The sequence below is a fragment of the Thalassophryne amazonica genome, chromosome 4 (genome assembly GCF_902500255.1).
Source record: "Thalassophryne amazonica chromosome 4, fThaAma1.1, whole genome shotgun sequence".
Lineage (NCBI taxonomy): Eukaryota > Metazoa > Chordata > Actinopteri > Batrachoidiformes > Batrachoididae > Thalassophryne > Thalassophryne amazonica.
The window spans coordinates 7,067,144-7,211,322 of NC_047106.1; the positions used below are offsets into that span (position 1 = coordinate 7,067,144).

Sequence of the window (144,179 nt, forward strand, 5' to 3'; positions counted from 1 at the left end):
ACTGAGTAGAGCCGAGTAGTGCTGGAGCTTTGTAGTAGAAAAGCCCCTTTAGTTTCTCTGTGCAGAGCTTGCTCATATGCCCTCGTTTCAAGCAACTGAAGCATAATCCTTTTCCACGAAGAAAGTCTAACTTCTCTTTGTGAAGACAGGATTTGTGAAGACAGGAAAAAAGACAGGGTTTTGTGAAGGCACCGTCAGAACTGAAAGGAAACTTCTTGCTCACTTTGACCTCTGTGCTCTCACCTGTCTGATTGGTCACAGGTGTCGCAGTTGATGACTTGGTTTGTCCAATTTTATTCAATTTATACATGCTTCCCTTAGGCAGTATTATTAGAAAGCATTGCTTAAATTTTCATTGTTATGCAGATGATACTCAGCTTTATCTATCCATGAAGCCAGAGGACACACACCAATTAGTTAAACTGCAGGAATGTCTTACAGACATAAAGACATGGATGACCTCTAATTTCCTGCTTTTAAATTCAGATAAAAATTAAGTTATTGTACTTGGCCCCACAAATGTTAGACACATGGTGTCTAACCACATCCTTACTCTGGATGGCATTACCCTGACCTCCAGTAATACTGTGAGAAATCTTGGAGTCATTTTTGATCAGAATATGTCCTTCAATGCGCATATTAAGCAAATATGTAGGACTGCTTTTTTGCATTTGTGCAATATCTCTAAAATTAGAAAGGTCTTGTCTCAGAGTGATGCTGAAAAACTAATTCATGCATTTATTTCCTCTAGGCTGGACTATTGTAATTCATTATTATCAGGTTGTCCTAAAAGTTCCCTGAAAAGCCTTCAGTTAATTCAAAATGCTGCAGCTAGAGTACTGACAGGGACTAGAAGGAGAGAGCATATCTCACCCATATTGGCCTCTCTTCATTGGCTTCCTGTTAATTCTCGAATAGAATTTAAATTTCTTCTTCTTACTTATAAGGTTTTGAATAATCAGATCCCATCTTATCTTAAGGACCTCATAGTACCATATCACCCCAATAGAGCGCTTTGCTCTCAGACTGCAGGCTTACTTGTAGTTCCTAGGGTTTTTAAGAGTAGAAAGGGAGGCAGAGCCTTCAGCTTTCAGGCTCCTCTCCTGTGGAACCAGCTCCCAATTCGGATCAGGGAGACAGACACCCTCTCTACTTTTAAGATTAGGATTAAAACTTTCCTTTTTGCTAAAGCTTATAGTTAGGGCTGGATCAGTTGACCCTGAACCATCCCTTAGTTATGCTGCTATAGACTTAGACTGCTGGGGGGTTCCCATGATGCACTGAGTGTTTCTTTCTCTTTTTGCTCTGTATGCACCACTCTGCTTTTATTCAATGGTGATTGATCACTGCTCTCTTCCACAGCATGTCTTTTTCCTGATTCTCTCCCCTGAGCCCCAGCCAGTCCCAGCAGAAGACTGCCCCTCCCTGAGCCTGGTCCTGCTGGAGGTTTCTTCCTGTTAAAAGGGAGTTTTTCCTTCCCACTGTCACCAAGTGCTTGCTCATAGGGGGTCGTTTTGACCCTTGGGGTTTTTCTGTAATTATTGTATGGCTTTTGCCTTACAATATAAAGCACCTTGGGGCAACTGTTTGTTGTGATTTGGCGCTATATAAATAAAATTGATTTGATTTGATTTGATTTGATGAGCCCAAATCACCCTCATAAAAACACCAAGCTCCCCCATAGCAGCTGCAGAAAAAAAATCTCTGGAGCCGCCACTGCAAACAGGAGCAATTAACACAGAGTGCAGAATAGGAGGGCTTCTTGAAGAAAACCTAACAGGTCTGAGAGAGCCAGAATTCTTGCTGGATGGTAGGTGATGAAATACTTGTTTCATGCAAAAAAAAATACTGGTTAATTATTTAAAAATCATATACACAATTAAAAGACACAAGTCAAATAATAAAACAGAGAAAAAAAAAATACATTTTTAGTCTTGACTTAAAAATGTCCACGGAATCTGAGTGCCTCACGGTCATAGGGAGACTGTTCCATAGATCTGGTTCATGATAAGAGAAGGCTCTTTGACCTGCTGACATCTTGTTCACCAAGCAATCCACACCAAACTTGGTATGGTGACTGGGGCATCAAAGGGGAGGTCACTGGGACCCTTAGGTTGAAAACGCACGTATGCAAACACATACACACACACGGTCAGCCATATATTTGATCACAACCTGCTCACTGGAGCCCTTATTTTCACAGTTCATGTGGTACTCAGGTCAGGCAGCAGCATCACACTTTACTTACTGTGTAGTAAAGTTGTAGTAGTAGTGGTGGGCTCGGGTGCACTTTAATTAGAATCTGAACGGGCCAACATGCGCCATGTTCCAGTTAAAGCCTGCGTTCTTTCAATTAAAATGCACCTGCTGTGTTTGGCATGTCAGAGCATTGCAGTGATATGACATGCTATATCACCTTTTATTATATGGATGCAACAATAGGCGCGTTCTGATTGGCTGATATTTGCAGTCTGTTACCATGACAATCAGACCTGACTGTATGTCACATTTGTGACTTTGTTTTCAATTTTCCGGGCGTAAAATAAAACAATAAAACTTACTCTGTGTGTGTAAAGTTGTGTTCATCTGTGACAAAGATCACAAAATAAAAACAAGTTCACCACCATCAGCCCACATCAGCATGTTGAGGTTCAAAGGAAATAAATTGAGGCAGTTTCTTTATTGTTACTTACTTGAGGCTTCAGTATGAATGTGTCCTGGCGCACACTGCACATGGACGCGTTTTGAGACGCTTCTATTTTTGCTGCACCTTCTCCTCCTTTTTTGCCTTTATGGAAAGACAGACAGCATTCAAAGCATCTGATCCTTTTATTCTGTGTGTAAGATGACCTTGGCTTCAAGCCTCAGAAGATGAAGATTACATTAATAAAATCCCCCTGCCATCTCTCTTTCAGTGAGTGCAGCATGTGGCTGAGTCCGTGACAGGTTAGTGTGCAGGAGAGAGTCTATCCCAACAGGCACAGATCATGAGGTGTGGAACATCCTTGATAGAACATCTGCGTCACAGGACTATATCCTTCTGACAGGAGGATATGTTGACAGACAAACAGGTTCACACACCTACAGTAGATTTAAAGTTTCCATTTCAACTCACCTGGCTGTCTTTGGTTGTGGGAGGAAGCTGGAGCACCCAGAGGAAACCCACACAAACACAAGGACAAGATACAAACTCCACACAGAAAGGACCAAGCGAGAAGCGACCCCATGACTTTTTTGCTTTGAGGCAACAGTGCTAACCAGTAAGACACTGTGCTGCCCCATTTAAGGAAATGAAAATTTTAGAGTGATTCTTACAAATCAACTGAAATGTTACAAGCATGTTTTAAATTAAAATATCAAATATTAAAAATATTTAGCATTATCTAATCTGCAGAAGCTTTAGGTTTGACATAAATTTGATCATGCAGTGTTTGTCCTTTATTTCTCCCAAATTTGTGTTCATCTGTGGATCAAAAGAAAATCTAAACTGCAATGTTCCCTAGCATTCCCCTGCCAATGAAATCAAATGTGATTCATTTTCTCCATCAAATAAACCAGATAATTATGAAGATAAGCCTCATGTTACATTTCATTATTATTATTATTATTTTGTTTGTGTACATGAGAATAAAAATATTTGCCAGCTATTGCAAAAAGGATTTTAAAAACTGGATAACTCATACTCTTGTAGGGATAAAAAAAGGTTAGATTCAAGTCACTTAAGCTAGAAATATGAACAGAGCTCCTGTCCTCTCTGGTGAGATTCAAACCCGTTGTCCCACCCTGTGTGTCTGCTTTCAAATTCCTTTTATTTCATAAACTGCTTGCCTCATTCACTGAATGATCTGCAGAGAAATGTGACACAGAGTTCTGGTTCTGCTGCATCTTAAGTGGACTTTGTTCTACCACAGAGGAGATGCTGTGGAGAAGGACAGCAGGGAGCAGGATGCTCTGTTGAGAGCCACAGAGCAGAGCACACGGCCCGGGGAGGAGCTCACCTGTGACGCAGGAGAAACCCGTCGGACCTCTGTCACGTCAGCATGCAGAGGCACCTGCCTGCAGCTGCAGAGCTTCAGTTTGCCAATTCCTCACACAGTGATATGACACCGCTTTGTGAAGTAGAATGACTTTTTTTAAGTGCTTGTTGTGCCACGCCTCATATGTATCATGCAAAAATGCGCCACGGGCAACTGACGGGTTTTCCTGTACCAAAAACTGCGTCTGACTCTACAATCCTTTAGCTGTTTCACCCAGGGCACAATGTCAATGCCGACTCACAAGAAAAAAACTGTAGTGACCAGGGACAAGAGGATTTACACTCAACAAAAATATAAACGCAACACTTTTAGTTTTGCTCCCATTTTGTATGAGATGAACTCAAAGATCTAAAACTTTTTCCACATACACAATATCACCATTTCCCTCAAATACTGTTCACAAACCAGTCTAAATCTGTGATAGTGAGCACTTCTCCTTTGCTGAGATAATCCATCCCACCTCACAGGTGTGCCATATCAAAATGCTGATTAGACACCATGATTAGTGCACAGGTGTGCCTTAGACTGCCCACAATAAAAGGCCACTCTGAAAGGTGCAGTTTTGTTTTATTGGGGGGGGGAATACCAGTCAGTATCTGGTGTGACCACCATTTGCCTCATGCAGTGCAACACATCTCCTTCGCATAGAGTTGATCAGGTTGTCAATTGTGGCCTGTGGAATGTTGGTCCACTCCTCTTCAATGGCTGTGCGAAGTTGCTGGATATTGGCAGGAACTGGTACACGCTGTCGTATACGCCGGTCCAGAGCATCTCAAACATGCTAAATGGGTGACATGTCCGGTGAGTATGCCGGCCATGCAAGAACTGGGACATTTTCAGCTTCCAAGAATTGTGTACAGATCCTTGCAACATGGGGCCGTGCATTATCCTGCTGCAACATGAGGTGATGTTCTTGGATGTATGGCACAACAATGGGCCTCAGGATCTCATCACGGTATCTCTGTGCATTCAAAATGCCATCAATAAAATGCACCTGTGTTCTTCATCCATAACAGACGCCTGCCCATACCATAACCCCACCGCCACCATGGGCCACTCGATCCACAACATTGACATCAGAAAACCACTCACCCACACGACGCCACACACGCTGACTGCCATCTGCCCTGAACAGTGTGAGAGAACACCAAGAGAACACCTCTCCAATGTGCCAAATGCCAGCAAATGTGAGCATTTGCCCACTCAAGTCGGTCACGAGGACGAACTGGAGTCAGGTCGAGACCCCAATGAGGACAACGACAATGAGGACCATGCAGATGAGCTTCCCTGAGACGGTTTCTGACAGTTTGTGCAGAAATTCTTTGGTTATGCAAACTGATTGTTTCAGCAGCTGTCCGAGTGGCTGGTCTCAGACGATCTTGGAGGTGAACATGCTGGATGTGGAGGTCCTGGGCTGGTGTGGTTACTCATGGTCTGCGGTTGTGAGGCTGGTTGGATGTACTGCCAAATTCTCTGAAACGCCTTTGGAGACGGCTTATGGTAGAGAAATGAACATTCAATACACGAGCAACAGCTCTGGTTGACATTCCTGCTGTCAGCATGCCAATTGCACGCTCCCTCAAATCTTGCAACATCTGTGGCATTGTGCTGTGTGATAAAACTGCACCTTTCAGAGTGGCCTTTTATTGTGGGCAGTCTAAGGCACACCTGTGCACTAATCATGGTGTCTAATCAGCATCTTGATATGGCACACCTGTGAGGTGGGATGGATTATCTCAGCAAAGGAGAAGTGCTCACTATCACAGATTTAGACTGGTTTGTGAACAATATTTGAGGGAAATGGTGATATTGTGTATGTGGAAAAAGTTTTAGATCTTTGAGTTCATCTCATACAAAATGGGAGCAAAACCAAAAGTAGAACCCCAAATGCAGGCAGTCAGACTCAAAGAGGTAAGTGTCAAAAACCAGGTAATTTATTACTTCCAAAGTGATAACAACAAAAACCATACAACTGAGTTGGAGAAACGGTGAGGAACCCAGGAATCAAAAACTAACAAAAATACAATGCACCACAGAGGAAAAAAAAACAAAAAAACAAAAGCACAATACTGACAGACTGGAACGACCAACCTCTCTAACCAAACAGATGACGATGGACTTCCAAAGTCAAGACAAACAGGTGTGGTATAAATAAACAGGCTGAGCATCACAGGCATATACAACCCCTGGCAAAAATTATGGAATCACCGGCCTCAGAGGATCTTCATTCAGTTGTTTAATTTTGTAGAAAAAAAAGCAGATCACAGACATGACACAAAACTCAAGTCATTTCAAATGACAACTTTCTGGCTTTAAGAAACACTATAAGAAGGAAAAAAAAATTGTGGCAGTCAGTAACGGTTACTTTTTTTAGACCAAGCAGAGGGAAAAAAATATGGAATCACTCAATTCTGAAGAAAAAATTATGGAATCATGAAAAACAAAAGAACACTCCAACACATCACTAGTATTTTGTTGTACCACCTCTGGCTTTTATAACAGCTTGCAGTCTCTGAGGCATGGACTTAATGAGTGACAAACAGTACTCTTCATCAATCTGGCTCCAACTTTCTCTGATTGCTGTTGCCAGATCAGCTTTGCAAGTTGGAGCCTTGTCATGGACCATTTTCTTCAACTTCCACCAAAGATTTTCCATTGGATCATGATCCGGACTATTTGCAGGCCATGACATTGACCCTATGTGTCTTTTTGCAAGGAATGTTTTCACAGTTTTTGCTCTATGGCAAGATGCATTATCATCTTGAAAAATGATTTCATCATTCCCCAAACATCCTTTCAATTGATGGGATAAGAAAAGTGTCCAAAATATCAACGTAAACTTGTGCATTTATTGATGATGTAATGACAGCCATCTCCCCAGTGCCTTTACCTGACATGCAGCCCCATATCATCAATGACTGTGGAAATTTACATGTTCTCTTCAGGCAGTCATCTTTATAAATCTCATTGGAACGGCACCAAACAAAAGTTCCAGCATCATCACCTTGCCCAATGCAGATTCGAGATTCATCACTGAATATGACTTTCATCCAGTCATCCACAGTCCACGATTGCTTTTCCTTAGCCCATTGTAACCTTGTTTTTTCTGTTTAGGTGTTAATGATGGCTTTCGTTTAGCTTTTCTGTATGTAAATCCCATTTCCTTTAGGCAGTTTCTTACAGTTCGGTCACAGACCTTGACTCCAGTTTCCTCCCATTCATTCCTCATTTGTTTTGTTGTGCATTTTTCAATTTTTGAGACATATTGCTTTAAGTTTTCTGTCTTGACACTATGATGTCTTCCTTGGTCTACCAGTATGTTTGCCTTTAACAACCTTCCCATGTTGTTTGTATTTGGTCCAGAGTTTAGACACAGCTGACTGTGAACAACCAACATCTTTTGCAACACTGCGTGATGATTTACCCTATTTAAGAGTTTGATAATCCTCTCCTTTGTTTCAATTGACATCTCTCGTGTTGGAGCCATGATTCATGTCAGTCCACTTGGTGCAACAGCTCTCCAAGGTGTGATCACTCCTTTTTAGATGCAGACTAACGAGCAGATCTGATTTGATGCAGGTGTTAATTTTGGGGATGAAAATTTACAGGGTGATTCCATAATTTATTCCTCAGAATTGAGTGATTCCATATTTTTTTCCCTCTGCTTGGTATAAAAAGTAACCGTTACTGACTGCCACAATTTTTTTTCCTGATTTCTTATAGTGTTTCTTAAAGCCAGAAAGTTGCCATTTGAAATGACTTTAGTTTTGTGTCATGTCTGTGATCTGCTTTTTTTCTACAAAATTAAACAACTGAATGAACATCCTCCGAGGCCGGTGATTCCATAATTTTTGCCAGGGCAAGTATAATCAAGACAAATCAAGACATGTGAGAAACCAATGAACAGAAGAGGGCAGAAAAACCAAGACATCTGTAAATGACAAAACATAACCTAAGACCAAGACACATAACCACTAAAACACCAAGAGAAAAATGAAAACCTGAAGAGAAAACAGAGACTCCACATAAAATAATCAAAAACACTGACAAAGAACCACAATGCATATTATAAGAGTAAAGAGAGAATAAACCCAAAACTGAAAATAAACAACCTGAAAGGCTGAGTAGAATAAATTCCACAGACAATAAAACAACAACCAAAGATGGACACATCACAAAACGTATAAGAAAATTGAAATACATAAACCAAAACCTGGACTACAAAACTGACAAAGAACTACAATATCCAAATGACAACATAAAGCAGAAACACACTGAAGGAGGTGTGTCCCGTACGAAAAGCAACAGAACAGGCGCACAGCACTACATCCAAACACTCGACACAAACACATATAAACTCCAGACAATGACAAGACCACACCAGACGACAGGTGACTATATAACCGAATGGAGAGCGTGACAAACAGACACACCTAATGGTGACAAGAGGGACACACCCCCACAAGACAGGACTGAGACACAGAAGATGACAGACACATGCAGACACGTCCACGCAGGGGGACAAGTACCACAGCTGTACACACAAAGGTTCGGACAAGAACAGGGAGACAAACACACAGAGGACAGAAATAATACAAAAACCACTAACACCCCATAAACTGAGGTGACACAACACAAACCAGCAAAATACCGTGGCCTCTGTGGTTGTGGGTCCTGTTCACTAATGAGTTCTCATATTGTATATTGTATAAGAATTTGTCTGTGTCTTTGGTCCCATGAAGAATTCTAATGCTACCAGTTCGGAAAAATTGTTACAGAGCAACATTTGGGAAATAACAAATATGACAGAGGTTCTCAAAGACATGATGAAATTTGTGCATGTGAGCGTGTCATGAATGAGGTTCATTATGTCGTGTTCAGTCACAGTTGTTTCCACTTGACAAACACTGCTGTTAAATACTCAAAAGAACACTTCTTCACCCTGAGCAGACTTTCTGTCAATGTTGGACTCCAGTGACGATGGACCGACTGACCGATCCGTAATATTATCCTCCATCATCCTCTGAGATAAGTCCAGCGGCTCTGAGAACAGCGCTGACAGACGGGATGAGGCGGCTGCTGTAGTCCAGCAATCGACCGTCATAAATCAGCTGGTCTGCTGACTCTGGTTGCACTGGAGCTCTGCAGAGAACAAAGAAAGGCACCAGAAGGCTGATGTATACCCTGATCGCTCTGCACACCACCATATAAATGAACAAGTAAATATACATCTGTGTGACGGAGTTTTTCACTCCATGTGACTTCTGTGTGACTTCATGATGATGTCATTCATACTTATTAATCAAAAATATTGGTTGAACAATATATGCTTCAGATCATCCATCCAGGCTTCTTGGTTGTTGTAAAATACAAAAAAGGTGTTTTTGGGCCATGTTTTCCTTGATATTTCACATTTAACAAAACAACTCCAAAATCTATTCACATCTTTATAGCTATGCAGGTAATATCCCGCCAGGATTGAGCCATCAAGGCTTCTTTGGTGTTGAGACACACACACATAATGAAATAAAACATGTTTTGGGGCCATGTTTTCCTTGACCATTTACAAAATACTCCAAAATCTAATCACTTCCACATATTTATCCATATACTGCATATAGCACACTGTTTGTATTAAATCTGCTTCAGTTTCAATTGTCAATTTATTTTCATTTACAGTGAGGAAAATAAGTATTTGAACAGCCTGCGATTTTGCAAGTTCTCCCACTTAGAAATCATGGAGGGGTCTGAAATTTTCATCTTAGGTGCATGTCCACTGTGAGAGACATAATCTAATAAAAAAAAAAAAAAATCTGGAAATCACAATGTATGATTTTTTAATAATTTATTTGTATGTTACTGCTGCAAATAAGTATTTGAACACCTGTGAAAATCAATGTTAATATTTGGTACATGTCAAGGATTTTATATAGTTCATGCTCTTATTATTATTTATTTTCTTATAGTTTATGCTTATTATTTTTTCCTCTTTGTGAGAAGAGGAGGTTTTAGAAAGAAAGACTTGTTGTCTGCATTCTTCATGATTGAGCATTCTTCATGGATGGCATGGAGTGTTTTCATGGACACAACTGAGGAAATACAGGTGAGAGAAGTGTTGCTGCTGGTGCACAAGTATTGAGCTCTGTTTTGTGGCTGTGTCTCCTGATAAGGTAAGAGGCTTCACTGCTTTATGCATGGCCTGTTTGTTTGTTTGTTTTGATAGTGTCGTGGGGGTGTGGTTGGCGTTCACTGTGTTACAGTGTTCTCAGGAGCAGTCCAGGAGAAATGTTTTCTCGCTAGTTGTGTGCTTAATCATCCTGCCACCAAACCGCGTGAAGAGTGAGGTAAGTTAGTTAGGTGGAGTTTTGAAGGTTGGTATAGAATAAAGGGGACATGGTTGCACTGGGCGTCGTGCTGTGCACGTGTTAGCACTTCAATTTGGAGTGTAATGACTCGGGTGGTGTGTGAATTGTTTGGTTACGTGGTGCAGTGTGTATGCGTCATGGACGCGGAGGTGGAGAGTTTTGTGGCTAATCTTAATGTTTTTGTCAAAGATAATCTGCTGGCAATTGCTGCACATTTTGACATTCCAGTTGTAAAACGGGATAAGGAAAAAGTTATCAAACAACAAATTGATGACGCGGTGGTTGAAAGGGGTGTTTTTTTGCTGCTGCATCAATGGTGAGCCAGGTGGCAGCTGGGACAGCTGACACTGATTTGCGTAAATTGGAGTTTCATTTGGAAATGAGACGTTTGGAGATGAATCTCTGAGAGCAGGAAATTCAGTCTAATCTCAGGGAGAAAGAGGTTCAGTTAGAACGTAAATTTTATATCCATATCCAATTTACAACATAAATTGGATATAGAATAGGCGCAGAGACGCAAGGCGGTGCATGTGTGGCGTGTGGACTGTTAATCCTGGTGAAGCAGACTTTGATGATAACAAGTCTATTTGATTTATTCCACCATTTATTGAGATAGACGTGGATAAATATTTTGTTTTGTTGTAGAGAAGCTTGAATCTTCAACTGGACTGGGTTGCTTGACGCAAGGACGTTTCGCTTCAAATCGCAGAAGCTTCCTCAGCTAAAGTTCTTGCTCTGGTGGTCTGACTTCTGTCTTGACTCTTGTCAAGAAGAATGATCCGAAGTCACAAAAGCTGGAGTTTTAAAACCTAACCAGACCCCTCCTACCGAGAGACAGACTGCTAAGGCTAGTGACTAAACAATAGCTCTAGTTAGAACCTATTGTGCTCTAGTTAGCACCCTCCTACTGACAGGACAGCTGTGGCTCCCTTGACGACTCTGCTGATGATGTGAATGACTCATTACCATGAACAAAAGACTGAAACTGCTTTGACCTGAGTACGCTTCTGTGTTGAAGCGTCCTGAGCCTGATTACGTTGAAGCGTCCAGAGCCCTACAGGTGTCCACAACTGCAGAGGGAAGGGCTAAAGAACAACAACTTGTACGGAAAGCCCTCACAGTATGTGGGTACCCATGATGGTCCCTGGACAAAGTGCAGAAGTCCCAGAGAACAAAGAGACCAGATAGACAGGAGACGGAGACAAGAAGGAGTGTCTCTCCCTTATTTAGCAGGAGTAGGGGAAAAACTACAGAGGAGCTTCAGACAGCACAAAATCCCAGTTTACTTTAAACACCTTGAGACAGAAATTAGTTCACCCTAAGGACATGATCCCTAGTTACAAACAGAGCAATGTAGTGTATTCTATCAGATGTCAGGAAAACTGTAACGAACACTACATAGGTGAGACAAAGCAACCTTTACACAAAAGGCTATACCAGCACCGCAAAGAGGTCACCAGTGGACCTCAGTCTGCAGTTCATCTCCACCTTAAAGACACTAACCACACGTTTGAGGACAAGGAAGTTAAAATATTAGCCAGAGAGAAGAAATGGTTTGAGAGAGGGGTCAAGGAGGCATTCTTTGTGAAACATTTGAAACCCAGCCTTAACCGGGGAGGGGGTCTGAGACATGCTTTATCCCCTGTTTACAATGGGATACTCAGGTCAAAGCAGTTTCAGTCTTTTGTTCATGGTAATGAGTCATTCACGTCATCAGCAGAGTCGTCAAGGGAGCCACAGCTGCCCTGTCATTAGGAGGGTGCTAACTAGAGCACAGTAGGTTCTAATTAGAGCTATTGTTTAGTCACTAGCCTTAGCAGTCTGCCTCTCGGTAGGAGGGGTCTAGTTAGGTTTAAAACTCCAGCTTTTGTGACTTCAGATCATTCTTCTCGACAAGAGTCAAGACAGAAGTCAGACCACCAGAGCAAGAATTTTAGCTGAAGAAGCTTCTGCAATTTGAAGCGAAACGTCCTCGCGTCAAGCAACCCAGTCCAGTCGAAGATTCAAGCTTCTCTACTATGGAAATCACCTGGACTACTGAGAGCCTACACAGAAATTTTGTTTTGTTTGAGCACGTGGCATTGATGTTAAAGTGGCCGAGGGAGGTTTAGCCGCTGCTTTTGCAATGTGTGTTTACAGATAAAGCTCAGGAGGCGTATGCTTCATTGTCACTTGAAGATACTTTGGTTTATGACAAAGTGAAAAGCGCTGTGGAGAGAGCATATGAGCTTGTGCCAGAGGCATATCGACAGAAATTTCGGCGTTACAAAAAATTGATCATCAAAATTATGTGGAGTTTGGACGTTTATTTGGCTGTGTCTAAAAAGGATGTTTCTGCATATATTAAGACATGTCATGTGTGCCAGCTTACTGCTAAGCCTAAGTGTTGAAGCCAGTTCCATTGAGTCCAATTGTAGCTGCATCTGAACCATTTGAGCATTTAATAATTGATTGTGTTTGGCCTTTACCTTGTTCAAGGTCCGGGTCATCGTATTTGCTCACAGTGATGTGTCACGTTACACGGTATCCGGCAGCTTATCCATTGCGGACGATAACTGCTAGTACAGTTGTGTGGGAACTTATTCAGTTTATTTGTGTGTTTGGTATTCCGAAAGTCATACAGTTGGATCAGGGCAGTAACTATACCTTTCATCTGTTTGGCCAGGTCTTGAAGCAGCTCGAAGTGCGGCATAGAAGAGCGACGGCCTTCCGAGTCGCAAGGCGCTTTGGAGCGTTTTCACCAGTCCTTGAACTTGCTGTTGTGTGCTTACTATACTGAGTTGGGGGCGACTGGGAAGAAGGTTTAACTTGGCTGATGCTTCGGGCAGTGCTCTTACACAGGGGCGTCTTAAGAACTCAGAAATCTTGTCAAATTTGGATGTGTTGTTTGGTCATTTGCCTAGGTGCCATGCTGAACAGACATTTGAAAGTGTGAAGAAGCTCCTCTGTTCAGCTCCGGTGTTGGCTGCCCCACGTTTAAACCAACCATTTCATTTGTACCTGAATGCAAGTCATGTGGGGGCTGGAGCGGTTCTGATGCAATCTGATAATTCTGGTTTGGATAGACCTGTTAGCTATTTTTCAAAGAAATTTGCCAAACACCAGCTAAATTATTCAACTGTTGAAAAAGAGACACTTGCGTTAGTTTTGGCCTTAAAGAATTTTGAAGTGTACTTGTGTGGTGGTGCCAAAATTACTGTTTATACTGCTCATAATCCACTAACATTTTTGACCTCTGTTAAGGCATCTAATAAATGTTTGGTTTGGTGGTCTCTGTACCTCTGAACATATAATTTGGACATAAAACATATTAAAGGACAGAAAAGCTGGTCGCGCATGCTTTGTCGCTCGCCCCTTTATAGGAGCCACATTGCACAGGGTCCTGGTGGGACCTGTCTTTTGTGTGTGTGTGTGTGTGTTGGGGGGGGGGAGTGACAGCCCTTTGCGGCCGTCCTATTGAGTTCATGTTGTCTTAATGTGTTTGTTGTGTTTTTTGAGATCTCGGCCACCGGGAGGCGCTGACTTTGCTTCCTACCATAGGGATATAAAAGGAGGGAGTTCCCGTCTCTTCGGTGCTCCTCCTTCCTTCTACGGATCGCGGCGTTGGGAGCGCCCGTGTGCGCTTGGTCCTGGTTTGGTCCTGGGTTCGTCTTGCCACGTCCTCCTTTTCTTTTCTTTTCTCTTACTTTTTATAGGAAGCATGGTAGCACACCTGACAACACAATAATTAATGGTCAACCAGTTGAAATTGTGCAAACTTATAAATACCTTGGGACTATCATTGATAATTCCCTGAAGTTTGAGGCAAACTGTGAGGCGGTGTGTAGGAAGGGACACCAGCGCTTGTTCTGCCTCAGGAAACTGTCGTACTTCCACATCGGCCAAACCATGTTAACACAATTTTATCATGCTTTTATTGAATCTGTTTTATCTTTTTCTTTGGTGGCATGGTTTGGCAGTCTGACACTGAAGGACAGGAACAAACTGGGTCAGATTATTAAATGGTCCAGTCGGCTGATTCCTGAGTCGCAGCTGAGTTTAGAGTCCCTGTACACCAAACAATTACAGCGGATAACCAGCTGCATCACAGTTGATGACTCCCACCCTCTGGCTAGTGAATTTCAGCTCCTACCTTCTGGCCGTAGGTTTAAAGTCCCAAGGTGTAGGACAGAACGATACAGGAGTAGATTTGTCCCAGCGGCAATTGTGCATTTGAACAAATCTTAATAGGTTTTGCACATATTTATATATTTATTTGCCCTTTGCACATCAGTTTTATGCTGACCATCTTTTAGTGGTTTTTCGCGATGCTTCTTTTTTATTGGTTTAGTAAGCTTGTGAGTCCCCGGTGGTGTTTGTGTTACATTTTGTTTTGCATATGTTCTTCGTTAGTGTTTTTAGTGTTTTCATTGTTATTGTTGTGTTTGACTAACATGGACGCCGTTTTCTGGTTGCTGCAAGTCAAATCTACCTACAAGTACAAATAAAGTCACCTGAACCTTTATTCAACCAACACCTAGAGGCCTTAATAGTCCAAATGGAGGTGCAAAATAACACAGTCAAACTTTGGGAAATTCAGCAACGGATCATTCAAGATAATAACCATTTCAGGGGCATCAACAGTGTAGTGTAAGTCTCTCCACCATTGATCATATCCTGAAGAAAAACAGAGTCAGCATCAAATCAAATCAAATCAGTTTTATTTATATGGCGCCAAATCACAACAAACAGTTGCCCCAAGGTGCTTTATATTGTAAGGCAAAAGCCATACAATAATTACAGAAAAACCCCAACGGTCAAAACGACCCCCTATGAGCAAGCATTTGGCGACAGTGGGAATGAAAAACTCCCTTTTAACAGGAAGAAACCTCCAGCAGAACCAGGCTCAGGGAGGGGCAGTCTTCTGCTGGGACTGGTTGGGGCTGAGGGGAGAGAATCAGGAAAAAGACATGCTGTGGAAGACAGCAGAGATCAATCACTAATGATTAAATGCAGAGTGGTGCATACAGAGCAAAAAGAGAAAGAAACACTCAGTACATCATGGGAACCCCCCAGCAGTCTAAGTCTATAGAAGCATAACTAAGGGATGGTTCAGGGTCACCTGATCCAGCCCTAACTATGAGCTTTAGCAAAAAGGAAAGTTTTAAGCTTAATCTTAAAATTAGAGAGGGTGTCTGTCTTCCTAATCCGAATTGGGAGCTGGTTCCACAGGAGTGGAGCCTGAAAGCTGAAGGCTCTGCCTCCCATTCTACTCTTACAAACCCTAGGAATTAACAGGGAGCCAATGAAGAGAGGCCAATATGGGTGAAATATGCTCTCTCCTTCTAGTCCCTGTCAGTAATCTAGCTGCAGCATTTTGAATTAAATCAAATCAAATCAATTTTATGTATATAGCACCAAATCACAACAAACAGTTGCCCGAAGGCGCTTTATATTGTAAGGCAAGGCCATACAATAATTACGGAAAAACCCCAACGGTCAAAACGACCCCCTGTGAGCAAGCACTTGGCAACAGTGGGAAGGAAAAACTCCCTTTTAACAGGAAGAAACCTCCAGCAGAACCAGGCTCAGGGAGGGGCAGTCTTCTGCTCGGACTGGTTGGGGCTGAGGGAGAGAACCAGGAAAAAGACATGCTGTGGAGGGGAGCAGAGATCAATCACTAATGATTAAATGCAGAGTGGTGCATACATAGCAAAAAGAGAAAGAAACACTCAGTGCATCATGGAAAAACCCCACAAGTCTAAGTCTATAGCAGCATAACTAAGGGATGGTTCAGGGTCACCTGATCCAGCCCTAACTATAAGCTTTAGCAAAAAGGAACGTTTTAAGCCTAATCTTAAAAGTAGAGAGGGTGTCTGTCTCCCTGAATTGGGAGCTGGTTCCACAGGAGAGGAGCCTGAAAGCTGAAGGCTCTGCCTCCCATTCTACTCTTACAAACCCTAGGAACTACAAGTAAGCCTGCAGTCTGAGAGCGAAGCACTCTATTGGGGTGATATGGTACTATGAGGTCCCTAAGATAAGATGGGACCTGATTATTCAAAACCTTATAAGTAAGAAGAAGAATTTTAAATTCTATTCTAGAATTAACAGGAAGCCAATGAAGAGAGGCCAATATGGGTGAGATATGCTCTCTCCTTCTAGTCCCCGTCAGTACTCTAGCTGCAGCATTTTGAATTAACTGAAGGCATTTTAGGGAACTTTTAGGACAACCTGATAATAATGAATTACAATAGTCCAGCCTAGAGGAAATAAATGCATGAATTAGTTTTTCAGCATCACTCTGAGACAAGACCTTTCTGATTTTAGAGATATTGCGTAAATGCAAAAAAGCAGTCCTACATATTTGTTTAATATGCGCATTGAATGACATATCCTGATCAAAAATGACTCCAAGATTTCTCACAGTATTACTAGACGTCAGGGTAATGCCATCCAGAGTAAGGATCTGATTAGACACCATGTTTCTAAGATTTGTGGGGCCAAGTACAATAACTTCAGTTTTATCTGAGTTTAAAAGCAGGAAATTAGAGGTCATCCATGTCTTTATGTCTGTAAGACAATCCTGCAGTTTAGCTAATTGGTGTGTGTCCTCTGGCTTCATGGATAGATAAAGCTGGGTATCATCTGCGTAACAATGAAAATTTAAGCAATGCCGTCTAATAATACTGCCTAAGGGAAACATGTATAAAGTGAATAAAATTGGTCCTAGCACAGAACCTTGTGGAACTCCATAATTAACCTTAGTCTGTGAAGAAGATTCCCCATTTACATGAACAAATTGTAATCTATTAGACAAATATGATTCAAACCACCGCAGCGCAGTGCCTTTAATACCTATGGCATGCTCTAATCTCTGTAATAAAATTTTATGGTCAACAGTATCAAAAGCAGCACTGAGGTCTAACAGAACAAGCACAGAGATGAGTCCACTGTCTGAGGCCATAAGAAGATCATTTGTAACCTTCACTAATGCTGTTTCTGTACTATGATGAATTCTAAAACCTGACTGAAACTCTTCAAATAGACCATTCCTCTGCAGATGATCAGTTAGCTGTTTTACAACTACCCTTTCAAGAATTTTTGAGGGAAAAGGAAGGTTGGATATTGGCCTATAATTAGCTAAGATAGCTGGGTCAAGTGATGGCTTTTTAAGTAATGGTTTAATTACTGCCACCTTAAAAGCCTGTGGTACATAGCCAACTAATAAAGATAGATTGATCATATTTAAGATCGAAGCATTAATTGATGGTAGGGCTTCCTTGAGCAGCCTGGTAGGAATGGGGTCTAATAGACATGTTGATGGTTTGGAGGAAGTAACTAATGAAAATAACTCAGACAGAACAATCAGAGAGAAAGAGTCTAACCAAATACCGGCATCACTGAAAGCAGCCAAAGATAACGATACGTCTTTGGGATGGTTATGAGTAATTTTTTCTCTAATAGTTAAAATTTTATTAGCAAAGAAAGTCATGAAGTCATTACTAGTTAAAGTTAAAGGAATACTCGGCTCAATAGAGCTCTGACTCTTTGTCAGCCTGGCTACAGTGCTGAAAAGAAACCTGGGGTTGTTCTTATTTTCTTCAATTAGTGATGAGTAGTAAGATGTCCTAGCTTTATGGAGGGCTTTTTTTATAAAGCAACAGACTCTTTTTCCAGGCTAAGTGAAGATCTTCTAAATTAATGAGACGCCATTTCCTCTCCAACTTACGGGTTATCTGCTTTAAGCTGCAAGTTTGTGAGTTATACCATGGAGTCAGGCACTTCTGATTTAAAGCTCTCTTTTTCAGAGGAGCTACAGCATCCAAAGTTGTCTTCAATGAGGATGTAAAACTATTGACGAGATACTCTATCTCACTTACAGAGTTTAGGTAGCTACTCTGCACTTTGTTGGTATATGGCATTAGAGAACATAAAGAAGGAATCATATCCTTAAACCTAGTTACAGCGCTTTCTGAAAGAGTTCTAGTGTAATGAAACTTATTCCCCACCGCTGGGTAGTCCATCAGAGTAAATGTAAATGTTATTAAGAAATGATCAGACAGAAGTGAGTTTTCAGAGAATACTGTTAAGTCTTCAATTTCAATCAATCAATCAATTTTTTTATATAGCGCCAAATCACAACAAACAGTTGCCCCCAAGGCGCTTTATATTGTAAGGCAAGGCCATACAATAATTATGTAAAACCCCAACGGTCAAAACGACCCCCTGTGAGCAAGCACTTGGCTACAGTGGGAAGGAAAAACTCCCTTTTAACAGGAAGAAACCTCCAGCAGAACCAGGCTCAGGGAGGGGCAGTCTTCTGCTGGGACTGGTTGGGGCTGAGGGAGAGAACCAGGAAAAAGACATGCTGTGGAGGGGAGCAGAGATCGATCACTAATGATTAAATGCAGAGTGGTGCATACAGAGCAAAAAGAGAAAGAAACAGTGCATCATGGGAACCCCCCAGCAGTCTACGTCTATAGCAGCATAACTAAGGGATGGTTCAGGGTCACCTGATCCAGCCCTAACTATAAACTTTAGCAAAAAGGAAAGTTTTAAGCCTAATCTTAAACGTAGAGAGGGTGTCTGTCTCCCTGATCTGAATTGGGAGCTGGTTCCACAGGAGAGGAGCCTGAAAGCTGAAGGCTCTGCCTCCCATTCTACTCTTACAAACCCTAGGAACTACAAGTAAGCCTGCAGTCTGAGAGCGAAGCGCTCTATTGGGGTGATATGGTACTACGAGGTCCCTAAGATAAGATGGGACCTGATTATTCAAAACCTTATAAGTAAGAAGAAGAATTTTAAATTCTATTCTAGAATTAACAGGAAGCCAATGAAGAGAGGCCAATATGGGTGAGATATGCTCTCTCCTTCTAGTCCCCGTCAGTACTCTAGCTGCAGCATTTTGAATTAACTGAAGGCATTTTAGGGAACTTTTAGGACAACCTGATAATAATGAATTACAATAGTCCAGCCTAGAGGAAATAAATGCATGAATTAGTTTTTCAGCATCACTCTGAGACAAGACCTTTCTGATTTTAGAGATATTGCGTAAATGCAAAAAAGCAGTCCTACATATTTGTTTAATATGCGCTTTGAATGACATATCTTGATCAAAAATGACTCCAAGATTTCTCACAGTATTACTAGAGGTCAGGGTAATGCCATCCAGAGTAAGGATCTGGTTAGACACCATGTTTCTAAGATTTGTGGGGCCAAGTACAATAACTTCAGTTTTATCTGAGTTTAAAAGCAGGAAATTAGAGGTCATCCATGTCTTTATGTCTGTAAGACAATCCTGCAGTTTAGCTAATTGGTGTGTGTCCTCTGGCTTCATGGATAGATAAAGCTGGGTATCATCTGCGTAACAATGAAAATTTAAGCAATACCGTCTAATAATACTGCCTAAGGGAAGCATATATAAAGTGAATAAAATTGGTCCTAGCACAGAACCTTGTGGAACTCCATAATTAACTTTAGTCTGTGAAGAAGATTCCCCATTTACAGGAACAAATTGTAATCTATTAGACAAATATGATTCAAACCACCGCAGCGCAGTGCCTTTAATACCTATGGCATGCTCTAATCTCTGTAATAAAATTTTATGGTCAACAGTATCAAAAGCAGCACTGAGGTCTAACAGAACAAGCACAGAGATGAGTCCACTGTCCGAGGCCATAAGAAGATCATTTGTAACCTTCACTAATGCTGTTTCTGTACTATGATGAATTCTAAAACCTGACTGAAACTCTTCAAATAGACCATTCCTCTGCAGATGATCAGTTAGCTGTTTTACAACTACCCTTTCAAGAATTTTTGAGAGAAAAGGAAGGTTGGAGATTGGCCTATAATTAGCTAAGATAGCTGGGTCAAGTGATGGCTTTTTAAGTAATGGTTTAATTACTGCCACCTTAAAAGCCTGTGGTACATAGCCAACTAACAAAGATAGATTGATCATATTTAAGATCGAAGCATTAAATAATGGTAGGGCTTCCTTGAGCAGCCTGGTAGGAATGGGGTCTAATAAACATGTTGATGGTTTGGATGAAGTAACTAATGAAAATAACTCAGACAGAACAATCGGAGAGAAAGAGTCTAACCAAATACCGGCATCACTGAAAGCAGCCAAAGATAACGATACGTCTTTGGGATGGTTATGAGTAATTTTTTCTCTAATAGTTAAAATTTTGTTAGCAAAGAAAGTCATGAAGTCATTACTAGTTAAAGTTAAAGGAATACTCGGCTCAATAGAGCTCTGACTCTTTGTCAGCCTGGCTACAGTGCTGAAAAGAAACCTGGGGTTGTTCTTATTTTCTTCAATTAGTGATGAGTAGTAAGATGTCCTAGCTTTATGGAGGGCTTTTTTTATAAAGCAACAGACTCTTTTTCCAGGCTAAGTGAAGATCTTCTAAATTAATGAGACGCCATTTCCTCTCCAACTTACGGGTTATCTGCTTTAAGCTGCAAGTTTGTGAGTTATACCATGGAGTCAGGCACTTCTGATTTAAAGCTCTCTTTTTCAGAGGAGCTACAGCATCCAAAGTTGTCTTCAATGAGGATGTAAAACTATTGACGAGATACTCTATCTCACTTACAGAGTTTAGGTAGCTACTCTGCACTTTGTTGGTATATGGCATTAGAGAACATAAAGAAGGAATCATATCCTTAAACCTAGTTACAGCGCTTTCTGAAAGAGTTCTAGTGTAATGAAACTTATTCCCCACCGCTGGGTAGTCCATCAGAGTAAATGTAAATGTTATTAAGAAATGATCAGACAGAAGTGAGTTTTCAGAGAATACTGTTAAGTCTTCAATTTCAATCAATCAATCAATTTTTTTATATAGCGCCAAATCACAACAAACAGTTGCCCCAAGGCGCTTTATATTGTAAGGCAAGGCCATACAATAATTATGTAAAACCCCAACGGTCAAAACGACCCCCTGTGAGCAAGCACTTGGCTACAGTGGGAAGGAAAAAACTCCCTTTTAACAGGAAGAAACCTCCAGCAGAACCAGGCTCAGGGAGGGGCAGTCTTCTGCTGGGACTGGTTGGGGCTGAGGGAGAGAACCAGGAAAAAGACATGCTGTGGAGGGGAGCAGAGATCGATCACTAATGATTAAATGCAGAGTGGTGCATACAGAGCAAAAAGAGAAAGAAACAGTGCATCATGGGAACCCCCCAGCAGTCTACGTCTATAGCAGCATAACTAAGGGATGGTTCAGGGTCACCTGATCCAGCCCTAACTATAAACTTTAGCAAAAAGGAAAGTTTTAAGCCTAATCTTAAACGTAGAGAGGGTGTCTGTCTCCCTGATCTGAATTGGGAGCTGGTTCCACAGGAGAGGAGCCTGAAAGCTGAAGGCTCTGCCTCCCATTCTACTCTTACAAACCCTAGGAACTACAAGTAAGCCTGCAGTCTGAGAGCGAAGCGCTCTATTGGGGTGATATGGTACTACGAGGTCCCTAAGATAAGATGGGACCTGATTATTCAAAACCTTATAAGTAAGAAGAAGAATTTTAAATTCTATTCTAGAATTAACAGGAAGCCAATGAAGAGAGGCCAATATGGGTGAGATATGCTCTCTCCTTCTAGTCCCCGTCAGTACTCTAGCTGCAGCATTTTGAATTAACTGAAGGCATTTTAGGGAACTTTTAGGACAACCTGATAATAATGAATTACAATAGTCCAGCCTAGAGGAAATAAATACATGAATTAGTTTTTCAGCATCACTCTGAGACAAGACCTTTCTGATTTTAGAGATATTGCGTAAATGCAAAAAAGCAGTCCTACATATTTGTTTAATATGCGCTTTGAATGACATATCTTGATCAAAAATGACTCCAAGATTTCTCACAGTATTACTAGAGGTCAGGGTAATGCCATCCAGAGTAAGGATCTGGTTAGACACCATGTTTCTAAGATTTGTGGGGCCAAGTACAATAACTTCAGTTTTATCTGAGTTTAAAAGCAGGAAATTAGAGGTCATCCATGTCTTTATGTCTGTAAGACAATCCTGCAGTTTAGCTAATTGGTGTGTGTCCTCTGGCTTCATGGATAGATAAAGCTGGGTATCATCTGCGTAACAATGAAAATTTAAGCAATACCGTCTAATAATACTGCCTAAGGGAAGCATATATAAAGTGAATAAAATTGGTCCTAGCACAGAACCTTGTGGAACTCCATAATTAACTTTAGTCTGTGAAGAAGATTCCCCATTTACAGGAACAAATTGTAATCTATTAGACAAATATGATTCAAACCACCGCAGCGCAGTGCCTTTAATACCTATGGCATGCTCTAATCTCTGTAATAAAATTTTATGGTCAACAGTATCAAAAGCAGCACTGAGGTCTAACAGAACAAGCACAGAGATGAGTCCACTGTCCGAGGCCATAAGAAGATCATTTGTAACCTTCACTAATGCTGTTTCTGTACTATGATGAATTCTAAAACCTGACTGAAACTCTTCAAATAGACCATTCCTCTGCAGATGATCAGTTAGCTGTTTTACAACTACCCTTTCAAGAATTTTTGAGAGAAAAGGAAGGTTGGAGATTGGCCTATAATTAGCTAAGATAGCTGGGTCAAGTGATGGCTTTTTAAGTAATGGTTTAATTACTGCCACCTTAAAAGCCTGTGGTACATAGCCAACTAACAAAGATAGATTGATCATATTTAAGATCGAAGCATTAAATAATGGTAGGGCTTCCTTGAGCAGCCTGGTAGGAATGGGGTCTAATAAACATGTTGATGGTTTGGATGAAGTAACTAATGAAAATAACTCAGACAGAACAATCGGAGAGAAAGAGTCTAACCAAATACCGGCATCACTGAAAGCAGCCAAAGATAACGATACGTCTTTGGGATGGTTATGAGTAATTTTTTCTCTAATAGTTAAAATTTTGTTAGCAAAGAAAGTCATGAAGTCATTACTAGTTAAAGTTAATGGAATACTCAGCTCAATAGAGCTCTGACTCTTTGTCAGCCTGGCTACAGTGCTGAAAAGAAACCTGGGGTTGTTCTTATTTTCTTCAATTAGTGATGAGTAGAAAGATGTCCTAGCTTTACGGAGGGCTTTTTTATAGAGCAACAGACTCTTTTTCCAGGCTAAGTGAAGATCTTCTAAATTAGTGAGACGCCATTTCCTCTCCAACTTACGGGTTATCTGCTTTAAGCTACGAGTTTGTGAGTTATACCACGGAGTCAGACACTTCTGATTTAAAGCTCTCTTTTTCAGAGGAGCTACAGCATCCAAAGTTGTCTTCAATGAGGATGTAAAACTATTGACGAGATACTCTATCTCCCTTACAGAGTTTAGGTAGCTACTCTGCACTGTGTTGTTATATGGCATTAGAGAACATAAAGAAGGAATCATATCCTTAAACCTAGTTACAGCGCTTTCTGAAAGACTTCTAGTGTAATGAAACTTATTCCCTACTGCTGGGTAGTCCATCAGAGTAAATGTAAATGTTATTAAGAAATGATCAGACAGAAGGGAGTTTTCAGGGAATACTGTTAAGTCTTCTATTTCCATACCATAAGTCAGAACAAGATCTAAGATATGATTAAAGTGGTGGGTGGACTCATTTACTTTTTGAGCAAAGCCAATAGAGTCTAATAATAGATTAAATGCAGTGTTGAGGCTGTCATTCTCAGCATCTGTGTGGATGTTAAAATTGCCCACTATAATTATCTTATCTGAGCTAAGCACTAAGTCAGACAAAAGGTCTGAAAATTCACAGAGAAACTCACAGTAACGACCAGGTGGACGATAGATAATAACAAATAAAACTGGTTTTTGGGACCTCCAATTTGGATGGACAAGACTAAGAGTCAAGCTTTCAAATGAATTAAAGCTCTGTCTGGGTTTTTGATTAATTAATAAGCTGGAATGGAAGATTGCTGCTAATCCTCTGCCTCGGCCCGTGCTACGAGCATTCTGGCAGTTAGTGTGACTCGGGGGTGTTGACTCATTTAAACTAACATATTTATCCTGCTGTAACCAGGTTTCTGTAAGGCAGAATAAATCAATATGTTGATCAATTATTATATCATTTACTAACAGGGACTTAGAAGAGAGAGACCTAATGTTTAATAGACCACATTTAACTGTTTTAGTCTGTGGTGCAGTTGAAGGTGCTATATTATTTTTTCTTTTTGAATTTTTATGCTTAAATAGATTTTTACTGGTTATTGGTGGTCTGGGAGCAGGCACCGTCTCTACGGGGATGGGGTAATGAGGGGATGGCAGGGGGAGAGAAGCTGCAGAGAGGTGTGTAAGACTACAACTCTGCTTCCTGGTCCCAACCCTGGATAGTCACGGTTTGGAGGATTTAAGAAAATTGGCCAGATTTCTAGAAATGAGAGCTGCTCCATCCAAAGTGGGATGGATGCCGTCTCTTTGCCAATTATCTATGAAGCCCACCTCATTTTTTGGACACCACTCAGACAGCCAGCAATTCAAGGAGAACATGCGGCTAAACATGTCACTTAACTGAAGGCTTTTCAGGGAACTTTTAGGACAACCTGATAATAATGAATTACAATAGTCCAGCCTAGAAGAAATAAATGCATGAATTAGCTTTTCAGCATCACTCTGAGACAAGACCTTTCTAATTTTAGAGATATTGCGCAAATGCAAAAAAAAGCAGTCCTACATATTTGCTTAATATGCACATTGAAGGACATATCCTGATCAAAAATGACTCCAATATTTCTCACAGTATAACTAGAGGTCAGGGTAATGCCATCCAGAGTAAGGATCTGGTTAGACACCATGTTTCTAAGATTTGTGGGGCCAAGTACAATAATTTCAGTTTTATCTGAATTTAAAAGCAGGAAATTAGAGGTCATCCATGTCTTTATTTTTGAAAGACATTCCTGCAGTTTAACTAACTGGTGTGTGTCCTCTGGCTTCATGGATAGATAAAGCTGGGTATCATCTGCGTAACAATGAAAATTTAAGCAATGCTTTCTAATAATACTGCCTAAGAGAAGCATGTATAAAGTGAATAAAATTGGTCCGAGCGCAGAACCTTGTGGAACTCCATAATTAACCGTAGTCTGTGAAGAAGATTCCCCATTTACATGAACAAATTGTAATCTAGTAGATAAATATGATTCAGACCACCGCAGCACAGTGCTTTTAATACCTATGGCATGCTCTAATCTCTGTAATAAAATTTTGTGGTCAACAGTATCAAAAGCTGCACTGAGGTCTAACAGGACAAGCACAGAGATGAGTCCACTGTCTGAGGCCATAAGAAGATCATTTGTAACCTTTAAGCATGAAGCAAGTCTACAGAGGTCCCTTGGAAAGAAACACCCTCAGAGTAAAAGAACAGTGATTCCAATATGTACAAGTGAATATATAAAATTACGCTTTCATATCATATGAATCATATCATATCATGCTCTTATACCAATTCTATAAATATAGAACTGTGAAATGTTCTAAAAAGGCTGTTTACAAATTCAAATGCACAGTTCAGATTCACCACTGCTGTTACAGGAAGTGAACTTGACTGACCCCTTTGTCTTGTGTATGTTTATTCCAGAGGGTTTTTCAGTTGGACTCTGATGATGGGCCACATGAATACATCTATGTGGATGAGGCTGGCTTCAACCTGGCCAAGAGGAGGAGGAGGGGAAGAAACATTCATTGGACAGCAGGCTAAAGTCAACATCCCAGGTCAGCGTGGGGGCAGTGTAACCCTCTGTGCGGCAATAAGCAAGTTTGGAGTCACTCACCGTCATGCAGTCCTGGGCCCATACATCACCCAGCGTTTGTTGACCTTCTTAAATGGACTTCATGAGGCCCTGATGGGACAGGTGCAACTGGGTGTTTTCCAAAGAGACTGTTTTTGTTGTTGTCTTTGACAGTGTAAGCTTTCATAGAGGACTACTGATTAGAGAATGGTTCAGTTTATTGTTGTTTTTCTGCCGCCATATTCTCCCTTCTTTAATCCTACAGAGGAATTCTTTCCAGCGTGGAGGTGGAAGGTATATGAGCGGCAGCTATATACTCATGACAATCTTTTGCAGTCATTGGACTTGGCATGTGATGATGTATCTGTTGATGCATGTCAGGGCTGGATCAGACACACAAGGTCTTTCTTTCCATGTCGCCTGGCCAGAGAAAGTATAGCTTGTGATGTTGAGGTCCTGTGGCCTAATCAAGTTGACAGAATTGATGCAGATGTGGTGTGGCAAATTTTGACTGGAGTGTTCTAATTTTGACATTCATGTGCACTTTTGACACAAGTGTGCAGTGCTTTGTGAATTGTGTCCTATTTTGGGGAAATAGTGTGCAATATTTTGGGAAATGTGTGCTATTTTTTCAGGAACAGTGTTTTATCAACTGAAAAAAAAACTGTAATGAAATCCTCTGTCACTTTATGCTTATGCAGATTTAAAAGATCTATATTTATATCTCCACAAACAAATACTTCTTTTTTATACATCTGTGAAAAGAATTTCTCAATCCATTTTTGAAACTCTTCAATTTTAGAGCCCGGAGTTCTGTATATACAACTAATAATTATATTTTTACCTTTTTTCATGCATATTTCAACTGTCATGCATTCCAACAGATTGTCCACAGCCAAGTACTTTTAAACCAATGCAAATGCATGACTTTATATGACTTTATATATAAATGACTTTAGCTCTCTCTCTCTCTCTCTCTCTCTCTCTCTCTCTCTCAAATGACTTTAGCTCTCTCTCTCTCTCTCTCTCTCTCTAGTAAAGTAAAGTCATATAAAGTCATGCATTTGCATTGGTTTAAAAGTACTTGGCTGTGGACAATCTGTTGGAATGCATGACAGTTGAAATATGCATGAAAAAAGGTAAAAATATAATTATTAGTTGTATATACAGAACTCCGGGCTCTAAAATTGAAGAGTTTCAAAAATGGATTGAGAAATTCTTTTCACAGATGTATAAAAAACAATTTTGAATGAACCTTGAGAATTTGGAACAAAATTTCAACCCACTTCTGCCATCTGCAGTTTCATGTTGGTAATGCTCAGCCTGCTCAGGTGCATTGCAGCAAAATGACTGATTCAACAAACAAATTCATGCTAGCAATCTTCAGCAATGAAGAAACAATTTTCACTTGAGCAAGTGCAGGTGCTGCCCAAAGTATTAGAGATAACAAAACGGAATGTCATTCTTCTGATGAAGAAGTTTGCTCTTTGTGTCATCGTTAGGATTGGCATCTTTCAGAAATGAAAATAAAGGATGCGTACCAGGGCTCCTCAGGGCCACTACCACCACCCAAGGACAAGAAGTGGGATATTTAATTTTGAAAAAAGCATTTAGTCATACTTAAAGTTTTAAGTGCTTTATTAACATGAAACTGTTAATGATGAACTGTGCAGCCACTGAAGTGTGCAATATTAAACATAAATATTAAGGAAAACAGACCAATAATTTTAATTTTTAAAGTGAGGACATTTTTTACTTTAATAGGAAATGAAAAAAAAAATGCTTATTTGCCTCGGTGAATATTGAATGGAAGCTTGAATATACTGAACAAACTTTGGGAATATGGAATGAAATCAAACTTGAAATTTTGTCTGAAACTATATAAGTCTTTTGATATCTCATATCTGTGACACTGCAACAAAGGACATGTGCCTAAAAGAGGAAATATATCAGTACTTTCGTGAATTTTTTATTATGAGCAGTCGAGCTCCACAAGATTTTGCGGAAATAACTTTATGTAGCATTCTTGAAGGTATTTATGTGACTAACACAACAGCTAACAGATCTTCCACAATGAATAGGCTTTCCACCCGTCCCTTAAAATACAGAATTGTCCTTTATTTGACAATTAACTGTCGAGTCCCACACTGAATCAATACGGGATGTAAATTGTTACGTATTTTCATAAATGTTTCACACACACTCATCAAAACTGAATAATGAACAAAATAAAACACAGGAAATATTAAGGGCTACCTATGTCATTTCTTTACCTCGTGTTGGGTCCTGTAGCGAGGACTCGAAGCGAGGTAAAGTGGATAGACGTCAGACTTTCACGTCTGCGTCTCCGTGTGCCCACCTTTCTGGTTCTGTCACAGGTTGCCTGGTTGCCAGGCACGTCTACACCTGAAACTCCACCACATCCAAAGAAGCAAAAACGTTTGCAAATGTACAGACGTGAGTGGGAAGAGTCGAACCCCTGGCTTGACAGCATTCATGGCAATGGGTACAAGGCAAACTGTAGGCAAACAAGCATAGAGGTCTAGAATGGAAATGGCGTTGTTCCAAATTGGAATTATTCCACCTTGTGTGGCGTGATGCTATCTTAGACTATGGGCCCCGTAGACAGAGTCCTAAAAGAAATAAAAGATCAGAACGTCAAAACATACCAAGCTTTGTCATATGCATGGCCCACAGCTGAAACCTTACGACTTGTAGCCATCGCTATAAGCTCCTCAGTCACCCTCAGTTTAGCCCTGTGGTTACAAAAACATGCAAATAGCCTGAAGGATGGGATAAATCGATGCTCCAGAGCCATAACCCAGGTTGCCAGATGAAAAAACACGGTGACAAGTCGGCCCAAAAATCTCGAAGGGAACTCAAGTTTAGACAAGGAACTGGAACCTGACCAGGCCTTAGTGCTGCTGGATTTGGCTTAACCAAGCCAGTGGTAATGTTTATAGTACATATTCATGTAGTAAGTAGTATAATAATCTGAGTCAACTACATATTACCTTTTCATTAGCCCAAGCCACTCTGCTTTTCTGACATTAACCTTTCACAGCCTCCCTACCAGTGGAAGACATTGCCTACCAATCTTCACAGCCTTCCTCGTCTCTGCGATTCAACATTGGAGCCCTAAAATCGATTTGAGTGGGGGAATGTTGTGAGAAGCCTGTGTTCAACTTTCAACTTCCTGTCTATAAAAGTTTCTTCAAAAGAGAGACTAAACTTTGGTTCAAGGTCCACATCTTGTCAACATGCCAAAGGATGTTTTCCTGAGCTCAGCGCAGGATGGAAAGGTGTCCGAAAACTGACCCCTTTATCTGACCCCTTTATCAGGTCTTCCCCACTATGTGGAAGACCTCCTGTGTAATCTCGGTTCCCAACACACCGCATGCCAAGGAACCAGCCCACTACAGACCAGTTGCCCTGACCTCCCACCTCATGAAGACCATGGAGCGGTGTGCCTGTCTCACCTCCACACTGTGGTGAGCGACATCCTGGACCCAATGCAGTTCGCCTGCAGGCCCGATGTTGGGCCTGTAGGTGAGTGCTCATCCACCTGGAGACCGGTGGGAGCGCTGTGAGAGTGATGGTCTTTGATTTCTCCAGCACTTTCAACACCATCAGACCGGCGCTGATGCGGGGGAAGCTGGAGGACGCAGGTGCGGATGGACATCTCGCCGCCTGGACCATCAACTACCTCACTGACCGCCTGCAGTACGTGTGGCTGCGCAGCTGTCAGTCTGAGGTGGTAAGGTGCAGCACCAGGGCCCCCCAGGGCACCGTCCTCTCGCCTTTCCTCTTCACCCTTTATACCTCGGACTTCACCTACAACACAGACAGCTGCCATCTCCAGAAGTTCTCTGATGACTCCGCCATTGTGGGTCATGTGTCTTAGGGGAACGAACTGGAGTACCGGTCGGTCATCACAGACTTTGTGGACTGGTGTGAGCACAATCACTTGTGTCTCAACACCAGTAAGATGAAGGAGATGGTGATCGACTTCAGGAGGAAACCACCACCTCACCCACTGATGAACATCCAGGGGGAGGACATAGAGACTGTGGACAGTTTCAAATACCTGGGTGTTCACCTCAACAACAAACTGGACTGGACTCACAACACTGATGACCTTCTATGACTCTGTTGTAGCCTCTGCTCTCCTCTATGCTGTTATCTGTTGGGCCCCGGGCAGCACAGAGGGGGAGAGAAAGCGACTGAATAAGCTGGTCAGGAAGTCCAGCTCTGCCTTCAAATCCATCATGGACAACTCCTCTCACCCTCTGCACCAGACTGCAGTGGAGCTGAGAAGCTCGTTCAGTGACAGACTGAGGCACCCTCAGTGCAAGAAGGAACGATACCGCAGTTCGTTCCTCCCTGCTGCTGTCAGACTGTACAATACTGTGAAATAACCACATGCAATAATATGTCCACAAATCATGTGCAATATTAATATGTCCACAGATCATATGCAATAACAACTCATTTACAAATCCCAGCACTAACGTAACCTTATCACATCTAAATTCCAGTTCACATATTGTAAATAAGATGCTCCTATTTTTTCAATTCCAATCATGTTTATATATATATATATATATATATATATATATATATATATATATGAATTGTTCTGTAATTTATGTCTGTAGCATGGCCCAAGCAGAGGGTCACCCCTTTGAGTCCAGTCTGCTTGAGATTTCTTCCTCAGAGGGAGTTTTCCCTTACCACTTCTGCTCTGGGGGTTAGTAAGGTTAGACCTTACTTGTGTGAAACACCTTGAGGCAACTCTGTTGTGATTTGGTGTGATATATATGAAAATAAATTGAAATTAAAATTGAAAACCGCATAAACGACTCCTGGTGACCAGCTAAACCAGTCTTGCGGTGACCGGCAGAGTTCCTCTGTCAGGGTCCATTAAGTGAACTGTTGAGACAGACGGGTCTTTGACTGTGGAAGAAGGCGGCTGCCAGCATCTGACCTGACAGAGAGACACCCTGTACGATGGAAAAAGTAAGCTGTGGGTTTATCAGAATCTGAGTGGAGTGGCTTTATTTAATTCTATTCCCTATCTTTAGTAATATCTCATGTTAATAAACACCAAAATAAATCCCCTGCTGACTCAGATGAATTCATTCTTAAATTCCTGCAACTATGTCATATAACACAACCGTTTTTTCAATTTCAATTTATTTTTATTTATATAGCGCCATATCACAACAGAGTTGTCTGAGGCGCTTCACACAAGTAAGGTCTAACCTTACTAACCCCCAGAGCAGCAGTGGTAAGGAGAAAGTCCCTCTGAGGAAGAAACCTCAAGCAGACCAGACTCAAAGGGGTGACCCTCTGCTTGGGCCATGCTACAGACATAAATTACAGAACAATTCACAAAATGAATATACAGGAAATGCTGTTGGTGCACAGGACAGGAGGGTTTCCAGCACCAATACCACACCCTTCTCTGGATGGAGCTGCACCTTAAACAGAGAGAAAAAAAAAAAAACAGAATTAGGCGACATTACTTTTTGTGAGAACTGCATTTATGTTTCGGGAGTTATTTTTCAGTGTTCATGTTTTGCAATTCAGGTTTTGGGGGTTAACAGCCTCTCACTCTCGCTCGTGCATGTGCACACACTCTCTCTCTCTCTGCCTCTTTCTATCTATCTCTCTCTCTCCCTTTTGCTCTCCTACTGCCTCTCTTTCTATCTCTCCACCTCTCTCACGTGCATGTTCTGTCTCTGCCTCTCTTTCTCTGAGATGATGCACTGTGATCACAGTGCAAGAACAGTGAGGAAATATGACTTCATGCTTTCAGATCATGGCAAACTCTGCTATCAAGCTCCCTCCAGCAGCAGGAATGCAGGTCTGCATCAGTTTATCACATCTATATTTTTTGTCTCTGGAAGTCCAAGAAAGCTCAGCCAAGGCTAACCCATGTGTGACCCCTTGCTCAGTTACATGCTGTTGTTTTTTTCTTTCTGCTATATTGCTGGCTCAGCCATGATTATGATCATGTCAGAAATAAAAACTTCTTTGGCTTGTTCTTATAGCCGCTAGCTCACCAGTACCTCAACAGGGATCATGTATGTGTTGTTTTAGTGCTGTAAGGAAGTTCGTGTTTATTGTGAGACCCGTGACTCTTGTTGATATGACACCAGGTTGGTGTCCCTCACGTTGCAAGCTGGTTTTCTTGGTCCCTTGGTGGGGAGTGAAAGTCCCCATTCTCCCCCAGACAAGTCATTTAATGTCACTTATTTCTCTTTTAATAGTGTCTTCAGTGCTGTCAAATATACAGTGTTTTTCTTCAGTTGCGCTGTTATGAGTTCACATATAAGACAATGAAAATAAAATGCAAGAATAAAACAAAATGTTTCATTTAAAATGGTTGACCAAATCTCGTGTGTGTGTGTGTGTGTTGGGTGGTGCCACAGCCGATACATTGCATTTGTACATGGGAGAATCAAAACAGAAATATGTTTATATGATACAGTAAAATTGCAAATCAACAATCAGAAATTTTGTTTCACAGGTTGTTTGGAATATTTATAACCAAAAGATTTGTGACAGTTAATTGTAACAGGTGCTTTGAAGAACTTAATGTGGTTGCATGTATATATACAGTTGTATGCAAAGGTTTTGGCACCCCTGATAATTTTCTTGATTTTCCTTTATAAATCATTGGTTGTTTTGATCAGAAATTTCAGTTAAATATATCATATTGCAGATGAACACACTGATATTTCAGAAGTGAAATGACATTTCTAGTATTTATAGAAAGTGTGCAATAATTATTTAAACAAAATTGGGCATGTCATTGTCACCCTTGTCATTGTATTTATTTGAATATATTTAGCAGTAATTATTGGAAAACAAGATTGGTTTGGTAAGCCCATTAACCCTTGACCTCCTTACACAGGTGAATCCAATCATGAGAAAGGGTATTTAAGGTGGCCATTTGCAAATGTTTCCCCTCTTTGTAACTTTTCCAATGAGTGGCATCATGGGAGCCTCTAAACAACTCTCAAATTACCTGAAAACAAAGATTGTTCAAGATCACGGTTTTTGGGAAGGATACAAAAAGCTACCTCAAAGAGTTCAGCTGTCAGTTTCCACTGTGAGAAGCATAGTGTTGAAATGGAAGACCACAGGCACAGTACTAGTTAAGGCCTGAAGTGGCAGGCCAAGAAAAATCTCAGATAAGCTGAAGCAAAAGGATGGTGAAAAAAGTCATAGTCAACCCACAGACCTGCTCCAAAGACCTACAACATGATTTTGCGGCAGATAGTGTCTCTGTGCATCGTTCAACTATACAGCACACTTTGCACAAATAGATGCTGTATGATGCTGTAATGCAGGGGAAGTCTTTTCTCCATACCCACCGCAAACATAGTCACTTGAGGTATTCTAAAGCACACTTGGACAAGCCAGTTTCACTTCAGAATCCAGTGCTGTGGACTGATGATACTAAAACTGAGTTATTTGAACATAACAAGGGGCGGTATGCATGGCTGAAAAAGAACACAGCATTCCAAGAAAAAACAGTTGCTACCTACAGTAAAATTTGGAGGTGGTTCCATCATGCTGTGTGGCTATGGGGCCAGTGCAGGTACTGCAAATCTTGTTAAAGTTAAAAGTCATATGGATTCCAGTCAGTATCAGCAGATTCTTGAGAACAATGTTCAAGAATCAGTGACAAATTTATTCATCTATTTATTTTATTTTCATTTATTTATATTGCGCCAAATCACAACAGAGTTGCCTCAAGTCACTTCACACAAGAAAGGTCTAACCTTACTAACCCCCCAGAGCAGCAGTGGTAAGGAAAAACTCCCGCTGAGGAAGAAACCTCAAGCAGACCAGACTCAAAGAGGTGGTCCTCTGCTTGGGCCATGCTACAGACGTAAATTACAGAACAATTCACAAAATGACTATACAGGAAATTCTGTTTGTGCACAGGACAGGAGGGTTTCCAGCACAAATACCACAGCGATCTCTGGATGGAGCTGCACCTTAAATAGAGAGGGAAAAAAACAGAGTCAGGCATCAGAAAGACAAGAAATACAGTATAATTTGTCAGTAATAAACAACAAGAAAAACAGTAAATACTAAGGTGGTCGCCGGCCACTAGACCTAAGCTTCACTAAAAGACCCAGAATTTAGGTAAAGCTGAGGCCGCGGCACGCTCCATTTCTGAATAAAATGAATTAAAAGAGTAAAAAGTGTAGAACTATACTATGCTAGTATGCATATGAAAGGGAAAATAAGTGCATCTTAAGTCTAGACTTGAAAGTCTCCACAGAATTTGACTGTTTTATTGATGCAGCAGACAAAGTTGCGCCGGGGCTGGATCTTTCAGCAAGACAGTGACCCGAAACACTGCTCAAAATCTACTAAGGTATTCATGCAGAGGAACAAGTACAATGTTCTGGAATGGCCATCTCAGTCCCCAGACCTGAAAATTATTGAAAATCTGTGGTGTGATTTTTAGCGGGCTGTCCATGCTCGGAAACCAACAAACCTGAGATATTTTGTCAAGAAGAATGGTTTGTTGTTGTTGTGACGCTATTCTGAACTTCACACGGTTGTATATGCTTCTTTTTTTTTCTGTTTAGCACCCTTCTGGTTATTAATTTTATCTACTCTGAGCGTTATTTAACTATAGTCCTGTTGTAATTTGCTAGCAGTTAGCATTTGCTAGCAGTTAGCATTTGCTAGCAGTTAGCTTTTGCTAGCTAGGTCGACTCTTCCCTTCCCACCCGTCATTATTTTTATAGCTGTTTCTTTTTTACCTGGTTAATACTTCTGTTAGTTTTCAGTTGAACTGCTGTGAATTTTAAGTAATTATTTTACTCCTGGGTAAATCTTAGGAGCGGCTAGCATTTTCGCTAGCAGTTAGCTTGCATTAGCTACTTCGGACCCTTGTTTTAATTTTTTCATTTCATTTTTTATATACTTCTGTTAGTTAATGAACTACACAGTTAACCAAATTAAAACAGCATATCTCAAGTTGCACATCAGAGGTGATTTCTCTAAGACTGCCAAGGACCACCGTCAGCGCTCGTTTGCCTGCCTTCGAGGTCTGACAGCCCCGCGGCTGCTGCTGCTGGAACACCACCGTCGGCGCTCGTCTTCCCGCCTTTGAGGCCCGACGGCTCCGCGGCTGCTGCTGCTGCTGGAACACCGCTGTCGACGCTCGCCTGCCCGCCGTCGAGGCCCGACAGCCCCGCGGCTGCTGCTGGAACACCGCCGTCGGCGCTCGTATGCCCGCCGTCGAGGCCCGACAGCCCCGTGGCTGCTGCTGCTGGAACACTGCCATTGGTGCTCGTCAACTATGTTTGGTGGCTGGAGTGGATTGATGGAATTAATGTAGTGAGTGCAAGTTATTCTATTTTCTAATTATGGGGCCTAAAAAGGGGACTACAGTTATGGAGGAAGAACTGGAGGAAATTAGAAAAATGTTAAATGACATGTCGGTACAAATGAAACCTATTAAAGAGGTGGTGGATCAATTAAAAATTATTTCACAACAACAACAAAAATATTGGTTTTAACGAAGCAAGTTGCTGAATTCCAAAAGGCTTATGAAGAGAAGGACAAGTCAATAAAACTTATGGAAAATCGCATTGCTGACCTTGAGCAACAGACTAGGTCAAATGACCTCCTCATCACGGGTTTGGACATTAAACCTCGGAGTTATGCAAGAGCAGTGGCTCCAGGAGGGGAGCCCTCTGAGTTGGACAACCAATCTGAGGAGGAACAGGGATCTCTTTTCTGAGTGCTAAAGGAATTTTGATAAACTCTGGAGACATTGAAAACTGTCACCTTTTACCCCGGAGAGGTAAAATGCAATCTAAAGTCACAGTATTGAGGTTTGTAAATAGAAAACAGAAGATTGCAGTTCTAAAGCAAGCAAAAATTTAAGGGAACTAATGTGTACATAAATGAACACTTGACCAAAAAGAATTCAGATCTTGCAAGACAAGCTCGACTCCTAAAACAGCAAAATAAGATACAGGCCACATGGACATTAAATTGCAAAATTTATATTAAACTAAACAGGACATCAGAAGAGGCTAAAACCCTGTGCATTAAAGATGAATATGATTTGAGCAAGTTTAACTGAAGAAAGGTGTAAACAATGAAACAATATGGTGAAAATCACAAATAAGATCAATGACTAACCTTATGGACGGCTTTTCATCATTTGATGATGGAACTTTTGGGCAGGAGTCTAGCTTAAAAATCTTTGAACATACTGAATACAGTTTTCATAACTTTGAAAATAATATTGACCCAGATTGTTTTTTTTCGTGAAAATATTATTCAAAATTGTAAATATTTCACTGAAGAGAAACTGAAGGATTACTCTTTAATAAAAGGGACTTTTTCTATTATACATTTTAATAATAGAAGTCTCCTTACAAATTTCTCTAAAATTCAGGACTGTTTAAGAATATCAAATAAGCAATTTTCAGTTATAGCTATCACTGAGACTTGGTTGAGAGAGGAGCTAGAGGATGATGTTCAGCTTGAGGGATATGATTTTTTTTTTTTTTTTTTTTTTGCAATAACCAGGAAGAATAAACGAGGTGGTGGTTTGGCACTTTATGTAAGTTCTAATCACGAATGTGAAATTATACATAGTATGTCATTTTCCTTGGAAAATATCATGGAATGTGTTACAGTTGAAATTAAATGTAAAAAATATAATTATAAGCTGTGTTTATAGAGCTCCAGGATCAGATATCAATACTTTTGTGGATAGACTGACTGACATGTACAACACAATTAATAATAGCAAGCTTTTGTTTGTCTGTGGAGACTTTACTATTGATTTTTTAAACCGTTATGGTCAATTACAAATAACTGAATTTATAAACTCTGTGTTTTGTATGGGTCTATATCCTGGGATCACACATCCAACCAGGATAACTAGGAACACATCAACACTCACTGACAACATATTAACAAATGCCATTGTAGGGAAAATAACAGGTGGAACACTTATTTCCAATGTCAGTGATCACTTGCCAGTTTTTGTAGCCTTTCAATCATCAGTGGACAGCATGCACCAAACAAAAACTGTACATTGTAATAGGAAAATAACTAATGTTGATATTGAGAACCTCAGAAGGGATTTATTGTGCCAGAATTGGTGTTAAATTTATTGTGATGATGTTGATGAATCATATGAATAATTTATTTCTATTGTATCTAATCTGTATGATAAACATTGTCCGTGGGTGCCTAAAACCGGAGATTCACAAAGGACTGATAAACCTTGGGTAACAAAGGGACTCCTGAATGCATGTAAAAAGAAAAAATTATTGTATAAGCAGTTTTTAAAATTTAGAACTAATGAAGCCGATAGGAAATATAAGACATATAAAAATAAAATAAACATTATGCGATTGTGTAAGAAGCAGTTTTACTGAGATTTGTTAGAGAAAAATAAAACTAACATTAGGGGAACGTGGAAGCTCTTGGTCAAAATCATTAAAAAGAAAAAAGTTGTTAAAGATTATCCATCTTACTTTATATAGACTCTGATAAAATTGTAAAAGGAAATAAAATTATTGCTGATTATTTTAATGATTATTTTGGTACTGTTGGTAAAAATGTATCAAACTCAATTGTAACTATGGCAAAGTGTTCTATGGACAACTGTAAATTAATTAATAAAATTCAGGATTCAATGTTTATTACAGAAATTGATGAAAAAGAAATTTTTAACATAGTTCATACAATTAAGGGGAAAAAATCCACTGACATTGATAGCTTTGATATGGTTTTGATTAAGAACATTATTGACTGTATTATCAAACCCTTAACATATATTTGTAACCTGTCACTTATGACTGGGAAATTTCCCTCCAGAATGAAAATTGCTAAGGTGATACCATTGTTTAAATCTGGCGATAAACACGTTGTTTCAAATTATAGGCCAATCTCTTTGTTACCACAGTTTTCTAAAATTCTGGAAAAAAAAATATTTGTAAAGAGGTTGAAAGATTTTATAGAAAAACATCATATACTTAACGAACAGCAGTATGGTTTCAGAAAAAAATCAAACAGCTTCTTTGGCTTTAATAGATTTTGTGAAACAAGTTACAAATGCAATAGAGAAGAAGCAATACACTGTTTTGTTTTTTGATTTACAGAAAGCATTTGATACGATTGATCATACCGTATTATTGGAAAAATTACAGATGTATGGTATTAGAGGACTGGCCTTTAACTGGATAGCTAGTTATTTACGTAATAGATATTAGTGTGCTCATCTTGGTGGGATAAAATTTAAATTTTTGAGGATTACATGTGGAGTGCCCCAGGGCCATTATTGTTTTTGCTGTATATTAATGATATATGTTTGGTTTCTAAGTCTTTGAGTTGTATTTTGTTTGCTGATGATAGTAAATTATTGTTGAATGGTATTGAAATTGAAATTGTATCTCAAACAAAATTTCTTGGAGTTTTTGTTGATGACAAGCTCAGTTGGAAAACTCATATAAAACATATTGAGTCCAAAATATCAAAAGTTATTGCTATCTTGTACAAAGGACAATACTTTGAAATGAATTTTTGAATTGAATTGAATTGAATTTCTCCCCCAACAGCTGTTGGTTTCATTGTATCACTCATTACTTGTCCCTTATATGACTTACTGCATTGAAGTTTGGGGAAATACATATAAAACAAATACTAATCCAATATTTCTGTTACAAAAACAAAAAACATATTGTGAACCAACAAATTCACTGTTTGTTCGTCTTCAGTTTTTGAAATTTTATGACTTGGTTGATTATTTTACAATTGGTTATTTTGCTACTAACCTATAAAATTATTCAAGGGCTGGCACCCCTACCTAGCTGACCTAATTAAACTTTAAGTACCGGCCCGGGCTTTACGTTCTCAGGGTGTAGGACTACTTTGTGTCCCTAGGGTGAATAAGAAGCCTGCGGGTCACAGAGCTTTCTCTTATCATGCCCCTGTTCTGTGGAATGATCTCCATGCATCAATAAAACAATCAGATTCTGTGGAGACTTTCAAGTCCAGACTTAAGACGCACTTCTTTTCTCTTTCATATTGCTAGCATACTGGTACAGTTTTGTTTTACGCTTTTTACTCTTTTAATTCAGGTTATTAGTAATTGGAGCGGGCCACGGTCTCAACTTTACCTAAATTCTGGGTCTTTTAGTGAAGCTTAGGGCTAGCATTTAGTTTGTTTAGTGTGTTTAGTTTGTTCCTCGGCCTCCTTTAGCAGTAACGGTACTTGTAATAACTGTAGCTTGTTCGCAGCTTTGGATGACGGGCTGGGCGAATTGGAGACTCGGCTCCGCACCTTGGAAAATCCTACAGCTAGCCAGGCCCCTGTAGTTGGTGCGGACCAAGGTAGCTTAGCCGCCGTTAGCTGTCCCCCAGCAGATCCCAAGCAGCCGGGAAAGCAGGCCGGCTGGGTGACTGTGAGGAAGAAGCGTAGTTCTAAACAGAAGCTCCCTGTACACTACCAACCCGTTCACATCTCTAACCGTTTTTCCCCACTCAGGGACACACCCGCCGAGGATCAAACTCTGGTTATTGGCGACTCTGTTTTGAGAAATGTGAAGTTAGTGACACCAGCAACCATAGTCAAATGTCTTCTGGGGGCCAGAGCAGGTGACATTGAAGGAAATTTGAAACTGCTGGTTAAGGCTAAGCGTAAATTTGGTAAGATTGTAATTCACGTCGGCAGTAATGACACCCGGTTACGCCAATCGGAGGTCACTAAAATTAATATTGAATCGGTGTGTAACTTTGCAAAAAAAATGTCGGACTCTGTAGTTTTCTCTGGGCCCCTCCCCAATCAGACCGGGAGTGACATGTTTAGCCGCATGTTCTCCTTGAATTGCTGGCTGTCTGAGTGGTGTCCAAAAAATGAGGTGGGCTTCATAGATAATTGGCAAAGCTTCTGGGGAAAACCTGGTCTTGTTAGGAGAGACGGCATCAATCCCACTTTGGATGGAGCAGCTCTCATTTCTAGAAATCTGGCCAATTTTCTTAAATCCTCCAAACCGTGACTATCCAGGGTTGGGACCAGGAAGCAGAGTTGTAGTCTTACACACCTCTCTGCAGCTTCTCTCCCCCTGACATCCCCCCCAATACCCTATCCCCATAGAGACAGTGCCAGCTCCTAGGCCACCAATAACCAGTAAAAATCTATTTAAGCATAAAAATTCAAAAAGAAAAAACAATATAGCACCTTCAACTGCACCACAGACTAAAACAGTTAAATGTGGTTTATTAAACATTATGTCTCTCTCTTCTAAGTCCCTGTTAGTAAATAATATAAAATAATTGATCAACATATTGATTTATTCTGCCTTACAGAAACCTGGTTACAGCAGGATGATTATGTTAGTTTACATAAGTCAACACCCCCGAGTCACACTAACTGTCAGAATGCTTGAAGCACAGGTCAAGGAGGAGGATTAGCAGCAATATTCCACTCCAGCTTATTAATTAATCAAAGACCCAGACAGAACTTTAATTCATTTGAAAGGTTGACTCTTAGTCTTGTCCATCCAAATTGGAAGTCTCAAAAACCAGTTTTATTTGTTACTATCTATCATCCACCTGGTTGTTACTGTGAGTTTCTCTGTGAGTTTTCAGACCATTTGTCTGACTTAGTGCTTAGCTTAGATAAGATAATTATAGTGGGTGATTTTAACATCCACACAGATGCAGAGAATGACAGCCTCAACACTGCATTTAATGTATTTTTAGATTCAGTTGGCTTCACTCAAAATGTAAATGAGTCCACTCACCATTTTAACCGCACTTTAGATCTTGTTCTGACATATGGTATAGAAATTAAACACTTAACAGTATTCCCTGAAAACCCCCTGTTGCCTGATCATTTCTTAATAACATTTACATTTACTTAAATGGACTGCCCAGCAGTGGGGAATAAGTTTCATTACAGTAGAAGTCTTTCGGAAAGCGCTGTAACTAGGTTTAAGGATATGATTCCTTCTTTATGTTCTCTAATGCCATATACCAACACAGTGCAGAGTAGCTACCTAAACTCTGTGAGTGAGATAGAGTATCTCGTCAATAGCTTTACATCCTCAATGACCACAACTTTGGATGCTGTAGCTCGTCTGAAAAAGAGAGCCTTAAATCAGAAGTGCCTGACTCCGTGGTATAACCCACAAACTCGCAGCTTAAAGCAGATACCCGTAAGCTGGAGAGGAAATGGCATCTCACTAATTTAGAAGATCTTCATTTAGCCTGGAAAAAGAGTCTGTTGCTCTATAAAAAAGCCCTCCGTAAAGCTACGACATCTTACTATTCATCACTAATTGAAGAAAATAAGAAAAACCCCAGGTTTCTTTTCAGCACTGTAGCCAGGCTGACAAAGAGTCAGAGCTCTACTGAGCCGAGTATTCCTTTAACTTTAACTAGTAATGACTTCATGACGTTCTTTGCTAATAAAATTTTAACTATTAGAGAAAAAATTACTCATAACCATCCCAAAGACACATGTTTATGTTCGGCTGCCTTCAGTAATGCCGGTATTTGGTTAGACTCTTTCTCTCCGATTGTTCTGTCTGAGTTATTTTCATTAGTTACTTCCTCCAAACCATCAACATGTCTATTAGACCCCATTCCTACCAGGCTGCTCAAGGAAGCCCTACCATTAATTAATGCTTCGATCTTAAATATGATCAATCTATCTTTATTAGTTGGCTATGTACCACAGGCTTTTAAGGTGGCAGTAATTAAACCATTACTTAAAAAGCCATCACTTGACCCAGCTATCTTAGCTAATTATAGGCCAATCTCCAACCTTCCTTTTCTCTCAAAAATTCTTGAAAGGGTAGTTGTAAAACAGCTAACTGATCATCTGCAGAGGACACAAATGATCTTACAAATGATCTTCTTATGGCCTCAGACAGTGGACTCATCTCTGTGCTTGTCCTGTTAGACCTCAGTGCAGCTTTTGATACTGTTGACCATAATATTTTATTACAGAGATTAGAGCATGCCATAGGTATTAAAGGCACTGCGCTGCAGTGGTTTGAATCATATTTATCTAATATATTACAATTTGTTCATGTAAATGGGGAGTCTTCTTCACAGACTAAGGTTAATTATGGAGTTCCACAAGGTTCTGTGCTAGGACCAATTTTATTCATTTTATACATGCTTCCCTTAGGCAGTGTTATTAGAAAGCATTGCTTAAATTTTCATTGTTACACAGATGATACCCAGCTTTATCTATCCATGAAGCCAGAGGACACACACCAATTAGTTCAGACATAAAGACATGGATGACCTCTAATTTCCTCTTTTAAATTCAGATAAAACCGAAGTTATTGTACTTGGACCCACAAATCTTAGAGACATGGTGTCTAACCAGATCCTTACTCTGGATGGCATTACCCTGACGTCCAGTAATATTGTGAGAAATCTTGGAGTCATTTTTGATCAGGATATGTCCTTCAATGCACATATTAAGCAAATATGTAGGACTGCTTTTTTGCATTTGCTCAATATCTCTAAAATTAGAAAGGTCTTGTCTCAGAGTGATGCTGAAAAACTAATTCATGCATTTATTTCTTCTAGGCTGGACTACTGTAATTCATTATTATCAGGTTGTCCTAAAAGTTCCCTGAAAAGCCTTCAGTTAATTCAAAATGCTGCAGCTAGAGTGCTGACAGGGACTAGAAGGAGAGAGCATATTTCACCCATATTGGCCTCTCTTCATTGGCTCCCTGTTAATTCCAGAATAGAATTTAAAATTCTTCTTCTTACTTATAAGGTTTTGAATAATCAGGTCCCATCTTATCTTAGGGACCTCTTAATACCATATCACCCCAATAGAGCGCTTCGCTCTCAGCCTGCAGGCTTACTTGTAGTTCCTAGGGTTTTTAAGAGTAGAATGGGAGGCAGAGCCTTCAGCTTTCAGGCTCCTCTCCTGTGGAACCAGCTCCCAATTTGGATTAGGGAGACAGACACCCTCTCTACTTTTAAGATTAAGCTTAAAACTTTCCTTTTTGAAAAAGCTTATAGTTAGGGCTGGATCAGGTGACCCTGAACCATCCCTTAGTTATGCTGCTATAGACTTAGACTGCTGGGGGGTTTCCCATGATGCACCCAGTGTTTCTTTTTATTCACCTCTTCTTGCTCTGTATGCACCACTCTGCTTTTAATCATTAGTGATTGATCACTGCTCTCTTCCACAGCATGTCTTTTTCCTGGTTCTCTCCCTCAGCCCCAACCAGTCCCAGCAGAAGACTGCCCCTCCCTGAGCCTGGTTCTGCTGGAGGTTTCTTCCTGTTAAAAGGGAGTTTTTCCTTCCCACTGTCGCCAAGTGCTTGCTCACAGGGGGTCGTTTTGACCGTTGGGGTTTTTCTGTAATTATTGTATGGCTTTTGCCTTACAATATAAAGTGCCTTGGGGCAACTGGTGGTTGTGATTTGGTGCTATATAAATTAAATTGATTTGATTTGATTTAGCGGCTGCCTATCACCTTAGTATTTCTTCTGTTTTTCTTGTTTATTAATGCTGGCAAATTATACAGTATTTTTTTCTCTTTCTGATGCCTGATTCTGTTTTTCTATCTGTTTAAGGTGCAGCTCCATCCAGAGATGGGAGTTGTATTTGTGTTGGCAACCGTCCTGTCCTGTGCACCAACAGCAATTCTTGTATATTTGTCCGTGAATTGTTCTGTGAATTGTTTGTGTAATTTATGTTTGTAGCATGGCCCAATCAATCAATCAATCAATCAATTTTTTTATATACCGCCAAATCACAACAAACAGTTGCCCCAAGCAGAGGGTCACCCCTTTGAGTCTGGTCTGCTTGAGGTTTCTTCCTCAGAGGGAGTTTTTCCTTACCACTGTTGCTGTGGGGGTTGGTAAGGTTAGACCTTACCTGTGTGAAGCGCCTTGAGGCAACTCTGTTGTGATTTGGAGCTTTATAAAGGACAATAAGTTGAAATTGAAAAATAAATGGTCCAAAATACCTTCAACCAGAATCCAGACTCTCACTGGAAGCTATGGGAAGCATTTAGAGGCTGTTATTTCTGCAAAAGGAGGCTCTACTAAATATTGATGTATTTTTTTCTGTTGAGGTGCTCAAATTTATGCACCTGCCTAATTTTGTTCAAAGAATTATTATTATTGGGCAACACAGTGGCTTAGTGGTTAGCACTGTTGCCTCACAGCGAGAAGGTCATGGGTTCAATTCCTGTGGCTTTTCTGTGTGGAGTTTGCTTGTTCTCCTCGTGTTTGCGTGGGTTTCCTCTGGGTGCTCCGGTTTCCTCGCACATCCAAAGACATGCGGGTTAGGTGGTTTGGGATCTTTAAATTCTCCGTAGGTGTGTGTGTGTGTCTGTGTTTGTTTGTCTGTTTGTGGCCCTGCGACAGACTGGTGTCCTGTCCTGGGTGTACCCCACCTCGCGCTCTATGGCTGCTGGGATAGGCTCCAGCCCCCTGTGACCCTTAAATGGACTAAGCGATAGAAGATGAATGAATTATTATTATTATTCTGTAAATCCTATAAACTTCATTTTACTTCTCAAATATCAATTTGTTTGTCTGCTATATGCTGTATTTAACTGAAATTGCTGATCCAAATAACCAATGATTTATAAAGGAAAATCATGGAAATCATCAGGGGTGCCCAAACTTTTACATACAGCTGTATATCTCAGTCTGGTGTGACCATGACAACATGATCCCAGCCAGTAATTGACCAGGTCCTCCCGTGTAGTTCCGTGCTTTCTCAGAATCATCCTTACCCCACGAGGTGAGATCTTGCATGGAGCTCCAGACAGAGGAAGATTGACAGTCATCTTGTGTTTCTTCCATTTTTTAATAATTATGCCAACATGTGTTACCTTCTCACCAAGCTGCTTGCCTATTGTCCTGTAGATTATCCCAGCCTTGTGCAGGTCTACAATGTTGTCCCTGGTGTCGTTCGACAGCTCGTTGGTCTTGTCCATGGTGGATAGGTTGGAGTGTGACTGATTGAGTGTGTAGACAGGTTGTCTTTTATACAGGTAACAAGTTCAAAAAGGCATGGGCGGCACCAAAGGGGTGCTATGGGGGTGCTAGAGCTCCCCCTGGATTTGCCATAGCACCCCCAAGAAAAAAATTCCTCATTTATTATTTTAATTGAATTTCATATCATTTTTTTAAGGCCTTGTACACACTGAAACTAAACTTCTGCTTTACAATCTTTTTCTTGGTCATTTTCAAAAAGTGTTAAATTCAAGAAATGTGTCTGTTCTCACAGATCCAGTAAAACCACGTGCTGTAGTACATATGTCAGTCCTGTATGTGGCGCTGTAAGGCTTCTACTAAAAATGGAGAAGATGACGTAGGACTAACAACAAAAACTCAAACTTTAGAAGCCGGCTCACGGAATAAATAAGGTCTTTAATATGACCTGTTGCGAGGATTCTTCATCACAGATGAAAACTGTTCTCCACATGACGCACTTGTTTTGGAAGATATCTGAAAATGCATTAATTCCTTATGACTGAAGTTACTTGTTAAGCATTTTTTTAAAGAGTTTTCAGAGAAGTCCCTCAGCGTCTGTCTGCTCTGGGTGAGTTTCTCAGCTGGAGGACGGCAGCATTTTGTCCCACCACGAAGAAGAAGAAAAAAAAAAATAATAATATGCTAAATTAGACTGTTAACTTACACTGTGAACAACATGTTACAGAAGCAGGGCAATGACATCATCCTTTCAGTTTTCCATAGTAAGACATTTATGGCAGTTTCCGATTTATGTGAGCAGATAAATATTCCACTCATAAAAGAAAATAAACATTCATCAACAGAACTGATTGTTTTGCACAAAAGGAGTGTAATGTAACGTTCAATGACATCACGTTCAACAATGTCATGATAATAATAATAAATTTCATTTATAATGCACCTTTCATTAATAAAAATCTTAAAGTGCTACAAGGAAAAAAGTAAAACCAAGGATAAATAAGAGAATAAAAAAATAAAATCTTTACATAAAAACAGTCTCCAGAATATAATAACTCCAAAATAAAATAATAAAATAGAATAAAAAGACTAAAATGCAACAGATTCAAATTAATGAGACCTGTGATAGGCCTGTCTAAACAGGTATGTCTTGAGGCTTTTTTTTAAAAGCTTCCACAGTTTGTGGAGCTCTCTTGTGGTCAGGGAGGGGGTTCCAAATATGAGGGGCAGCTGAGCAGAAGGCCCTGTCTCCCACGGTGTGAAGTGTGGTGCGAGGGGGATGGAGAAGATTAGTGTTGTATGAATGGAGGGAAGGGGAGGATGTGTGGGAAGTGAGGAAGTCTTTGAGGTATGTGGGGGCATTGCCATGGATGCATTGGTGGGTGATGAGAGCAATCTTAAAATGGATTCTGTATGTGATGGGGAGCCAGTGAAAGTTATGGATTATAGGTGTAATGTGCTCTTGTTTACGTCCTCTCATCAGAATTCTAGCTGCACTGTTTCAAATGTATTGAAGCCTTTGAAGGTTTTTTCCAGAGATCCCAAAAAGCAGGTAGTTACAGTAGTCAAGCCTCGAGGAGACGAAGGCATGGATGAGTTTTTTTAGTATCAATGATGACATCGTACTGCAGTGAGTGTAGTTTCAAGTTGCTGAAATGGTTCAGTTTTTGCTGCCCAAATATCCATGAGTGGAACTGAAAAGAAGTGAAGTCTGTGTCACCTAAAGAACTACCTGAGGAACAACAGAAGGCACAGACAAACAAGTGACAAACCGGTGTCACTCCTGACAATTAACCCTCAGAAAACATGGCCTCTGGACAGCAACCAAATCACTGATGCTTTTGCTCTTAACCACAACAGGCGCATTGTGCTGTTATGAAGACATCAATGGTAGGTGAAAGATTTTCTCTCTGTCTGCCTTTAGCATTTTCTCCTGAGGCTATAGGCTACATATGTAGGTCTGTGAATATTTGTACTGAACAGTAGCCTAGGTTTGTGTGTGTAATTTTGGTCATTCTGTATGTCATTAGTGACTGTCACAGATCAGAATGTGGCTATGTGTACGCACGCCCGTGAATTTGACAGAGGTGTAGTAGAGAGCCGTCACGACACATGAGCCCAAAACACCCTCATAAAAACACCAAGCTCCCCATAGTACCTGTAGAAAAAAAAATCTCTGGTGCCACCACTGCAAACAGGAGCAATTATCACAGATAGAGTGCAGAATACGAGGGCTTCTTAAAGAAAAACTAACAGGTCTGTGAGAGCCAGGATTCTTGCTGGATGGTAGGTGATCAAATACTTGTTTCATGCAATAAAATGCAGGTTAATTATTTAAAAATGATACAATGGATTTCTCTGATTTTTTTTTTTTTTTTTTTTTAGATTCTGTCACTGATGAAGTGTGCCTATGATAAAAATTACAGACATCTCTATGCTTTGTCGGTGGGAAAACTTGCAAAATCGACAGTGGATCAAATGGCACGGGACAAAAGCACCTCCGTGTTGGTCTCACAGGATGGCTTTCAGATGGCTTTCGGTGGCTTTTCAGTCGTGTGACTATCCGATTAATTGTGCATGAGCTGGACATGCCAGAACATGTCCTGTGAGGCTTCATCACGGCGTTGCATGGCGCCATGCGGCTCCACCGCAATGCGCGGAATTCCTCCGCACGTCTGTGTCAGTGTGCCGAAAAAGTGCAGATGTCCAAGTCTTCCGCAATTCCTGTGGAAGTCAGACGACGTCCCGGATCAACACAGTGTCCAGTGTGGAAATGAATGGCACATTTCACTGTTACAGGAGTTTTTGTCATGGAAAGAGGAGTGGAGGAATTCCGCGCATCGCGGTGGAGCCGCATGACGCCATGCAACGCTGTGATGAAGCCTCACAGGACATGTTCTGGCATGTCCAGCTCATGCACAATTTCTCAGATACTCACTCGACTGAAAAGCCACCGAAAGCTGTCTGAATCTTACGAATGGTTTCCAACATGGAGGTGTTGTTTGTCCCGCACCATGAGTGGCTGCGTCCCTATGCGCGAATCCGTCCACACGTCTTTCATTACAAAATCTCCTTTAACAGTGGAATGTGCCGATAAAGTGCTGATCCCGACCTCTTCTGAAACTTATCTGGTAGTCACATGACATCTTGCATCAACAGAGCCTTAAATTTGGAAGTAATCTGCTCGTTCCAGCCTGTCGATGGCTGCTCGGGGCGCGGTGCACCCTCCACCGCCGTGGGCCGTTTTTAATCCAGTTTTAATGGTCCTTAATCTGTGTGATACCGATAGAATCTTCACGGAAAATTTTCATGGAACAAAGCGGCAGTCGCTCCGCCATTCCTAAACAATAAAAATCCAATGAGAGGGGTGGACCAGTGCTCACTCAAAGCCTGCCCACAGGCGAATGACGCAACCGACAGGCGTGAAAAAACTCACGCATGCGCACAGACCTCGTATTCAGACCTCCCCTTTGGGTGTACCAAAGGGGAGGTCACTGGGACCCTTAGGTTGAAAGCACACGTGTGTAAACACATACATATATACACACACGTTCAGCTTTATATATTTGATCACAACCTGCTCACTTTAGCCCTTATTTTCACAGTTCATGTGGTACTCAGTGAGGCAGCAATTTATCACACTTTACTTACTACGTAGTAGTGGTGGGCTCGGGTGCACTTTCATTAGAATCTGAACGGGCCAACATGCGCCATGTGCCAGTGAAAGCGGACGTTCTTTCAATTAAGATGTACCTGCTGTGTGCGGATGTCAGAGCACTACAGTGATATGACATGCTATCATCTTTTATTATATGGCTACAACAATACGCACGCTTTGATTGGCTGATATTTTCAGTCTGTTACCATGACAATTGGACACGACTGTATATCACATTTGTGAGTTTGTGTTCAATTTTCATGGCATAAAATAAAACAATAAAACTTACTCTGTGTGTGTAAAGTTGTGTTCATCTGTGACAAATATCATAAAATTAAAACAGGTTCACCACCATCAGCCCACATCAGCATGTTGAGGTTCAAAGCAAATAAATTGAGGCAGTTTATTTTTACCTACTTGAGGCTTCAGTACGAATGTGTCCTGGCGCACACTGCACATGGACGTGTTTGAAGATGCTTCTGTTTTTGCTGCACCTTCTCCTCCTCTTTGGCCCTTATGGAAAGACAGACAGCATTCAAAGCATCTGATCCTTTTAGTCTGCGTGTAAGATGACCTTTACTTCAAGCCTTGGATGATGATTACATAAAAAAATCCGCCCCCTCTTTCTCTCTCTCTCTCTCTCTCTCAGTGAGTTCAGGGTGTAATAGAGAGAGAGGGTAATAGGCCCATTTTGTAGCCAGTAGTACATGCTTATAGTCCAGAATAACATCGCACCACACATGGTGAAATACTTCTAGTTTTGTATGATGCTATTTTCACTGTAGACCTGTCGACTTTTGCTTGAGGCCATGTCAGTGATCACTGAACCATGGCAAGTATGTTTGAGGGTGTGGTTTTAGTGTAGGTGGAGCAGTCATGTCCAATGTGCTCGTGAGCTCTGAGTTTAAGCTCTCCACAAGACTATCTACTGAATGATCATGTCTCAAAAGTGATGATAAAGTATCAGGCAGTTTGGCTCCAAGATCATTTATAGTTGAGGGTTTGATGTGACGGCGTGATGATAAATAAGTGTCTTGTCTCAGTGGACAAGCCAATGAGACTGTAAACTTAACAAGTGAGTGATCTGAAACTACTGACGCAAGAGACATAATGTCAATATTTGAGATGGTAATACCACAAACGAGGACCAAATCCAGCGTGATTTTGTTAATGTGCGTCGAATCCTGAATGCATTTCTGGAATTCTAATACATCACCTTAGTGAGTTTTATTTCATATAGTTCACCACCATCAGCCCACATCAGCATGTGTTCAGGTGCAAAGCAAATAAATTGCTCTCTCTCTCTCTCTCTCTCTCTCTCTCTCTCTCTCTCTCTCTCTCTCTCTCTCTCTCTCTCTCTCTCTCTCTCTCTCTCTCTCTCTCTCAGTGAGTGCAGGGTCTGGCTGAGTCTGTGACAGGTTCACATACGGGCAAGAATCTATCCCAACAGTCACAGGTCATGAGGCACAGAACATCCTGGATAGAACATCTGTGTCACAGGACCATATCCTCCTGACTACCAGGACATGTATGTCCTGGTAGTCAGGAGGATATGTTGACAGACAAACAGGTTCACACACCTACAGTAGATTTAAACTTTCCATTTCAACTCACCTGTGTGTCTTTGGTTGTAAGAGGAAGCTGGAGCACCCAGAGGAAACCCACATAAACACGAGGAGAAGATGCAAACTCCACACAGAAAAGTCCAAGTCAGAAGCCACCCCATGACTTTCTTGTTGTGAGACAACAGTGTTAACCAGTAAAGCCACTGTGCTGCCCCATTTAAGGAAATTAAAATTTTTGAGTTTCTGGACTTGTTACAGCTGAAATGTTACAAGCATTTTTTTAATCAAAAATTTAAATATTACAACTCTTTACCATTAACTAATCTGCAAAAGTTTTAGGTTTGATAGAAATTTGATCATGCATTGTTTGCCCTTTATTTCTCCTGAATTTCTGCTCTTCATCTGTGGATCAAAAGAAAATCTAAACTGAAATGTTCCTAGCATTCCCCTGCCAATGAAATCAAATGTGATTAATTTTCTACATCAAATAAACCAGATAATTATGAAGATAAGCCTCATTTTAAATTTCACTATTATTATTATTATTATTATTATTATTATTATTATTATTATTATTATTATTATTATTATTATTATTATTATTATTATTATTATTATTGTTATTGTGTCAGTGTACATGACAACAAAAAGATTTGCCAGCTTCTGGAAAATAATTTTTAAAACATACTCTTGCAGGCACAAAAAAAAGAGTTAGATTCAAGTCACTTCAGCTAGATATATGAACGGAGCTCCTGTCCTCTCTGGTGAGATTCAAACCCATTGTCCCTGTGTGTCTGCTTTCAAATTCCTTTTATTTCATAAACTAACTGCTTTCCTCGTTCACTGAATGATCTGCAGAGAAATGTGGCACAGAGTTCTGGTTCTGCTGCATCCTAAGTGGACTTTGTTCTGCCACAGAGGAGATGCTGTGGAGCTGGACAGCAAGGAGCAGGATGCTCCGTCCAGAGCTGAAGAGCAGATCACACGGCCCGTGGAGGAGCGTGCCTGTTACGCAGGAGACAACCGCCGGACCTCTGACACGTCAGCACACAGGGGCGCCTGCCTGCAGCTGCAGAGCTTCAATTTGCCATTTCCTCACACAGTGATATGACACCATTTTACGATGCAGAATGACATTTTTTAAGTGCTTGTTGTGCCGCGCCTCATATGTCTCGTGCAAAAATGCGCGTCAGGTAACTGCCTGCTTTGCCCGTACCAAAAACCACGTCTGACTCCACAATCCTTCAGCTGCTTCACTCAGGGCACAAGGTCAATGCTGACTCACAAGAAACAAACTGTAGTGACCGTTGACAAGAGGATTTAGAACCCCAAATGCAGGCAGTCAGACTCAAAGAGGTAAGTGTCAAAAACCAGGTAATTTATTACTTCCAAAGTGATAACAACAAAAAAACCATACAATTGAGATGGAGAAACGGTGAGGGACCCAGGAATCAAAAACTAACAAAAATACAATGCTCCACAGAGGAGAAACAAAAGCATAATACTGACAGACTGGAACGACCAACCTCTCTGACCAAACAGATGACGATGGACTCCCAAAGTCAAGACAAACAGGTGTGGTATAAATAAACAGGCTGAGCATCACAAGCATATATAATCAAGACAAATCAAGACATGAGAAACCAATGAACAGAAGAGGGCAGAAAAACCAAGACATCTGTAAATGACAAAACATAACCTAAGATCAAGTCACATAACCACTAAAACACCAAGAGAAAAATGAAATCCTGAAGAGAAAACAAAGAGACTCCACATAAAATAATCAAAAACACTGACAAAGAACCACAATGCATATTATAAGAGTAAAGAGAGAATAAACCCAAGACTGAAAATAAAGAACCCGAAAGGCTGAGTAGAATAAATTCCACAGACAATAAAACAACAACCACAGATGAACACATCACAAAACGTATAAGTAAATCAAAATACATAAATCAAAACCTGGACTACAAAACTGACAAAGAACTACAATATCCAAATGACAACATAAAGCAGAAACACACTGAAGGAGGTGTGTCCCGTACGAAAAGTAGGGCGAGACATAAGCAGACCTCAGACTAATGAGACAGAACTGAGGGGCGGAGGACGTGACAGACAACAGAACAGGCGCACAGCACTACATCCAAACACATGACACAAACACATATAAACTCCAGACAATGACAAGAACACACCAGACGACAGGTGACTATATAACCGAATGGAGAGCGTGACAAACAGACACACCTAACGGTGACAAGAGGGACACACCCCCACAAGACAGGACTGAGACACAGAAGATGACAGACACATGCAGACACGCCCACGCAGGGGGACAAGTACCACAGCTGTACACACAAAGATTCGGACAAAAACAGGGAGACAAACACACAGAGGACAGAAATAATACAAAAACCACTAACACCCCATAAACAGAGGTGACACAACACAAACCAGCAAAGTACCGTGGCCTCTGTGGTTGTGGGTCCTGTTCACTCATGAGTTCTCTTATTGTATTTAAAATTTCCTTTGTCTGTGTTTTTGTGTTTTGTTTGTCTGTGTCTTTGTTCGCATGAAGAATTCTAATGCTACCAGTTTGTAAAAATTGTTGCAGAGAAACATTTGGGACATAATGAATTTCACAGACATGCCGAAATTTGTGCATGTGAGCGTGTCACGAATGATTCTCGTTATGTCGTGTTCAGTCACAGTTGTCTCCACTTGACAAACACTGCTGTTAAATACCCAAAAGAACACTTCTTCACCCTGAGCAGACTTTCTGTGTATGTTGGACTCCAGTGACGATGGAGTGACGACTGATCCATAATATTATCCTCCATCATCCTCTGAGATAAGTCCAGCGGTTCTGAGAACAGCGCTGACAGACGGGATGAGGCGGCTGCTGTAGTCCAACAATCGACCGTCATAAATCAGCTGGTCTGCTGACTCTGGTTGCACTGGAGCTCTGCAGAGAACAAAGAAAGGCATCAGAAGGCTGATGTATACCCTGATCGCTCTGCACACCACCATATAAATGAACAAGTAAATATACATCTGTGTGACGGAGTTTTTCACTCCATCTGACTTCTGTGTGACTTCATTATGAAGTCATTCATACCTATCAATCAAAAATGTTGGTTGAGCAATATATGCTTCAGATCATCTAGGCTTACTTACTACTCCATAATCTAAACACATCTTTATAGCTATGCGGACAGGTTTGAGCCATCAAGGCTTCTTTGTTGTTGAGACACACACAAAAAAAGACTCAGAACATGTTTTTCGGGCCATGATTTGCAAAATCTAATCACTTCTCATATATTTATCCACTTACTGAGCCCACTGTTTGTATTAAATCTGTCCAGCTGTTTTTGAAGTATCTTGTCTCAGTCAGGTTTTAGAATTCATCATAGTACAGAAACAGCATTAGTGTAGGTTACAAATGATCTTCTTATGGCCTCAGACAGTGGACTCATCTCTGTGCTTGTTCTGTTAGACCTCAGTGCTGCTTTTGATACTGTTGACCATATAATTTTATTACAGAGATTAGAGCATGCCATAGGTATTAAAGGCACTGCACTGCGATGGTTTGAATCATATTTGTCTAATAGATTACAATTTGTTCATGTAAATGGGGAATCTTCTTCACAGACTAAAGTTAATTATGGAGTTCCACAAGGTTCTGTGCTAGGACCAATTTTATTCACTTTATACATGCTTCCCTTAGGCAGTATTATTAGACGGTATTGCTTAAATTTTCATTGTTACGCAGATGATACCCAGCTTTATCTATCCATGAAGCCAGAGGACACACACCAATTAGCTAAACTGCAGGATTGTCTTACAGACATAAAGACATGGATGACCTCTAATTTCCTGCTTTTAAACTCAGATAAAACTGAAGTTATTGTACTTGGCCCCACAAATCTTAGAAACATGGTGTCTAACCAGATCCTTACTCTGGATGGCATTACCCTGACCTCTAGTAATACTGTGAGAAATCTTGGAGTCATTTTTGATCAGGATATGTCATTCAAAGCGCATATTAAACAAATATGTAGGACTGCTTTTTTGCATTTACGCAATATCTCTAAAATCAGAAAGGTCTTGTCTCAGAGTGATGCTGAAAAACTAATTCATGCATTTATTTCCTCTAGGCTGGACTATTGTAATTCATTATTATCAGGTTGTCCTAAAAGTTCCCTAAAAAGCCTTCAGTTAATTCAAAATGCTGCAGCTAGAGTACTGACGGGGACTAGAAGGAGAGAGCATATCTCACCCATATTGGCCTCTCTTCATTGGCTTCCTGTTAATTCTAGAATAGAATTTAAAATTCTTCTTCTTACTTATAAGGTTTTGAATAATCAGGTCCCATCTTATCTTAGGGACCTCGTAGTACCATATCACCCCAATAGAGCGCTTCGCTCTCAGACTGCAGGCTTACTTGTAGTTCCTAGGGTTTGTAAGAGTAGAATGGGAGGCAGAGCCTTCAGCTTTCAGGCTCCTCTCCTGTGGAACCAGCTCCCAATTCAGATCAGGGAGACAGACACCCTCTCTACTTTTAAGATTAGGCTTAAAACTTTCCTTTTTGCTAAAGCTTATAGTTAGGGCTGGATCAGGTGACCCTGAACCATCCCTTAGTTATGCTGCTATAGACGTAGACTGCTGGGGGGTTCCCATGATGCACTGTTTCTTTCTCTTTTTGCTCTGTATGCACCACTCTGCATTTAATCATTAGTGATCGATCTCTGCTCCCCTCCACAGCATGTCTTTTTCCTGGTTCTCTCCCTCAGCCCCAACCAGTCCCAGCAGAAGACTGCCCCTCCCTGAGCCTGGTTCTGCTGGAGGTTTCTTCCTGTTAAAAGGTAGTTTTTTCTTCCCACTGTAGCCAAGTGCTTGCTCACAGGGGGTCGTTTTGACCGTTGGGGTTTTACATAATTATTGTATGGCCTTGCCTTACAATATAAAGCGCCTTGGGGCAACTGTTTGTTGTGATTTGGCGCTATATAAAAAAATTGATTAATTGATTAAAATTGATTGTCTATAGACACACAGACACACAGACACACACACACACACACACACACACCAGTAAAAATAATACTCTGCTATCGCTGCTTCACGGCGCACAGGGTATTGACGATTGGTGACAAATTCAAGGAAAACCTGCGGGCAGTCTTCAGGGGAAAAATGGCAAAACTGTGTGTGAGACATGTGTGCCACATCACTGTAGAAGGAGACAAACTGCACATGGATGTTACTGGAAATACACCTGCAAATTCTACAGGTTCTGTAAAAAATCAAAAATGTATTCAGCACGTATGGGGCCTGTACTCAGAGGTGTTTCTAGCAATATGCAGACAAATCAAATGCATTGGGCTCCACAAGCCACTAGGAGGCCCCAAAGCTCATCTTCCTTATGCTAAAAAAATAAATTTAGGATACAATAAAATTATGTCTTTGCTTCTAAGAAAGTCAGGAAGCAAAAATTTTAAAGAGAAGAATATACAAGACTGTGATGTTAAATATGCTGATCTACTCATTTACTTACTACTAACTTAGAAGTAGTTTGGATTTTTAGTTTATGTTTCCTTTAAAATTGCAGCATAAGTATTCTTTTTAATATTGATTTGTTTTTATTGTTGCACTTTAAAATAGATGCTGGTTTATTGTATTTTTATTCTATGTTGGTTCCTGTCTGTTTTGTGCAATGGCCAAATAAACAGTAAGAGATCCAAAGTAGTCCTGAAGGGGGTTGGAGAGTGATGGGTAAAGTTCCCTCCTAACTCCAATATTAGTAGTATTCTTACAAGTTTTGCTTTTATTGTTTGCACACTGATATGTAAGTAAGTAATAGCCTCATTTATTTTCTGTTGATCTTGGGCTTGGCTCACTTTATTTATTTGATTATTGTTTTGGGGCCACCAAACATTACATTAGTAACACATGATGCTGTCATGGTTTAAAATCCTGCAGGGCAGTAAGGTCCCCCTGCTCAAGCCAGCACATGTCCAGGCCCATTTGAAGTTCACCAGTGACCATCTGGATGATCCAGAGGAGTCATGGAAGAAGGTCATGTGGTCAGATAAGACCAGAATAGAGCTTTTTGGAATAAAATCCACTTACCATGTATAGAGGATGAGAACAACCCCAAGAAAACCATCCCAACTGTGAAGCATGGGGGTGGAAACATCATACTCTGGGGGTGCTCTTCTGCAAAGGGGACAGAACGACTGCACCGTATTGAAGGGAGGATGGATGGGGTCATGTATTGTTGTGTGGGCTGCCAGAAGAGGAGGTACTGCTGGCCCACCACCAGAGGGCGCCCTGCCTGAAGTGCGGGCTTCAGGCACGAGAGGGCGCTGCCGCCACAGACACAGCCGGGAGTGACAACTGTCACTCATTAACTCCTGACAGCTGTCACTCATTCTTCATCATCGCACTCCATAAAACCCAGACGTCATCTCCACCTCATCGCCAAGATATCGTGCTTCATTGGAGGTAATATCCTCAGCCTTTGTGGTATTTTCTGAATCTGTCTATTGTGAGTGTTTGCAGGAGTACCGGTCCTTCGTTTGTGGAGGCTGTGCAGGACGGCACTCTTTTTCCTCTGAGGGACCGCTGCAACACATATTGAGTGAGAGGTGGAGGTGGCATTCCCACCGTTGTTGTTACTGGGTGTGCACACACCTACACTTGACTGTCTTTGTTCTCGCCAGCAGTACCAGATCCGACAGTCGGGGACGGTGATCACCTGGGAATTCGGGACTTGGCGGCTCCAGTATTCACCAGGTTCAGTGGCGGTGGAAATCGTGTGGTTCGGGCTCTTCTCAGGACAGACGTCTTCTATCCTCGAGCCTGCCCACACGTCACCTTTGTGGATTGACTGTAATTATATTCTGAGATTGTCTGTATTTCGTTGTGCACATTTCACAACATTAAATTGTTACTTTTTGGCTCATCTATTGGCCGTTCATTTGCGCCCCCTGTTGTGGGTCCGTGTCACTACACTTTCACAACAGGATATCTGGGCCAGCGTCATGGACTCCAAGGGGCGTCACCCGGCTGTTGAACGACCAATGGGAGAGCAGGGAGCGCAGGCGTCTGCAGGAGGCGTGATTGGTGAGCTGCAGCACATTCTCACCGCCTTTACGGCTCGGTTGGATCAAATGACCGAGCAAAACATCCTCCTGAACCGCAGGGTGGAGGCTCTCTCCGCGCAGGTGGCGGCGAGCGCTCAGGGCGCTGCTGCAGCTCCTCCTCCTGCTGACCCTGTGCAGGATATGAGCGTTCCAGTGGTGGTTCAACAACCCCTCCCACCATCCCCTGAAGCATACATAAGCCCTCCTGAGCCGTACGGAGGTTGTGTGGAGACGTGCGTGGACTTTCTCATGCAGTGTTCGCTCGTCTTCGCACAACGTCCCGTCATGTAAAATAGCTTATGTGATTGCTCTGCTTCGGGGTAAGGCACGCGCCTGGGCTACGGCGCTCTGGGAACAGAACTCACGGTTGTTATCAGCATACACTGGGTTTGTGGGGGAGTTCAGAACAGTGTTTGATCACCCTAACAGAGGAGAGACCGCTTCAACAATGCTGCTGTCAATGCGACAGGGGCGCCGGTGTGCAGCCGAATACGCAGTCGACTTCCGCATCGCGGCTGCGAGGTCCGGCTGGAATAACGTTGCGCTCCGCGCCGCCTTCATAAACGGACTGTCGTTGGTCCTGAAGGAGCATCTGGTAGCTAAGGAGGAACCGCGGGATTTAGATGGGCTTATCGATCTCGTTATATGGTTAGACAATCGGTTGGAGGAACGCCGTCGGGAGCGAGGCGAAGGACGTGGCCGGATACGCGCCGTCCCTCTCCCTTCCGGGTTCGAAAAGGGGCCGCCCTCCCCACGCTCCACAGCCACAGTGCTCTGTGGGGGCAACAGCTCCCCCTGCTGACGTTGTTAGGGAAACGCACAGGGCCAAAATGAGGAGGCTGATCCGCGGGGAGTGTTTTCTCTGCAGCTCAAAGGAGCACACACAGAAAAACTGCCCCAAACAGCCACAACAACAACCGCCCTCAGAGACTGGGCTAAGGGGGGGGTCAAAACATTCATGTGAGACACACACAGATTGCCACATGACTCTCAGTTACAATCCTGAGCGGGGATTTAACCCTTCAAGCCCCAGCACTGGTGGACACGGGGTCAGAAGGGAATCTGCTAGACAGCAGATGGGCAAGGGAGGTAGGGCTCCCTCTGGTGGCACTTCCTTTGCCATTGCAGGTGCGGGCACTAGATGGCACCCTCCTTCCTTTAATCACACACAAGACACAACCAGTAACTCTGGTGGTGTCTGGAAACCATCGGGAGGAGATTGAGTTTTTTGTAACTCCTTCTACCTCCCGCGTGATTTTGGGCTTCCCATGGATGTTGAAGCACAATCCCCGGATTGATTGGCCGTCTGGGGTGGTGGTTCAGTGGAGCGAAACCTGCCATCGGGTGTGTTTAGGATCCTCGGTTCCTCCCGGTTTACAGGCTAAGGAGGAGGTCAAAGTCCCTCCCAATCTAACGGCAGTGCCGGTTGAGTACCACGATCTTGCTGACGTCTTCAGCAAGGATCTGGCACTCACCCTTCCCCCGCACCGTCCGTACGATTATGCCATTGATTTGGTTCCAGGCGCTGAGTTCCCGTCCAGCAGGCTGTACAACCTCTCACGACCTGAGCGCGAATCAATGGAGACCTACATCCGGGACTCATTAGCTGCCGGGCTGATCCGGAACTCCACCTCTCCGATGGGGGCAGGTTTCTTTTTTGTGGGCAAGAAAGATGGCGGACTCCGTCCATGCATTGATTACAGGGGGCTGAATGAGATTACGGTTCGCAACCAATACCCGTTGCCATTGTTGGATTCCGTGTTGACCCCCCTGCATGGAGCCAAAATCTTTACTAAGCTGGATCTTAGAAATGCGTATCACCTGGTTCGGATCCGGAAGGGAGACGAATGGAAGACGGCATTTAACACCCCGTTAGGTCACTTTGAGTACCTGGTCATGCCGTTCGGCCTCACCAACGCATCCGCGACGTTCCAAGCCTTGGTTAACGATGTCTTGCGGGACTTCCTGCACCGATTCGTCTTCGTATATCTGGACGATATTCTCATCTTTTCTCCGGATCCTGAGACCCATGTCCAGCATGTACATCAGGTCCTGCAGCGGTTATTAGAGAACCGACTGTTTGTGAAGGGCGGGAAGTGCGAGTTTCACCGCATGTCTTTGTCCTTCCTGGGGTTTATCATCTCCTCTAACTCCGTCGCCCCTGATCCGGCCAAGGTTGCGGCGGTGAGAGATTGGCCCCAACCAACAAGCCGTAGGAAGCTGCAACAGTTCCTCAGCTTCGCTAATTTCTATAGGAGGTTCATTAAGGGCTACAGTCAGGTAGTTAGCCCCCTGACAGCCCTGACCTCTCCAAAAGTCCCCTTCACCTGGTCGGATCGGTGCGAAGCCGAGTTCAAGGAGTTGAAATGACGGTTCTCTACTGCGCCAGTTTTGGTGCAGCCCGACCCTAGCCGCCAGTTCGTGGTTGAAGTGGACGCCTCTGACTCAGGGATAGGAGCCGTGCTATCCCAGAGCGGAGAGACCGATAAGGTTCTTCACCCGTGTGCCTACTTTTCTCGCAGGTTGACCCCAGCTGAACGGAACTATGACGTCGGCAATCGAGAACTCCTTGCAGTGAAAGAGGCTCTTGAGGAGTGGAGACACCTGTTGGAGGGAGCGTCTGTGCCGTTCACGGTTTTCACTGACCATCGGAACCTGGAGTATATCAGGACCGCCAAGCGGCTGAACCCCAGGCAAGCTCGCTGGTCACTGTTCTTCGGACGTTTTGACTTCCGGATCACCTATCGCCCCGGGACCAAGAACCAGAGATCGGATGCCTTGTCCCGGGTACACGAAGACGAAGTCAAAACGGTGCTGTCGGATCCACCGGTGCCCATCATTCCGGAGTCCACTATCGTGGCCACCCTCACCTGGGACGTGGAGAAGACCGTCCGGGAGGCCCTGGCACGGAGCCCGGACCCCGGAACCGGTCCGAAGAACCGTCTATACGTCCCACCAGAGGCCAGAGCTGCAGTCTTGGACTTCTGTCACGGTTCCAAGCTCTCCTGTCATCCAGGGGTGCGAAGGACCGTGGCAGAGGTCCGGCAGCGCTTCTGGTGGGCATCTATGGAGGCCGACGTCCGGTAGTACATCCAGGCCTGCACCACCTGTGCCAGGGGCAAGGCAGACCACAAGAGGTCCCAAGGGCTTCTCCAGCCACTTCCTGTGCCTCATCGCCCCTGGTCCCATATCGGCCTGGATTTCGTCATGGGCCTCCCGCCGTCCCAGGGCAACACCACCATCTTCACGATAGTGGACCGATTCTCCAAGGCGGCCCACTTCGTGGCCCTCTCGAAGCTCCCAACAGCCCAGGAGACAGCAGACCTCCTGGTCCACCACGTCGTCCGTCTGCATGGGATACCCACCAACATCGTCTCTGATCGTGGTCCCCAGTTCTCCTCACACATCTGGAGGAGCTTCTGCCAGGAACTGGGGGCCACTGTGAGCTTCTCGTCCGGGTATCACCCGCAGACCAATGGACAGGCAGAACGGGCCAATCAGGAATTGGAGCAAGCCCTGCGCTATGTAACGTCCGCACACCCGACAGCCTGGAGTGAACATCTGGCCTGGATCGATTATGCACATAACAGCCAGGTGTCCTCTGCCACCGGCCTCTCCCCGTTTGAGGTGTGTTTGGGGTATCAGCCCCCATTGTTTCCCGTGGTGGAGGGAGAGGTCGGTGTGCCCTCGGTCCAGGCCCACCTGCGGAAGTGCCGTCGGGTGTGGCGCTCCGCCTGCTCTGCCTTGTTGAAGGCCCGGACGAGGGCGAAGACCCATGCGGACCGCCGGCGATCCCCGGCCCCTGCTTACCAGCCCGGGCAGGAGGTGTGGCTGTCCACGAAGGACATCCCCCTCCAAGTGGACTCCCCTAAGTTGAAGGACCGTTACATTGGACCATTCAAGATCCTCAAGATCCTCAGTCCTGCCGCAGTGAAGCTCTGACTCCCAGCTTCACTGCGGATCCACCCGGTTTTTCATGTGTCCAGAATCAAGCCTCACCACACCTCACCCCTCTGTGCTCCCGGTCCGGCGCCGCCTCCTGCCCGGATCATTGACGGGGAGCCGGCTTGGACAGTGCGCCGGCTCCTGGACGTCCGTCGAATGGGCCGGGAGTTCCAGTATTTGGTGGACTGGGAGGGGTATGGACCCGAAGAACGCTCCTGGGTGAAGAGGAGCTTCATCCTGGATCCGGCCCTCCTGGCCGATTTCTACCGTCGACACCCGGACAAGCCTGGTCGGGCGCCAGGAGGCGCCCGTTGAGGGGGGGGGTCCTGTTGTGTGGGCCGCCAGAAGAGGAGGTACTGCTGGCCCACCACCAGAGGGCGCCCTGCCTGAAGTGCGGGCTTCAGGCACGAGAGGGCGCTGCTGCCACAGACACAGCCGGGAGTGACAGCTGTCACTCATTAACTCCTGACAGCTGTCACTCATTCTTCATCATCGCACTCCATAAAACCCAGACGTCATCTCCACCTCATCGCCGAGATATCATACTTCATTGGAGGTAATATCCTCAGCCTTTGTGGTATTTTCTGAATCTGTCTATTGTGAGTGTTTGCAGAAGTACCGGTCCTTTGTTTGTGGAGGCTGTGCAGGACGGCACTCTTTTTCCTCTGAGGGACCGCTGCAACACATATTGAGTGAGAGGTGGAGGTGGCATTCCCACCGTTGTTGTTACTGGGTGTGCACACACCTACACTTGACTGTCTTTGTTCTCGCCAGCAGTACCAGTACCATCCGACAGTCGGGGACGGTGATCACCTGGGAATTCGGGACTTGGTGGCTCCAGTATTCACCAGGTTCAGTGGCGGCGGAAATCGTGTGGTTCCGGCTCTTCTCAGGACAGACGTCTTCTATCCTCGAGCCTGCCCACACGTCACGTTTGTGGATTGACTGTAATTATATTCTGAGATTGTCTGTATTTCATTGTGCACATTTCACAACATTAAATTGTTACTTTTTGGCTCATCTATTGGCCGTTCATTTGCGCCCCCTGTTGTGGGTCTGTGTCACTACACTTTCACAACAATGTATTGTGAGATTTTGGCAAACAACCTCCTTCCCTCAGTAAGAGCATTGAAGATGGGTCATGGCTGGGTCTTCCAGCATGACAATGACCCCAAACACACAGCCAGGGCAACTAAGGAGGGCCTCCGTAAGAAGCATTTCAAGGTCCTGGAGTGGCCTGGCCAGTCTCCAGACCTGAACTCAATAGAAAATCTTTGGAGGGAGCTGAAACTCCAAACATGAAGGATCTAGAGAAGATCTGTATGGAGGAGTGGACCAAAATCCCTGCTGCAGTGTGGTAAACTTGGTCAAGAACTACAGGAAATGTTTGACCTCTGTAGTTGCAAACAAAGGCTACGGTACCAAATATTAACACTGATTTTCACAGGTGTTCAAATACTTATTTGCAGCAGTAACATACAAGTAAATTATTAAAAAATCATACATTGTGATTTCCGGATTTTTTTTTTTTTTAGATTATGTCTCTCACAGTGGACATGCACCTAAGATGAAAATTTCAGACCCCTCCATGATTTGTAAGTGGGAGAACTTGCAAAATCACAGGGTGTTCAAATACTTATTTTCCTCACTGTAAGTAAATAAGTAATTTATTTTCTCTTGATCTTGGTCTTGGCCCACTTTATTTATTTGATTATTGTTTTGGTGTGTGCCAATTTATGTTGCTGTGAAAACTTGAGTTGTTTTCTTGGTTTCAAAATTTAAACTAAACATTTTTTAACATATTTTGTTTTATATCATTTATATTGCTTGAGGTGCTCAACTAGTTGTTGTTGTCCATTTGGCTCCTCCCATTTTGTGTTCAAGTTCACCACAGCGGATACAACCAGATCTGCATTGGTAATTGGCACAAGTTTTACACTGGATGCCCATCCTGACGCAACTCCAGTTTTACCTTTTACCGATGTCAGAACGTGAGGCAGCGGAGGTAGTGGTGGGTTTCCATGTATACGCACTACTGTCTTGTGTTAGACGCTTATCAGAGGTGATTGTCACATCCAGACCACCTGCGTCACAGAGGTGGTCCATACTCCTGGCTTACATGGGTGGTAATTTGCAAGTCACATGCAGTCCACAAGCACTGCACACACACTAATCATGTACATCAGACATACACTTGGCACGGCATAATGGCGCAGTATTCCCTACATCTTGTGCACAACAGGTGTGCAGCCTGTACATGACAAGTGCCACGCCCGTACTCCTTGACAAACTTTCCCCCAAATACCTGCTGCATAGCTGCGACCTGCCACTCCCTGCAATACATGCATGTCCAACACTTTGTAGTAGTTAGTAGTTTGTGAGTGAGGCTTAAGAAAGCTTCAAGTGACTGCATCAGATGGAAATTGGCAGTAGAATTGTCGTAAGGTTTGACGTTACACCCGTGAAGTGACTTGAGGCAGTGATGTTGTGGTGATTTGGCCTCCCAGTGTAACATGGATCTGAATATTGTTCTGCCCTCTGTGTTCAGTGCTACAGCAATGTCCAGAATTTTCTTCTGTTGATTTTATGTTGGGCGGCACTCTGACTTAGTGGTTAATACTGTTGCCTCACAGCAAGAAGGTCACAGCTTCAATTCCCACCTACATTCTCTGATGGCTGCACAAAATTAAGAGTGAAGTGGGGTGGATATTGTTAGGGTTGGGGGTGGGAGTAAGGTTAGTAATAGTGAGTTAAAAAGAACCTGTTACAAAAATTTGACTCATTTCGTGACAAGAGCATTAAAAAAACAAAAAAACAAAACAAAACGTGAGACTGCCCTGCAAATTCTGTAAATCTCAGGGACCTATCAGTGATGGCACCCACATCAGTAACAGGATGCAGAGACAGGACAAAGGCATGCTGGAATATATTTGAGTTTATGTTATCTATTTTCTTTTAGAAGTAATTTGAGAAATCCTCAGCCTTAAATGGAGAGCGACTTACAGGTGGTTGTTAAATGGCAAATGGACTGCATTTTTATTGAACTTTTCCATTTGCAGCAGAAGTTCAAAGTGCTTTACAGTTATGCCTCACATTCACCCATTCACACTCACACACCGTTGTCAGGGTGCTGCCATGCAAGGTGCTCACTAAACAGAGAGCAACTAACCTTTGTTTTGGTTGTCCTTGAATAAGTGTTGACACGGTGTTGAACAGGAACTTTGAATTATAGTGTTTTTTGTTAATTAAATCAGAGCAATAGCCCCGTTTTGTAGCCAGTAGTACATGCTTATAGTCAAAAATAGCATCGCACCATGCAAGGTGAAATACGTCTAGTTTTGGAGTTGACTAGAGTCAACGTCTGTGACAGAACTGTAAGAAAACGCCTAAAGGAAATGGGATTTACATACAGAAAAGCTAAATGAAAGGCATCATTAACACCTAAACAGAAAAAAACAAGGTTACAATGGGCTAAAGAAAAGCAATTGTGGACTGTGGATGACTGGATGAAAGTCATATTCAGTGATGAATCTTGAATCTGCATTGGGCAAGGTGATGATGCTGGAACTTTTGTTTGGTGCCTTTCCAATGAGATTTATAAAGATGAGTGCCTGAAGAGAACATGTAAATTTCCACAGTCATTGATGATATGGGGCTGCATGTCAGGTAAAGGCACTGGGGAGATGGCTGTACACAATTCACATTATCACCCTCCCCCTTCACTCCACGCCCCAACACGTGAATAATCTGACACACCGGTTGTAATTTAAGAAGGGAGAGGAGATGTGAGCAGATGTGACCTCTGTGGTGATGTGTGCCGAAGTGCTACTCTACAACCCCTGGCAAAAATTATGGAATCACCGGCCTCGGAGGATGTTCATTCAGTTGTTTTTTGTAGAAAAAAAGCAGATCACAGACATGACACAAAACTAAAGTCATTTCAAATGGCAACTTTCTGGCTTTAAGAAACACTATAAGAAATCAAGAAAAAAAGATTGTGGCAGTCAGTAACAGTTACTTTTTTAGACCAAGCAGAGGAAAAAAATATGGACTTACTCAATTCTGAGGAATAAATTATGGAATCACCCTGTAAATTTTCATCCCCAAAACTAACACCTGCATCAAATCACATCTGCTTGTTAGTCTGCATCTAAAAAGGAGTGATCACACCTTGGAGAGCTGTTGCACCAAGTGGACTGACATGAATCATGGCTCCAACAGGAGAGATGTCAATTGAAACAAAGGAGAGAATTATCAAACTCTTAAAAGAGGGTAAATCATCACGCAATGTTGCAAAAGATGTTGGTTGTTCACAGTCAGCTGTGTCTAAACTCTGGATCAAATACAAACAACATGGGAAGGTTGTTAAAGGCAAACATACTGGTAGACCAAGGAAGACATCAAAGCATCAAGACAGAAAACTTAAAGCAATATGTCTCAAAAATCAAAAATGCACAACAAAACAAATGAGGAACAAATGGGAGGAAACTGGAGTCAACGTCTGTGACCGAACTGTAAGAAACCGCCTAAAGGAAATGGGATTTACATACAGAAAAGCTAAACGAAAGCCATCATTGACACCTAAACAGAAAAAAACAAGGTTACAATGGGCTAAAGAAAAGCAATCGTGGACTGTGGATGACTGGATGAAAGTCATATTCAGTGATGAATCTCGAATCTGCATTGGGCAAGGTGATGATGCTGGAACTTTTGTTTGGTGGCGTTCCAGTGAGATTTATAAAGATGACTGCCTGAAGAGAACATGTAAATTTCCACAGTCATTGATGATATGGGGCTGCATGTCAGGTAAAGGCACTGGGGAGATGGCTGTCATTACATCATCAATAAATGCACAAGTTTACGTTGATATTTTGGACACTTTTCTGATGTTTGAGGATGATGAAATCATTTTTCAAGAAGATAATGCATCTTGCCATAGAGCAAAAACTGTGAAAACATTCCTTGCAAAAATACACATAGGGTCAATTTCATGACATAGGGTCAATGTCAACGAGCAGATCTGATTTGATGCAGGTGTTAGTTTTGGGGATGGAAATTTACAGGGTGATTCCATAATTTATTCCTCAGAATTGAGTGAGTCCATATTTTTTCCTCTGCTTGGTCTAAAAAAGTAACCGTTACTGACTGCCACAATCTTTTTTTCTTGATTTCTTATAGTGTTTCTTAAAGCCAGAAAGTTGGCATTTGAAATCACTTTAGTTTTGTGTCATGTCTGTGATCTGCTTTTTTTCTACAAAATTAAACAACAGAATGAACATCCTCCGAGGCCGGTGATTCCATAATTTTTGCCAGGGGTTGTATAATGCAGAATAGGCCCACAGTGGGCATTTTCACTCTTTCAGCACCTTGGACAGCGGTGCAGCCTCGAGGCTCGTGTCCAAAGGATGCATCACATACACACAAGCTATTTTTATTGTTGTAATTTTGAATGATTTTCATAAATAAGGCTGTGAAAAACATGTACGTAGTGTGTTCAGCATGACAGCTGAGGGTGTCGATGGCTGTCACCATACTGCAATAACATCTGTGGGTGTTGGACATCTTCAGGCAGGTGATAGAAGATGAGAAGAGGTACAAATTGTTATTTGTTCTGCTAATACAGGAACACCGATGTCAGAATGTGAGGCAGCGGAGGTAGTGGTGGGTTTCCATGTATATGCACTCCTGTCTTGTGTTAGATGCTAGTCAGAGGTGACTGTCACGTTCAGACCACCTGCATCACAGAGGTGGTCCATACTCCTGGCTTACATGGGTGGTAATTTGCAAGTCACATGCCGTACACAAGCACTGCTCACACACTAATCATGTGCATCAGACATACACTTGGCACGGGATAATGGCGCAGGATTCCCTACACCTTGTGCACAACAGGTGTGCAGCCTGTACATAACCAGTACCACGCCCGTACTCCTTCACAGACTTTCCCCCGAATAACTGCTACATGGCTGCGACCAGCCACTCCCTGCAATACGTCCATATCCAACACATGTGGTAGTTTGTGAGTGAGGCTTAAGAAAGCTTCAAGTGACTGCATCAGATGGAAAATGGCAGTAGAAGTGTCATAAGGTTGGACCTTACCCGCCGTGAAGTGACTTGAGGCAGTGTTGTTGTAATTTGGCCTCCCAGTGTAACGTGGATTTGAATATTGTTCTGTCCTCTCTGTGTTCAGTGCTTACAGCAATGTGCAGCTTTTTCTTCTGTTGATTTTATGTTGGGCAGCACCGTGGCTTATTGATTAGCACTGTTGCTTCACAGCGAGAAGGTCATGTGTACGCAAACTCCTGTGGCCTTTCTGTGTGGAGTTTGCGTGTTCTCCCCGTGTTTGTGTGGGTTCTCTCCCAGTGCTCCAGCTTCCTCCCACATTCAAAAGACACACAGGTTAGGTGGATTGGAAACTTTAAAAAATTGTCCGTCGGTGTGCATGCGGGTCTGAATGTGTTTGTCTGTGTATATGTGGCACTGCGACAGACTGGCATCCTGTTCAGGGTGTACCCCACCTTGCACTCGATGACTGCTGGGACAGGCTCCAGCCCCAGCAACCGCTAATTGGACTAAGTGGTTGAAGATGAGACGCAGCGGCTCAGCGGTCTCTCTTTTGGTGCTATGTGTCAGTTTTTTTTTTTGTTTTTTTTTTTAACCTGTCATTCTGTTGGTTGAAAAGGAGGAGGAGGAGCCTGAAAGTATAAAATAATATATAAAAGTATAAAATAAAATAATACTGGCTAAGGGAAGCATGTATAAAGTGAATAAAATTGGTCCTAGCACAGAACCTTGTGGAACTCCATAATTAACTTTAGTCTGTGAAGAAGATTCCCCATTTACATGAACAAACTGCAATCTATTAGACAAATATGATTCAAACCACCGCAGCGCAGTGCCTTTAATACCTATGACATGCTCTAATCTCTGTAATAAAATTTTATGGTCAACAGTATCAAAAGCAGCACTGAGGTCCAACAAAACAAGCACAGAGATAAGTCCACTGTCCGAAGCCATAAGAAGATCATTTGTAACCTTCACTAATGCTGTTTCTGTACTATGATGAATTCTAAAACCTGACTGAAACTCTTCAAATAGACCATTCCTTTGCAGGTGATCAGTTAGCTGTTTTACAACTACCCTCTCAAGAATCTTTGAGAGAAAAGGAAGGTTGGAGATTGGCCTATAATTAGCTAAGATAGCTGGGTCAAGTGATGGCTTTTTAAGTAATGGTTTAATTACTGCCACCTTAAAGGCCTGTGGTACATAACCAACTAACAAAGATAGATTGATCATATTTAAGATTGAAGCATTGAATAATGGTAGGACTTCCTTGAGCAGCCTGGCAGGAATGGGGTCTAATAAACATGTTGATGGTTTGGATGAAGTAACTAATGAAAATAACTCAGACAGAACAATCGGAGAGAAAGAGTCTAACCAAATACCGGCATCACTGAAAGCAGCCAAAGATAACGATACATCTTTGGGATGGTTATGAGTAATTTTTTCTCTAATAGTCAAAATTTTGTTAGCAAAGAAAGTCATGAAGTCATTACTAGTTAAAGTTAATGGAATACTCAGCTTAATAGAGCTCTGACTCTTTGTCAGCCTGGCTACAGTGCTGAAAAGAAACCTGGGGTTGTTCTTATTTTCTTCAATTAGTGATGAGTAGAAAGATGTCCTAGCTTTACGGAGGGCTTTTTTATAGAGCAACAAACTCTTTTTCCAGGCTAAGTGAAGATCTTCTAAATTAGTGAGACGCCATTTCCTCTCCAACTTACGGGTTATCTGCTTTAAGCTACGAGTTTGTGAGTTATACCACGGAGTCAGACACTTCTGATTTAAAGCTCTTTTTTTCAGAGGAGCTACAGCATCCAAGGTTGTCTTCAAATGGGAATTACTATAATTATCTTATCTGAGCTAAGCACTAAGTCAGACAAAAGGTCTGAAAATTCACAGAGAAACTCACAGTAATGACCAGGTGGACGATAGATAATAACAAATAAAACTGTTTTTTGGGACTTCCAATTTGGATGGACAAGACTAAGAGTCAAGCTTTCAAATGAATTAAAGCTCTGTCTGGGTTTTTGATTAATTAATAAGCTGGAATGGAAGATTCCTGCTAATCCTCCGCCTCGGCCCGTGCTACGAGCATTCTGGCAGTTAGTGTGACTCGGGGGTGTTGACTCATTTAAAGTAACATATTCATCCTGCTGTAACCAGGTTTCTGTAAGGCAGAATAAATCAATATGTTGATCAATTATTATATCATTTACTAACAGGGACTTAGAAGAGAGAGACCTAATGTTTAATAGACCACATTTAACTGTTTTAGTCTGTGGTGCAGTTGAAGGTGCTATATTATTTTTTTCTTTTTGAATTTTTATGCTTAAATAGATTTTTGCTAGTTATTGGTGGTCTGGGAGCAGGCACCATCTCAACGGGGATGGGGTAATGAAGGGATGGCAGGGAGAGAGAAGCTGCAGAGAGGTGTGTAAGACTACAACTCTGCTTCCTGGTCCCAACCCTGGATAGTCACGGTTTGGAGGATTTAAGAAAATTGGCCAGATTTCTAGAAATGAGAGCTGCTCCATCCAAAGTGGGATGGATGCCCAGAGAAAACTACAGAGTCCGACATTGTTTTTGCAAAGTTACACACCGATTCAATGTTAATTTTAGTGACCTCCGATTGGCGTAACCGGGTGTCATTACTGCCAACATGAATTACAATCTTACCAAATTTACGCTTAGCCTTAGCCAGCAGTTTCAAATTTCCTTCAATGTCGCCTGCTCTGGCCCCCGGAAGACAATTGACTATGGTTGCTGGTGTCGCTAACTTCGCATTTCTCAAAATAGAGTCGCCAATAACCAGAGTTTGATCCTCGGCGGGTGTGTCGTCGAGTGGGGAAAAACGGTTAGAAATGTGAACGGGTTGGCGGTGTACATGGGGCTTCTATTTAGAACTATGCTTCCTGCTCAAACTCACCCAGTCGGCCTGCTTTCCCGGCTGCTCGGGATCTGCCAGAGGGAAACTAACTGCAGCTAAGCTACCTTGGTCCGCACCGACTACAGGGGCCTGGCTAGCTGTAGAATTTTCCACGGTGCGGAGCCGAGTCTCCAATTCTCCCAGCCTGGCCTCCAAAGCTACGAATAAGCTACACTTATTACAAGTACCATTACTGCTAAAGGAGGCTGAGGAATAACTAAACATTTCACACCCAGAGCAGAAAAGTGCAGGAGAGACAGGAGAAGCCACCATGCTAAACCGGCTAAGAGCTAGTAGCTGCGCTAAGCTAGCGGATTCCTAAAAACACACAAAGTGAATAATGTGTAAATAATTTAGAGATGATTCATCAGAGGGAGTGCTTTAGTTAAGGCACGTGAAGATTACACTGTGAAACAAATCGTTATCTAGGTAACTAGATCAATCTAACTGCACAGATTAAACAGCTAACAGATACAGCAAAACACCGCTGTGCTCCGGAACAGGAAGTGATACAATACCGCAGTGAGAGCCAACCACCAGTAGAGGCAAGCCACACACAAACACACACACACACACACAATCACAGCCGGGTTTCTCAGCTCTCACAATATCTTGGAGGACATCACCAGAGCTCCAGCAGCTCCGTGGACTACCATCCGCAATGGCAAGCACCGCAGGTGGCATCGGGAGAGGATGCAGAAGCACGGCTGTAGGGCTGGCTTCTTCGCGAGGTTACGGAGACGGCCATACAAACTTCAACTCCCCAGCATTTTTCTCGATAATGTGAGATCACAGGCGAATAAGATGGATGAACTGGCGATGCTTGTATGCTTGTATAGCAGTGAAGGACTGCTGCTTGATGCTCTTCACTGAGACCTGGCTCCATTCATCCATCCCGGACAAAGCTATCAAGCTTGCAGGCTACAAAGCACATCGTCACGACAGGACATGGGCCTCCGGTAAGAGCAGAAGAGGAGGGTTGTGTATGTTTATTAACAACAACTGGTGTTTAGATTCAATGAATGTGAGCACTTACTGCTGCCTAGACTTGGAGTACATGTCTGTTAAATGCAGATCAATTTATCTTTCCCCCGTGAATTGACACCTCTGTGGTGGGACTCATTTCTGGAGGGGATGAGACCGCCTATAGAGAGGCGGTGCAGCGGCTGTCTGTGTGGTGCAGACAGAACAACCTGATCCTAAACACCTCAAAGACAAAGGAGATGGTGGTGGACTACAGGAGGAGGAAAATGAACATTCAGCCACTAGTGATTGGTGGGGACGGTGTGGAGAGGGCCTCTGACCTCCGGTTTCTGGGCGTGCACATGAGGGAGTACCAAAACCATGGCTACCATCAAGAAGGCACAGAAGACACTCTACTTTCTGGGGTTCTCAGAAACAACCATCTTCCACAGAGACTGCTGTTGGCCTTCTATTGCTGCTCTGTAGAGAGCATTCTGACTTACTGTCTGTGTGTGGTTTTCCAGCTGCACGGTCGCAGACAGGAAAGCTCTCCAGAGAGTTTTTTTTTACCACAGCCCAGAAGATCACTGGCTGGTCCCTTGCCTTCACTAGAGGAACTATACACATTTCGCTGCCTCAGGAAGGCAAATGGCATAGTCAGGGACCCCTCCCACCCTGGACATCATCTGTTTGAACTGCTGCCATCAGGCAGATGGTACAGGTCATTGAAAACAAAAATAAGCAGACTGAAAAGTAGCTTTGTTGCAAGAGCCATTTGTGCACTAAATATCGCTGTAAAATATATATGCAATTGCTGCACTGTGTAAGGTTGAATTTATGGGTGTTTTTAGTCATAGTTTTATTGTAGTAATTTTAATATCATTTTAGGGTTTATTTATTATGTGTATATGCATCCTGAGGGGAGATTGCACTTTAATTTTGTTGTGCTCACATGCACAATGACAATAAAGACACTCTATTCTATTCTCTCTCTCTGTGTGTGTGTGTGTGTGTGTGTGTGTGTGTGTGTGTGTGTGTGTGTGTGTGTGTGTGTGTGTGTGTGTGTGTGTGTGTGTGTGTGATTTTATGTTGAAGCATGTAGAACAATGTACTTGTGTCTCTTCAGTTTTACTTTTAGTTTAATGCACTCCATCTCTTTTCAGGCATCCTCTCACATTTGTGGCTTTTCTGCAATGCCTTTAATTTATTTATTTTATTTATAGAGCTCCAAATCACAACAAAGGTGCCTCAAGGTGCTTCACACAAGTAAGGTCTAACCTAATTAACCCCCCTGAGCAACCACACAGGTGACAGGGGCAAGGAAATCTCCCTCTGATGATAATGAAGAAGAAACCTCAACCTCAAGCAGACCAGACTCAGAGGGGTGACCCACTGCTTAGGCCATTCTAACAGTTACGAGGTTTTTACAAATTTTGCAAGAATTTCTTAAGAAACAGAAGAAACAGAAAACAGAGAGAGAAGAGCAACAAAATTAAAAAGCAGTCGATTGTGGATCTTTAGTCTCTGTGTCTCCAGGTGGTTGAATTGGGAGGGTTTCCTGTGGTCAGTCAGATGCACTGGGGTGCAGGATCAGCATCTGTTAAAGGTGTTGTCAGTGCCTCAGAGAGAAAGAAAAAGAGCAGAAGCAGTCAGATGGAAATAACTGCACCTGAGGCATTAATTCACGAGCAGTAAATCACAAGAGAAGCATTAGATATAATGAGGCTGAGACCTGTTCTGCTGCTCATAATATGAATTAAAAGGAGAAGAAACATAATTCAATACTATATCAGTATGCTAGTCATACATAAGGGAGAATAGCTGTGTCTTTAGTCTGGACTTGAATGTCTCTGCACAATCTGACCATTTTATCTCTGCAGGGAGATCATTCCACAAGACAGTGGCATGATAAGAGAAGGCGAACACAATGTAGTCCTGCGTCCTGAGAATGCACAGCATCAGCCAGTACGTAGGGTGTAATTAGGTCAGCTAGGTAAGGAGATGCTAGTCTATGGATAATTTTAGAACTTAGTAACAGAACCATAACATTAGACCTCACAGAGACAGGAAGCCAGTGAAGGTAGGCCAAAATTGGTGTAATGTGGTTGAACTTTCTGCTTCTTGTTAAAATTCTGGCAGCAGCATTTTGAATCAATTGGAGACATCTAATGCTGGACTGCAGTAAACCAGGGAATAGACCACTGCAATAATCCAGTCTAGAGGAGACAATTAAATGGATCAGGGTCTTTGCATCAGTCATAGAGAGGATGGGATGAATACTCGCTATATTACAATGGTGGAAAAAGCAGTCTCATGAACCAATTGGACAGCCCTAATGCTGGACTGCGGTAAACCAGAAAATAGAACATTGCAGTTGTCCAATCTTGAAGAAACAAATGCATGAATCAGGGTCTCAGCATCAGCCATAGACAGGATGGGATGAATCTTCACTATATTTGCATATAGTGCATATATACAGGTGGAAGAAAACTCTCCTCGTAATATTTCAGATGTGTAGGTCTAAGGACAATGTGAACTCAAAAATCACCTCAAAGGTCCTCACTTTGTCAGTGTGATGTGTGACACATGAGTGTAGGTTAAGCGTTAACTGGTCAAACTGATGTCTGTGTCTCACTGGATCAAGAACCAGCATTTCAGTCTTCTCCAAATTTAAAAGTAAGAAATTGCTCAACATCCAGCTTTCAATGATGCAAGACAATCCTATAATGTCTTGATGTGTATGAGATTACCAACAGTTATTAGCATTTACAACTGATTATCATCAGTGTAGCAGTGAAAAGTAATCCCAAAACACTGCAAAATGTGCCCAAGGGGAGCTATATAATGGAGAAAAAGTGGAACCCCAATTTTCATTGGGACAAGGTTTGAAGTGATGTCATTCTACGGGACACAATGAGAGCGACTGGCTAGGTAGGATGTCAACGATGCAAGTAATCCCAAAGTAATTCTCCAGCCTATTGAGTAGAATATTGTGACCTTATTGTGTGTAGACCTTATTGTGGTGGAGGGTGGACTTTTTTCTGGTTCCGGAGCACAGCGGTGTTCTGCTGTATCTGTTAGCTGTTTGAACTGAGCTGTTTGAGTTCTTTGAATTAACAGTCTTTTTCAAGACTTTTTTACTTTTTTTTACTTTTTCACCGTGCTCCAACGCCTAAAGAAGACCTCTAACGGTCGAAGCATCGCGACGGAGCTCTTTTATCAGCTAACCTTCATCAGCGTTGGCAAGCTAACTAGCTTGCTAACACTTTTGTTTTTATTTTTATTTTATTTTTTAGCACTGTTGTCGTGCTGCTCCACAGCCTGCCTAGTGGATTTTTATTTTATTTTAGCACTGTTGTCGTGCGTTACCTGTGCTGCTCCACAGCCTGTCCAGTGGATTTTTATTTTATTTTTTAGCACTGTTGTCGTGCGTTGCCTGTGCTGCTCCACAGCCTGTCCAGTGGATTTTTATTTTATTTTTAGCACTGTTGTCGTGCTGCTCCACAGCCTGCCTAGTGGATTTTTATTTTATTTTAGCACTGTTGTCGTGCGTTACCTGTGCTGCTCCACAGCCTGTTCAGTGGATTTTTGTTTTGTTTTTTGGCACTGTTGTCGTGTGTTACCTGTGCTGCTCCACAGCCTGTTCAGTGGATTTTTGTTTTGTTTTTTGGCACTGTTGTCGTGTGTTACCTGTGCTGCTCCACAGCCTGTCCAGTGGATTTTTATTTTATTTTTTACCACTGTTGTCGTGTGTTACCTGTGCTGCTCCGCAGCCTGTCCAGTGGATTTTTATTTTATTATTTTATTTTATTTTTTTATTTTTTATTTTTTTTTTTTAGCACTGTTGTCGTGTGTTACCTGTGCTGCTCCACAGCCTGTCCAGTGGATTTTTATTTTATTTTTTACCACTGTTGTCGTGTGTTACCTGTGCTGCTCCGCAGCCTGTCCAGTGGATTTTTATTTTATTATTTTATTTTATTTTTTTATTTTTTTATTTTTTTTTTTTACCACTGTTGTCGTGCGTTGCCTGTGCTGCTCCACAGCCTGTCCAGTGGATTTTTATTTTATTTTTTAGCACTGTTGTCGTGCGTTACCTGTGCTGCTCCACAGCCTGTCCAGTGGATTTTTATTTAGCGCTGTTGTCGTGCGTTACCTGTGCTGCTCCACAGCCTGTCCAGTGGATTTTTATTTTGTTTTAGCACTGTTGTCGTGCGTTACCTGTGCTGCTCCACAGCCTGTCTAGTGGATTTTTATTTTGTTTTAGCACTGTTGTTGTGCGTTACCTGTGCTGCTCCACAGCCTGTCTAGTGGATTTCTATTTTGTTTTAGCACTGTTGTTGTGCGTTACCTGTGCTGCTCCACAGCCTGTCTAGTGGATTTCTATTTTGTTTTAGCACTGTTGTCGTGCGTTACCTGTGCTGCTCCACAGCCTGTCTAGTGGATTTCTATTTTGTTTTAGCACTGTTGTCGTGCGTTGCCTGTGCTGCTCCACAGCCTGTCTAGTGGATTTCTATTTTGTTTTAGCACTGTTGTCGTGCGTTACCTGTGCTGCTCCACAGCCTGTCCAGTGGATTTTTATTTTTATTTTATTTTTTAGCACTGTTGTCGTGTGTTACCTGTGCTGCTCCACAGCCTGTCCAGTGGATTTTGATTTTTATTTTATTTTTTAGCACTGTTGTCGTGTGTTACCTGTGCTGCTCCACAGCCTGTCCAGTGGATTTTTATTTTGTTTTAGCACTGTTGTCGTGCGTTGCCTGTGCTGCTCCACAGCCTGTCCAGTGGATTTTGATTTTTATTTTATTTTTTAGCACTGTTGTCGTGTGTTGCCTGTGCTGCTCCACAGCCTGTCCAGTGGATTTTGATTTTGTTTTAGCACTGTTGTCGTGTGTTACCTGTGCTGCTCCACAGCCTGTCCAGTGGATTTTTATTTAGCGCTGTTGTCGTGCGTTACCTGTGCTGCTCCACAGCCTGTCCAGTGGATTTTTATTTGTTTAGCACTGTTGTCGTGCGTTACCTGTGCTGCTCCACAGCCTGTCCTAGTGGATTTTTATTTTGTTTTAGCACTGTTGTTGTGCGTTACCTGTGCTGCTCCACAGCCTGTCTAGTGGATTTCTATTTTGTTTTAGCACTGTTGTTGTGCGTTACCTGTGCTGCTCCACAGCCTGTCTAGTGGATTTCTATTTTGTTTTAGCACTGTTGTCGTGCGTTACCTGTGCTGCTCCACAGCCTGTCTAGTGGATTTCTATTTTGTTTTAGCACTGTTGTCGTGCGTTGCCTGTGCTGCTCCACAGCCTGTCTAGTGGATTTCTATTTTGTTTTAGCACTGTTGTCGTGCGTTGCCTGTGCTGCTCCACAGCCTGTCTAGTGGATTTCTATTTTGTTTTAGCACTGTTGTCGTGCGTTGCCTGTGCTGCTCCACAGCCTGTCCTAGTGGATTTTATTTATTATTGTTTTAGCACTGTTGTCGTGCGTTGCCTGTGCTGCTCCACAGCCTGTCCAGTGGATTTTTATTTTTATTTTTTAGCACTGTTGTTGTGCGTTACCTGTGCTGCTCCACAGCCTGTCTAGTGGATTTTTATTTTATTTTAGCACTGTTGTCGTGCGTTACCTGTGCTGCTCCACAGCCTGTCTAGTGGATTTTTATTTTGTTTTAGCACTGTTGTCGTGCGTTACCTGTGCTGCTCCACAGCCTGTCTAGTGGATTTTATTTTGTTTTAGCACTGTTGTTGTGCGTTACCTGTGCTGCTCCACAGCCTGTCTAGTGGATTTCTATTTTGTTTTAGCACTGTTGTTGTGCGTTACCTGTGCTGCTCCACAGCCTGTCTAGTGGATTTCTATTTTGTTTTAGCACTGTTGTCGTGCGTTACCTGTGCTGCTCCACAGCCTGTCTAGTGGATTTCTATTTTGTTTTAGCACTGTTGTCGTGCGTTGCCTGTGCTGCTCCACAGCCTGTCTAGTGGATTTCTATTTTGTTTTAGCACTGTTGTCGTGCGTTACCTGTGCTGCTCCACAGCCTGTCTAGTGGATTTTTATTTTGTTTTAGCACTGTTGTCGTGCGTTGCCTGTGCTGCTCCACAGCCTGTCCAGTGGATTTTTATTTTTATTTTTTAGCACTGTTGTTGTGCGTTACCTGTGCTGCTCCACAGCCTGTCTAGTGGATTTTTATTTTATTTTAGCACTGTTGTCGTGCGTTACCTGTGCTGCTCCACAGCCTGTCTAGTGGATTTTTATTTTGTTTTAGCACTGTTGTCGTGCGTTGCCTGTGCTGCTCCACAGCCTGTCCAGTGGATTTTTATTTTTATTTTATTTTATTTTTTAGCACTGTTGTTGTGCGTTACCTGTGCTGCTCCACAGCCTGTCTAGTGGATTTTTATTTTATTTTAGCACTGTTGTCGTGCGTTACCTGTGCTGCTCCACAGCCTGTCTAGTGTCGGATTCCCTGTTTGGGAATCCGCTAGTTTAGCGTAGCTACTAGCTCTTAGCCGTTTTAGCATGGCGGCTTCTCCTGTCTCTCCCGTACTTTTCTGCTCTGGGTGTGAAATGTTTAGTTATTCCTCGGCCTCTTTTAGCAGTAACGGTACATGTAATAAGTGCAGCTTATTCGTAGCTTTGGAGGCCAGGCTGGGCGAATTGGAGGCTCGGCTCCGCACCGTGGAAAATTCTACAGCTAGCCAGGCCCCTGTAGTCGGTGCGGACCAAGGTAGCTTAGCCGCCGTTAGTTCCCCCCTGGCAGACCCCGTGCAGTCGGGAAGGCAGGCTGACTGGGTGACTGTGAGGAGGAAGCGTAGCCCTAAACAGAAGCCCCGTGTACACCGTCAACCCGTTCACATCTCTAACCGTTTTTCCCCACTCGACGATACACTCGCCGAGGATCAAACTCTGGTTATTGGCGACTCTGTTTTGAGAAATGTGAAGTTAGCGACACCAGCAACCATTGTCAATTGTCTTCCGGGGGCCAGAGCAGGCGACATCGAAGGACATTTGAAATTGCTGGCTAAGGCTAAGCGTAAATTTGGTAAGATTGTAATTCACGTCGGCAGTAATGACACTCGGTTACGCCAATCGGAGGTCACTAAAATTAACATTGAATCGGTGTGTAACTTTGCAAAAACAATGTCGGACTCTGTTGTTTTCTCTGGGCCCCTCCCCAATCAGACCGGGAGTGACATGTTTAGCCGCATGTTCTCCTTGAATTGCTGGCTGTCTGAGTGGTGTCCAAAAAATGAGGTGGGCTTCATTGATAATTGGCAAAGCTTCTGGGGAAAACCTGGTCTTGTTAGGAGAGAGGGCATCCATCCCACTTTAGAGGGAGCAGCTCTCATTTCTAGAAATCTGGCCAATTTTTTGGGATCCTCCAAACTGTGACTGTCTAGCGTTGGGACCAGGAGGCAGAGCTGTGGTCTTATACACCTCTCTGCAGCTTCTCTCCCCCTGCCATCCCCCTATTACCCCATCCCCGTAGAGACGGTGCCTGCTCCCAGACCACCAATAACTAGCAAAAATCTATTTAAGCATAAAAATTCAAAAAGAAAAAATAATATAGCACCTTCAATTGCACCACAGACTAAAACAGTTAAATGTGGTCTATTAAACATTAGGTCTCTTTCTTCTAAGTCCCTGTTGGTAAATGATATAATAATTGATCAACGTATTGATTTATTCTGCCTAACAGAAACTTGGTTACAGCAGGATGAATATGTTAGTTTAAATGAGTCAACACCCCCGAGTCACACTAACTGTCAGAATGCTCGTAGCACGGGCCGGGGCGGAGGATTAGCAGCAATCTTCCATTCCAGCTTATTAATTAATCAAAAACCTAGACAGAGCTTTAATTCATTTGAAAGCTTGTCTCTTAGTCTTGTCCATCCAAATTGGAAGTCCCAAAAACCAGTTTTATTTGTTATTATCTATCGTCCACCTGGTCGTTACTGTGAGTTTCTCTGTGAATTTTCAGACCTTTTGTCTGACTTAGTGCTTAGCTCAGACAAGATAATTATAGTGGGCGATTTTAACATCCACACAGATGCTGAGAATGACAGCCTCAACACTGCATTTAATCTATTATTAGACTCTATCGGCTTTGCTCAAAAAGTAAATGAGTCCACCCACCACTTTAATCATATTTTAGATCTTGTTCTGACTTATGGTATGGAAATAGAAGACTTAACAGTATTCCCTGAAAACTCCCTTTTGTCTGATCATTTTTAATAACATTTACATTTACCCTGATGGACTACCCTGCAGTGGGGAATAAGTTTCATTACACTAGAAGTCTTTCAGAAAGCGCTGTAACTAGGTTTAAGGATATGATTCCTTCTTTATGTTCTCTAATGTCATATACCAACACAGAGCAGAGTAGCTACCTAAACTCTGTAAGGGAGTTAGAGTATCTTGTCAATAGTTTTACATCCTCATTGAAGACAACTTTGGATGCTGTAGCTCCTCTGAAAAAGAGAGCTTTAAATCAGAAGTGTCTGACTCCGTGGTATAACTCACAAACTCGTAGCTTAAAGCAGATAACCCGTAAGTTGGAGAGGAAATGGCGTCTCACTAATTTAGAAGATCTTCACTTAGCCTGGAAAAAGAGTTTGTTGCTCTATAAGAAAGCCCTTCGTGAAGCTAGGACATCTTTCTACTCATCACTAATTGAAGAAAATAAGAACAACCCCAGGTTTCTTTTCAGCACTGTAGCCAGGCTGACAAAGAGTCAGAGCTCTATTGAGCTGAGTATTCCATTAACTTTAACTAGTAATGACTTCATGACTTTCTTTGCTAACAAATTTTGACTATTAGAGAAAAAATTACTCATAACCATCCCAAAGATGTATCGTTATCTTTGGCTGCTTTCAGTGATGCCGGTATTTGGTTAGACTCTTTCTCTCCGATTGTTCTGTCTGAGTTATTTTCATTAGTTACTTCATCCAAACCATCAACATGCTTATTAGACCCCATTCCTGCCAGGCTGCTCAAGGAAGTCCTACCATTATTTAATGCTTCAATCTTAAATATGATCAATCTATCTTTGTTAGTTGGTTATGTACCACAGGCCTTTAAGGTGGCAGTAATTAAACCATTACTTAAAAAGCCATCACTTGACCCAGCTATCTTAGCTAATTATAGGCCAATCTCCAACCTTCCTTTTCTCTCAAAGATTCTTGAGAGGGTAGTTGTAAAACAGCTAACTGATCACCTGCAGAGGAATGGTCTATTTGAAGAGTTTCAGTCAGGTTTTAGAATTCATCATAGTACAGAAACAGCATTAGTGAAGGTTACAAATGATCTTCTTATGACTTCGGACAGTGGACTTATCTCTGTGCTTGTTCTGTTGGACCTCAGTGCTGCTTTTGATACTGTTGACCATAAAATTTTATTACAGAGATTAGAGCATGTCATAGGTATTAAAGGCATTGCGCTGCGGTGGTTTGAATCATATTTGTCTAATAGATTACAGTTTGTTCATGTAAATGGGGAATCTTCTTCACAGACTAAAGTTAATTATGGAGTTCCACAAGGTTCTGTGCTAGGACCAATTTTATTCACTTTATACATGCTTCCCTTGGGCAGTATTATTAGATGGTATTGCTTAAATTTTCATTGTTACGCAGATGATACCCAGCTTTATCTATCCATGAAGCCAGAGGATACGCACCAATTAGCTAAACTGCAGGATTGTCTTACAGACATAAAGACATGGATGACCTCTAATTTCCTGCTTTTAAACTCAGATAAAACTGAAGTTATTGTACTTGGCCCCACAAATCTTAGAAGCATGGTGTCTAACCAGATCGTTACTCTGGATGGCATTTCCCTGATCTCTAGTAATACTGTGAGAAATCTTGGAGTTATTTTTGATCAGGATATGTCATTCAAAGCGCATATTAAACAAATATGTAGGACTGCCTTTTTGCATTTACGCAATATCTCTAAAATCAGAAAGGTCTTGTCTCAGAGTGATGCTGAAAAACTAATTCATGCATTTGTTTCCTCTAGGCTGGACTATTGTAATTCATTATTATCAGGTTGTCCTAAAAGTTCCCTAAAAAGCCTTCAGTTGGTTCAGAATGCTGCAGCTAGAGTACTGACGGGGACTAGCAGGAGAGAGCATATCTCACCCGTGTTGGCCTCCCTTCATTGGCTTCCTGTTAATGCTAGAATAGAATTTAAAATTCTTCTTCTTACTTATAAGGTTTTGAATAATCAGGTCCCATCTTATCTTAGGGGCCTCATAGTACCATATTACCCCATTAGAGCGCTTCGCTCTCAGACTGCGGGCTTACTTGTAGTTCCTAGGGTTTGTAAGAGTAGAATGGGAGGCAGAGCCTTCAGCTTTCAGGCTCCTCTCCTGTGGAACCAGCTCCCAATTCAGATCAGGGAGACAGATACCCTCTCTACTTTTAAGATTAGGCTTAAAACTTTCCTTTTCACTAAGGCTTATAGTTAGGGCTGGATCGGGTGACCCTGGACCATCCCTTGGTTATGTTGCTTTAGACGTAGACTGTGTTTCATAATTATTGTATGGCCTTGCCTTGCAATGTGGAGCGCCTTGGGGCAACTGTTTGTTGTGATTTGGCGCTATACAAGAAAAAAGTTGATTGATTGATTGAATATGGTGATACACCATATCAAACGCTGCACTAAGATCTAACAGCACCAGAACCGTAGTGGTGTCCGAGTCCATTACAAGCAGAACATCATTTACCACTTTAGTGAGAGCTGTCTCTGTGGAATGGTATGATCTCCATGCAGACTGCAGTGGCTCAAAGAGATTATTCTCAATCAGGTGGTCAGTGAGCTGCTGTGAAACAACTTTTTCAAGAATTTTAGAACAAAATGATAGATTTGATATCAGCCTATACTTTTTCAGTCGACTGGGATCAAGGTTAGATTTCTTCAGAAATGGCTTAATTACTGTTGATGTAAAACATTTACGAACAGATCTCAAAGTTAGTGACAGGTTAATAATTTCCAGTACATTAGGCACAAGGGTAGGCCACAGGTCATTAACAGTTTTGTTGGTATCGGATCAAACAGACAGGTTGTGCTTTTAGCAGATTTTACAAGTTTTGTCAGCACAACCAGTGAAATAACATCAAATTCTGGAAATCTCAGGGACGTATAAGTAATAGTGCCCACATCAGTAACAGGATGCAGAGACAGGACTAAGGGATGCTGGGATATATTTGATTTTATGTTATCTATTTAAGGTGCACACCAGCCAGCCTGTGAGACAACATCTTGAAAGGATGCTGTGAATTGAAAACCCACACTTTAAAGGCACCAGGTGTGGGATGGTTGGTAGTTTGGACAAAACCCATGCCTAAATGTGCACCAATGTTGCGTTACATGGTGCTACATGGATCATATGTGGCTTTCCAATATCAGGCTGGATGGTTAGGAATTGCTGGACACAAATGGCTCGAACAGACAGTGGACAGCAATGGTTGGTGCACGAGTAGGCAGTCAAGAAAAGTAGCAGAACAAAAATCATCACGCAGTCGGTGTGGTAGAGGCAACAGGCTGGAGGTCAGGAACACACAATGAGGCAGGCAGGAATAGGAACGCAGGGACAGAGCTAGAATGCAGGCACCAGGCACAACAAACTGGCGACTAGCAAACACACCCTGTGAGCTTATACTATAACCCCAGGTGATAATCAGCAAATCAGGAAGAGGGGTGCATGGAAACCACCAGAATGAGGGCGTGGCCAGAGAAAGGGAAACACCCATCACCAAGAGACAGACAAGAGAAATAGTGACAGACAGACCCAAAGAGAAAAACCCAGAAAGAGAAAGAACACACAGAAAAACAAAATACAGCAAAAGAGAAAAGTAACAAAACAGACGAAAGAAAATATAACAGAAAACCAGACAAAGTTTCAAACCCTGACAGATGTGGATCATATGCAGTGCCACAAGCCATTCGAGGCTGGACGGGGCTCAAATGACAGGTCGGTCATGCCTAACTAGAGGCTGATACCTGACACAAGTGAGGTGCTTAGAGGCACATAGAGGCCCCTTAGTAGCGGACACGTAATAGCTTAAAATGTGGATCATTCTTTGAATAATCGCTGAAACACCCATGTGTGGGTCTTTATTCATGGCTTATTATTCGGTGGGACCAAGTCTTTAATATTCTAGTGATTCCTGTGTTTGAATATTGCCACACTGAGTTTGCCTAACACCTCCTGGATGCTTTTACCAAGATCAGACTGCTTGCTGCTTGTTTCCTGCTGTTCCTTTCTGTTGTGTCCTGAAATAAACTTTATTTAACATTAGCTCATGTCGTTGTATATAATATACACAAAATCTAACACTGAATTGTATCATATCATGTGAATTGAGTCATAAGAATACCTGGACTCTGTGCTTTGTGCAGGGTCTGAGATACGACCCTTAACACTGGTTTGTCTTTGAATTTGTCACCCGTCTGTATAAACATAGACATATGAGGTCTGATGTGAAGAAACAGACTTGTATAATTTGTGCAGACATTTATAGAACAGAAAGTTTACCTTGTGTGATGCATTCGTGCATCACTGGTGCTAACCCAGATGCAGTCTTTCTTTGACTCTAGGACCCCATGGACGGTGACAGAGAACACAGGTCTGGGGTTAATGATGATTTTGAAGTTGTACACTTTGTTTGAGAGGCTGTATTCATAGCGCAGGTGAGCCAGGATGTTAACCCCGGTGACACCCTGCCACAGGTTCACTGGGAGCTGAGGACTTGGGGAAGTTGGAGGAAGAGTGAAGATGGTGTTTGGGAACACGGTATTTTCAAACTTGAAGCAGAGATCAGCACCGTGCTTCTGTTCCAGCTGTGGCAACAACTCTGACCAGCTAGAAACAGAAATTTAAAATATCACATCAACACATCTGAATCAATTTTAATTACTTGTTTTTAAAAGGTATATGTAGAACTTATTTAAAAGGCAAAGACATCATAGACAACATCAATAAAAACATCATAGCTTAAAAAAATAAAAGGCATCAGAGGGCTGATGTATACTCTGCACACACACTACAATATCAATACAATTACACAACTAAATACACTAAACCAAAATATAAATGTAACACTTTTGGTTTTGCTCCCATTTTTCATGAGCTGAACATAAAGATCTAAATTTTCTTTATACACAAAATATATATTTTTCTCAAATATTATTCTCCTTTGCTGAGATAATCCATCCCACCTCACAGGTGTGGCATATCAAGATGCTGATTAGACAGCATGATTATTGCACAGGTGTGGATCAGGCTGGACTTAGGATGTGTTTTAGTTAAGCTTGGTTTTTGATACAAACAAAACCGCAGTTCTATGGACCATGTTTGCCTTTGGGGTTCCACAGGGTGTGGATTGGGTTGTGTTTATAAGATAGCGACCTCACATTTTTCAAGGGTGGTAATAAATTGTGCACGGTTTCTATAATGAGTTGGAATGGCGTGTGAGTCCAGAATGTTATGAGGACCTTGGACCTCAAGAATTTTTAGAAGAACTCAACCCTTTTTTTTTCCTGTTAATTGTGTAATTTTTAATTTACTGTCTTAATGTATTTATAAATTGTTTAGGTTGTTGTTATTATATACACACTATTGTTATTATTATTATTATTATTATTATTATTATTATTATTATTATTATTATTATTATTATTGTTATTATTATTGTTGTTATTATTTTATTTTTACTTGTATTTTATCATTTCATTTGTATCATCAATGTATTTTTAACATATTTATAATTATATTATGTACTTACATTGAAGTGACTAATTAAAATCACGCATTCACACTTTTAATAAATAGATGATTTACTGTCCCCTGCTTGAATGGCATGTGAGTCCAGAATGTAATAAGCAATGTTAGCTAATATCCATAGTTTTTCCAAAAAATATTAAGTAGGTGCATATGACAGTGGTTGGCACAGCTAACCAAAAAGTTAGCTTTGATAAGCACTAATCAGCTAACCGAGAAATTATCTTTTATAACACTCCCCCTCGAACTGCCACCTTAGTGTGGTGGGGGAGTTTGCATACCCGGATGATCCTAGGAACTATGTTGTTGGGGGCTTTGTGCCCCTGGTAGGGTCTCCCATGGCAAACAGGTCTTAGGGGATGGGTCAGACTAAGGGCAGTTCAGAAGCTCCCATGACCAGACGTTGCCCGGTACAGTGAAGCCGGGGCCCCACCCTGGAGCCAGGCCTGGGGTTGGGACTCACGTGCGAGCACCTGGTGGTCAGGCCTTAGCCCACAGGGCCCGGCCGGGCTCAGCCCGAAAGAGCAATGTGGGCCTGCCCTTCTGTTCCACCTGCAGAGGGGGCCATGGGGTCGGGTGCAGAGAGGACTGGGACGAGGGCAGGTGGCCCAGTGGCCCGGTCTGTGCTCAAAGCCTATGGCTGTCGGGATGTGGAATGTCACCTCGCTGGGGGGGAAGGAGCCTGAGCTTGTGAGGGAGGTAGAAGTACCCACTAGAGATAGTCAGGCTCACCTCCATGCACAGCTTGGGCTCTGGTACCCAACTCCTGGAGAGAGGCTGGATGCTCCACTTTTCTGGCGTTGCACATGGGGAGAGGCAGCGGGCTGGGGTAGCATTGCTTATTGCTCCCCAGCTCAGTCGCCATGTGTTGGTGTTCACCCTGGTGAACAGAGGGTCACGTCCCTACTCCTTTGGGTCAGGGACAGGTCTCTTTCTGTTGTCTCAGCCTACGGGCCGAGTGGCAGTGCAGAGTATCTGACCTTCTTGGAGTCCCTGGGAGGGGTACTAGATAGTGCTCCGACTGGGGAGTCCATTGTTCTCCTGGGGGACTTCAACGCCCACGTGGGCGGTGACAGTGAGACCTGGAGGGGGGTGATCGGGAAGCACGGCCTCCCCGATCTGAACCGGAGTGGTGTTCATTTGTTGGACTTCTGTGCTAGCCACATCATGAACACGATGGTCGAGCACAAGGGTGTCCATAAGTGCACGTGGCACCAGGACACCCTCAGCCGGAGGTCAGTGATAGACTTTATAGTCGTATCATCTGACTTTTGGCCACGTGTCTTGGACACTCGGGTGAAGAGAGGGGCTGAGCTGTTGACTGATCACCACCTGGTGGTGAGTTGGATCCGCTGGGAAGGGAGGAAGCCTGTCAGACCTGGCAGGCCCAAACGTATCATAAGGGTCTGCTGGGAACGACTGACAGAACCCTCTGTCAGCGAGGTCTTCAGCTCCCACCTCTGGGAGAGCTTCTCCCAGATCCCGGGGAAGGTTGCACACATGGAGTCCGAGTGGACAATATTCTCCACCTCCATTGTCGATGTGGCTGCTCGTAGCTGTGGTCTCAGGGTCTCTGGTGCCTGTTGCGGCAGCAATCCCCAAACCCGGTGGTGGACGCCGGAAGTAAGGAATGGCGTCAAGCTGAAGGAGTCCTACTTGTCTTTGTTGGCATGTGGGACTCCAGAGGCAGCTGACAGGTACCGGCAGACCAAGTGTGCTGCAGCCTGTGTGGTCGCACAGGCAAAAACTCAGGTCTGGGAGGATTCCGGGAGGCCATAGAGGAGGACTATCGGTCTGCCTCAAAGAAATTCTGGCAAACCGTCCGATGCCTCCGGAGGTGGAAGCAGATCCCCACCAATACTGTCTACCGCAGTGGTCTCCAAACTATTCCAGAAAGGGCCGAGAGGGTGCAGGTTTTCTTTGCAGCCACTGACTTCAGCAGGTGATTTCACTGATTAGCATCACTTGGAGCAGGTGGGATGAGTTCATCAGTGAAATCACCTGCTGGAGTCAGTGGCTGCAAAGAAAACCTGCACCCTCTCTGCTCTTTCTGGAATACTTTGGAGACCACTGGTCTACAGTGTGGGTGGGGAGCTGTTGACCCTGACTGGGGATGTTGTCTGGCGGTGGAAGGAATACTTCGAGGATCTCCTCAATCCCATCGTCACGTCTTCCGAAGAGGAAGCAGAGACAGGGCACTCAGAGGCGGACTCATCCATTACCCAGGCTGAAGTCACTGAGGTAGTCAGAAAGCTCCTCAGTGGCAAGGCTCCTGGGGTGGATGAAATCCATCCAGAGTACCTTAAGTCTCTGGATGTTGTGGGACTTTCTTGGTTGACACGTCTCTGCAACATCGAGTGGCGGTCGGGGATAGTGCCTCTGGGTTGGCAGACCGGAGTGGTGGTCCCTCTGTTTAAGAAGGGGGACCGGAGGTGTGTTCCAACTACTTGGGGATTACAATCCTCAGCTGCTCCAGTAAGGTCTATTCCAGAGTACTGGAGAAGAGAATTTGACCGATAGTCGAACCTCGGATTCATGAGAAGCAGTGTGGTTTTCATCTTGGTCAAGGCACACTGGACCAGCTCTACACCCTCCATGGGGTGCTTGAGGGTTCATGGGAGTTTGCCCAACCAGTCCACATGTGTTTTTTGGATCTGGAGAAGGTGTTCGACCGTGTCCCTTGAGGCGCCCTGGGGGGGATGCTCTGGGAGTACGGGGTCCAGGGTCCTTTGCTAAGGGCTATCCGGTCCCTGTACAACCGTAGCAGGAGCTTGGTCCGCATTGCCAGTAGTCAAGCCTGTTTCCAGTGCACGTTGGCCAGGGCTGCCCTTTGTCACCGGATCTGTTCATTACCTTTATGGACAGAATTTCTTGGCACAGTCAGGTTGTAGAGGGGGTCCAGTTTGGAAACCACAGAATCTCGTCTCTGCTGTTTGTGGACGATGTGGTTCTCTTGGCGTCATCAAATCAGGACCTTCAGAGTGCACTGGAGTGGTTTGCATTGTGAAGTGTGAAGCGTCTGGGATGAAAATCAGCACCTCCAGATCAGAGGCCATGGTTCTCAACCGTTAAAAAGTGCTTTGCCCTCTTCAGGTTGGTGGAGTGTCCTTGCCTCAAGTGGAGGAGTTTAAGTATCTTGGGGTCTTGTTCACGAGAGAGGGACGGATGGAGCTTCAGATCGACAGACGGATCAGTGCAGCATCTGCAGTGATGCGGTCGCTGTATCGGATCATCGTGGTGAAGAGAGAGCTGAGCAGGGGGGCAAAGCTCTCAATTTACTGATCGATCTACATTCCAACCCTCACCTATGGTCATGAGATTTGGCTCATGACCGAAAAAACAAGATCGTGAGTACAAGCAGCCGAGATGAGTTTCTTCTGTAGGGTGGCTGGGCGCTCCCGTAGAGATAGGGTGAGGAGCTCGGTCACTCGGGAGGAGCTCGGAGTTGAGCCGCTGCTCCTCTTCTTCAAAAGGAGCCAGCTGAGGTGGCTCGGACATCTTTTTTGGATGCCCCCCTGGACACCTCGCTGGAGAGGTGTTCCGAGCATGTCCTATCAGGAGGAGGCCCCGGGGAAGACCCAGTACACGCTGGAGGGACTATGTCTCGCAGTTGGCTTGGGAATGCCTCGGGGTGTGTGTGAATCAAGAGGTCTGGGCGGCTTTGCCCCCATGACCCAACCTTGGATGAAGCAGAAGAAAATGGATGGATGGAACACTAAACCGATAAACCACCAAAAAATTCATCAGAAGCTACAGCTAACCACTAACTGATAACTTTCAGTATTGTCTCTGGTACACTCTCAGCTACTAACAAGCCGATTTTGAGTTTAAACACTGCCAGTGCTTCTGATGGATTCAAAGGTGATCACAAACCCAAACACAGCCAATGAGTCAGTGCTTCTATCTTTGTGCACCCTGCCCGCTGCTGTAGGGAAGTGCCATTTACCTTGACAGCATAGAGTGGTCCAGCCGTGAGGCAGACGTCTTGAAAAGAAAAGCAGGTTTGACTTATGGTTTTGATTTATCTTGTTGTTGTCCATTCAGCTGCTCCCGTATTGTTCGTGGTCACCACAGCAGATACAGCTAGATCTGCACTGGTATGTGGCACAGGTTTTATGCTGGATGCCTTTCCTGATGCAACTCCATTGTAAGATAGAGAAACACACACAGCCGCTGGTGTTCCGAAGAGGTCTCCCCTTCAAGGACGAACCAGATCCTGCACTGCTTCTGAGATCTGATGGGATCAGGCTTACAAAGAGCAGACTGGCTGTTATGGTTTTTATTTATAAATCATATTAATCCAGAAAAAAAATAACTGCATTAATATCAATTCTGTCATTTGTACGAAGTAAAAATATAACACATATCTGTTCATTTAAAACAAATGCATTTTGATCTCGTTATATCACATGGTTGTCGACCTGAATCAGAACTTAACAAACCAACTTTTCGTTTTTTTTTTTTTTACAAAAATTTTACAAATCCCATTTATTTGTAAACACACACACACACACACACACACACACACACACACACACACACACACACACACACACACACACACACACACACACACACACACACACACACACACACACACACACACACACACACGTTACATTAACTTGTGTTGGTTTTTACATAGAATGAATTAGTCAACCAATCAGTGTGAGCGGAGTGTGAGTTTATGGGTAATCCCTTTGGGCATCTGTTTGTTAATGTTCAAATCTTCAGAATTGGTGCATTATTTTAAAATTAACAGATGTGTGGTATATTTTCACTTTGTACATTTGAAGCGTTGACTTTCATGTCGTTATTCTATCTGGATTCATTTGATTTATAATTCAAAACCATAAGTCAAACCTGCTTTCCTTTTCAACACATCGGCCTCATGGCTGGACCGCTGTATGCTGTCAAGGGTAATGACAGCATACAGAGTGTGCCCAGTGAGAGCCTGCTTATGGTTAGGGTGGGGGGAAAGAATAAGATCAGGTTATGGTTACGGTTAGGGTTGGGGGTGGGAGCAGGGTTAGTAATAGTGACTTAAAAAAAGCCCTGTCACCAAAATTTGACTCATTTCGTCACAGGAGCACAAAAAAAAAAGTGAGACTGGGCTGCTCTCTCCACATGCCCAAATCCTCTGTCAAAATGGAATAACCTGTCCTTATTCACACCTCAGCCTCAAGTCCTTGGACGATCTAAGCTTGTATTCTATCAGTCGCTTGAACATTTTGGTTTGTGGATGGCCTACTAGAATACACTTTGCTCTCCACTGGTGTGCGAACATTGTTTCAGCCATTACACCACTCTTTTATTTGTGTTATGCTAATGGCATCATCGCCAAAAGCCTGGTGAATCTTACGAGTGGTTTCCTCTTGGGTATCACCAAGCATTTGGCAACATTTGATGCAGTTCCTTTGCTCAACTCATTCCGTCATGTTACAGCAAATAAGAAGCCAAAGGCTGCTCAGTACACATGTTCACTCTAAGGCTGATTGCGAGTGACTGATGCGCTCTGCAAGAGGGAAAAAATTCACACTCACGCAAAAACGTTTCCTACACCTTCCCACCAACTGACAACTCACAAACTTCATTTGTTTATGTGGGATAAAATAATGTCAGATAGTTTTTGACTGCACCTCATACATATAAAACTTCCGCTATTTGGGCCGTGAGTCTGGTCCAACTTTTTTTTCTGGCTAGTTTTTCCCGGCAGCAGTGGGTTTGTTTGCTTCTTTCTGGACATGCAGAAAGAAGCAAACAAGAGTTGGTTGGGTATTTAATAGGTTCTGTCATGCCCAGCCCCGGCTCAGGGGCTAGATTTTTCGTTCATTGCCTTATTTCCTCTTTGAGTCTCTGGTTTTGCCTTTCATTAGTTTATTCTTTACCATGTTAGTCTGTTTGATTCTGTTTATTGCTTTGTTTACTATTTAGTCACTAGTTTCATTCGTTACCTTATTTAGTTTGCAGTCATTCAGTTATACATTGCTTTTCTTTATGTTACACTTTCATCACGGATTCTTTCTTTGGTTTTCTTTTATTCTGTAGTTGGTTATTGGTTGTTCACTCCTGATCCTGTAAGTCTAGTTCTGGTTATCACATTTCTTGTATTACGCTTTAGTCACAGGTTTTGGTTATTATTCACCTTCAGTGTTGTCATATCATGTTCCATTTGTTATTTATTCCATTTTCTGTTTATCAGTTATCTATTATTTATTGCATATTCTGTAGTCACTGTGTTTGTTTATTCTCTCTTTATCATTTATTTTGTGTTGTATTTTGTGGTTACTGGTTTTGTTTCATGTCAGTTATTTTCTGCTCAGTTTGTAATCTGTATCAGTCCCTGTTATAGTTTCTATTATAATCATAGATCTTCATGTTTCCCGCTATTTAGATTAGCCACGTTATTTCCTAGGTTGGTTTCCCCTTTTGTTTTGCTCACACATTATTGCTTGTCTGGAACACGCCACGTTATACACTGTTAGTTTTATTCCACTTACTTTACTTGCTTTGCACTGTTGATTTTTCAGCCACTTAGTTATCTTGCCCCAGTTCACTTTGCTTTTACCTCACTGCTCTCTCTTGCACTTACCTTTGTATTCCCCTGTCACCTTTGTATTCCTTAGAGCACCTTCTGCATACCTGCTTCTCATTTCTCCTCTAATTACACCACCAGTTATTTAAGCCCTCACAGTCTAACTACTCACTGCCAGATTGTTGATTTCATGTCACTCTCCAGCCATAGTTTCAAGTACTCTTTTGCCTTGCCTTGCCTGCTGGATTTTTGACCTTGCTTTGTCCTCGACATGTCTTTTTCCTGATTCTCTCCCCTCAGCCCCAACCAGTCCCAGCAGAAGACTGCCCCTCCCTGAGCCTGGTTCTGCTGGAGGTTTCTTCCTGTTAGAAGGGAGTTTTTCCTTCCCAATGTCGCCAAGTGCTTGTTGGGAAGGTGTCGTAGCACAGACCCACAACAGGGGGTGCAAAAGAACGGACAATGAATAAGCCAAAAAGTAACAATTTAATGTTGTGACAACACACAACTAAACACACAAAATTTGTAAAGTCAATTAACACCAGGTGACGTGTGGGCAGGCTCGAAGATAGAAGACCCTCGACGAGAGAGGAGCCGTGTCCCACACGGCTTCCACCACCAACGGTCTGAAGAACACCGGAGCCGCCAAGTCCCGAGTCCCCAGGTGGCCTCTGTCTTCGGCTGTCGACCCTGGTACTGCTGGCAGAAAGCAAAGACAAGATGAATGAGTGTGAATCCGCACAATCAGTAATCCACAGTCTGCACTCAGTTAGGAGGGAGCACCTCCATCTCCAATCACACACTCGTGCAGCTCCTGTTAAAACCACTTATCTGGTTTGGGGTGTGAGGCGAAGCCGTCGCTGTCACACCAAACGCCAATCCCACAGATAAGGACGACACAACAGGATAACGGCTGCAAAAGAAGTTCAGATTATCACTCATCGATATGAGTCAGCAGAGAAAGTTACCTCTTCGGTAGTTGATTTCTCGGCGAGGAGGTGGAGTTGCAGTCCAGCCTTTATGGTGATGGTGATGATGAGGAATGAGTGACAGCTGGAGCTGAGGATGAGTGACAGCTGTCACTTCTTCTGGGTCTGGCGCCCTCTCGTGCTTGGAGCCCGCACTCCAAGCAGGGCGCCCTCTGATGGTGGTGGGTCAGCAGTACCTCCTCTTCAGCGGCCCACATAACAGTGCTTGCTCACAGGGGGTCGTTTTGACCGTTGGGGTTTTTCTGTAATTATTGTATGGCTTTTGCCTTACAATATAAAGCGCCTTGGGGCAACTGTTTGTTGTGATTTGGCGCTATATAAATAAAATTGATTTGATTTCATTTGATTTGATTTGACCTTGAGTTTGCCTTTGTCTCTGATTGCCTCCTCGCTGTGTATTTTGACCTGTGCCTGTCTGTTGAACTATGCCTCAGCCTTTCGCCTGTCTATTACCATTGCCTCACTGCTGGATCACCTGTGTACCAACTCCCTGCTTGCTTTGATGATTAAACCTTGTACTTTCTCCATCCCTGGTGAGAACTCGCATTTGTGTCCACCTGTTATGAGCCACGCCGCCACCATGCCTGACAGGTTCTTCCGATCATTTTCACACAAGGCCAACATATGGCCACTGGGTATTATGAAGAATTTGTGTCCGTCTGTCTGTGCTGAGCATACGTCCAGTTGTATTACTGGCAGGGTCTTCAAATTCACAGGGAGCATTCTGGGGACACAGATCTTGGACAAGTTCAAAGATCGCTAACCTTGACCTATTTTAATTGGTCAAAGGGTCACATTCTCTTTCCTATTTTTATGCTCATACAGCCGAGGGCATTTCAGTATTGTGCTATATTTTTATTAAGCCATTACTGAGAACAGTTGCTCACTGATGTATTTTTTAAAGTAGGTAATAAAATCTCATGCAATATTTTTTAAGCTCAAAATTACAAAACATAAAATATTTGTAAAGTCTCTCTCGATTTGAAGTTTTTAGTTACATAATCCTCTGAAGAAAAAAGCAGTACCTGTCAACAGTGTGGGGCAGTATGAGCTCGTCAACGTCGTGCAGAGCCATGTATCTGGTCTGGTACATGTATCTGTACAGGCAGTCATTGAGAGCAGTGATCTGGCCAAAGTAGTGGAGGTCACCTGGTCCATGTTGTGGAAGCCAGCTTCGAGACACGTTCACAAAACGTGTTATGGACCACGGAATCACCTCCACAAAACCTGAGAGGGAGACGCTGGAATCATTAGATTGCAGGTGGATGCAACTCCAGTAGTAGAGTAGATAAACATATGGAACCCCTAATGTTCCTACGTGGAATAACCAGAACCTGATCTACATGACATGTCAGATCTGACAGGACTGGGCGTGTACAGACCAGCACGGCTGCATATTCTGCTCTTGCTTGCCTCTACTGGTGGTTGGCTCTCACTGCGGTATTGTATCACTTCCTGTTCCGGAGCACAGCGGTGTTTTGCTGTATCTGTTAGCTGTTTAATCTGCACAGTTAGACTGATCTAGTTACCTAGATAACAATTTGTTTCACAGTGTAATCTTCACGTGCCTTAACTAAAGCACTGCCTCTGCTGAATCACCTCTAAATTATTTACACATTATTCACTTTGTGTGTTTGTAGGAATCCGCTAGCTTAGCGCAGCTACTAGCTGTGACTGTGAGGAGGAAGAGTAGCCCTAAACAGAAGCCCCGTGTACACCGCCAACCCGTTCACATTTCTAACCGTTTTTCCCCACTCGGCGACACACCTGCCGAGGATCAAACTCTGGTTATTGGCGACTCTGTTTTGAGAAATGTGAAGTTAGCGACACCAGCAACCATAGCCAATTGTCTTCCGGGGGCCAGAGCAGGCGACATTGAAGGAAATTTGAAACTGCTGGCTAAGGCTAAGCGCAAATTTGGTAAGATTGTAATTCACGTCGGCAGTAATGACACCCGGTTACGCCAATCGGAGGTCACTAAAATTAACATTGAATCGGTGTGTAACTTTGCAAAAACAATGTCGGACTCTGTAGTTTCTCTGGGCCCCTCCCCAATCGGACCGGGAGTGACATGTTTAGCTGCATGTTCTCCTTGAATTGCTGGCTGTCTGATTGGTGTCCAAAAAATGAGGTGGGCTTCATAGATAATTGGCAAAGCTTCTGGGGAAAACCTGGTCTTGTTAGGAGAGACGGCATCCATCCCACTTTGGATGGAGCAGCTCTCATTTCTAGAAATCTGGCCAATTTTCTTAAATCCTCCAAACCGTGACTATCCAGGGTTGGGACCAGGAAGCAGAGTTGTAGTCTTACACACCTCTCTGCAGCTTCTCTCCCCCTGCCATCCCCTCATTACCCCATCCCCGTAGAGACGGTGCCTGCTCCCAGACCACCAATAACCAGCAAAAATCTATTTAAGCATAAAAATTCAAAAAGAAAAAATAATATAGCACCTTCAACTGCACCACAGACTAAAACAGTTAAATGTGGTCTATTAAACATTAGGTCTCTCTCTTCTAAGTCCTGTTAGTAAATGATATAATAATTGATCAACATATTGATTTATTCTGCCTTACAGAAAGCTGGTTACAGCAGGATGAATATGTTAGTTTAAATGAGTCAACACCCCCGAGTCACACTAACTGCCAGAATGCTCGTAGCACGGGCAGAGGCGGAGGATTAGCAGCAATCTTCCATTCCAGCTTATTAATTAATCAAAAACCCAGACAGAGCTTTAATTCATTTGAAAGCTTGACTCTTAGTCTTGTCCATCCAAATTGGAAGTCCCAAAAAACAGTTTTATTTGTTATTATCTATCGTCCACCTGGTCGTTACTGTGAGTTTCTCTGTGAATTTTCAGACCTTTTGTCTGACTTAGTGCTTAGCTCAGATAAGATAATTATAGTAGGCGATTTTAACATCCACACAGATGCTGAGAATGACAGCCTCAACACTGCATTTAATCTATTATTAGACTCAACTGGCTTTGCTCAAAATGTAAATGAGTCCACCCACCACTTTAATCATATCTTAGATCTTGTTCTGACTTATGGTATGGAAATTGAAGACTTAACAGTATTCCCTGAAAACTCCCTTCTGTCTGATCATTTCTTAATAACATTTACATTTACTCTGATGGACTACCCAGCAGTGGGGAATAAGTTTCATTACACTAGAAGTCTTTCAGAAAGCGCTGTAACTAGGTTTAAGGATATGATTCCTTCTTTATGTTCTCTAATGCCATATACCAACACAGTGCAGAGTAGCTACCTAAACTCTGTAAGTGAGATAGAGTATCTCGTCAATAGTTTTACATCCTCATTGAAGACAACTTTGGATGCTGTAGCTCCTCTGAAAAAGAGAGCTTTAAATCAGAAGTGCCTGACTCCATGGTATAACTCACAAACTCGCAGCTTAAAGCAGATAACCCGTAAGTTGGAGAGGAAATGGTGTCTCACTAATTTAGAAGATCTTCACTTAGCCTGGAAAAAGAGTCTGTTGCTCTATAAAAAAGCCCTCCGTAAAGCTAGGACATCTTACTACTCATCACTAATGAAGAAAATAAGAACAACCCCAGGTTTCTTTTCAGCACTGTAGCCAGGCTGACAAAGAGTCAGAGCTCTATTGAGCCGAGTATTCCTTTAACTTTAACTAGTAATGACTTCATGACTTTCTTTGCTAATAAAATTTTAACTATTAGAGAAAAAATTACTCATAACCATCCCAAAGACGTATCGTTATCTTTGGCTGCTTTCAGTGATGCCGGTATTTGGTTAGACTCTTTCTCTCAGATTGTTCTGTCTGAGTTATTTTCATTAGTTACTTCATCCAAACCATCAAGATATCTATTAGACCCCATTCCTACCAGGCTGCTCAAGGAAGCCCTACCATTATTTAATGCTTCCATCTTAAATATGATCAATCTATCTTTATTAGTTTGCTATGTACCACAGACTTTTAAGGTGGCAGTAATTAAACCATTACTTAAAAAGCCATCACTTGACCCAGCTATCTTAGCTAATTATAGACCAATCTCCAACCTTCCTTTTCTCTCAAAAATTCTTGAAAGGGTAGTTGTAAAACAGCTAACTGATCATCTGCAGAGGAATGGTCTATTTGAAGAGTTTCAGTCAGGTTTTAGAATTCATCATAGTACAGAAACAGCATTAGTGAAGGTTACAAATGATCTTCTTATGGCCTCAGACAGTGGACTCATCTCTGTGCTTGTTCTGTTAGACCTCAGTGCTGCTTTTGATACTGTTGACCATAAAATTTATTACAGAGATTAGAGCATGCCATAGGTATTAAAGGCACTGCGCTGCGGTGGTTTGAATCATATTTGTCTAATAGATTACAATTTGTTCATGTAAATGGGGAATCTTCTTCACAGGACTAAGGTTAAATATGGAGTTCCACAAGGTCTGTGCTAGGACCAATTTTATTCACTTTATACATGCTTCCCTTAGGCAGTATTATTAGATGGCATTGCTTAAATTTTCATTGTTACACAGATGATACCCAGCTTTATCTATCCATGAAGCCAGAGGACACACACCAATTAGCTAAACTGCAGGATTGTCTTACAGACATAAAGACATGGATGACCTCTAATTTCCTGCTTTTAAACTCAGATAAAACTGAAGTTATTGTACTTGGCCCCACAAATCTTAGAAACATGGTGTCTAACCAGATCCTTACTCTGGATGGCATTACCCTGACCTCTAGTAATACTGTGAGAAATCTTGGAGTCATTTTTGATCAGGATATGTCATTCAAAGCGCATATTAAACAAATATGTAGGACTGCTTTTTTGCATTTACGCAATATCTCTAAAATTAGAAAGGTCTTGTCTCAGAGTGATGCTGAAAAACTAATTCATGCATTTATTTCCTCTAGACTGGACTATTGTAATTCATTATTATCAGGTTGTGCTAAAAGTTCCCTGAAAAGCCTTCAGTTAATTCAAAATGCTGCAGCTAGAGTACTGACAGGGACTAGAAGGAGAGAGCATATCTCACCCATATTGGCCTCTCTTCATTGGCTTCCTGTTAATTCTAGAATAGAATTTAAATTCTTCTTCTTACTTATAAGGTTTTGAATAATCAGGTCCCATCTTATCTTAGGGACCTCATAGTACCATATCACCCCAATAGAGCGCTTCACTCTCAGACTGCAGGCTTACTTGTAGTTCCTAGGGTTTGTAAGAGTAGAATGGGAGGCAGAGCCTTCAGCTTTCAGGCTCCTCTCCTGTGGAACCAGCTCCCAATTCAGATCAGGGAGACAGACACCCTCTCTACTTTTAAGATTAGGCTTAAAACTTTCCTTTTTGCTAAAGCTTATAGTTAGGGCTGGATCAGGTGACCCTGAACCATTCCTTAGTTATGCTGCTATAGACTTAGACTGCTGCGGGGTTCCCATGATGCACTGAGTGTTTCTTTTTCTTTTTGCTCTGTATGCACCACTCTGCATTTAATCATTAGTGATTGATCTCTGCTGCCCTCCACAGCATGTCTTTTTCCTGGTTATCTCCGTCAGCCCCAACCAGTCCCAGCAGAAGACTGCCCCTCCCTGAGCCTGGTTCTGCTGGAGGTTTCTTCCTGTTAAAAGGGAGTTTTTCCTTCCCACTGTCGCCAAGTGCTTGCTCACAGGGGGTCGTTTTGACCGTTGGGGTTTTTACGTAATTATTGTATGGCCTTGCCTTACAATATAAAGCGCCTTGGGGCAACTGTTTGTTGTGATTTGGCGCTATATAAATAAAATTGATTGATTGATTGATTGATTGATTGTGGATGGTAAAGTTAATTTTTACTGTTTATTGTGGCAGAAACGTGAGTTAATTCAGTGCAGTGGTTGCAAACTGAAATTGTACTGGCAGAAATCAGTGAAATCACCTGGTGGACTGTGTTTGTAATGGAACCTTGCACCCCCTGGGCCATTTCTGCACCCAGTTTGAGACCACTGCCTCATATTCATGCCTGCCACTCAGAACCATCCAGACAACAAAACTTTTTCTTGCAGAAACATCTCTCATGGGAAGATGTTGGTGTGTGCAGAGTAGCAGCTGGTGGTTCTTATCTTTTCTTTCTGGAACTAAAATAACAGGTATGCTGAGAACCACTGCAGAGTTCATGAACTACAGAGGCATTCGAGCTACAAAACCTGCACTGCAACCATCAGATTTGAAAAGCTTGATGGTGCAGACAGCATGCTCCACCTGTGTTTGTGTAGTAGTCCAGTAACCGCTGTGTTTCAGGACTGCAGCTCGTCTTATACACGACCACTCTGCTCACCCCGAGAATCCGCAGCACCTCCAAACTCTGCACCAGCTGAAACACAGCCACAGGATTTAGTTAGCAGAGCGAATGCTTCACCTGGGATTAGACAAGAACATGAAGCGCTGCAAGGAATGAACAAGAAAAAAAAAGCTGATAGAAAGTTTCCAATCCATTGTGTATCAACTGTTTTTATGAGGTCTATTAGAAAAGTATCCGACCTTATTATTTTTTTCAAAAACCATATGGATTTGAATCACGTGTGATTGCGTCAGACAAGGTTGAACCCCCGTGCGCATGCGTGAGTTTTGCCACGCCTGTCAGTTGCGTCATTCGCCAGTGAGCAGGCTTTGAGTGAGGAGTGGTCCACCCCCTCTGCGTATTTTATTGTCAGGAAATGGTGGAATGATTTGGGCTTTTTTTCCCATCAGAATTTTTTCAGAAACTGTTAGATACTGGCAGCTGGAAACCATTTGAAAAATTTATCTGGCTTTCGGTGAAAATTTTACGGGCTTCACAGAGAATAAGGACTGTTACTACAGCTTTAAGGACGGCTTTAAGGACGGCTTTAAGGACGCTCGGTGCGCCGCGCTCCGTGCCACCATCGAGAGCCACAAACCACCGGATCATTTCTAAACGGATGGCTCTGTGGAGCCGGGACCGTCGTGTGCACTTTCTCTGGTTATCACAAGAGCTGGACATCAACCATTTTCTGGCAGATTTCACTTTTAACAAGAGATTTTGACATGGAAAGCCGAGCAGAGGCTTCGCGCGTCACGATGGATTCGCTACTGGAGCGAGACAAAGGAACACCTCCGTTTTGGTCTCACAGGGCGGCTTTGAGATGGTGTTCAGACAGCTGTCGGTGGTTTTTTTATCGAGTGATTATCCAAGAAATTGTGGATGTGCCTGGACATGCCAGAACATGTCCCGTGAGGTTTCATCACGGCGTTGCTGTGCGCCATGCGGCACATATGGTTTTTGAAAAAAATAATAAGGTTGAATACTTTTCTAATAGACCTCGTATATAACAACTGAGTGGATTCTTCAAATTTGATTGGTGCTTTGTGTGTCACGTGACATGGATTATTCGTCCCATTTGTGCTGCATTGCGCTTAGAGTGCAATTTGTTCCATAAGTTTGGTACCATTACACTCTGCACACACGCACGCACACAGAACAAATCCACTGCACTGTAAACCGTTTGATGTGTTTTTTTCATTGCACTGAGGAAATACACAGTCTTTTTTTTTTTTGGTAGTACACGCGCGCACAAGTGCCTTCCCGCTTCTGTGAGCATGCACTGTGCACACGCTCACACAAGCCGGCCGGTGCTTAGATTTAAAACAAAGAGTTTGTTTTGCTGAGGGATGATGATTTGATGCACGGCACATCATCAGAATTATTTTTGGACTCCAATTTAAAGTTTGTGTTGGATTGTTGATGTCAAAGTAGCAGTGATGCACCAAAGCTGGATTCATTTCTGACTTTTTTTTTTTTACTGCACTGAGGAGGTAACAAAACGTCAGTCCCTTTTCTGTTGTTTGTAAATTAATATAAAATAAAATGACAAGGATCTATTTTAGCTGTTATATAATATACAAATAATGAATGTTTATGAGTTCAGTGGTATGAATATTTGATGAGGTGAAAGCTGGAACATTTTCATTATATAATTTAAATCACTGGTCTCCAAACTATTCCAGAAAGGGCCAAGAGGGTGCAGGTTTACTTTGCAGCCACTGACTTCAGCAGGTGATTTCACTGATTAACATCACTTGGAGCAGGTGGGATGAGTTCACCAGTGAAATCACCTGCTGGAGTCAGTGGCTGCAAAGAAAACCTGCACCCTCTCGGCCCTTTCTGGAATAGTTTGGAGACCACTGATTTAAATGTTGATCTTGAAATAAATGCAGTTCCCAGTCTTGGATAAAAGGCTGCAGATTTACTTCATGTTTCTCGTTAAGTAAAGAAAGAAAATAGATCAACAGTACAATATTAATGCCTTTATTACAGGATAATATACAGAAGTTTATAAATGAATGATAGTGTAATTAAGCATTTGTTGGATTTGTTGGATTTTTTAACATCATTAAATCTTCTTTTATAGTCACTGTAATTGCTGCCTGTCTGGAGTGCGACTGATACAATTTGTTCTTGGTGGAAGCTTTGAGACGTACCTGCAGCACGTTGGTGAAATCAAACATGCAGGAGAAACAAACAGTGAAGTTATGACTGAAGGAGTCACTCCTCACATGTTGGTTCTGGACCTTTAAAACATGTGACTTTTTTCTTTGAAAACAAAGAAAAGAACAGTTTTATTATTACAAATGAAGGTTGACACAGCATAGAAAAGTGTGTGATTAAATAACCACAAAACTCGAGTAACACACAAAATCTGCTATTGTGAAATATTGTGAAATTAAATAATTTGCTTTTCTTTTCAGACTTGTCTTATATTCAGAACAACACAGTACCCATCATCCATTTTCTTCCGCTTTATCCGGAGTCGGGTCGTGGGGCAGCAGCTCAAGCAAAGCCGCCCAGATCTCCCGATCCACACACACCTCCCCCAGCTCCTCCCGGGGAACCCCAAGGCGTTCCCAAGCCAGCTGAGAGATATAGTCCCTCCAGCGTGTCCTGGGCCTCCTCCCGATGGGATGTGCCCGGAACACCTCTCCAACGAGGTGTCCAGGGGGCATCCGGAAAAGATGCCCGAGCCACCTCAACTGGCTCCCATCTATTACAAATAATTTGTGACTCATCTCCACTCACTCCACACTGCCTGCTTCCTCTTGTTCACCTTTTTAATCACACTTTTCATTGTTTTGGACAGGTGACCCTAAATATTTAAATTCATCCACCGTCTCTCCTGCTACTTGCATCCTCACTGTTTTGCCACCTTGCTTGTAAGGCCTATTGCTCTGATTGTCTTTCATTCCCTTTCTCTCCAGTGCATACCTCCACACCTTCAGTTTCAGGTCAAATTGCTCTCCACATCAGAATGTTATCCACAGACATCATATTCTGTGGACTTCCTATTGCACATCTCACTGCTGACACACATATCCTTTCACATATGCAGCATCACCCTCACATACTTTGCTGTCACTCCAGATTTCCTCAAACAATACCACAACTCTAACTCTTCTCTTCTCTTCTCTTCTCTTCTCTTCTCTTCTCTTTTGATAGCATCTCCCTCTTTGGCACGTGAACATCTCTGCACTTATTTTTGCAGACTGGCTTTTAATGTCATTATTTTTTTTAGGTTTATTTCGAGTTTTATAAGGGATAGTGTGTTTCAGACTGTTGAAAGGCAGGTTTAATGCTTTGCTTTGAATTTGTTTTATTTTGTGATGTATAATTTAATTAATTAATTTAATTAGCTTATAATGCGCCAAATTACAGCAAAAGCCATCTCCAAGCGCCTTACATAAAACAAGTCAACATAAAATTTAATAAATAATTAAAAATGAATAAAAAATTCAAATACATAAATAAAAACAGAAGTAAAAGAATAAAACAAATGAAAATAAAAACTATTCATAAGAAAGAGAATAAAAGTAGGTTTTAAGTCTTGACTTAAAAATGTCCACGGACTCAGACTGCTTCACGGTCGCAGGAAGACTGTTCCACAGGGTGGGTGCATGATACGAAAAGGCTCTTTGACCTGCTGACTTCTTCTTCACCCTGGAAACACAGAGAAGTCCCGCATCATGTGACCGCAAAGCCCGGGTTAGCACATAGAGTTCCACCAGATCAGCCAGATAAGATGGCACCAGCTCATGAACAACCTTATAAGTCAATAGCAACACCTTAAAATCTGCTCTCACAGAGACAGGGAGCCAGTGCAAAGATGCCCAAAATGGGTGTGATATGTTCAGACCTTCTGCTACGTGTCAGAAGTCTGGCGGCAGTGTTCTGAACCAGCTGAAGACCCCTAATGCTGGACTGTGGTAACCCTGAAAATAGAACATTACAAACATCTACTGGTGGTTGGCTCTCACTGCGGTATTGTATCACTTCCTGTTCCGGAGCACAGCAGTGTTTTGCTGTATCTGTTAGCTGTTTAATCTGCGCAGTTAGATTGATCTAGATAACTAGATAACGATTTGTTTCACAGTGTAATCTTCACGTGCCTTAACTAAAGCACTCCCTCTGATGAATCACCTCTAAATTATTTACACATTATTCACTTTGTGTGTCTTTAGCAATCCGCTAGCTTAGCGCAGCTACTAGCTCTTAGCCGGTTTAGCATGGTGGCTTCTCCTGTCTCTCCCGCACTTTTCTGCTCTGGGTGTGAAATGTTTAGTTATTCCTCGGCCTCCTTTAGCAGTAATGGTACTTGTAATAAGTGTAGCTTATTCGTAGCTTTGGAGGCCAGGCTGGGCGAATTGGAGACTCGGCTCCGCACCGTGGAAAATGCTACAGCTAGCCAGGCCCATGTAGTCGGTGCGGACCAAGGTAGCTTAGCCGCCGTTAGTTTCCCTCTGGCAGATCCTGAGCAGCCAGGAAAGCAGGCCAACTGGGTGACTGTGAGGAGGAAGCGTAGTTCTAAACAGAAGCCCCGTGTACACCGCCAACCCGTTCACATTTCTAACCGTTTTTCCCCACTCGACGACACACCCGCCGAGGATCAAACTCTGGTTATTGGCGACTCTGTTTTGAGAAATGTGAAGTTAGCGACACCAGCAACCATAGTCAATTGTCTTCCGGCGGCCAGAGCAGGCGACATTGAAGGAAATTTGAAACTGCTGGCTAAGGCTAAGCGTAAATTTGGTAAGATTGTAATTCACGTCGGCAGTAATGACACCCGGTTACGCCAATCGGAGGTCACTAAAATTAACATTGAATCGGTGTGTAACTTTGCAAAAACAATGTCGGACTCTGTACTTTTCTCTGGGCCCCTCCCCAATCGGACCGGGAGTGACATGTTTAGCCACATCTTCTCTTTGAATTGCTGGCTGTCTGAGTGGTGTCCAAAAAATGAGGTGGGCTTCATAGATAATTGGCAAAGCTTCTGGGGAAAACCTGGTCTTGTTAGGAGAGACGGCATCCATCCCACTTTAGATGGAGCAGCTCTCATTTCTAGAAATCTGGCCAATTTTCTTAAATCCTCCAAACCGTGACTATCCAGGGTTGGGACCAGGAAGCAGAGTTGTAGTCTTACACACCTCTCTGCAGCTTCTCTCCCCCTGCCATCCCCTCATTACCCCATCCCCGTAGAGACGGTGCATGCTCCCAGACCACCAATAACCAGCAAAAATCTATTTAAGCATAAAAAAATCAAAAAGAAAAAATAATATAGCACCTTCAACTGCACCACAGACTAAAACAGTTAAATGTGGTCTATTAAACATTAGGTCTCTCTCTTCTAAGTCCCTGTTAGTAAATGATATAATAATTGATCAACATATTGATTTATTCTGCCTTACAGAAACCTGGTTACAGCAGGATGAATATATTAGTTTAATGAGTCAACACCCCTGAGTCACACTAACTGTCAGAATGCTCGTAGCACGGGCCGAGGCGGAGGATTAGCAGCAATCTTCCATTCCAGCTTATTAATTAATCAAAAACCCAGACAGAGCTTTAATTCATTTGAAAGCTTGACTCTTAGTCTTGTCCATCCAAATTGGAAGTCCCAAAAACCAGTTTTATTTGTTATTATCTATCGTCCACCTGGTAGTTACTGTGAGTTTCTCTGTGAATTTTCAGACCTTTTGTCTGACTTAGTGTTTAGCTCAGATAAGATAATTATAGTGGGCGATTTTAACATCCACACAGATGCTGAGAATGACAAAAACCAGTTTTATTTGTTTGTAAGTGAGATAGAGTATCTCGTCAATAGTTTTACATCCTCATTGAAGACAACTTTGGATGCCTGTAGCTCCTCTGAAAAAGAGAGCTTTAAATCAGAAGTGCCTGACTCTGTGGTATAACTCACAAACTCGCAGCTTAAAGCAGATAACCCGTAAGCTGGAGAGGAAATGGTGTCTCACTAATTTCTCACTAAGATCTTCACTTAGCCTGGAAAAAGAGTCTGTTGCTCTATAAAAAAGCCCTCCGTAAAGCTAGGACATCTTACTACTCATCACTAATTGCAGAAAATAAGAACAACCCCAGGATTCTTTTCAGCACTGTAGCCAGGCTGACAAAGAGTCAGAGCTCTATTGAGCCGAGTATTCCTTTAACTTTAACTAGTAATGACTTCATGACTTTCTTTGCTAATAAAATTTTAACTATTAGAGAAAAAATTACTCATAACCATCCCAAAGACATATCGTTATCTTTGGCTGCTTTCAGTGATGCCGGTATTTGGTTAGACTCTTTCTCTCAGATTGTTCTGTCTGAGTTATTTTCATTAGTTACTTCATCCAAACCATCAACATGTCTATTAGACCCCATTCCTACCAGGCTGCTCAAGGAAGCCCTACCATTATTTAATGCTTCCATCTTAAATATGATCAATCTATCTTTATTAGTTGGCTATGTACCACAGGCTTTTAAGGTGGCAGTAATTAAACCATTACTTAAAAAGTCATCACTTGACCCAGCTATCTTAGCTAATTATAGGCCAATCTCCAACCTTCCTTTTCTCTCAAAAATTCTTGAAAGGGTAGTTGTAAAACAGCTAACTGATCATCTGCAGAGGAATGGTCTATTTGAAGAGTTTCAGTCAGGTTTTAGAATTCATCATAGTACAGAAACAGCGTTAGTGAAGGTTACAAATGATCTTCTTATGGCCTCAGACAGTGGACTCATCTCTGTGCTTGTTCTGTTAGACCTCAGTGCTGCTTTTGATACTGTTGACCATAAAATTTTATTACAGAGATTAGAGCATGCCATAGGTATTAAAGGCACTGCGCTGTGGTGGTTTGAATCATATTTATCTAATAGATTACAATTTGTTAATGTAAATGGGGAATCTTTTTCACAGACTAAGGTTAATTATGGAGTTCCACAAGGTTCTGTGCTAGGACCAATTTTATTCACTTTATACATGCTTCCCTTAGGCAGTATTATTAGACGGCATTGCTTAAATTTTCATTGTTAAGCAGATGATACCCAGCTTTATCTATCCATGAAGCCAGAGGACACACACCAATTAGCTAAACTGCAGGATTGTCTTACAGACATAAAGACATGGATGACCTCTAATTTCCTGCTTTTAAACTCAGATAAAACTGAAGTTATTGTACTTGGCCCCACAAATCTTAGAAACATGGTGTCTAACCAGATCCTTACTCTGGATGGCATTACCCTGACCTCTAGTAATACTATGAGAAATCTTGGAGTCATTTTTGATCAGGATATGTCATTCAAAGCGCATATTAAACAAATATGTAGGACTGCTTTTTTGCATTTACGCAATATCTCTAAAATTAGAAAGGTCTTGTCTCAGAGTGATGCTGAAAAACTAATTCATGCATTTATTTCCTCTAGGCTGGACTATTGTAATTCATTATTATCAGGTTGTCCTAAAAGTTCCCTGAAAAGCCTTCAGTTAATTCAAAATGCTGCAGCTAGAGTACTAACGGGGACTAGAAGGAGAGAGCATATCTCACCCATATTGGCCTCTCTTCATTGGCTTCCTGTTAATTCTAGAATAGAATTTAAAATTCTTCTTCTTACTTATAAGGTTTTGAATAATCAGGTCCCATCTATCTTAGGGACCTCATAGTACCATATCACCCCAATAGAGCGCTTCACTCTCAGACTGCAGGCTTACTTGTAGTTCCCAGGGTTTGTAAGAGTAGAATGGGAGGCAGAGCCTTCAGCTTTCAGGCTCCTCTCCTGTGGAACCAGCTCCCAATTCAGATCAGGGAGACAGACACCCTCTCTACTTTTAAGATTAGGCTTAAAACTTTCCTTTTTGCTAAAGCTTATAGTTAGGGCTGTATCAGGTGACCCTGAACCATCCCTTAGTTATGCTGCTATAGACTTAGACTGCTGGGGGGTTCCCATGATGCACTGTTTCTTTCTCTTTTTGCTCTGTATGCACCACTCTGCATTTAATCATTAGTGATTGATCTCTGCTCCCCTCCACAGCATGTCTTTTTCCTGGTTCTCTCCCTCAGCCCCAACCAGTCCCAGCAGAAGACTGCCCCTCCCTGAGCCTGGTTCTGCTGGAGGTTTCTTCCTGTTAAAAGGGAGTTTTTCCTTCCCACTGTCGCCAAGTGCTTGCTCACAGGGGATCGTTTTGACCATTGGGGTTTTTACGTAATTATTGTATGGCCTTGCCTTACAATATAAAGTGCCTTGGGGCAACTGTTTGTTGTGATTTGGCGCTATATAAATAAAATTGATTGATTGATTGAATAATCTAATCTAGTCTAGAAGAAACAAAAGCATGAATCAGGGTCTCAGCATCAGCCATGGACAGGATGGGTCGGATCCTCGCTATATTTCTCAGATGGAAAAAAGCAGTCCTAGTAACATCCCTGATGTGGAGGTCAAAAGACAATGTGGGATCAAAAATTACCCCAAGCTTCCTCATTTTGTCCGTATGATGTATGACACACGAACCCAGGCTGAACGCCAGCTGGTCAAACTAATGCCGACATCTCGCTGGACCAAGAACCATCATTTCAGTCTTATCAAAGTTTAAAAGTAGGAAGTTACTAGACATCCAACTTCTCACTGATAGAAAACAGTCCTCCAGGGATTTTATGGGAGTGAGATTTCCCACAGTTATCGGCATGTACAACTGAGTATGATTAGCATAACAATGAAAGGCAATCCAAAACTCTGCAGTATACGCCCAAGGGGTGCCATATAAAGGGAGAAAAGCAGGGGGCCTAAGACGGACACTTGTGGAATCCAAAATGTCGTCTCACTAAGGTTAGAGGTAGTGTGGTTGTACAAAACACAGTGAGAACAACTGGTCAGGTGCCACGTCAACCAGGCAAGGGCTCTTCCAGTAATCCCAAAAAAATACTAGTAATATGATGATCCACAGTATCAAACGCAGCACTGAGATCTAACAACACCAAAACCGTAGTGGTGTCTGAGTCCATTGCTCGCAGATGATCATTCACTATGTTAGTGAGCACTGTCTCTGTGGAGTGATATTTCCTAAAAGCAGACTGCAGCGGCTCAAAAAGATCATTCTCAGTGAGGTGGTCGACAAGCTGCCGTGAAACCACCTTTTCTAAAATTTTGGAACAGAATGATAGACTTGATATCGGCCTGTAATTTTTCAATACACTAGGGTCAAGATTAGATTTCTTAAGTAATGGTTTAATCACTGCAGATTTAAAACATTTCGGAACAGATCCAGAGGTTAATGACAGATTAATCATTTCCAGCACAGTCGGCCCAAGAGTGGGCCACAGGTCCTTAAACAATTTTGTTGGTATAGGATCAAATAAACAGGTTGTGCTTTTTGTAGACACCACAGTTTTCGTCAGCATGCCTAATGAAATACTATTAAATTCTGTCAATCTAGGTAACACCTCAATGGTAGCACCCACCTCCATAGCAGGTTTTAATGGCTGGTCTGAGGCATGCTGAGATATGCTCAGCCTAATATTTTCTATTTTCTTCTCAAAATAATCCAAGAAATCCTGTGCTGAAAAGGGAGAAAGACTAACAGGTGGCTGCCCGTGAATAAGAAATGCGACCGTGTCAAACAAAACTTTGAGTTATGTTTGTTTTTACTGATCAAATCAGAGTAATAGGTCCGCTTCGTGGCCAGTAATGCATGCCTATAATCTAAAATAGCATCCTGCCACACAAGGTGGAACACCTCTAATTTGGAACAACGCCATTTCCGTTCCAAACCTCGAGCCTTCTGCCTGAGGTCACGCAAATAATCATTGAACCAAGGTGACTGTGCCTTAGGAGGGCGTGACCTTAAAAGAAGAGGTGCAATCTTATCAAGTGTAGTTTTAAGCGCTAAATTTAGACTATCTGCAAGGCTGTCCACTGATTTAGCATTCTCCAGACTCAAAGCTAAAATATCAGGTAGTCTGGCCTCAAGTTCAGTCATAGTTGAGGGTTTAATACAACGCCGCAGTTGTAGAAAAGGTTGTTGTTCCACTAAACGCGGCAGTGTAAATGTAAACCTGATAAGTGAATGGTCTGAGACTATAGATGCGAGAGGCAAAATGTCATCTACGTTGTATCTGTATTTTTATGTTGTCCATTGTTTTTCTGCTCTGCAGCTGTGCAGCACTTCACCCCAAGGAAAATTCCCCTGTGGTGACAGTAAAACATATTTGATTTGGGATTCCTGTCTGATATCATTCAACCTGTCCATCACCATTGCAAACAAGAAACGAGACAGAGCTGATCCTTGATGAAAACCCATGTACACCTTGAATTCATCTGTCATTCCTACTGCACATCTCTCAGCTGTCACACTATCCTTGTACATATCCTGCACCACTCTCACATACTTCTCTGCAACTCCAGACTTCCTCCTACAATACCACACCTCTGCTCTTGGGAGCCTGTCATAAGCTTTCTCTAAATCCACAAATACACAGTGTAACACCTTCTGTTCTTCTCTACACTTCTCCATCAGCACACTCAGAGCAAACATTGCATCTGTACTGCTCTTTCTCAGCATGAAGCCACATCATAGTTCTTCGCCTGTTTTCTAAGCCTAGCTTCTACTAATCTTTCCCATAACTACGTGCTGCTGCTGATCAACTTGGTACCTATGTAGTTAATGCAGCTCTACACCGTATTACCCTTATTAAAAAAAAAAAAAAATCATAACTATGCTTCTTCACTCTCCAAGCCACTTTCTAGTATTTTGCTCAAATGTTTGGCTCAAAGTTCCACTGCCATGTCTCCTAAATGTCTCCATTCCTTCACTGGTAGGTCATCTGAACTGCTGTTGGTTCTGGATCCAAAAAAACAAAAAACAAAAAAACAAAACACAAATCCCAAAGTGACTCCAGGCTAAAGAGTCATCACTCAACTTAAAATACAAAATTATGAAGCTCCACCCACTGTTTATCAGGTAAAAGCAGACATACTGGATCATAACAACCTGAAAATAAAAACCTTTAATCTATCCTCTATTCTTCCATGTGTGGTTTCTGACCTTTTGTGATGATGCTTAGTTTCTTTTCATTTTAATGGTAGAAAGACTGAACTCTTACTCTGTACCTTCAGTTGCAGCAGAGGTCACAGTGATGTGAGAGGGCGTCTCACACCCGGGAGGCAGAGAACACATGATGTCTGCTGTCCCATATGCAAACCCAAAGTGGTCTGAGTGGATGCTCCTGCTGCATACAGAGACGTATGGTTGCCCCTGACAACACAGGAGGCAGTGATAGTTCACATTTTCTCTTCTTAGCACAATGGCCACAACCCGGACCTGGGATGTCAAAACAAGAAGAATGAAAGGCATCAGAGAGCAGATATATCTGATACATACTCTGCAAGCACAACACATCACAATATGAACATACAAAGAAATATGCATCTGTGTGTTTAAAGGAAATCATTCTACCTATTTTTGACTTATATTATCCACACGCCAAAGAAAACTGTCATTCAGGTCGACTCATCAAGGATTAAGAAACACAGTTTAAGGGGGATTGGCTATACATGTGTCAGTGTTGACCTCTGCTGTGAACCTCCTCAGTGTTCCAAACTCTCCGTGTATCCCTGAGTCAGCTCAAAGATTCTTGAATTGTGTTTAATCTGTGAATTTTTATGTCTGTAGCATGGCGAAGCAGAGGGTCACCCCTTTGAGTCTGGTCTGCTTGAGGTTTCTTCCTCAGAGGGAGTTTTTCTCTACCACTGCTGCTCTGGGGGTTAGTAAGGTTAGACCTTACTTGTGTGAAGCGCCTTGAGGCAACTCTGTTGTGATTTGGTGCTATATAAATTGAAATTTAAATTAAATAATGTTCATGAACCCAAAGGTCAAGGGATTGAATCCCTCAAGAAAAAACACCTGCAGAATGCATCAGTGTAAAAATCCACAAACTCGCCTCTCGTGCGGCAGTGCGATGCTCCAAATATGCTGATACGAGCAGCGTCTTCGTCCCGTTGACCACCACCAGAGGTACTTTTTCACCTGTATGAGTGACGAATATAAAGAATTGTCTTGAGGTTATTTGCTGCCAACTTTTAACACCGTTTCCAAACACAAATGACACTGACCGACTGTACACCTGGTTCTGGACTTTCTGCACATTTTTGCAACAGTAAACAGGAGGATAAAGAAATATTGAGAAGGTTCGAGTGTTTATTGTCCTGAAGCTTCTAGTCTGACTTTGTGGTTGGGAGATCTGGACCTGAACCAGTGACCTAAAATGATGTCTGGATCAATACGTTACCAGGTTGCCTTGGAGAGTCCCTGGTCCAAACTAAGGGACACTGATATTACACATTACATAGTCCTCCTGAGTGTCCACAGGGTAAATTGTTCATGCCCTAACCCTAACCCTTGCGGGTAGATGTTATTAAATAGAGTCATGATCATACATGTCAACCCCTTTGAGGGTCCACCTGTATAACCAAGTGAGAAAATCCATAAAATCAACACAAAATACTTATAACCTCCAAACTGCACCAAAATCAGTTTTATTACAGTCTTTAAATGTGGGAGAAAATCGGAGCACCTGGAGGAAACCCACACAAACACAGGGAGAACACGCAAACTCCATACAGAAAGGCCACAGGTGGGAATTGAAGCAATGACCTTCTTGCTGTGAGGCAACATGCGCTAACCACAAAGCTACCATGCTTATTAATCTATAAGACACAGACAGATATCAGGGGTAGTGGCCAAGTGTTTAGTGCACTTGGTTTCAGTAACAAAGGTTCCTGGTTCGAACCCCACCCCTGCCACATTTCACTGCAACATGACGTTGCAGCAGGAAGGACATCTGGTGTACAGCTTGTGCCAAATCAACATGTACGAGGTCTGTCCATAAAGTATCGTACCTTTTTATTTTTTTCAAAAACTATATGGATTTCATTCATATGTTTTTACGTCAGACATGCTTGAACCCTCGTGCGCATGCGTGAGTTTTTCCACGCCTGTCGGTGACGTCATTCGCCTGTGAGCACGCCTTGTGGAAGGAGTGGTCCCGCCCCCTCGTCGGATTTTCATTGTCTGGAAATAGCGGAATGAAAAGGACTTTTTTTCCATCAGAATTTTTTCAGAAGCTGTTAGAGACTGGCACCTGGAAACCATTCGAAAAATTTATCTGGCTTTCAGTGAAAATTTTACGGGCTTCACAGAGAATAAGGACTTTAACTACAGGGTTAAGGACCCCTTTAAGGAAGGTCGGTGCGCCGCGCTGCGAGCTGCGATGATGTGGCACAAACCACTGGATCATTTCTAAGCTGATGGCTCTGTGGATACGAGACCGTCGTGTGCTCTTTCTCTGGTTATCACAAGAGCTGGACATCAGCCATTTTTCCGGCAGATTTCACTTTTAACAAGAGATTTTGTCATGGAAAGCCGCGCGGAGGCTTCGCGCGTCACGACCGATTTGCTGATGAAGCGAGACAAAGAGAGACAAAGGAACACCTCCGTCTCGGCTGAATTCCTTTGTTTCACACGCTGCTCGAGACGGCGCGCGTTGCTTTATCAAAATTTTTTCTGGACCTGTGAGGAATATCCGAGTGGATACTATTTGAGAAATTAAGCTGGTTTTCGGTGAAAAGTTTAACGGCTGATGAGAGATTATGGGGTGTTTCTGTCACCGTAAGGACTTCCCACAGAGCGGGACGTCCTGCAGCACTTCCAGGCGCCGTCGTCGGCCTGTTTCGACCTGAAAACTTTGAGGCTTAATTCACCCAGGACATTGTGAGAGAACAGAGAAGATTCCGAAGAGGCCGGCATGAGGACTTTATGCGGACATTCCACTGCTTAAGGACATTTTTTAATGAAAGACGTGCGCGCAAATTCGCCGAGTCGTTTCCGTGATGACTCGGCAAATCTGTGCGCACCGCGACAGGAAAAACACCTCCGTGTTGAAAACCATTTGTAAAATTCAGGCGGCTTTTGATGGCTTTCAACAAGTGAGTAACTGAGAAATTGTTTAACAGCTTGGGCATGTTCCAACTTGCCCGTTAAGGTTTCCAACGGAGGTGTTTTTCCTGTCGCGACCCCCCCGCGGTCGGGTCCGGCCCGACATGCGACTCTGCCCGCATGTTCTTTCATTACAAATTCTCCGTTAACAATGGAATGTCCGAATAAACTCCTCATGCCGACTTCTTCTGAAAGTTCTCTGTTCTCTGATGACTTCCTGGGTCAACAGAGCCTGAAATGTGGAAGTTTTCAACTTGAAATGGTGAGACGCTGCCGCCTCGAAGTGCAGATCGCCGTCAGGTGCCGTGGGCCATTCTTAAAGCGACAGTTACAGACCAAAATCTCTCATCAGCCGTTAAAATTTTTACCGAAAACCAGCTGAATTTATCGAATGGTGTCCACTCAGTTGTGCCTTACAGTTTTGAAAAAATTTTGATCAAACAAAGCAGCAGTCTCTGAGCCATTCCAGAGGGAGTTTTTCCTCATCACTGTCGCCTGTGTGCTTGCTCTGGGGGTTGGTAAGGTTAGACCTTACTGTGTGAAGCGCCTTGAGGCAACTTTGTTGTGATTTGGCGCTATATAAAATGGTATAAATTGAAAAAAATTGAAATTGGTACTCTGTACACTTATGAGCATCCTTACGTTCAAACATAGTGTTCACTATGGACAGTCCATGACAAGCACAAAAGTCCAATAATAAACAACCACTTGGATTTCAATCAGGGAGGCCGCTCCCAATCACACCTCTCCAGGTGTTTTGTCAGTACCCACGTGCATGTTGATGTCTCCCAGCAGAACAATGGAGTTCAACCTCTCCCCCCACCCCCCACCCATCGAGCCCCATGCAGGACTCCAGTCAGAGATTCCAAGAGAGCAGAATACCAGAGGTGGAAGTCACCATCAAGTCACCCTCAAGTAATGAATCTGCAAGTCCCAAGTCAAGTCTCAAGTTATAATGACCACCAAGTGTTTGACAGCTGACTTGAGACTTGACTTAGGACTTGCAGATTGATGACTTGAGAATGGCGTGACCCACCTCTGCAGAATACTCCAAACTGCTGTTTGGTGCATACACACAATCAGCAGTCAGAGTTTTCCCCTCCACAACCTGAAGTCACAGGGAGGTGACCCACTCATCTTCTGGGGTAAACTCCAACATAGCAGCGCTCAGCTGGTATCTGGTGAGTATACTCACACCCCCTTGGTGCCTCACACCCTGGGCAACTCCAGAGAAGAAAAAGGTCTAACCCTAGCAAGGAGATTGGTTCTGGAGCCAAGGCTGTGCATGGAGATTTAACTTTGAGCACTCCACCTTCTGCACAAGGTCTGTCTCCTTCCACCACAAGGAGGTGATGTTCCATGCCCCAGAGCTAGCCTGTGATGCCCAGGTCTCTTCCATCGAGGCCCTCGACTTTCGCCGCCACCCATAGGACAGCACACTTGTCACCAGCAGTTCCCACTGCGGGTGGTGAGCCCACAGGCTGGAGATGGAAGGTCCACATTGTCTTTTCTGGCTATGCCACTAGGCACTCTCTGATAGGCCCTATGTCCATATCTGGCTCCAGATGGGGGCCCAGGGCTTCTTCCAACATCTACGTCACATTTCTTCTACCTCGTTTTTTTTTTTCATGGAGTGTTTCTGAGCCATTCCTAGTCTGGCCCCTCACCTGAGACCAGTTTGCCATGGGATATCCTACCAGGAGCACAAAGGCTCCAGGTAACAAACCTCTCAGGTTCATAGGGACACAGAAACCTCTTCATCAATGGTAAGGTCATGGTTCCTGGAGACTTTGATAACTCCTACCCTGAACTCAAATCAGTGTGACACATTGCCAATATGCATATGACATAACAGAGCTTCATTTGGGCTGTCGTGATTTTTCGCAGGATGAAGTGAGGCATCGAAACATAATGCAGTGACACTTCTGCTTTGAAAGATCGATACTGATTGAGTTGTCTGCTTCCAGCATCACTAGTGGAAAGGATGCCAGTAAAAAGTTTCCAAATTTGAACTTTTGAACACACACACACACAAATACATACATATGTGTGAGTGTGTGTGTGCCCCAGGGATGTTAAGTTTGTTAAACCAAGAAATTTGTATCTGAATGTTGTTAAAAGACAGTTTTATGAAGGTAAACATCTTAATTTCACATTATTCCTGTTTGTCGATATTAAAATGGCATCTCTTCAAGAATAAACAAATAGTGCATTTGTCCTTGCAGCAGGAACACTGTTCTCGAAACTGAAAACCTTTTGACCACATATGAAACCACATATTAAAGGATGGGATGGTCTAGCAGTTAAGCAGTGTGCTTGAAACCAGAGGATTCTCTGCTCAAATCCACGTCAGGGTGGAAAATCACTTGGAGCCCTTGGGGAAGGCTCTTAATCCCCAAATTGCTCCTGGGGATTAGGGCCCATAGTGATTTTCCGGTCAGGCTGGGATTTGAACTGAGGATCATCTGGTCTCAAGCCCAACACAGTAACCAACAGACCATCACCTCCCAACAAGATTTCTATGAAATATATGGTTTCCACTGTAATAAAAAAAATGGAACAGTGAGAATGACGGAAGTCATTCCAGTGACACAGAATAACCAACAGGGAGAACAACTGCAGCAGGAAAAAGGAAGTGAGACAATTAGTGATGAGAACAAAAAGAGAGGAAAGTTTGTTGAGGAAGTGCTCATGCTGAAACAACATGAGAATGTTTAGACAGACCAATTTTAAATTTCTGCCAAATTAAGTCACGAGTCGCTTACTGCTGAATCTTGAGCCACATCCTGGTGGCACCCCGGGCTTTTCTCTGGTCTGCGCTGGCCTGCTGGTTTGGTAGTACTGACTCCAGAACTCAGTTGACCTGGCGGGTCTGTGAATCCACAAGAAAAGTTGAGATTTTCTTGGAAGGTTTTGGAACACGATGATGAAAACAGAAAATTAAATTAAAAATTAATTGTCTTGATTTGACTTTTAAGACAATTACTGAAAAGGTTTGAGTTGATCTCCATGAAACTTGGTCAAGTAATCATTCTAATTACAAGGAAGAACTCATGAAGTTTTAGTCCTGATCCTGGTCCTCTGGAAGTGGATTCCAGATAAATGATCTGGAATCCATGATCTTGTGCATACAGCGTCTTGTCTTGTTCTGGATGTGGATGTTTTGCCATGAAATATAAATCACTTGACATAAAATTCACTGCTCTGTAAGAAACACAATTTAACAGCAAACTCCACCTTTTATCTTGATTCCTGATTTGATTTTGGTTGCTGAACTTTGATCCTGATCTTTGATTGTGAGTGAGGATTTTTTAGTTGATTTTTTTACTTTAATCCCAGAAGCTGAATGAAAATCTCTGAAACTGATTACTGAACTTTGATCCTGATCACTGAGATTTGATGCTTCATCTTTGTCCTGATTGGTAACTGTTGATCCTTATATTTGTGATTATGTATCTTTGAGCCAGGTTACGAAACACTGATCCTGAAAGCTGAATTTTCATTATGGTCTTGATGCTGATTGGTGGCTGTTGATCCTGATTTTTGATTGTGAATGAGCACCCTGAGCATTATCACTTACCTTTGATCCTGACAACTGAACTGTGATGCTGAATCTTAATGCTGATTTTGCCTTGTAAGCAAGGACCTTTGAGTGTGATTATTGATCTTCATTCCTGATGGCTAAGCTTTGATGTGATCCTTTATCCTGATTGCTGACTACTGATCCTTAAGTGTGATTATGAGTCTGATGGCTGAACTTTGATCCTGAACCCTGACCCAATTTTATAATTTTTCTGACTTTTGATGTTTATCTTGGACCTGTGATCCTCTAATGTCATGCTGAACAGTGATATTTGATCCCCATTGTTGAACTTTGATCCTGATCAATGACCGTTGATACAAAATCCCTACCTTTTGAGTCAGATTATTCAATATCAATTCTGATTCCTTAATTTTGTCCCTGATTACTGGTATTTGATCTTGATAAATGAAATTTGAACCTAACCGTATGGATCAGTTTTCTTCTTTATTATACTTTTCTGTAATCTTTGATCATGACCTTTGAAACTGAACATTGATATCTGATCCCAGTCACTGAGCCTTGCTCTAAATGACCCTACCTTGTAGTGTTAATTAAAGGTTTAAAAAAATGCAGGATCTGCCCTTGATCAGGATCCACAAAAAAAAATAAATAAATAAATAAAAAATAAAAAAATAAAAATAAAAATTCTGGGTTCTTCCAAGTTTCAATGAAATCAGTTCATTAGCTTTTGCAGAAGAAGAAGATAAACTTTATTGATCTCACAGAGGAGAAATTCACGTTAGAAACCTTAACCTCTTTGAAGGAGAAAAGATTTTAGCTATGATCCGAGAACTGGTAGGCCTTGTTGGAGATAGGAGCTCTTTGAGACCCTATGAGAGCTGAACTTTGACCCACTTGTACATCCAGAGCAGCAGTGAGAGAGAGACGATGGTGAGGACTGGACTCAGGTACTTTAACCTCCTGATACATTTCAGTGTGTGCTGCTGCTGCTGATTGGTTCCTTTCACACCCATAATGCCTGAGTTTCAAATCAGTTCCCTCATCCAGGAAACCTGTAAAGACAGAAATAACCCAGGCATGTTGACGCCATTCATATATTATCAACAATATCTGAAAATGTGTTTGTTTAATTTTGGTGCAGATTAAAGTTTGGATCCAGTGACCCCCCCCCCCCCCCCCCCCATGTGTTTCTGTTCACACAAACTAAGAAATCACATGTACAGTAGTGTCCAGAATAATAGTAGTGCTATGTGACTAAAAAGATTAATCCAGGTTTTGAGTATATTTCTTATTGTTACATGGGAAACAAGGTACCAGTAGATTCAGTAGATTCTCACAAATCCAACAAGACCAAGAATTCATGATATGCACACTCTTAAGGCTATGAAATTGGGCTATTAGTAAAAAAAAAAGTAGAAAAGGGGGTGAAGAGAAAAGCATGTTCAACAGGTGCTGGCTTCATCCTTAAATAGGGGACACCTGATTCACACCTGTTTGTTCCACAAAACTGACAAACTCACTGACTGAATGCCACATTACTATTATTGTGAACACCCCCTTTTCTACTTTTTTTTACTAAGCTCAAAATTCAGCTCAGGTGCATCCCGTTTCCACTCATTCTTGAGATGTTTCAACAGCTTAACTGGAGTCCACCTGGGGTAAATTCAGTTGATTGGACATGATTTGGAAAGCAACACACCTGTCTACATATAAGGTCCCACAGTTGACAGTCAGAGCACAAACCAAGCATGAAGTCAAAGGAACTGTCTGTAGACCACTGAGATAGGATTGTCTCTAGGGGAGGGTACAGAAATATTTCTGCTGCTTTGAAGCTCCCAATGAGCACAGTGGCCTCCGTCATCTGTAAATGGAAGAACTTCAAATCCACCAGGACTCTTCCTAGAGCTGGCCGCCCGTCTAAACTGAGTGATCTGTTGGGAAAGTGTCAGTACACGGACCCACAACAGGGGGCGCAAATGAACGGACAATGGAGAAAGTCAAATAACAAGGCTTTACTGTTGTGAACGTGCACAACGAATACAACCAATCACGAAATGGACAACAGTCAATTCACAAAAGTGTCGTGTGGGCAGGCTCGAAGATAGGAGACGCCTCTCCAAGGTAAGACCCGAACCACACGGCTTCCTCTGCCACAGGACCCCGGAAATACTGGAGCCGCCAAGTCCCGAACTCCCAGGTGGCCACTGCCTCCGCGTGTCGGACCTGGTACTGCTGGCGAGGAACAAAGAACAGTTAGATGGGGGCGCGTTTGCACCCAAGACTCCGAATAGCAGGGAAGTTACCTCCACCTCTCGTTGGAACAGTACTCCACAAGCTATACACTAATCCAAAAGGATACACTCCGTCAGCTTTGATACGTTACCTCGTAGGTAGAAACGATATCTCGGCAATGAGGTGGAGGTGCCGTCCTGCTGATATACCCCACAGATGATTGCCGTCAGCTGTCTCAGGTGATGGGTGACAGCTGTCACCGTAGCTGCTCACGTGAGGCGGCGGCGCCCTCTGGTGCCTGGAGCCCGCACTCCAGGCAGGGCGCCCTCTGGTGGTGGTGGGCCAGCAGTACCTCCTCTTCAGCGGCCCACACAACAGGGGGCGCAAATGAACGGACAATGGAGAAAGTCAAATAACAAGGCTTTACTGTTGTGAACGTGCACAACGAATACAACCAATCACGAAATGGAGAACAGTCAATTCACAAAAGTGTCGTGTGGGCAGGCTCGAAGATAGGAGACGCCTCTCCAAGGTAAGACCCGAACCACACGGCTTCCTCTGCCACAGGACCCCGGAAATACTGGAGCCGCCAAGTCCCGAACTCCCAGGTGGCCACTGCCTCCGCGTGTCGGACCTGGTACTGCTGGCGAGGAACAAAGAACAGTTAGATGGGGGCGCGTTTGCACCCAAGACTCCGAACAGCAGGGAAGTTACCTCCACCTCTCGTTGGAACAGTACTCCACAAGCTATACACTAATCCAAAAGGATACACTCCGTCAGCTTTGATACGTTACCTCGTAGGTAGAAACGATATCTCGGCAATGAGGTGGAGGTGCCGTCCTGCTGATATACCCCACAGATGATTGCCGTCAGCTGTCTCAGGTGATGGGTGACAGCTGTCACCGTAGCTGCTCACGTGAGGCGGCGGCGCCCTCTGGTGCCTGGAGCCCGCACTCCAGGCAGGGCGCCCTCTGGTGGTGGTGGGCCAGCAGTACCTCCTCTTCAGCGGCCCACACAACATGATCGGGGAGACAGACTTTAGTTAAGGAGGTGACCGAGAAGCTGATCTCTGTCAGAGCTCCATCATTCCTCTGTGTAGAGAGAAGAACCTTCCAGAAAGACAACCATCTCTGCAGCAATCCACCAATCAGGCATGTATGGTAGCGTGGCCAGATGGAAGCTTTGGTAAAAAGCAGATGGCAGCCTGTCTGGAGTTTGACAAAAGGCACCTAAGGGACTCTTAGACCATGAGAAACAAAATTCTCTTCATCTGATGAGACAAAGATTGAACTGGTTGGTGTGAATGTCAGGTGTCATGTTTGCAGAAAACCAGGCACCATCCCTACAGTGAAGCATGGTGGTGACAGCATCATGCTGTGGGGATGTTTTTCAGCAGCAGGAACTGTGAGACATTTTTTTGACATTGTCATTATGCGGTATTGTGTGTAGAATTTTGAGGAAAAAAAATCATCCATTTTGCAATAAGGCTGTAACATAACAAAATGTGGAAAATTTAAGCGATGTGAATACTTTCTGAATGCACCGTGCGAGAAGTCTTTGTGCATTCTGCCCACTGCTGGAAGCTCCTGTTTACTACATAGCTTCCAGCAGCAAAGCTCAACTCTCTACTCAATAAGTGTTGCCATGAGGCGGAGGTCTTGGAAAATAAAGCAGTGCTGACTTATGGTTATGAGTTATAAATAAAATTAACACCGATAGAATGACTCCATTATTGTCAATTCTATCATTTGTACAAAGCTGAAGCACTACAAGCGTCCAAACTCTCGCACTGTGTATGTGCAAATACTGATGCGGAATTGGAGAGAGCATAAACAGTGATCATCTCTTTGGGAGCGCAGCTTCTGTTTCTTTCCCCCCCTTTCTTCAACTCATGTAAAGTCTTGCATTTTTTTTTTTTTTTTTTTTTTTGTTGTTAAAATTTTGATGTCTCCCATCAAGAGTTTTTGTAAAAATAAGAAATGTAAATAAAGTTTGAAAAAAAAAAAAAAGCTTCTGTTTACGTTTTGCTTCTGGAACACGAGTCCGACGTGTGGGTTTTGAACGTACAATGTGAGCAGTCAGATCATATCAGCACATTGGGCTGTATGGTGTGAAAACATAAATCGTGCGCTCTGAACTTTTACACCATGCGGTTTTGTCGTACAGTTTGAGCTGGAGCCGAGTAAAACGATTGATAATATTGTACAGTGTCTGCCCAGCTTTAGGATGAATGCTGCCATGAACACTACTGGCCAGTAGATGGCAGTAGAGACCGTGAAAACTTGCCAAATATCCATGTCTGCTACACACGAGGTCTGTTAGAAAAGTATCCAACCTTTTTATTTTTTGCAAAAACCATATGGATTTGAATCACGTGTGATTGCATCATCCAAGCTTGAACCTTCGTGCGCATGCATGAGTTTTTTCACGCCTGTGAATGTCTGAATGATTTGGAGCTTTGCTGCATCAAATTTTTCCAGAAACTGTGAGAGACCTCCAGGTGGACACCGTTCGGAAAATTCAGATGGCTTCCAGGGACGATTTTATGGGGATTACACAGATTAAGGAGTGCTCCAGCCGGTCTAAAGACCGCCCACAGCTGCTGAGAGCACGGTGCACTCCGAGCGCCGATCAACAGGCTGAAACCCCGCTGAAACAACCAGATCATTTCCAACGTGAAGGCTTTGTTGATCCAGGACGTCGACGGACTTCCACAAAAATGGCAGTAGAAGACGTGGACATCACCACTTTTTCGGCACATTCCACTGTTACAGGAGTTTTTTCATGGAAAGAGAAGTGGGGGGATGCACCACGGAACCGCTTATGGTGCTGGACAAAGCCACCTCTGTGTTGTGGCTCCTCTTTCCATGACAAAAACTCCTGTAACAGTGGAATGAGCCGTTCATTTCCAAACTGGACGCTGCGTTGATCCGGGACGTCGTTTGACTTCCACAGGAATTGCGGAAGATGCGGAAGACGCAGCACTTTTTCGGCACATTGAGCCTGACGTGCGGAGGAATTCCGCACGTCAGGACGGAGCCGCATGGCGCAAAGCAACACTGTGATGAAGCCTGACAGGACATGTTCTGGCATGTCCAGCTCATGCACAATTTCTCGGATAGTCACACCACTGAAAAGCCAACGAAAGCCGTCTGAAAGCCATCTGAAAGCCGTCCTGTGAGACCAACACGGAGGTGGTTTTGTCCCGCGCCATGAGCGGTTCCGTGGCGCATCCCTCCGCTTCTCTTTCCATGAAAAAAAACTCCTGTAACAGTGGAATGTGCTGAAAAAGTGGTGATGTCCACATCTTCTGCCATTTTTGTGGAAGTCAGATGACGTCCCGGATCAACAAAGCCTTCACGTTGGAAATGATCTGATTGTTTCAGCGGGGTTTCAACCTGTCGATCGGCGCTCGGAGTGTGCCGCGCTCTCAGACGCTGTGGGCGGTCTTTAAACCGGCTGGAGCACTCTTTAATCTGTGTAATCCCCATAAAATCGTCCCTGGAAGCCATCTGAATTTTCCAAATGGTGTCCACCTGGAGGTCTCTCACAGTTTCTGGAAAAATTTGATGCAGCAAAGCTCCAAATCGTTCAGACATTTTATTCGCAATAAAAATCTGACGAGAGGGGTGGACCACTGCTCACACAAAGCCTGCTCACAGGCTAATGACGCAACCGACGGGCGTGAAAAAACTCACGCATGCGCACGAAGGTTCAAGCTTGGCTGATGCAATCACACGTGATTCAAATCCATATGGTTTTTGAAAAAAATAAAAAGGTCCGATACTTTTCTGGCAGACCTTATATAAGATGTGTGGAATCACACACATATATATATATATATATATATATATATATATATATATATATATATATATATATATATATATATATATATATATATATATATATATATATATATATATATATATATATGAGGTCTGTTAGAAAAGTATCAGACCTTTTTATTTTTTTCAAAAACCTGATGGATTTGAATCACGTGTGCTTGCATGAGCCAACCTTGAACCTTTGTGCGCATGCGTGAATTTTTTCACGCCTGTCAGTTGCTTCATTTGCTTGTAAGCAGCCTTTGTGTGAGGATGGGTGTAGTGTCTCGTCGTTTCTTCTTTGCAAGGAAATGGCGGAACGACTGGAGCAGCGCGACTGCATCAACTTTTGCCAGAAACTGGGCGACAGCCAGGTGGAAACCATTCGGATTATTCAGATGGCTTTCGGTGACGATCCTATGGGCATCACACAGATTAAGGAGCGGTACAACCGGTTTAAAGACCTCCGCACAACGGTGGAGAGCGCGCCGTGCTCCGGTCGGCCATCAACACGCTGAAATGACCAGATCATTTCCAAAGTGAACGCTGTGGTGATGTGGGACCATCGTGTGACTATCCGAGAAATTGTGGAAGAGGTGGACATAAGCACTTTTTCGGCACATTTCACTGTGACAGAAGATTTTGCCATGAAAACAGTTGCAGCGAAATTCAACGGCACGAAGCTGATGGTGGAACAAAAGTGCCTCCGTGCTGAAGTCTCACAGGACATGTTGTAACATGCCCAGCTCTTCCACCATTCGGAAGAGTCAGACGGTATTCGGTGCCTTTTCAGTAAAAATACAAAGGTCGGATACTTTTCTAACAGACCTCGTATATATATATATATATATATATATATATATATATATATATATATATATATATATATATTACTCTGGAACAAAGACAGCAGGACATAAGCAGGAGTCTAAATCGCAAACAGGAATAGACTGCAATGATTCCAATTGAAAATAATGGAGGAGCAACCTGAGCTTCTTCTGGCATTTTTATATAAAACAAATACAATAACAATGTCTATAAACCCAGAAAATATATTCACGAGAGTTTTAGGCACAATATACAAAGAGTTTAATGCTGTTGTCTGTGTGGAGCCTGATCAGAGTGTCTCAAATGCATTTCTTCTGTCGTGAATGTACTGAGATACTCATAATGCACTGGGCACAGCATGTCCACACTAAAACCTTCAAAATTAGTGCATTACTTTAAAACTAAGACATCTATCTGATATTTTCACTATATAAAACTTCAGACGTGACGTTAATTGAAATAACTTGTCCGAAATTAGTTTGGTTAAAATGTTAACCATAAGTTAAAATTGTATGCCTCTGGATGAGTTGGGTGATATTGCCAGCGTATCAGTATGGGTGTCAAAAGAAATCAGCTTTTTTCTTTTCTATGACCTGGTCTCCTTCGCCTGCAGAGGATAGAGCGGTTTCTTCTCGAACTAGCTCTTCTCTGTTTACAGAGGATAGAACTACGCATCTACTACAAAACATTTAACAGGTAGGTACTCAACTGATTTCAGATTTCATAAATGTTTGTAACTATTCACCTTTGTTTACCACATCTGCAAAAATACGTTAGAGGTCTCAAAATTATTGGACCAAAACTTATCTTCAATAATTAGCGGTTAGCGGGTTAGTGGAACTGTGCCCACCACTGTATATATATATATATATATATATATATATATATATATATATATATATATATATATATATATATATATATATATATATATATATATATATATATATATAGTTTATTTTTATATTGCAACTGTTGTTGATTGAGTTATTATTTCTGGGTAATTTTATGTGAAGATTTAATTTTCAAGAAAACATTGCCAAGGGGCAGTTCAAATACATTATTCATGTTGCATTTCAATTGTTGTATGTTGCATTTATTGCATGGTGGATTTTTTATTTTTAGCCTTTAGAAACTGTTATAACTAATATCTGATGATACTGTAATTGTCTCTCAGCAGCCAGAATGATGTTTCAAAGTAAAAAACAAAGTTATGGTAATTAATGAAAAGCCTTCCAAAAGGAGCGTTTTTACACTGAAAGGATGCCTAGAAATTGTTATTGTGGAAATACGTTAAAAACTGGTTTAAAAGTGAAAGTTTTGTTTAATGTCTGTTTGAATAAACATTTACACATAAACATTTAGGCCTGTTTTCAATGGCATTTTCAATGCCAGCTTTTAAATGATAAATAAATCTTGTTAGTTAGGCTTCAAAATTAAGATTTGCTATAATTTATTCATTGTACAAATTGCTTGCAAACTACTACTATTGAAAATGATGGTTAAAAACAGTCCAAATCCAAATGTGGATTCAAGGTCTACAAATAGACGGTGAAAAAACTTTCACTTTTGAACCATTTTTGAATGTCTTTTCAACCATAGCCACTAACTTTTTAAAATGGCTTTTTAACTGAAAAATCCTCACCGGACAAGAGAAAGATGATGAGATGAGAAACAGATGCATCATATTCATACTGGATCATTACAAACAAACAAACAAATACAAAGACCGATGACATGACTTATCTTTACATTCCTCATTTAAAAAAAAATACCTGATGTTGGAAACAATCCATCTGTGCAGAGCCTGTTCACGTTTTGCTGCTCAGAACTATCTGTTAAGTGTACAGTTAGACCTGCTCGGTTGACAGTCATGTGCACACTAAAGAGGAAGAGGAGGAGCAGGAAGTGAATCAGTTTCACTAACTTTTACAGAGCTAAAGGAATACAGCAGGTAAAAAAGTGATTTAACACATCACCATTTTTCTCAGTAAATATATTTTGAAAGGTGCTGTTGACATGAAATTTTCACCAGATGTCAGTTACAAACAAAGTAATACACACATACAAAGAAACTAAAACAAAAAAGTGCAGAAATTAAGTTATGTGTAATAATGTGAAAGGACACAGAGGAAAAGTATTGAACCCTTTGTTATGTGTGCCCTGGTCCTCGCTCCCTGTGCGTGGGCGTATCTCCCCTTGTCCATCTGTGAACAAGTGTACACACTGAAAAAGTGCAAATTTGGCATGACAGCACTGTCACCAACATCGCACTGTGGTTCAGGCCAACATCACAACAGCTGCATCTTTACAGGTCACATGGGCCTTGCAGGGACTCTGGAGGTGGTCCACATATGGGGCGTGGACTTTGAGTATAAGGTACTGTGGTGACAAAAAGAATGTTAAGAGCAAATATATATTTACAGTGTCAGACGTGGCAGTTTCATGACATCATATTCAGTATATTTCTGAATCTCATTATTTCCTTGTCTCTGCTTTCAAACTCAGCTGTTGAGCTTTTTTCTTCTCTTTTCTTTGACTCTTTAAATAGCAGAGGCTATGTACTGGCAGGAGAGACTTAGGCACTCGGCTCTCTTTGCGCAGTGCTGCAAGCAGCTCCGCTAGCCAGCGGTGAGGGCTGACAGCGAGAGGTGGCAAGCACACTAATGCTACGCCTACACACTAGTCGCATTGCACAGCCATTTACAAGATAACAACCCTGACCCCAAACCCCCAGCTATGGGTGAAACAGTCTCACCGCCACGTGGGCTCACGTGTTTTTTTTTTGTGTTTTTTTTTAACTGCTGTTGTCCACACAGGCGGAGAGGACTTTATAAGTCAAAGGAGTAAACCTCCAAATCCGGAGTGGAGACCCGCAGGCGGTTCAGTGTTATAACTAACACCATTCTGGCATCTCCTGCAGCCAAGCTGACACCAAACGTCATGCTTCACTTTCCTTTGGAGCTCGTCAGCAGGGCCAAGAGGGGGATCCTGATGATTGGGCCACTCAGGATCTCCATATTCTGGCCCAGGCTTCGCGCCCTGGAGAGGATACTCCAGCCCCACTGTAAAGTGTGGACACAAACCGGAAGTTGTCAGTTACAGGTTATAAGCCCTTCCTAATTGGCGTACAGGAAGGATGCCATGGGGCAACCTTGACGGTGGGAAGGACCTTCAAAGTCCTATCGTCCGACTACTTAAGCTGGACAGCCCCCGGCCAATAAGGTGTCGGTCCGCCAGCGTCTGTTGCTCCAGAGGGTACCTGGAGTTTAGTGTTTGCCAAACATGAAAAGCGGACAGAACCTAGCACCTAACACTAGTAACAGTCACAGAAATTTTAAGGGGAAGAGCCCCGTTTTGCATATTGCACAATGTGCACAGGTTTCTCTGAAAATGTGCAAGAGGTGAAAAACATGAGGAAGACTGCTATCATTGACAGAGAATTGGCTAGACTAGATATCAGCATAGCAGTCCTCCAAGAAACTAGACTGGCGTCAAGTGGCTTCGTGAGAGAGGTGAACTACACCTTCTTTTGGAAGGGTAGAAGTCCTGACGAGTCCCGCCAACATGTAGTTGGCTTTGCTGTTAGAAACACTTTACTAGATGCTGTAGAACCTCCCACTGGAGGAACAGAACGCCTCCTCTCCATGCGACTCAGCACTACTGCTGGACCTGTCAATATCTTCAGCATCTACGCTCCAACTCTGAATGCCTCTGAAGACACTAAGGACCAGTTTTATGAGCAGCTGAAGTTGTCAAAAGGATGAGCCACTGTTCTTACTAGGGGACTTTAATGCCAGAGTTGGCACAGACCATGAGTCCTGGCCTACCTGTCTTGGCCACCATGGTATAGGAAGGATGAATGGAAATGGACAGAGGTTGTTGGAATTGTACATTTACTAGGGCCCGACTGATATGGATTTTTTGAGGCCAATGCTGATAAAGATATTTGGATGAAAAAAATGTCGATAATCGATAATTTGGCTGATTTGCCGATAGCCGATAAATCAGCCGATATTATTTTTTTTATGAATAAAATGTTCTTTTTTGGACCCTTAACAAAAAAAGGTATGAGCTAAAAGCTGAAGCTTTGTCCTCATATTGATTAACTTTAAAACAGAGAAGAATTTTCAAGTTCAAAAAATGCAATGTGCTGGTAAAATATTTTAACAATAAAACATGGACCCTGATATAACATGTGAGGAAGCTATCATATAACAGTAAAATAAGATTCTTTTCACAAGACCCTGTAGTATGTTTGTGCAATTTTCAAGAACAGTAACAAAGAACTGTCTAGTACAAAAACAAAATCTCTGCAAAGTTGCATTAATCTCTAAGGAAAAGATAAATAACATTACAAAAAAAAAAAAAAAAAACCCTCAACTCTTGAAACATTCACCCTTCATAACGACTTCTGGTGGCAACTATGTGAAGGGATTCAGCGAAGCGTTGAGTCTGGAGACCTTCGATAGTGGCATCAAGAAGGCTCTAGGACCAACTGTGAAAAAGTCTGCCCCTCTGAAATCCTTGTCAGGGGAGATGATCACTGAGCATAAGCAACAAATGGCTAGATGTGGTAAGTTTCAACCAAAAATGACTTATTCAGTAAACAAAAAAACTCACAGCAACACAACCACAAACAGATGTGAATTCCCACATCACTGGAAAACAACATTCTGCAGGTGAATCACCAGTTACAAACACTAATCTTAATTACCTTTATATATTTTACCACTTTATATGTACTGCTATCCCTATACAAAATAACACTTAAAATATTTATTTAAAAAATACATTCCCCAGCAATTCAGCTCTGACCCCTACCTTAAGTTATCACTAAGAGGTAAGTGACCAAATAAGTGACCAGATCTAAAACTTTTTCCACATACACAATATCACCATTTCCCTCAAATATTGTTCACAAACCAGTCTAAATCTGTGATAGTGAGCACTTCTCCTTTGCTGAGATAATCCATCCCACCTCACAGGTGTGTCATACCAAGATGCTGATTAGACACCATGATTAGTGCACAGGTGTGCCTTAGACTGCCCACAATAAAAGGCCACTCTGAAAGGTGCAGTTTTGTTTTATTGGGGGGGGGATACCAGTCAGTATCTGGTGTGACCACCATTTGCCTCATGCAGTGCAACACATCTCCTTCGCATAGAGTTGATCAGGTTGTCAATTGTGGGCTGTGGAATGTTGGTCCACTCCTCTTCAGTGGCTGTGCGAAGTTGCTGGATATTGGCAGGAACTGGTACACGCTGTCGTATACGCCGGTCCAGAGCATCCCAAACATGCTCAATGGGTGACATGTCCGGTGAGTATGCCAGCCATGCAAGAACTGGGACATTTTCAGCTTCCAAGAATTGTGTACAGATCCTTGCAACATGGGGCCGTGCATTATCCTGCTGCAACATGAGGTGATGTTCTTGGATGTATGGCACAACAATGGGCCTCAGGATCTCGTCACGGTATCTCTGTGCATTCAAAATGCCATCAATAAAATGCACCTGTGTTCTTTGTCCATAACAGACACCTGCCCATACCATAACCCCACCACCACCATGGCGCCACTCAATCCACAAGATTGACATCAGAAAACCGCTCACCCACACGACGCTACACACTCTGTCTGGCATCTGCCCTGAACAGTGTGAACCGGGATTCATCCGTGAAGAGAACACCTCTCCAGCAAATGTGAGCATTTGCCCACTCAAGTCGGTTACGACGACGAACTGGAGTCAGGTCGAGACCCCGATGAGGACGACGAGCATGCAGATGAGCTTCCCTGAGACGGTTTCTGACAGTTTGTGCAGAAATTCTTTGGTTATGCAAACCGATTGTTTCAGCAGCTGTCCGAGTGTCTGGTCTCAGACGATCTTGGAGGTGAACATGCTGGATGTGGAGGTCCTGGGCTGGTGTGGTTACACGTGGTCTGCGGTTGTGAGGCTGGTTGGATGTACTGCCAAATTCTCTGAAACGCCTTTGGAGACGGCTTATGGTAGAGAAATGAACATTTAATACACGAGCAACAGCTCTGGTTGACATTCCTGCTGTCAGCATGCCAATTGCACGCTCCCTCAAATCTTGCGACATCTGTGGCATTGTGCTGTGTGATAAAACTGCACCTTTCAGAGTGGCCTTTTATTGTGGGCAGTCTAAGGCACACCTGTGCACTAATCATGGTGTCTAATCAGCATCTTGGTATGGCACACCTGTGAGGTGGGATGGATTATCTCAGCAAAGGAGAAGTGCTCACTATCACAGATTTAGACTGGTTTGTGAACAATATTTGAGGGAAATGGTGATATTGTGTATGTGGACAAAGTTTTAGATATTTGAGTTCATCTCATACAAAATGGGAGCAAAACCAAAAGTGTTTGCGTTTATATTTTTGTTGAGTGTACTTACTAAAATTTATTTAATACTTTGTACAAAAGCCTTTGTTTGGACCAGACAGCTCCTGTATGGAGAAACTGGTCTCATGCATTGCTCAGCTGTGATTTTGGTCCATTCTTCCACACAAAAAGTCACAATAAACATCTGATCTTTATTTCTTTCCACAGATTTTCTGTTGGATTTCTCATCTGACCAGATATTTCCCCAGTGATGTTGTGAAGAAAAGTGTTAGTTATTATAAATTATTGGGGGAAAAAATAGGACAGTGAGCTGTTTCAGTAAATAATTATATTCAACCAGAAATAGAGAAAATTTAGGCTGTAAGTTAGAACATTGTTGTTGAAAGAATTTAGCATACAAAATGATGCATTAAGTATTCAATTGAGCCATCTTGGTTGACAGTGACAAACAAATAGTTGGAGTGTTTGAAATAATGAGATTATGGTGTTCAGCTAAATTTATGCTGTTGAGTCTTAAGTGAAAACACCACAGCTGAGGGAAAGAGGAAGCAGAAAAAGTCCCCTGCTATAAATTGCTACAAATATAGTGATATTTACATCAATGTAAATTTTATAAATAAAGTTGGTATGGTAAAGTTGGTAATGTTTTGAGCATTTTAAACAAATGAAATGCTTTTACAAAATTATGGAGAAATTCCTCATTTAAAAATGCCTTTTAAAATGATGACTTTGCCAAAATGGTTGGTGTTCTGTCTCCCCCTGGTGGCTACACACTGCTGATGTTGACAGACGTAAATTCCTTTATTTCCAACATAAACCTGGTCTCACATTCAGTAAGAACTCTCTGCTCAGATGTTCCAATGCATTCTCTTGTTCTTATTTTGTGTTGTTGTTTTGTGTTTCCTGCACAGGATGTCAGTAAAATCCTGCAGCTAATAAATAAATAAATAAATACAGTACTGCAAATAAAGGTGCAAGATAAATTTATAGATTATTGCAAAACAATCTTATAGATTATTGCAAAACAATTTTATAGATTATTGCAAGACAAATGTATCAGTTATTGCAAAACAATCTTATAGATTATTGCAAGACAAGTTTATCGATTATTGCAAGACAAATTTATCAGTTATTGCAAAACAATCTTATAGATTATTGCAAGACAAATTTATCGATTATTGCAAGACAAGTATATAGATTATTGCAAAACAATCTTATACATTATTGGAAGACAAATTTATAGATTATTGCAAAACAATCATACATTATTGGAAGACAAATTTATAGATTATTGGAGGACAAGTTTATAGATTATTTTATGTTAAATTAATTCTCAATGGGACGGAAAAGGTCACTGCTGTTATGAGGAAAAGGTTCAATGTGTCAAAGATGTCTGAGGGCAGAGCGACACAATCAGCTCATAACACAATGAGGAGGAAGAGGAAATGTTTCTCATGACGCCCTGTGCGCATTTTATCAACTTTCCAGGAGTCACGCTGATGTACAAAACACAGAACAACCTCATATCTTATCCAAGCGATCTTGAGCGTGGCACTAAACTGTGACATGAACATTTGTTCCCCTGCAATTTTAAATTTCTCTTTTTTTTATGTGTTTTTGTCTTCACTGATAGATTAAATGTTTGTATCCTCTTTTTAGCATGAGCAAAAAAAAAAAAAAAAAAACTATATATTTTTTCCCCAATTCTATGAATCCTGATACTGTTTGATTTCAAACATCTGACTTGTGTGTGACTGAAAAACAAACTTCACACAAAACGGAAACCTCAGCCAGGTCACGGAGAAACTAAATAATACCAGCTGTCAGCTGTTTCACGTCACGTGTCTGTAACCTGCATCAGTCAAACAGTCAGATTCTGTGGAGCAGGGGTGGGCAACTTGTTCCAGAAAGGGCCAAGAGGGTGCAGGTTTTCTTTGCAGCCACTGACTCCACCAGCTGATTTCACTGCATAACTGATTCCATCTGCTCAAAGTGACATAAAATCAGTGAAATGGCTGCAAAGAAAACCTGCACCCTCTTGGCCCTTTCTGGAACAAGTTGCCCACCCCTGCTGTAGAGACTTTCAAGTCCAGACTTAAGATGCACTCATTTTCCCTTTTACTGATATAGTGTGTAATTCTGCTTTTTAGTCTTTTGTTTTTTAATCTTTTAAATTTAATCTTTTAATCCTTTTAAATCTTTCATTTTATTAGGAAACGGCCGTGTGCCATGGCCTCAATTTTATCTAGGTTCTGGGTTTTTGTTTTTTGTTTTTTTGGTGACGCTTGGAGCTGGTGGCCAGCGATCTTTAATTTTTTATTTTTCTTGTTGCTTAATGCTGACTAATTGTACTGCATATTGCACTGTATTTGTTGTCCTTCTGATGCCTGATTCTTTTTTCTGATGCCTGAATTTTTTTTGTGTTAAGCACCTTGAGGCAACTTTGTTATTTGGTCCTATATACATAAATGAAAATGAACCTGTGATGCTTCTCTTTCAAAGTCACTCTTTTATTCTGAAGTAAACTTACAAGAGTCGGCTGAAAAGTCCTGCCTCCAGCACAGTTGCTTCAAATTGTTGTCCATTCGGCTGCTCCCGTTTTTGCGGATATACTAAAATACGAAATGGATGAAATGGCCTAATAATCACAAAAAGGGGGTAAAAAGTAACGAAATGTGGCAGACTGACCCAGACTGACTCCAAATATGATTAAATTAATTACTTTTATTTTATTATGTTTTAGGGAAATGGAGAGAAATGGGGACTGATAATAACGAAACAGGTGTAAAACTTAAATGAAATGGAGCAGACTGACTCCAAATATGATAAAATATGATTCAATTAATTACTTTTATTTTATTATTTTTAAGCGAATGAGCAAAATGAGGACTGATAATAACAAACCGGGGTTTAACATGCACTTTAACAATAACACTTGCACTTTTGAAGCACATGCACTTTATGTAATGTTCGTACATTATATTTAATGCATTTTTTTGTTTCTAATTGCTGCACAGAGTGTCAGTTACTATGTTCAATACATTTTCCCTGTGCCATTCCATTTTTTATACATAACTTAATTTCTGTACTTATTTCTTCTCCCAAAGCTGACGGCGACACATCTCAGTGTTGCTGCATGGCCTTCACCCACTTGCCTCAATTCAGATAACGGACTTCTTCAAACTTAGTGCACATAAACAATGTCAAATGTGTACGAGGTCTGTTAGAAACGTATCGGATCTTTTATTTTTTTCAAAAACCTGATGGATTTGAATCACTGGTGCTTGCATGAGCCAACCTTGAGCCTTTGTGCGCATGTGTGATTTTTTTCACGCCTGTCGATTGCGTCGTTTGCTTGCAAGCAGCCTTTGTGTGAGGATGGGTGGAGTCTCTCGTCGTTTTTTCTTTGCAAGGAAATAGCGGAATGACTGGAGAAGCGCGACTGCATCAAATTTTGCAAGAAACTGGGCGACAGTCAGGTGGAAACCATTCGGATGATTCAGACGGCTTTTGGTGATGCTATGGGCATCACACAGATTAAGGAGCGGTACAACCGGTTTAAAGACCGGATCATTTCCAAAGTGAAAGCTGTGGTGATGCGGGACCGTCGTGTGACTATCTGAAAATTGCGGAAGAGGTGGACATCAGCACTTTTTTGGCACATTCCACTGTGACAGAAGATTTTGCCATGAAAAGAGTTGCAGCGAAATTCATCGGCAAAAGCGCCTTCGTGGTGAAGCCTCACAGGACATGTTGGGACATGCCCAGCTCGTCCACCATTCGGAAGATTCAAATGGCTTTCTGTGGCTTTTCAGTCGTGTGACTATCCGAGAAATTGTGGATGAGCTGGGCATGTCCCAACATGTCCTGTGAGGCTTCAACATGGTGGCGCTTCTGTTCAGCCATCAGCTTCGTGCCGATGAATTTCATTGCAACTCTTTTCATGGCAAAATCTTCTGTCACAGTGGAATGTGCCGAAAAAGTGCTGATGTCCACCTCTTCCACAATTTCTCGGATAGTCACACGACGGTCCCACATCACCACAGCGTTCACTTTGAAAATGATCTGGTCATTTCAGCATGTTGATGCCGATCAGAGTGTGGCTCACTCTCCACCGTTGTGCGGCCGTCTTTAAACCGGTTGTACCGCTCCTTAATCTGTGTGATGCCCAGAGGATTGTCACTGAAAGCCGTCTGAATAATCCGAATAGTTTTCCACCTGGCTGTCGCCCAGTTTCTGGCAAAATCTGATGCAGTCGCGCTGCTCCAGTCGTTCCGCCATTTCCTTGCAAAGAAAAAACGACGAGAGACTCCACCCATCCTCACACAAAGGCTGCTTACAAGCAAATGACGCAGTCGACAGGCGTGAAAAAACTCACGCATGTGCACGAAGGTTCAAGGTTGGCTCATGCAAGCACACGTGATTCTAATCTATCAGGTTTTTGAAAAAAATAAAAAGGTCCGATACTTTTCTAATAGACCTCGTATGTGCTGTCTTTAATTCTGATGTGTGCCATTAATACTTTAAACAAGTAATAACTGTGGACTAATTGCTGTCTGAGGTAACTGGAGTGTAAATGTAATTTCTCCACTGTGAGATCAATAAAGTATATCTCATTTGTTTTGGTTTCTTTGTATGTGTGGATTACTTGGGTTGTTACTGACATCTGGTGAAAATTTCATGTCAATTGCACCTTTACAAATATATTTACTTAGCAAAATGGCGATGTGTTCAATACTTATTTTAACCACGGTAACTCTGTGATAGCTTTGAGCTATCAACCTCAGCTATATAACATGAGCCCTTGATTGTCCATGGAATGTATTTGCACTTCTTGGAGCAGAAGAGACTCATGACCAAGGCACAGGTTGAAAAGTAAAGTATATTTTACATATGTTTGCATAAAAAAATAGAAGGTAGAAATGGTCATAGCCCATTGTAGAACATGCAGTACATATAAAGAATGTGGGAAGGTAGGAATTTTGATTGACTGTTTAAATATTGACAATTTTTTTTTTCAATGCACAGTCTGCACATTTCAAGCCAAAATGCATTTTTCATTTTTATAGTGCACCTGCAGGTCAATAAATGTAATGTTTTTGTAACATCAACAAATCTTTATCATCCTATAAAATTTCAGTTTGATGAGTTAAATGGTGTGAGCCTTACCCCATTTTATATTATGTCTTATTTTGAAATTTTTAAAACAAATAGAAAAGTTGGACAAAAATTAAAAATAAATTAAAAAACTTAATTTCTACACAAAAGAGAATACTTCTGTAAACCTTTGTGGTATTTGATGGAAAATATAGAAAAATATTATTTCAAATATTTTTTCATATTTTGAACAATACAGAGTGATCGACTTCAAAATAGATTGTAGGTACATGGTGACATGACTGACACCTGACACATCAGGCATTAAGTCTCGTTGTTGACACCAGAATTGTGCAACACCCTTCCAGAAGTGGTGCTCAGATGTGGAAGGGCACACTGTGTAGAAGAGTTGTTTTCTCTTTTTTCTTTTTTAATCCTTAATATTTTTATTTGTTTCACATTTATTGCAGCTGTAACATCTGGAAGCGGAGTAGAGGCTGGTGCAGAAGAGCAAAAACAATGAAAGAGAAATGTGTGTTGGTGCGTCACAAACATCCTCTGGTTCTGACCTTTCTGAGCACAAACATCCTGCAGGCTGAGGGTCACATTTTCTGCCTTAGAGCCAAAAACACATCACACCACAGCCACAATAGCAGATTTTATAACCGGACACAAACTCTTGGAGGAGTGACTGTATTACACAGCATGAAGAATGTCTTTCTGCCAGCATCTGTTAATGTGTTGACTGTGTGTAACGTCTTCTTCAATAAGCAGTGAGAGTCAAAGAGGCAGGAAGCCCTCATTTATAAACACAGGAAGAAAACTTCAGCTAGACACTGTAACCACTCTATCCACTGCTGTGGGTGTATCAAAGATAGAACAGTGTCGCCTCCTGAGGTACTCGTTTCAACTCATGATTCCATTTTTTCCATTAAATGGAAGAATACTCACAGAGTGGATATTCTTCCATTCAAAAGACACTTAAAAAAGTCTACAATGCATCCAGAAAGTATTCACAGTGCTTCACTTTTTCCATATTTTGTTGTGTGAAAGCTCAATTCCAAAATGGATGAAATTCATTTTCCCCTCAAAATTCTACACACAGTAGCCCATAATGAGAATGTGCAAAAAGCTTTTTTTTTTTTTTTTTTTTTTTTTTTTTTTTGCAAATTTTTTTTTTCAATTTTTTAATTTCAATTTGTTTTCACTTATATAGCGCCAAATCACAACAGAGTTGCCTCAAGGCACTTCACACGAATATTCACACGAATATTGACATCATGCCTCTTACATCAGGGGTCTCAGATCACTCACTTATTAAGTTTACAGTTTCACTGCCGTTTATAGTGGAAAAAACACCTTATATATCATTACAGCGATGCATCAACTACTCAACTAAGACTGAACTACAAGCTAGACTGCCTGATATGTTAGCTACACATTTGGCAAATACCCAATCAGCAGACAGTCTTGTGGATAGTGTAACAGAAAGCTGTAACCAACCTCAACACTTCTGATTTAAAGCTCTCTTTTTCCGAGGAGCTACAGCATCCAAAGTTGTCTTCAATGAGGATGTAAAACTATTGACGAGATACTCTATCTCACTTACAGAGTTTAGGTAGCTACTCTGCACTGTGTTGGTATATGGCATTAGAGAACATAAAGAAGGAATCATATCCTTAAAACTAGTTACAGCGCTTTCTGAAAGACTTCTAGTGTAATGAAACTTATTCCCCACTGCTGGTAGAGTAAATGTAAATGTTATTAAGAAATGATCAGACAGAAGGGAGTTTTCAGGGAATACTGTTAAGTGTTCAATTTCCATACCATAAGTCAGAACAAGATCTAAGTTATGATTAAAGTGGTGGGTGGACTCATTTACATTTTGAGCAAAGCCAATTGAGTCTAATAATAGATTAAATGCAGTGTTGAGGCTGTCATTCTCAGCATCTGTGTGGATGTTAAAATCACCCAGTATAATGTCAACATCTTAAGTTTGCATATCAAAAAAAAAAAAAAAAAAAATCAAAATCAATTTTATTTATATAGCGCCAAATCACAACAAACAGTTGCCCCAAGGCGCTTATATTGTAAGGCCAAGGCCATACAATAATTACGTAAAAACCCAACGGTCAAAACGACCCCCCTGTGAGCAAGCACTTGGCAACAGTGGGAAGGAAAAACTCACTTTTAACAGGAAGAAACCTCCAGCAGAACCAGGCTCAGGGAGGGGCAGTCTTCTGCTGGGACTGGTTGGGGCTGAGGGAGGAGAACCAGGAAAAAGACATGCTGTGGAGGGGAGCAGAGATCAATCACTAATGATTAAATGCAGAGTGGTGCATACAGAGCAAAAAGAGGAAAGAAACACTCAGTGCATCATGGGAACCACCCAGCAGTCTAAGTCTATAGCAGCATAACTAAGGGATGGTTCAGGGTCACCTGATCCAGCCCTAACTATAAGCTTTAGCAAAAAGGAAAGTTTTAAGCCTAATCTTAAAAGTAGAGAGGGTGTCTGTCTCCCTGATCCGAATGGGGAGCTGGTTCCACAGGAGAGGAGCCTGAAAGCTGAAGGCTCTGCCTCCCATTCTACTCTTACAAACCCTAGGAACTACAAGTAAGCCTGCAGTCTGAGAGCGAAGCGCTCTATTGGGGTGATATGGTACTATGAGATCCCTAAGATAAGATGGGACCTGATTATTCAAAACCTTATAAGTAAGAAGAAGAATTTTAAATTCTATTCTAGAATTAACAGGAACCAGTTGAAGAGAGGCCAATATGGGTGAGATATGCTCTCTCGTTTCTAGTCCCTGTCAGTACTCTAGCTGCAGCATTCTGAATTAACTGAAGGCTTTTCAGGGAACTTTTAGGACAACCTGATAATAATGAATTACAATAGTCCAGCCTAGAGGAAATAAATGCATGAATTAGTTTTTCAGCATCACTCTGAGACAAGACCTTTCTAATTTTAGAGATATTGCGTAAATGCAAAAAAGCAGTCCTACATATTTGTTTAATATGCACTTTGAATGACATATCCTGATCAAAAATGACTCCAAGATTTCTCACAGTATTACTAGAGGTCAGCGTAATGCCATCCAGAGTAAGGATCTAGTTAGACACCATGTTTCTAAGATTTGTGGGGCCAAGTACAATAACTTCAGTTTTATCTGAGTTTAAAAGCAGGAAATTAGAGGTCATCCATGTCTTTATGTCTGTAAGACAATCCTGCAGTTTAGCTAATTGGTGTGTGTCCTCTGGCTTCATGGATAGATAAGCTGGGTATCATCTGCGTAACAATGAACATTTAAGCAATACCGTCTAATAATACTGCCTAAGGGAAGCATGTATAAAGTGAATAAAATTGGTCCTAGCACAGAACCTTGTGGAACTCCATAATTAACTTTAGTCTGTGAAGAAGATTCCCCATTTACATGAACAAATTGTAATCTATTAGACAAATATGATTCAAACCACCGCAGCGCAGTGCCTTTAATACCTATGGCATGCTCTAATCTCTGTAATAAAATTTTATGGTCAACAGTATCAAAAGCAGCACTGAGGTCAAACAGAACAAGCACAGAGATGAGTCCACTGTCTGAGGCCAAAGAAGATCATTTGTAACCTTCACTAATGCTGTTTCTGTACTATGATGAATTCTAAAACCTGACTGAAACTCTTCAAATAGACCATTCCTCTGCAGATGATCAGTTAGCTGTTTTACAACTACCCTTTCAAGAATTTTTGAGAGAAAAGGAAGGTTGGAGATTGGCCTATAATTAGCTAAGATAGCTGGGTCAAGTGATGGCTTTTTAAGTAATGGTTTAATTACTGCCATCTTAAAAGCCTGTGGTACATAGCCAACTAATAAAGATAGATTGATCATATTTAAGATCGAAGCATTAATTAATGGGGCTTCCTTGAGCAGCCTGGTAGGAATGGAGTCTAATAGACATGTTGATGGTTTGGAGGAAGTAACTAATGAAAATAACTCAGACAGAACAATCGGAGAGAAAGAGTCTAACCAAATACCAGCATCACTGAAAGCAGCCAAAGATAACGATATGTCTTTGGGATGGTTATGAGTAATTTTTTCTCTAATAGTTAAAATTTTATTAGCAAAGAAAGTCATGAAGTCATTACTAGTTAAAGTTAAAGGAATACTCGGCTCAATAGAGCTCTGACTCTTTGTCAGCCTGGCTACAGTGCTGAAAAGAAACCTGGGTTGTTCTTATTTTCTTCAGTTAGTGATGAGTAGTAAGATGTCCTAGCTTTACGGAAGGCTTTTTTATAGAGCAACAGGCTCTTTTTCCAGGCTAAGTGAAGATCTTCTAAATTAGTGAGATGCCATTTCCTCTCCAACTTACGGGTTATCTGCTTAAGCTGCGAGTTTGTGAGTTATACCACAGAGTCAGGCACTTCTGATTTAAAGCTCTCTTTTTCCGAGGAGCTACAGCATCCAAAGTTGTCTTCAATAAGGATGTAAAACTATTGACGAGATACTCTATCTCACTTACAGAGTTTAGGTAGCTACTCTGCACTGTGTTGGTATATGGCATTAGAGAACATAAAGAAGGAATCATATCCTTAAAACTAGTTACAGCGCTTTCTGAAAGACTTCTAGTGTAATGAAACTTATTCCCCACTGCTGGTAGAGTAAATGTAAATGTTATTAAGAAATGATCAGACAGAAGGGAGTTTTCAGGGAATACTGTTAAGTGTTCAATTTCCATACCATAAGTCAGAACAAGATCTAAGTTATGATTAAAGTGGTGGGTGGACTCATTTACATTTTGAGCAAAGCCAATTGAGTCTAATAATAGATTAAATGCAGTGTTGAGGCTGTCATTCTCAGCATCTGTGTGGATGTTAAAATCGCCCACTATAATATCTTATCTGAGCTAAGCACTAAGTCAGACAAAAGGTCTGAAATTCACAGAGAAACTCACAGTAACGACCAGATGGACGATAGATAATAACAAATAAAACTGTTTTTTGGGACTTCCAATTTGGATGGACAAGACTAAGAGTCAAGCTTTCAAATGAATTAAAGCTCTGTCTGGGTTTTTGATTAATTAAGCTGGAATGGAAGATTGCGCTAATCCTCCGCCTCGGCCCGTGTACGAGCGTTTCTGGCAGTTAGTGTGACTCGGGGGTCTTGACTCAATTAAACTAACATATTCATCCTGCTGTAACCAGGTTTCTGTAAGGCAGAATAAATCAATATGTTGATCAATTATTATATCATTTACTAACAGGGACTTAGAAGAGAGAGAACCTAATGTTTAATAGACCCACATTTTAACTGTTTTAGTCTGTGGTGCAGTTGAAGTTGCTATATTATTTTTTCTTTTGAATTTTTTATGCTTAAATAGATTTTTGCTGGTTATTGGTGGTCTGGGGAGCAGGTGCCGTCTCTACGGGGATGGGGTAATGAGGGGATGGCAGGGGGAGAGAAGCTGCAGAGAGGTGTGTAAGACTACAACTCAGCTTCCTGGTCCCAACCCTGGATAGTCACGGTTTGGAGGATTTAAGAAAATTGGCCAGATTTCTAGAAATGAGAGCTGCTCCATTCAAAGTGGGATGGATGCTGTCTCTCCTAACAAGACCAGGTTTTCCCAGAAGGCTTTGCCAATTATCTATGAAGCCCACCTCATTTTTTGGACCCACTCAGACAGACAGCAATTCAAGGAGAACATGCGGCTAAACATGTCACTCCCGGTCCGATTGGGGAGGGGCCCAGAGCAAAACTACAGAGTCCGACATTGTTTTTTGCAAAGTTACACACCGATTCAATGTTACTTTTAGTGACCTCCGATTGGCGTAACCGGGTGTCATTACTGCCGACGTGAATTACAATCTTACCAAATTTACGCTTAGCCTTAGCCAGCAGTTTCAAATTTCCTTCAATGTCGCCTGCTCTGGCCCCCGGAAGACCAATTGTGTGTCGCCGAGTGGGGAACACGGTTAGAAATGTGAACGGGTTGGCGGTGTACACGGGGCTTCTGTTTAGGGCTACGCTTCCTCCTCACAGTCACCCAGTCGGCCTGCTTTCCCAGCTGCTCTGGATCTGCTGGAAGAGAACTAACGGCGGCTAAGCTACCTTGGTCCGCAGGCTATGAAAGTTTCTTCAAAAAAGGATAAACTCAACAAAGCAAGGGCTGGTATATCTCCAGGTGTCAAGGGAGACACTCCGAGCCAGCACGGAATGGCTCAGTGTCATCAAACCCTCACCCTTTCCAGGATTTAAGACTCCCAAAGTGCATTCCTTGCGGAGCTGTGAATATCTTATCAAGACCCCAAACCAGATGTCCCAGCTCCTCTCCCATAAAAAAAACATCCACAGAAAGACATACCTTCTTCCCAAAAGTCCTAAAATTATGTATTTCCAGCTAGACTCAAGAGAAAAAATATCTCACTGAATAATGCCATCAGCTTGTGATCACAGTTAAAAAACGGTCTAGTATTGACCTCATTCACATTTTTGGAACGAAATCCAACATCCAGGTTCATGGAACAAGAGGACCCCCATTGGATGATTTGGGGAAGAGCATGTGACCACTCCTGCAGATTTAAGTGTAATCACGTTTTAAAAGAAAACATTGCATTGTTATTGTTGTAACAGAAAAAAAAAGAAAAGGAAACAGAACAACCTGTAACCATTTAACCTCACTCATGAAAGTATCATACCTGATGTGTTTACTCTGTTCATTGTGGAACGCTTATTAGTGTGTTTTTCACATATGTTTGTGTGGGGTATATTTCCAGGGAAACCAAGTACAAGATTTATCCTACAGGACGTCTTTGGTTTCAAACCGGAAATTTAGTAACAGACATTGATTTATCTATATAAAACCAGACAAAAGAATTCAGAGAAACTACAGTACCCAGAATTCTTGGGGATGGAGCTTTTAAACATTTAAAAGAGCTGCGCCCCGGGAAATCTCGCTCTTTTCTCTTTCGCCTCGTCTCTCTTTTCTCTTTGCCCTCTTGCCGTGTGCTTCTTGTTCTTTCTGAGTCTAAAGACGCGGTATAGCCATCAAGATTTACGACTTTCTTTGTTTGAAGTCAGTGCTGCTTAAAACTTCATTCTTGTGGGCACCCCAACAAGAAATTACTTTCCTTTTTCGACAGATAACTTTTGCTCAACATTTGTATTTTGTATCACTTCCTGTTCTGGAGCACAGCTGTGTTTTCTGTATCTGTTAGCTGTTTAATCTGCGCAGTTAGATTGATCTAGTTATCTAGATTACGATTTGTTTCCCAGTGTAATCTTTACGTGCCTTAACTAAAGCACTCCTTCTGATGAATCACCTCTAAATTATTTACACATTATTCACTTTGCGTGTTTTTAGGAATCCGCTAGGTTTAGCGTAGCTACTAGCTCTTAGCCGATTTAGCATGGCGGCTTCTCCTGTCTCTCCCGCACTTTTCTGCTCTGGGTTGTGAAATGTTTAGTTATTCTCGGCCTCCTTTAGCAGTAATGGTACTTGTAATAAGTGTAGCTTATTCGTAGCTTTGGAGGCCAGGCTGGGCGAATTGGAGACTCGGCTCCGCACCGTGGAAAATTCTACAGCTAGCCAGGCCCCTGTAGTCGGTGCGGACCAAGGTAACTTAGCCGCCGTTAGTTACCCCCTGGCAGATTCCGAGCAGTTGGGAAAGCAGGCTGACTGGGTGACTGTGAGGAGGAAGCGTAGCCTAAACAGAAGCCCCGTGTACACCGCCAACCCGTTCACATCTCTAACCGTTTTTTCCCCACTCGACGACACACCCGCGAGGATCAAACTCTGGTTATTGGCGACTCTGTTTTGAGAAATGTGAAGTTAGCGACACCAGCAACCATAGTCAACTGTCTTCCGGGGGCCAGAGCAGGCGACATTGAAGAAATTTGAAACTGCTGGCTAAGGCTAAGCGTAAATTTGGTAAGATTGTAATTCACGTCGGCAGTAATGACACCCGGTTACGCCAATCGGAGGTCACTAAAATTAACATTAAGTCGGTGTGTAACTTTGCAAAAACAATGTCGGACTCTGTAGTTTTCTCTGGGCCCCTCCCCAATCGGACCGGGAGTGACATGTTTAGCCGCATGTTCTCCTTGAATTGCTGGCTGTCTGAGTGGTGTCCAAAAAATGAGGTGGGCTTCATAGATAATGGCAAAGCTTCTGGGGAAAACCTGGTCTTGTTAGGAGAGACGGCATCCATCCCACTTTGGATGGAGCAGCTCTCATTTCTAGAAATCTGGCCAATTTTCTTAAATCCTCCAAACCGTGACTATCCAGGGTTGGGACCAGGAAGCAGAGTTGTAGTCTTACACACCTCTCTGCAGCTTCTCTCCCCCTGCCATCCCCTCATTACCCCATCCCCGTAGAGACGGTGCCTGCTCCCAGACCACCAATAACCAGCAAAAATCTATTTAAGCATAAAATTCAAAAAGAAAAAATAATATAGGCACCTTCAACTGCACCACAGACTAAAACAGTTAAATGTGGTCTATTAAACATTAGGTCTCTCTCTTCTAAGTCCCTGTTGGTAAATGATATAATAATTGATCAACATATTGATTTATTCTGCCTAACAGAAACCTGGTACAGCAGGATGAATATGTTAGTTTAAATGAGGTCAACACCCCCGAGTCACACTACTGTCAGAATGCTCGTAGCACGGGCCGAGGCCGGAGGATTAGCAGCAATCTTCCCATTCCAGCTTATTAATTAATCAAAAACCCAGACAGAGCTTTAATTCATTTGAAAGCTTGTCTCTTAGTCTTGTCCATCCAAATTGGAAGTCCAAAAACCAGTTTTATTTGTTATTATCTATCGTCCACCTGGTCGTTACTGTGAGTTTCTCTGTGAATTTTCAGACCTTTTGTCTGACTTAGTGCTTAGCTCAGATAAGATAATTATAGTGGGCGATTTAACATCCACACAGATGCTGAGAATGACAGCCTCAACAACTGCATTTAATCTATTATTAGACTCTATTGGCTTTGCTCAAAAAGTAAATGAGTCCACCCACCACTTTAATCATATCTTAGATCTTGTTCTGACTTATGGTATGGAAATAGAAGACTTAACAGTATTCCCTGAAAACTCCCTTCTGTCTGATCATTCTTAATAACATTTACATTTACTCTGATGGACTACCCAGCAGTGGGGAATAAGTTTCATTACACTAGAAGTCTTTCAGAAAGCGCTGTAACTAGGTTAAGGATATGATTCCTTCTTTATGTTCTCTAATGCCATATACCAACACAGTGCAGAGTAGCTACCTAAACTCTGTAAGGGAGATAGAGTATCTCGTCAATAGTTTTACATCCTCATTGAAGACAACTTTGGATGCTGTAGCTCCTCTGAAAAAGAGAGCTTTACATCAGAAGTGTCTGACTCCGTGGTAT

At 42.2% G+C, this 144,179-nt stretch overlaps 1 protein-coding gene across 2 annotated transcripts; it reads right to left on the minus strand.

Moving 5' to 3' along the window:
* Positions 1 to 51,675: 51,675 nt before the first annotated feature.
* Positions 51,676 to 110,151, minus strand: LOC117509385 (glycosyltransferase family 92 protein F13G3.3-like). 2 transcript variants are annotated; one of them, XM_034169057.1, is made up of 6 exons: positions 110,014 to 110,151; positions 101,070 to 101,181; positions 98,832 to 98,943; positions 93,646 to 93,847; positions 83,855 to 84,181; positions 51,676 to 53,272 (listed from the first exon to the last, which is right to left on the minus strand). In XM_034169057.1, the coding sequence occupies exons 2-6, from the start codon at positions 101,094 to 101,096 to the stop codon at positions 53,137 to 53,139; spliced, it is 804 nt and encodes a 267-aa protein (XP_034024948.1). In that variant the 5' UTR covers positions 101,097 to 101,181; positions 110,014 to 110,151; the 3' UTR covers positions 51,676 to 53,136. The 2 variants fall into 2 exon arrangements, with proteins under 2 accessions (XP_034024948.1, XP_034024949.1); XM_034169058.1 differs by lacking the exon at positions 51,676 to 53,272 and adding an exon at positions 83,696 to 83,769.
* Between the last annotated feature and the right edge of the window lie 34,028 nt (positions 110,152 to 144,179).

What these genes read in the sequence shown, in the direction of transcription:
- LOC117509385 (XM_034169057.1), bottom strand. Translation starts at nt 101,096, where the DNA reads ATGTTTGATTTCACCAACGTGCTGCAG. An exon ending in CTGCCCCACACTGTTGACAG is followed by an intron (nt 84,182 to 93,645) that starts GTACTGCTTTTT and finishes TTCTGTTTCTAG; the next exon opens with CTGGTCAGAGTTGTTGCCAC. An exon ending in GCACGAATGCATCACACAAG is followed by an intron (nt 53,273 to 83,854) that starts GTAAACTTTCTG and finishes TGTTCTCTGCAG; the next exon opens with AGCTCCAGTGCAACCAGAGT.